Below are 144,179 nucleotides of genomic sequence, written 5' to 3'. Positions count from 1 at the left end.
TTTTCTAAAAGTTCCGTTAAAGTTCTGCCAGAAGCTGCTTAGAATGCTCTTCAATTATGGTACCGGAACTTTCAAGTTCTTATAACGACTTAAAAATGAGGCTGCTTAGAACTCTATAGACCACCTTCAACCAAGCTGCTTAAGCCACAAATAGCCATTAATCAGAATTTTTGGTTACTTGGGTTGTTTTTCGAGCTTTTAGTTTTTCCCCCTTGCCATCGTCGTCACCGTCGCCGGGTTTTAATTGTTACATCAACTCGATCATAAGTGGTGTGATGTGATATTAGGGGCTTGGTGGCCTAAGCGCAACCGTATCTGTTTACTGAGCTCATGAGTTTAATATCAGATTCCTTCACATTCAAGATTCGTTAACCGCTTTTTTTTAAACATCACTTAAATTTAGCGTACCGTTTGCCAAAACAAACCTTGCTGCAAACCTCAACCCATTTATCCAACATCCCAGTGATTACTCGTGAAAGTACAGTGGATTTCTAGGTTTCCAATAAACGAGTATCACGTCACCACATTCAACACAACCCTGGTACTGCCTATTATCAACTTTGAGATCGCCAGTTTTACACTGTTGGGGCCTTTTCCATCCAACCCACAACATCGAAAGGGGAGTAAAAGCCTCTGGCTGACATATGTTGCCCGGTGAAAATGGGGTCCAATATCCAGTCCTTCATGGTGTCTTACGGGAATGTTTCGGCCATCGTTGGTTACAAAAAACACGGGTTTTACATTACACTGACACTTTACAATAAAACTACTTTATATAACGCACAACTTATTTACATTTATAAAAAAAAACCTTTGATATTAGCGCCCAAGTAAGGCCCTTGGATCCGTTTACCATACCATGCAGATTGCAACTATATATCTAATTTTGTAGATGTAGGATCTACCCGATTACCCGTAATCATGAATCCATGACGCCACCGATCTCTCCAAACCGATCGATGATGTGTATCTTCTCTTGGTGTCCGTCGCAGAGAGTAGAGAGTTTGTCTACCCAGGGTTGTATCCTTGGGTGGGTGGTATTCACGCTGCTCCCGAACATACTCACCCACCCTGAAATGTCCTACATTTCTGAACAGTTCCAGTTGATGTTACTGTCAATTCCTTTCAGCAGTGATCCTATTTATCTTAGTGGTGATTTGTTGTTGCTGTTCCTTTTCCCTTTGATCTATTCCGTCATTCCATCGAAGTCTCATCCACGATTGGAAATTCCCTTTATCCTGATCCTTAATGAGAATGGTCTTTATCCTGATCCCTTTCTCCTCCTTTCCTTAAGACCCATCCGCACCCTTTGTTAAAATGTGGTTCCATTCCTCCATGCCCATTGGATTGTAGCTCTATCGGATTTGGCAATAGAGTTCCGATACCGTTCGTCATCCCTTGATGATAACGGGTTCTTGAAAGACGCCGATTACTACTTTGTTCCTCGAGCAACCGTGGGAAACGTCTTCGTCCACCGGACAAACGATGTTCCAATCATTTGTCTCCTTTTAATTGAGCACTACCCCCAGTAGCGCTCGGGTTCGTAATTATAATTCGATGTCCTATTTACAATTGGAAAGTAAATCGAGTTGGGTTCTACGAGCACCTGTTGCTCGCAGTGCGGAGTATGTTGTATTTGCTATTGTTTTCCTTAACAACAGCATCCAAAATCACGTAGTAGATTGGATTTTGCCACGTGATCGCCAAATGACCAGAATAGGAATGGAATCGTAGAATCGTTGCCCTAGCAACAATACAAATACCGATAGGTAGTGGTGGTGGTAGTAAATCAAAATTGGTGGAGATCTGGATTTAATTTTCCATGGTTTGTCTCTTTATGAACTATTCGTCCAACCTTTCCAGTATGCATAAATCCCATCGGTGGGAAATCAAAATCGTACTATCCATATACACCGTGTATCTTTTCATACTTAAAGCATTCGACAGTAGTCCGTAATCCGAAATAGAGTGAGTCCTCATTCAAAATGCATCGAACAGCTGATCCTACAGATGTGTTGAGCCTTCGTCGATCGTCGTCGTATTCAAAACAACCGTTGTCGTGGTGCTGTGATATCGTGATCGCATTGAAGTAGTTGCTCGACGATCTCGTCCGCTGTAGTAAACAGAGAAAATCTGAGAGAGCTGTTGCAGAATACCAATCAAGCGTCCTATTGTCTGAGCCAGGTTGATCAGACATACATTGAGAATTATGATAGGGTGACCAGTTTTGTTTCTCGATAGGTATCCTATTCGAATCTTGCCGTAACCAAACCTTGGTAAGAGTGTTCCTACGTCATCCGATCATTAGTATCCCGTAATTGCGTTTCCAACACAGATACGATTGGTAGGAGAGAAGAGTGTTTCGGTTTAATTCCAGCTTTTATTGTTTCGGCTGAGGATCGTCGAAATCAGTGCTGGGTTCCAATGCCCTACCAGTCAGTATTCGTGATCTTTACTCGGTGGTGGTAACCTCGATGAATAGATCGCGTGGTGATGTTTACATGAAGAGGATAATTTGTATTAACGGGTGTAGTATCCTATGTCCAGGCTTCGGTGGACATATAGCATTAAGTGTACTGACCTGGCAAAATGACTGTTGAAGCTCCCTCTTCGTGTGTGATCCAAACCGATGTTGGTAGTGTAAGATGAGAAGGGATTCATCACGTGTCATGATTGCGATCGTTGTGTTAGTAGTTGGGATGTTTACAAAATCCGTCAGAATTCGTAAACCGAGGTGATTCCAGAAGTCCATAAGTGATTCCCGTTCACAAACTTTAGTTAAAGTGATGACCATTCCAAAACTTGGTGTCCAGTGTTGACAAGCTCCAGTGTAAGTGCATGTGACCAGACGTCAAAAGATGAGTGTTAGAACGAAATATTGATCCGCTTCGGCGGGACACATACATTGCACTTTATTTATTTACCTGTGAAACCAGGAGATTTCACTGGTTCAGTATTCAACGTCCATGCAGCTATCATGTGAAGTGAGGTAGATTTCGTTCATCCAATGATGCCAATGATTTGATGTTCCATAGTTCAATCCAATAATGCAGATGCCAGAATCCATATTCGAATTATTATGAGGTTTCCACATGTTCCTGTGAGTTGCGAAGAGTGCGGTTTGCATAGATTGCACCTTGTTGCGATGGATATTCAGGTAGCTCCAGTCCCGATGTGAAGTTGTGAATGATGGTTTTGTTTAAGCAATTGTTAGGGATCGCGATGGCGCGAAACCTTCATATTTTTCGGTGATATGATGGCGTTTTGGTGCATTATTCCCGAGATGAATAGTGGCCGTTGAGCGCCATTCCAAATCCGATAGCGCTATAGTCAGACCTTTTGACCGTCCTTCCAATGTCCTTCCAGAGGCGATCCGGCTCGAAGGACCATAATGTTGGGGCCTTTTCCATCCAACCCACAACATCGAAAGGGGGGTAAAAGCCTCTGGCTGACATATATTGCCCGGTGAAAATGGGGTCCAATATCCTGTCCTTCATGGTGTCTTTCGGGAATGTTTCGGCCATCGTTGGTTACAAAAAACACGGGTTTTACATTACACTGACACTTTACAATAAAACTACTTTATTTAACGCACAACGTATTTACATTTATAAAAAAAAAAACCTTTGATATTAGCGCCCAAGTAAGGCCCTTGGATCCGTTTACCATACCATGCAGATTGCAACTATATATCTAATTTTGTAGATGTAGGATCTACCCGATTACCCGTAATCATGAATCCATGACGCCACCGATCTATCCAAACCGATCGATGATGTGTATCTTCTCTTGGTGTCCGTCGCAGAGAGTAGAGAGTTTGTCTACCCAGGGTTGTATCCTTGGGTGGGTGGTATTCACGCTGCTCCCGAACATACACATTAGGGATGATAGACGCAAAAAAATCGCTAACATCAAATGTAAGGTTGGATTTATTACATCCTTTGCATATGTTTCATACAACATGGCAGTTCCTGCAATGGACTACAACGTACAAGATTTTCTAGACGCAATGCATAATCATAAAAATTACAAATTTATTTTAAAATCCTTCTGGCGACTACAATCTGTTAATGTCGCGAAACATTGCAAGCTCTGCATAATATTCATGCTAACTTGTAATATAATCTAACATTGTTCGGTTGGGTGTAGCTAGTCTCAAGAACTATCTGTCGGATCGCTGTGCAATTACACAGCGATCTGGCAATAACGGAGCAGTACCGGAGGCGGTCAATCATGCTCATGTTCTTGCTTAGCAAAAAATGATGAACGATTTTTACTGTGACTCGCTGTATACGGTTGATGATATCCGTGAAGCAATGGGTAAAATTTTGTTGTGTCATTCAATCATTCCGATCATGTTGTATCACAGAGAGAATTTGTCACGACTATCGTCGTATGCGACATGGCTTATGTTGCAGCTCACTTTCCGTTTGTTTAGCCCATGAACTGCAGAATTTGTGCGGACATCTGAAGGCGGTTGGACTGGACTGGCATCTATCGAATCCCACATTGCTACAGGAGCTTGTCGACAAGTTGCCAGCGAACGTTAAGTTCAACTGGGCGATGTATCAGCAGCAGTTTCCGATGGTAGACCTCAACATCTTCAGCGAGTACATGGCCCGTGTGACATCTGCAACCAGCAGCGTAACGCTATCTTGTATTCAGCAGAAGCATCCGAAGGATGACCGTACCAGAGCAAAGGAAAAGGCCTACGTGAATGCGCACACCACTACGGAGCGAGATGGATCGACATAGGTGACCAATGGTAATAGGAATGCGGGAAAGGAGCGGTTTTTGAGCGCGAGCGGCAAGAAAACGGAGGAACTCAAGAAATGTCCAGCGTGCAATGCGGGAGATCATCAGGCTGATGAGTGCTCTAAGTTCAAGGGGCTTACTCTCGACAATCGTTGGAGCATTGTGAAGGAGCACAAACTTTGTCGACGATGTTTGAAGCCACATCTTCGTTGGCCGTGTAAAGGGGACGCCTGCGGAGTCAACGGTTGCCAGAAGTTACATCATCGCCTGCTGCACTACGAGCCATCGGCGGATTCAAGGGCAACCGAACAGATGACGAATGCTACGGTAACAATCCACCAGACGTCAGCGCCACTCACACTATTCCGAGTACTTCCTGTCACGCTTTACGGGAAATATGGTGAAGTCAACACCTTCGCCTTTCTTGACGACGGGTCCTCAGTGACTTTGGTGGAACGCACCCTGGCTGATTCTCTAGGTCTGGACGGACCAACGGAGCAGCTTTGCATCCACTGGACTAGCGGCATGAAAAAGAGGATATCGGACGCAAGAGTAGTACAGATGGAGATTTCTGCACAGGGCAGCAACAAGTGTTTCAAACTCGAAGGAGCCTTCACAGTGGATGGTCTAGGACTACCAGAACAATCCCTGAACTTCGACGAGGTGGCAAACCAGTTCAAACACCTCAGGAAATTGCCTGTGCAGAGTTTCAAGTCAGCTGCTCCTGGAATACTGATTGGGCTCAACAATTCGCATCTGCTTGCTACACTGAAGCTGCGAGAAGGTCGTGCATAAGAACCGATAGCATCGAAGACGCGTATTGGCTGGGCTGTATACGGAAGCATACGAGGGGGAGATCAACTGCAACATCGGCAGATGCATATTTGCGCTCATGCTGCCACCGCTGATCTACACGAATGTGTCCGAGAGTTCTTCACGCTGGAAAGCCTCGGGATTGCAGTGGTACCAAACATCTAAGGTGTCGAAGGAGCGAGCACGAAAGATTTTGGACGAGACTACAACGAGGACTGAGAGTGGGAAATTTGAAACGGGGTTGTTGTGGAAACACGACTATATCGAGTTGCCTGACAGTTGGCCCATGGCGGAAAAGCGTTTGAAATGTCTGGAGACCCGGCTGCAAAAGGATCCAGAATTGTACGCAACGGTTCGCAAGCAGATTTCTGAATTTCAGTTCAAGGGATATGTGCATGAAGCGACCACGGAAGATTTGAGGAACTTCGATCTGCGGCGTACATGGTATTTGCCTCTCGGTATTGTGATTAATCCCAACAAACCCGGCAAGGTTCGTGTCATCTGGGATGCGGCGGCAAAGGTCGACGTCATTTCACTGAATGACCAGCTATTGAAAGGCCCTAATCTTCTGACTTCGTTGATGGCTGTTCTGTTTCAGTTCCGCGAGCGCGAAGTAGCAATATCGGCTGATATCATGGAGATGTTCCTCCAGATTCTCATCAGTTCCGCTGACCGCAGTGCTCTGCTGTTCCTGTGGAGAGATTCTCCAAATCTTCCCATCAAGGTTATGGTTACTGACGTGGCCATATTCGGGGCGACTTGCTCACCAGTTCAGTCACAGTTCGTAAAGAATCTCAATGCCACAGAATACGAGGGAATGTATCCGAGAGCGGCGTCGGCGATTAAAAAGAAACATTACGTCGACGACTACCTTGACAGTGTATACACCATCGAGGAAGCGGTTCAACTAGCCACAGAAGTTACGACGGTACATGGGAAAGCTGATTTCTTCATCATAAACTGGACGTCAAACCGAGCGGAAGTTCTCGAGCGAATCGGAGAAGACAATCCAGCTGCAGTTAAGAGATTTGCAGCGGGTAAGGATTGCAAGTTCGAGCGGTTGCTGGGAATGATTTGGTCACCAGAAGATGACGTATTCTGCTTCGATTTGTGCTTACGTGAAGAGCTTCGACAACTAATAGACGGTGAAGTTGTTCCGAGTAAACGTGAGTTGCTGAGTGTGGTGATGAGTCTCTACGATCCCCTTGGATTGGTTGCTGCTTTCGTCATCCATGGGAAAGTGCTTGTTCAAGATACGTGGAGGGAAAACCTTGGCTGAGACGAAAAGATTCCATCGGAGATATTCTGTCGCTGGAATCAATGGTTGAAGGTACTAAGAGAGATGACCAAGGTGAAGATCAGCCGTTGCTCTTTTCCGGGATACGATCCTGCCAGCTACGATTCGCTCCAGCTACACATTTTCGTCGATGCGAGCAAACAGGCCTTCGCTGCGGTCGCATACTTCCGAATCGTCGACAGGGGAGAGGTTCGATGCACCCTTGTCTCATCGAAGACCAAAGTAGCGCCCCTGCAAACACTTTTGATGCCACGACTAGAGCTTATGGCGGCCTTAATAGGAGCTCGTCTGAGGCAAACCATCGTAGATCATCATTCCGTGAAGATAGCACGCACCTTTTTCTGGAGTGATTCTACAACGGTAGTCGCTTGGATTAAGTCGGACTCACGTCGCTACCGCCAATTTGTCGCCTTTAGAGTCAACGAAATCCTGAGTTTGTCTGCGGTGGATGAATGGAACTGGATCGGAACGAAAACCAACGTTGCTGACAAAGCAACAAAGTGAGGCAAAGGGCCATCAACCGAAATCGAAAGCCGCTGGTATCGTTGACCTGCATTCCTGTACGACCGAGACGGTGAATGGTTAGAAGAAAACGTGGAAGATACAAACGAAGAACTTCGACCAGCATTCGTCTGTCCGCATTTCATCGTCAAGCCAACAGTCGAATTTAAACGCTTCTCCAAGTTCGAGCGTTTGAAGCGGAGCGTTGCGTATGTTCATCGATTCATCGACAATCTTCGTCGAGCTTCCAAGGGAACTACTCGAGAAACAGCTGTAGAGCTAAACAGAGATGAGTTACAGAAAGCGGAAATGACTTTGTGGAAGCTGGTACAATCGGATGCATATCCGGATGAAGTGACAACGATGAAGCGTAACATGGATCCGGGAAACGAAGAAAAGCGATTGGAGTGTTCGAGTAAGATTGCAAAGTTGCCGCCGATGATGGATGAGAACGGAGTCCTTCGTGTAGACAGTCGGATCGGTGCGGCGGAGTATTTGTCGCTCAACGCAAGATACCCAATCATACTACCACGAGAACATCGCGTGACGGAGCTCCTGCTGGATTGGTATCACCGAGAATTTCGCCATGCTAATGATGAGACGGTGGTAAACGAAGTTCGCCAAAGGTTCTACGTAGGCAAGTTGAGAACATGCGTACGAATGACGAAGACTCGATGTACGTGGTGTCGAGTGTACAAGTCGGTTCCAGTGACGCCGAAGATGGGACCACTACCAACCGTGAGATTGACGACACATGTCCGCGCTTTCACTTTCGTCGGAGTCCATTATTTCGGGCCGTACTTAGTCAAGGTTGGACGGAGCGTGGCTAAACGTTGGGGAGTGGTATTCACGTGCTTGACAATAAGAGCCATACACATCGAGGTAGCAAGTAGCCTGACAACCGATTCATGCAAAAAGGCATTGCGTAGATTCATCGCTCGACGTGGAGCGCCGCAAGAGATTTACTCCGATAACGGTACAAATTTTGTTGGAGTCAGCCGGGAGTTGGAAAAGGAAACGAAGGAGATCAATGCGGAGTTGAGTAGCACGTTCACGGACACTTATACGCAGTGGAGGTTCAACCCACCCTCAGCGCCACATATGGGAGGTTGCTGGGAACGGATGGTCCGGTCCATTAAATCGGCTCTTGGAGCGATTCCTTCGGAGCGTAAGCTGGATGACGAATCGCTGGCAACACTCTTCGCTGAAGCTGAGAAGATGATAAACTCGCGGCCGTTGACTTTCGTTGCTCTGGAGACTTCAGACCAGGAAGCGATAACTCCAAATCATTTCCTGATATTAAGCTCAACTGGGGTTCAGCAACCGATTAAGGCCCCGGTTAGTGAAGGAGAGTCGCTAAGAAGCAGTTGGAATATGATGCAGTACACGCTGGACAACATCTGGCGAAGGTGGATCACCGAGTACCTGCCGACGATAACCAGGAGGACTAAGTGGTTCCAAAATGTCAGGCCGATTAAAGAGGGTGAGTTGGTAGTCATAGCGGATGAGAAGGTCAGGAATAGGTGGTTGAGAGGTCGGGTGGTGCGTACGTATCCTGGTAAGGATGGGACAGTGCGACAAGCTGAGGTGATGACTTCGGGTGGCATACTACGAAGGCCTGTCGTCAAGCTTGCACTACTGGATGTGGAACCGGGAGATGACGCCTAGCGGAAGCTGAGGCGACATGAGGGGGAGGATGTTGTGTGCAAGCCCCTCGGACAAGTGAGCTAAAAGGATGACCCAACCGGTACAACGAACGAACGTCAGATGTAGGGAGTATACATAGGTCTATTGTCTATTGTCTGATTGAAATTTGTTGATATTGTATGTGAAGTGAAATACTCGAGTGAGGAGAGAAAGAATTACCCTTAGCCGAATTTCGTAAGATTATTTACTAATTTGTTCCTATGAAATACCTTAAAACTATTGAATTTACAGACTAAACCTACAGATTAAAACTAGATCTTAAAGATCCGTATATTGTTCGCACCTAGAATTGTTTGGGCACTAAATTGTAAGTACGAATTTGTTGAACTATTCAAGCTGGTTAATTAATCAATAAAATTTACAGCTTGAGCCTGTCTTGAACCATAAAAGGACTTTGCTTCAAGAATCCCTAACGTTGCGAACAGGTCGAAAGAACAAAAGGCCGAAGGAACAAAAGGTCGAAGGAACAAAAGGTCGAAGGGACAAAAGGTCTAAAGAAAAAGAGGTCTAAGAGTTTTGTCTCTTGTCTCTCATATCAAAGGGAAAAATGGTCGAAGAGACCAAAGGTCAAAAGGAAAAAAGGATTGAAACTCTAAATCATTAAAGGGAAAACTATTTGTGTATCTTTAGCAATCGATCTTAACCGTTAAAATATGTTTCCCTCTCTTGGATTTGACTCCTTCTTTCAAACATGAGCAGCTCTTTGATAGATTAAATCCAATGTTCAATACAACTCATATTGCTCAAAATCCAATGAGCCCTCACGGAGTTGAATCCTAAACATGAGCAGTGCTTGCAGTTGACTCATTCTTTCAAACATGAGCAGTTCATATGAAATATAGATAAAATCAAATGGCTGGCGCCGGTGGTGTAGTAGTACGCGTGACAGCTTTCTCACTTCAATGGGTCTAGGTTCAGTCCAGGCCGAGGTCGGTGGGATTTTTCTGAGGGTTAAAAATTTCTGGTTACGTCTTCCTTCGGCCCATGTTACGTTGACCCCGGCCCATGTGTGTTTGAATGGTGCGAACTCCTACGCAGGTGTGCAAAAGCTGCCTTCCTGCACATACGATTGCCGTTAATGGATGGCAATCGATGTCCGTCGATGATTGGAACTAGCAATGGGTGATCTTGGATCGAAACACAAAAGATCGATTCTTTTGGTTCGATTAATCGATTTCTTGAATCGATCTCAAACACGCTAAAAATCGACTGGATCGATCCTTTAGATTGCAATTTAATATTGACCTGTACCTGGAGTCTTCAGCTCACGGTCGGGCAGTTAAAATTGTGTCTGATTAGATCTATGGTACCGAAAGAGTATACGATGATCGCACACATCTATTCGCTCACCAAAACCAACCGATGGCCTGTGGGATATTCATGGCGAAATGGAAAAGAATGCTATCTAACATGAAGCTTTAGTGTGATAATTTATTAGCTTGAGAATGGTCTTAGAAGAGCGAAGGTAGATAGTCCCGTTAGAGTACGGTAGTATGGAAATTGAATAGAAGTTGAAAATGAGCGAAGGGCTATTAATTTGACAGTACACAGTCAAACGCGGAGATTTGACTGGAAATGATTTCGACAACGTGGGGCTTTAGGTAGTGATGAAACGTCGCTAGAACAATTCCACAGCCGCAGACAGTAATGAGCAAAGGCGGGCCCACATTTTTTGCCTGTAGATTTGAAGGTATACTTCAAATCTCCGAGTACATAGTACGGGTTAGGCAAAAGGTGTGCGTTTGACTTTGTACTTTCGTATTAATGGCCCTTCGCTCATTTTCAACTTCTATTAAATTTTCATACTGCCGTACTCTAACGGAACTATCTACCTACCTTCTTATAAGACCATTCTCTAGCTAATAAATTATCACACTAAAGCTTCATGTTCGATAACATTTCCAACCAACTCTGAAAAATCGCAAACTTCGCGTATGAAGTAACATAAAATCACTTTGAACATTTTTGTGCCATTTTGGAAAATGAATCGATTCAAAAAGATCATTTTAAAAAGATCGATTCCAAATTATTGATTAAATCGGTGAATCGATTATATTCACTAAGATCGATTCTTGCCTCAAGATCGCCCAATGCTAATTGGCTCTAGATTGAGGATCATCAATTTTTTAAACGTTACAATATTTATTTCGATACAAAGATAGACAATATGGAATTAAAACCATGAAAAAGAAATAGAAATACAAAAGAATGCAAAACAATCATAAATTCAGCCAAACTAAGCAGATATGGCAAGAATCATATTCATCTCTAAGCGTCACCAGGAATGTTTTTGCTTCAATTTATAAATTTCTAAATAATTCAGATGAACATATTTTTCCAACAAATAAATAAAAACCTTCATGGGTTGCAAAATTTCGTCCCCGAAAATTTTCTCTCACCATCTTCATTTCCAACTTGAACTGAACCCAACCACCCAAAGGCACCTGGAAAAAAAGTAGTAATCATAATCATAACATATTTCTGTCCGATGAATGAGAATTCATCCCACGGGTATTTGTCCTCCCTACACATTTTGTGTCGTTATCCTCCTCGTGTGATCCGGCAAGAAGTCTCCTCGTTCACCAAATTACGGAAAATAAAGACGGCAGCAGCTAATGATAGCGATATCAATAAAGCTGCCTAGACAGGAAAATATTTATCGAAGTTTGCTCCTTCCTTTTTACGCTTCCTTCCTTCATTCTTGGGTCGGCGTGCGGACGACGGGCGTCCATATCCGGTGTGCCTTCCAGCGATCGATGATTTATGATTTTCGGGACATTTCCAACGTGAGTGGCTGGGGCGAACTAACGGCCTGTGAGAGCGAGACGGAACGAAAATGAAAGAAATTCCTCTCGGTAGAAAACATTGTTATTGTTATAAATGAACTGTACTAAAAAACTACCTCGGACGAAAGGTCGATATTCGAGGGGACATTCTTGAGCATCCATTCGCGCAAGAATTGGACCAAGAATTTATTGCTGCCAATTGAAAGATTATTGTCCTTTTGATAGATTTTTTTGGGTGAAGGTTAGCCCGTGAGGTTATTTATCCCCGGGAGAGCTGATGTTGCGAGTATGTTGCCCAATAAATATGTCACTCGTCGTTGATAGAAATCTGATAAAGTGGGTTGAGCCACGAGCCATGGATAAATTGACGGGAATTTATTTGCCTTTAGCCAAGCAAAAAAAAATACGAAATAGTATGGCGCCCGTCTGCAAGCCAAGCAATTTAGGCTCATCTAAATATGTGCGCTGGCACTATTCAATTAAATTTCCAATGATAAATTCAGCTCACATCTTCTTATTGGCTCGTTTTTCTCATTTCCCTACTCCATTTAATCGAAAAAATTAATTTAAGAGAAAACTACGCTAAGCAGTGCACGATATGAATGGCTTCTCTCGGGCAAACCCCTGCCGTCCGCTCAATGGCAATGTCACCGTCCAAAGGATTCACCAAAAGAAGAAAAACAAACAATGCCAAAATCACCACTGCATAAAAGAAGAAAATCTCGAAAAAATGCTTGACTAAAAATGAAAAACTTATGTTAATTTATGCATACTACATTGTTACAGTAAGTAAACTATGTGTATGGAAAGGGAAAACCGTGTAGTGGGTAGCGCAACCGAAAAATAAAAATGTCCAAGAAAGCAAACCAAACAAAATGAGAATGGAATTTCCTATGCTTTTCTTATTGTTCGGGAGGACCAACCAAAAGCACAGCCACTATTTTCTGCAAATGGGAAATCCGAATCTTAAGCCAAGAGCAAGGGTTTAGAGAGCGATTTGATGATGCTGGAAAGCTGGCTGGGTAGAAAATCAAATCTGGGACAAAATTAGAATGGAGAAATGGACAACGGTTTTTGGTCAAATTTTCGTCCAAATAATAAGCTCCCATTTGCCCGGATAAAATCTCGGTGATTGAGCGATGAAATGACACTGAAGCGTTGGGTGCGATTTGCATGTGAAAGGATAGCCGCCTGAGTGGATGGATTTTTGGGTCGAACAAGATGGGTAGTCCTAGCAGATTACGGAACAGTGTGTGCTGCGGGCAATTTTTAATTGATTGGTCGGTTAAACGGATTTGATGAAATATTTCGAAAGATCTCACACAGTAAAACAACGACCCCTCACTCTTCTTACAATTCGCTTATGCACGGTCGAAGGTTTAGGCCAAAGTACAAATGGTATAGAACACAGACTGGTGAAGATGAAACCAGCAGAGCCAAAAAAACTGTCAATGTGTGGAGCCAAACGAACAAACGATTAATAAGTGGAGAGTATTGTAATCACTTGATGTATACAGATTTTTCATTGATTGATGATGCTGTTTAACTACAGCCTTCGAAAATGCTAAACTAAGAACAGAGTGGAGAACAGGTTTTAGTTGGATTTGTGTTAATAAAACTAATAATTCTACAGAAATATTAGAAAACAAAAAATTAGTAATTCAAGAGTCCTTTTTGAATAGGTCCTATGTACATTATGTGTTGCTTGTATTGAATTGGATGTAAAAATATGGATGTTGCGAACTCTATACAGTCTACTCTATACCGCACTTTCCGTATATCACCGTCAGTACATTATACCCGTTCACATTACAGCGTATATCACGTGATATACGCTTTCTTGCAATGAGCACTCATACATCTAGTTTTCACTGGAAATCCTATGTATGAGTGCTCATTGCAAGACAGCCTTTATTACATGATATAGGCTGTAATGTGAACGGGGTATTAGTCTCTACACACACTAGCAGGCTCAGTGTTGGGACAATATCAAAAAATCAAATCTCACAAACGCCCAAGATCACGCTTGATTTTCGTAGACAAAAATCAACAAGCAAACAACTGCGTTTGATTTTGCAAGCTGTGATATCGCAGCTCAGAATATCAAGCTAACAAAACTCACCAACTTCAAATCTCACCAGACTGTGGGGAGATTGCATTTAATGATGTTTGCTTTACACCCGAATGCAACCGAAACTTCCATAACGGCTAGCAGTAGTCCCTTCGCGTCTGCCATCGGTGAAGATTAAAAAGAGATAGCAAACTATACTTTCTCTTTCTAGAAAACGATGTGTAATGGAATCATTTTTGTGTCGAGTCAGCTCTCAGCTTGATTTTTGCACGTTGTGAATAGTCTCGCAATATCAAAGGAGCTTGTAAAATCAATATCAAGCATGATATTTTGTTCAAATATCACGCGTGATATTGCGAGCGCATGAGAGCGGAAAAATATCAATTGATTTCTGATTTTGCCAACACTGAGCAGGCTTATGATTGACAGATTGACAGCTACCGGAAGAACTGGTGAGTAATGTAATCGACTGTTACAAATTGTTAATATTTTTTAATTCGTGCTTTTATTTTGTGTCACTAGAGTTAAGTGGTGTTGGATTAAAATTAGGGTTAGTAGTAAAGGCTAGTAAATGTTAGTTAAAATGTACATACTGTCAATCAAAAATGTTATTAGGTTAGTAGAAAATTTGAATAATGTACTAAACAAGTGGGATGAATCGTATGCAAGCCAGTGAGTGCAACAATTTAAGGATAACGAACGTAGACCATTAGCAGCGCCGGTGGTGTAGTGGTAAGCGTGATTACCTCTCACCCCAGCAGGCCTGGGTCCAATCCCAGTCGGCGCCGCCGGGATGTTCTGAGGCTGTCTCTGATCACGCCTTCCTTCGGGGAAGTAAAGCCGTAAAGCCGTAAAGCCGTTGGTCCTTGGTTCATGAGTTGATAGGTCGATAGGTAAACACAAATTCATGTAAATTTAGGTGCTCTGAGAGTGATATATACGTGCAACCATTTTGACATAAATTGGAGTCATAGCAGACGCGATACATAGCTAAATCAAATGTACTTTTCGTCGAGCAACGAGCTTTTCAGTCTCGGAGCACTTAATATTACATGACATGTTTGGATGGATTCCGTTACGTGTAAAATTAGTTATTTCTAGGTGTGTAGGGTCAAGGTGTGGTCTATAACTTTGTCCCAGACGCATTTCGATCAGAAGTGATGATTACGTGCTACAATACATTGGAAATTGCCAAAGATGTCATTTTGGAAAAATAAAACATGATCAAAATGGTAGAATTTTAGCCAAAATGTAAATTATTACATATTTTTTAACGATCCTGCGCACCTCCAGGAGTGCAAAGGACCTTTGTGAAAGATTTACATCCTGGGCGATTACTAACTTTGGCCTTGACCTGTGCTCAAGTCAATTTTCGGTCAAAGTTCTTAATTTCACTGTTTAGGCTCCGCCGCCACGAACCTCTGGGTCTGCCTCTGCTGCGATATCCTGCTGGATTCCAGTTCAGTGCTTGCTTGCAGATTTTGTTTTCCGCTTTGTCGTAGTGTGTGGCCGACCCACCTCCACTTCCGTTCACGAATTTCTGTCTCTATCGGCTTCTGATGGCACAAACGATGAAGCTCGGAATTTGAGATCCAATTGTGGGGCCACCAGGCACAAATTATGTACCGCAGGCATCGATTGATAAACACCTGCAGCTTCTGAGTGTTCTCCGCTGATACACACCATGTTTCACTGGCGTATAACAGCACAGACTTCACGTTCGAGTTAAAAATTCTGATTTTGGTGCGTCGACTGATCTGATTCGCTCTCCATACATTTCGCAAACTGGCAAAAGCAGCCCAAGCCTTCTTAATCCGTGCACCTATGTCGCTCTTGGTGCCGCCGTCCGACGCTATCTGGCTGTCAAGATATTGGAAGCTTTCGACCATCTCTACTGCCTGCCCAGCTACCGTGAAATTGGAACAGTTTTCCATGTTGACACCCAACGATTTGGACTTGTTGACGTTGATGGTTATACCTGCTTCAGAGGTGCGTTCCACAAGGTCGTTGAGCTTACTCTGCATGTCAGAGCGCCGTTGTGCTAATAACGCAACATCATCAGCCAAATCGAAGTCGTTGAGATGCTCCATGGTAATAGACTGCCACAGCAACCCACGGTTCGGTACACGGTCAACGGCTCCAACCATGATCTCGTCGATTACGATGACGAACAGTAGCGGTGATAATATACATCCTTGCCTCATACCCGCGATTATCCGAATGGGGTTCGACAAAGCTCCGTTGTGCAACACTTTGCATGAGAAAGCCTCGTACTGCGCTTCGATAAGGTTGACGATCTTATCAGGGACTCCCTTGCGTCTCAGAGCGTCCCACAAGTTTTCGTGGTATAGTCGGTCGAAAGTTTTTTCGTAGTCAATGAATACCAAGTACAGGGACTCTTGGAACCCATTGATCTGCTCCAAGATGATGCGGAGCGTGACAATATGGTCCACACAGGATCTTCCAGCACGGAATCCTGCCTGCTGTCGTCGGAGAGTCGCGTCGATCTTCTCCTGTATCCGATTGAGGATAACTTTACACAGAACTTTGAGAACAATACACAGTAACATGATGCCTCACCAGTTGTCGCACGTGAGAGCTAGATCGCCACACCTTGTATAGACCAGGTTGGATGGGAGTGTGCGGTAGTTGCGATGTGACGGGTGTGAAGAATGTATTTCAACTCTCGGACTCGATCATTGGCATGCGAGATCACATTGCTGCTCAGATGGACATTGCTGAAAATTATGATAGCATCAGATGTCAAAATGTGAACTAAGGGGTAAGAGGTGGGATCATCATCATCATCATCATCATCATCATCATCATCATCATCATCATCACCATCATCATCACCATCTTGGATTTTATAAAATTTGGAACTCAACACTCTGTTTTTAATGATTCGAGATTAAAGCGCTTGCAGAGTAAAATAATGCGTTTGATTTTGAGGTGTAATAGATTCACTTCCTCAACTTTGATGCTAGAAGGCTTACAATGTTTGTCGGTGAAGCAAAGAATTGTACATTAGACTATGGTGTTCATTTTTAAAGTAGTTAACGGTTTGCTGCCTCGATATTTGTATGATCGAATTGAAAGAGGAAGTGACTTTCATAGATATAATACTAGAAACGCGGTTGAAAAAAGAACACCACATTTTTTGACTTGTGCTTCACAAATTCATTATGTTTTGTAACAAACGGCTAGCTAGCACACCTCTTTTCATGCCTCTCATGGTCGAGCACGAAGCTGCTTTGCAATTAGTCACTAGCTCTAACTGTCCTACTAACGTGCGAGTCGAAACTCCTATACTATTAGCACTTTAATACTGCGAGACTATCTCCTTAACGTTTAGCAATACTTTAAAAAAAAATACTTTTACATAAAAATCACCGAACTTTACTTGTTGCTTTCCCAGGAAAAAAGAGGCCGATCCTTTTTTTTACTTTAAATGATCTTTATTTCTTGTATTTGTGTGGTTTACATGTATAACTTATCAAGTGACACAGATGCGTCTTTTCAACTTTAGCTCTTTTGATATTTCAATTATTATTAATTACATTTCCTAGTCCTATCAGGCCTGTTTTAAGAATGACCACCTTGGTGGGATTGGTTTGTTTTAAATTTGAAAAAACGAGACTACTTATAACTACTATTTACAACTACAACTAACCTACAACTATTTTATACACCTAATCTACTATATACAAATTGCTTATCAAAGCATGTTCTGATAAATAACATTTTTGTGCAAATTTAGTTTTAATTTCGTTAATTCTGGAATCTATTTTAGCAATGCCTGCCTCTTCATGTAAATTTGTTATTCTAGTGTCGAAAGGATGATCAAGAACCATCCTCAGCACTCTATTCTGAGCGACCTGAATTTTGTTCCTGTGAGTCTGTGCCGGAGCTGCGTAGAGGATCGCAGGTGCAATGATTTGTTTGTAGACGGCCAGTTTGTTCACCCTTGAGAGGCGGGATCTGCGGCAAATCAGCGGATACAGACACCTAACCAAGGTAGAACACTTGACTACAGTTTTCTCTACATGCGAACGGAAGAGGAGCTTTTCATCGAACAACATCCCGAGATAGGTTACTTCGGCGGACCACTCAACCCTTGTGCCATCCATGATTACAGTACAAGATGGAGCCGGTTTCAGTTTGGGCGAGTGCCGATGGAGGAACATGATCGCTTGAGTTTTGGAGGCATTGATTTTGATTTTCCACGTGGTGGCATAATCAGCAAAGGCGTTAAGGTATCGTTGAAGTTTGTTCGTTATTTCGCGAGGCATCCTTCCTTTGACGGCTATTGCGGTATCATCTGCGAACAGGAAAAACACGCAACCGTCTCCGAGCAGAGGAAGCCGGAAGTGTAAATGCTGTAAAGCAAGGGGCCCAGCAGACTGCCTTCCCGAGCAAAGTCTGAGATCAAATTGAAATCTAAATTTGATGATGTGATTTCGCTGATAATGATTACTCAGGTTGCTGTCGTTTTGGTCGTTTTAACGGTTAAAATATCAGAATTGAGAGCAAACATATCTTCCTGTGACATCACATTGAAAACTATTTCTGCTATCAGTGAGAGCAAACTGAAACCCAAATTTGATATCCATTTTTCCTGTTGATAACATAACAAGTATTCAATTTAAGGTATTGCTAAGGCAATGAAAACAAACCCACAACAACATATTTTTTAAGAGCAAATGTACAGCAAAATAAAAACAAAATTAGGTATCAAATTTGTCAATTGCTTAAACTGAAATCAAATTATGATTTCAGTTTGATGTTGATATCAAAACTTGATTTCAATTTGGTGTCATTTTGATGCTGGACTTTGCTCGGGTTGCGGGACACCTGCTGGGATGGAAAACGTGTCGGAAAGACAACCATTCAACGATACCTTAAACTACCTTTGCTGGAGGTAGTTACGGGTGATTTTAACCAGATGTAAAGGAAAGTTGAAGTTACAAAGCTTGTATACAAGCCCATTGTGCCAGACATTATCAAACGCTTTCTCAACGTCTAACAAGGCCATGGCTGTGGACTTGGATACAGCTTTGTTACTTCGGATGTTATTCATCACCCGCACTAGCTGGTGATTGGTGAAGTGCCCCTTTTTGAACCCAAACTGTTCCGGAAGGAGAATGTTGTTTTCCTCGACAAACTTGAGCAAACGATTGAGAATGAGTTTCTCGAACAATTTGCTCAGCGCTGAAAGGAGGCTGATTGGTCTGTAGCATGAAGGCAATGTTAGATCCTTTCCGGGTTTGCGGATTGGTATGATTTTTGCTACTTTCCAGATGCTTGGAAAATAGTGCAGTTCCCAACATCTGTTGAAGATAGCGGTTTGATGAGAATGCACTTTCATGCTGAGTCTCTTCAAGATCAAGTTGAATATACCGTCAAACCCGGGAGCTTTCATGTTCTTGGTGCACTTCAGCGCTGAGCAAATCTGTTGTACTGTAATCATATCCGCCGGAGGCACGACACAAGGGGAGGCATCTAGGTTTTGAACGCATTGCGCAACCTGATCTTCGAGCGGACTTTGGATAGTCGAGCCAACCAAATCCGATGAAGCGACATGCTTGCCGATCGCATTTGCTTTCGACTCTGAGAGGTGGAACGGGTTTGGGATGAGTTATCAGGACCTTGGCTACCTTCCAGAATGGTCTGGAGCGGTCGTCCAGATTCTGGACAACACGCCCGAAACTTTCATTTCGGAGTGAGTCCATTCTGGAAGCAATCTGCCTGTTCAGATCGGCCATATCACGTTTTTTGCCCAGGTCTCCAGTCCTCTGAATTTGGCGTCTACGCACATTTCTCAATCGAATCAATAATTGGGTGTGGGAATCAATAGCAACAAACTTACTCGTCAGCCTCGGATATGGCCTGTTGGAGTCCTTCCAACGCCCGGTCAATGTCATCTACGGTGTCGAGCAGTAGATTTTCTTCGATGTTGCTGTCCACCATTCGCCTGTACTGCACCCAGTTGACATGGTGGTAGTCTTTACACAGGCAGCCTCTAGCAGGAACCACGTTGACACCGACTTCAGTCACCACCGGTTGGTGGTCGGAGCTAAGATCGTTGTGCGCCTCCGGCTTGGATAGTCCTATGTTTGACAGGAAGAAGTCCAGGGTGGAGGGATTTCCCGTCGGAGAGATGAAAGTTGGTTCGTCCGGAAATTGCACAGTGTACAGTCCATGTTGTGCGTCGTCGAACAATAGACATCCATTCCGGTCCCGCTTGTAGTTCCGCCAAGCTTCATGGCCGGCGCCTTGGGGAAGCTGGGCTTATATAGCTCAGTGGGGGCAGATTCAAAATCGGATGATGATCACCCCATCCATGTATCGTACCTATGATCACGTAATGCACGAATCGCGCTTTCGGGTATTGCGCGCTCTTCGTTATTCGGGCCGTGGGAGAGCCGGGCTTCGTTCGTAGCTATCGATGACCATTCGAGCAGAAGAGTGCCTAGACTACCTATTTTCGAAAATACCCTGTCTATCTCCTACCAGTCTCTGTAGAGTAGCGTATAGTGCCATTTTGACGGCACATCCCTTATTTTTGCCATCATGTTTGTGTTTTTGGAAATTTTTATTTCCAGCACGGGTCACGATGCGCTACTTTACTAGACTAAAATAATATGAAAATGCCATGATAAACTTAGTAATTACTTGAATCGTTTATTTTTTAAATTATATAAACCAAAACATAACTTGCATGTGATTTATATTTACGAACAATTTTGTAATATGGTATATTTGTAAAACTACCATTAAAACATTGAATTTCAGGTTGGAAACTCGGTAGAGGTTATAATTTTAAAGGAATAAATGTTTTCAATTCGATGCCTAGACAAATCAAACGTTCAGCAACACTTACAGAATCTAAAAGACACTGCATTTTACACGTTAAAACTGTCTTTTGAACAGTTATCCAGTGATTTTTTTCTGAATTGACAAATTATGTATATTGACGAAGTTATCTCTAACGGATTATTTTGTATGGATAACTGTCATAACGATTTTTTAATAATTATTGTAGCTCTGCAAAAACTATTTCTGTTCGCCACAATGGTGCTGATGGATTTTTCATATTTGATTTGATATTTGAAAAAAAGTAGTCTACAAAAGTTTGAGCCTCGCGCGCGTATTGCGGATATAGAGGACTGAATTTAACATTTGATAAAAAAATGCAATTTTGAAGCTCATTTGGAAGATACGTTGAGTTAGAAGTAAGTTTTCAGGCAAATGTTGGGGGTTCGTGAGCATTCCTGACATTTCTGAAAATTATGAAAGCATCAGATTGCGGGGTTGCTAGTGTAATAGGATGCTTTGTTGATTGTTCATTAACTCTTGATTGCTTGTAATACTTATGAATATTTTAGGTGGACAAAAAAGCGAGCTAAGAAGTGGACGCCTGAGCTTTTCCACATTTATATCGTTGTGAAGCAACATTGACATAGCAAAAGAGAATGCGTTTTCCAGAGATTTCATAATGAATTTTCATGCCAGGGCTAATAAATAGGTTAATAAGAGTACCCTTATAAGCCTGTACCATACACAAACAATATCATAGATAGTACGACCATACCACATAAAGCACATTGTGAACTAGGCGGCTAGGCAGTTCTCATGGTTATTGTTTATGCGGGTATGTGAAAAAATATATAACATAGGGGAAATGGATGTAATGTCGGCCTAAATGCCTCTAAATTGTGCCCATACATAAATTCAGCAATCGATTATATTTTCAATAGCGACCAAAAATATCCACAGTACTGCCAATGACGCGTTCATCTAGATAAAACTATCAGATTTTTAGCGATAGACCCAATCTTAGATCTATAGGCTAACATTAGAGCAATTTCCCCTATTAATATTTCTAAGATTATTGTGCTACACAATTTCAAGTTCTTCTCATTTTTCGAAAAGAAAATTAGACTTTTTTGCCGTGAATTTCCACTTTCTCTAGTCGTGTCCAACCTTTAAAGGCTGTTCATAAGCTACGTAGACAGTTTTTGAAAGGTTTAACTTTTCGCCCCCCGCATTGATACTCTTTTCCTTTGGTTTGTTTTTTCCGTCGATCTTGTTTTCCGTGCTGAGCACCAATGCTACCTACGTGCCAGGAAGGCAGCTCCCACACCTGGACCCTACCTATCGACCCATCAACTCATGAACCGGGGACCAACGGCTTTACTTCCCATCCGAAGGAAGGCGTGATCAGAGATGTTATGCCTCAGAACATCCCGGCGGCGCCGACTGGGATTGAACCCAGGCCTGCTGGGGTGAGAGGTAATCACGATTACCACTACACCACCGGCGCCGTTATCGCATTGATACTCATCCATACAATTTATTTTGAAAATCGCGATCCCTGCCCCCCTTAAAGTTTCAACGTAACTTATGAACAGCCTGTTGTGGAAATGGTCGATATAAATATGTTCAAGAAAGTGCATCGTGTTGGACTCCAGTGTAAAAATACTTTCCCAGAATTCACCCAATAAAACTTCAAAAATTTTTATTCTGAAAGTAGAGTCATCAGTTCATTTTAAGCAATGATTTCAGTAAATTCATTCATACCTCTCACGCTAAAGTCACGAGTTCAAATCTCACCCCGGACAAGTCACGAATGACCCAAGAGCGTTAAAGTGACTATAATTAAAAAAAAAAAAAAAAAAAAGTAGAAGGGTCTGTGCCTAGGGACATGAAAGGAAGCTTGACGTAGGACCGCTAGTGGACGGAATAAATGTGAAGAGCATTAAGTTCTTTTAATTGATCAAATCAGGCATAACATTTGATAACGGCACAAAAGCATTTGTAAACAAACATTCTAAGGCCCTTTACACGCGAATGATGTTGTTGGTATGCGTGGGCGTACTTTGGTTCGCGTGTAAAGGGCCTTAGAAGGTTTGTTTACAAATGCTTTTGTGCCGTTATCAAATGTTATGCCTGAAATATCTATTATCTCAACTCTTTCCGTTTTTGAATTGTAGGCGATCCAAATTTGTAGTAATCTTTTTCAAAAAGAAAGTTGATTACGAGAATCAATCCAAATCAATTGCACCCCTGCTTCCAAGTTTGTGTGGTCGTTGGGGGCTTGTGGTTCTGAATATGGACAAACAAGCACAGTTAAATTCTATTCCAACCAACAACTTACTGATGTAAGCTTGATGGCCCTGAAAAGGGCCGTTTTATTGAAGAGGACATCCATGGCCACTTACGCTTGGCGTGTTTAGAGTAGGTGACAGCATCACGGACCTCATTTTCCACGAACACCTTCAGAACACCTCGTAGATCAGACCGGAGATACGTCAGACACTGCCACGGCGAGCCAGACGACGGATGGTGGTTATCTCGAAGAATTTGCGATGACGATTGGCACCTCCTTTGCCACGACCTACTGCTGCTATTGCTGACCACGCCGTCCGAAGCGAAAATGAGTTGATACCAGACAGCAGCGTTGCTTTATATTTTTTTAGGTTAAAGCAGAATAATGTGCAACCAAGTGGTATAAAAGCTACAAAGACTCCTCCCATTATGAGTAGTTTGCTATCAAGTAGCGACACTGGCTATTTTCTTTTTGCGTACACGGCGAATGAGAACGACCCAAATTTGAGTTTAGTTCACTCATAATCGCCAAAAGTGTAGGAACTCAGCGATGAGTAAATTTGTCTCATGATTTCGTGTGGAAAACCTAAAAAATCTGCCAGAAAATGAGGAAATTGACGAAAATTTTATTCAGTCTCGGAGTAGTACCAATAGACTGAGTGAATCCAATCTTTACTTTTCTCAAATTCGGGAATTTTTCCCGGGAAACCCTGGAAAAAAAAGGCAAACTTACTCATCGCTGAGTTCCTGCACTTTATTTCTTATATCTGAGATAACTAAACTTCAAATTTGGGTCGTTCTCATTCGCCGTGATAGATATTGGCGTCTGTGGTTAGCGTGATTACCTCTCACCACAGCAGGCCTGGGTCCAATCTCAGTCGGCGCCACCGGCATGTTCTAATGTGGACCGTACACGATTGCTTTTATTGACAATAATCGTATTGTCAATACATTTTATATTGACGTCAATACATCGGTATTGACAATATTTCTGTATTCACATCATCAATATTATTGTCAATACTTGTAAGTATTGACAATATTTCTTACCGTGTGGGGTTCGCTTAAGGCATAACATCTCTGGGAGCTGCCTCCCTGGCGTCGGTAGCATTAGAGCTCAGTACGGAAAACAAATCTCGCGTCACTTTTCGATAGGTCCTATCTACATTGATCGATTCTCTTCATCGACAATCTCTTTCTTAAATATACGGCTTCACAAATGTGGATCAACAATAGAAAAGAGCCCATCAGTATTTGTAAACAAACCGTTCCAAAGCCCTTTACTCACAAAGCGAAGGCCACCCACACAAACCAACACCATCATCGGATAGGGGAAACTTCTACCTACAAGATGTTGGTGTTGGTTTGTGTGAGCGGCCTTCGATTTGTGAGGCTTTGGAACGGTTTGTTTACAAATGCTGATGGGCCCTATTCTATTGTTGATCCAGAAATGTTTCCTGCCGTCTTCGTCGAATTAGATGCTAGATTGTTGCTTCTTCCATCGAAAATATCCGGCCGTGGCGATTCAAAGTTGATCAAGGTTGATCAAAATAATTTGTATCCCTGCTTCCAGTTTGATAACATGAGCATTTTGTGTGGTCGGTGGTTCTGAATATGGACAAACAGGCAGATGAATTCTATTCCTACTCTTTTCTGTAATAAGATTGGTGGCCCTGAAAAGAGCCGTTTTGTTTCCAATGTTGGTGATGATTTACCTCCGAAACCAAACAGAGTGCGTCTCTGTCACTTCAAAAACGTAGATGACATACATGGCCGCTTACGCTTGGCGTGTTTAGTGTAGGTGACAGCATCACGGATTTCATTTTTCAGGAACACCTTCAGCACACCTCGTAAATCAAACCGTAGATACGTCAGACACCGCCACGGCGAGCCAGACGACGGATGGTGGTTATCTCGAAGAATTTGCGTTTGGTTCTGAACATGGCTCCCTATTCGCACGCGCCCGAGGATCGGAGGCGACTGCCACTTCGACTTGTTTCGTCTACTTACTACTCTCTGACGACTGTGCTGGGGAAGCAGCATATGCATGTAGGTAATTGGTGGATTTGTTAGTTAATTAGACGCTTTTGGACAATGCTGAACATTTACCAGTTTTTCAATAGTTTCTTGTTGAAAATCAACATTCGAAAGCATTTTTATCAATGCGTAGTCATATTACTGATCGATTGGTGATAAAGTTATTGAAATTGGACCAGGGGCAGCTGAGTTATTAACGTTCAAAATCTTTCTTAATTTGTTACATGTTCCATTTTCGGTTTTCACAAAGTGTACCCCCATATAGAAATCAAAGACGTAGTCCTACGTCAAAAAAAAAAGAATTCAGTAAATTATGATGCTAAATGCTCAGTATTGCAATTGCCTATATGTTTAAATTTACAGCACACTTCGATTTCAACATTTTCTTTGCTAAATATAAGCAGTTCATTCAATTATTAGTTTGATTAGCTCCTTCAAAGATTGCACACATGAAAAGTTATTGGGAGTGCCAAATCACATGGAATTAAAATGTTGAATAGCAGTATGAGATATAAGAGTTATTCAACACACAGTCAGGATCAGTGTTCACTCGGCTGTCGACAAAAGCAGGCCACTCTCGATGTGTGCCACGCGATCGTCTGTTTTCTCGGCAGCAACCATTGTGTCGTCCTCCTCATTGTTCTTCATCAACAGTTCTTTCGGTCTATGCGTCGTCAACTTTGGAAAGCAACCGTTTAGTGATGAGTGTGTGAGTGCTGGCCACGTTTTGAGTCCATTCCTACAATGGAAGCGCTCTGACCCTCGTTGGCGTAACTACCATAAAATGAGTTTATTGTGTTGTACCTTTTGACTATAGTTTTAAGATGTATAGTATAGTGACCAACAGTGTTGGAAAAATCATTTTCAAAAAAAGTTCTATCACAGCTCATTGCAGAGATAAATCCCAAAGGAACTTCTCACAAAAAGTTCGCGAACGAGAGATGATAAAAAGTTCATGAAAGCGTAGAGCGAGAGAAATTTTCATTTCGTATCGCGAAAGATCTTTCGTCTCTCCATCTCACATCATTTCACATGTACTCGTGATTCGAACCAACCAAATATCCCCTCAGCTTTGTTCTTTTTTTCCAGCGAGTAAAGGTAGGCGATGATCATGCGAGAGTGTCTGTTTGTTTTCTTCTCGTTCTCCGATATTTTTCGCATCCTTCACATTAAATACCATTTCCAGAGAACTTTGAGATTTGGGCGTAATTGCTTTGGTAAACAAACACGTCATTCAGCGATTTCTCACGAATCAAAGCACAATCTAGCGAACTATACTGTACCAAATGAATCATTCCTCTACCTGTCTGTGTTGTTAGTTTTTTAGATTGAACTTTAATTCACGAGAAATCGGCGAATTAAGTGTGTGTTTACAAAAGAAATTACGCCCTAATCTCAAAGTTTTCCGGATTTATTTATAGTTTTAGTTCTCAATGCAACCAGCTAATAGTAGATACTTGTAACTCAGTGCTGTTAATTTTCATATCATTCGATTGAAGATGAACCACTACAACCATTCAATCAATTCTGTGTAAACGAATTCTCACATGACCATAATTTGAAGAGCCCCTTTCTCATTCGAAGCTCATTGTCACTGTCAATTGAGTCACTCAGTATCATTTGATATACGACAGTGGAGTATGGAAGAAATCCAGGAAAATGGTCCCGAACAGACAAGTCGACCCGATGTCGGATCAATGTAAGGCTAATTTAAGGTAGATGTCGACCCAATGTCGTGTTAATGTCGGGTCAATTTTGGGTTTATGTCGGGTCAATGTCGGGTCAACATCGGGTTGGGGTTTGATAGAAGTCAGGTTGGTGTCGGGTTGGCTTAGCTTTTTCGCCGGAATGTCGACCAGAGCTCCGTTTGTGTGTAGGTTACACTCAATCGAATGATATATAGTGTTTCTCAAATGAGAATGATCCATGCCTTCGTCAAATGACTAAGCAACTGATATCACCCATTCGGAGAGGTCTTATCAGTCTTTAGAGATTGTATTGATTTACTTGGGATAGCTTTCTGTCTATAATCTTTCCCTTGTGAAATGTGCAGTGCAATTTTCAAGAACGAATGTGGTGTAAAGAGATAGAGAGAAAAAATGATCTGATATTTTTCGTATCCTCACGTTGGTGATTCGAGTTAAAAAAGTTCGCGATATCTCATTCTCTCATCCCAGAAAGTTCGCTCAGGAAATATTGGAGTGTGAAACTAGTGAGGGAAAGTTCCCAAGAGAAAACGTATCGCAAGCGAAAATGATATTTTGGTGAGAATTCCATCACTGGTGACCAAGAATCCTCGGCTCTGTTAAGTTAATTCATTTGAGCCTTATAAAATAAATTAATAAACAACAATCATCAGAGGATGTTAGTGGAGACCGCATGAACCGAGGATGCGATATACCTAGCTGCGGTCCAATGCAAGAAAATGGAAAAAGAAAAATGTGGAGTGTATTAGTGAGTGAAATGAACCATGTCAAAAAAAAAAAGGTTGCCTCGAACCATGAACGTTGTGATTACCTGTGCTTTCTACACATCTCACTCCAAGAAATTGGAACTCCGTTCATATTAAGTTTGTGACTACTTCTAGGTTTCAAAAAGGAACCTTTGGGTTTATGTTTGAATATTTTAAGTTGAGTTTTGAAAGCGTTAGAAATCTCCCATTTTTGTCAGTAAGAAGAGAAACTATCTAAACGTGTTTGCAGTCTGCTGCAAATAACACGAAGACTGTAATCGGCGAACACGGCGTTGTGGCAACTGTGAGGAAAATCAAGGAGTTCCGAAGTGAAAATGTTATACAATTTGGAGGCGAACCAACCCCTGGATGAAATCCTCCATATTAATGAAAACCTTAACATGTTATAGGCACAAGAATGCTACCCTTAGGAACTCCAGCTCCAACAGGTAGTCAATCAGATTTGGAATTCTCATAATTTACCTGCAAAGTTCTGCCAGTTCAATGGATTATTTTGTCAAGCTTTTGCACTCAGAGGGCAGTGCAGTCATCATAAACACGCCTACAGTAACTGCACCATAATTTAGAAACTTGTATGTTTTGTAAAATATATGACTATGACCAGCTTCTATTTGCTTTTTTTTTGCAGAAAGTAAAAGAGTATCCATCCATCATCACTCCTTGTTGCAAAATTTTGATGACCGAGCTGTTAAAAAAAAGCTTTGGTATACATTTCTGAAAATTTAAATTTGCTACTGTTCGGATACTGCTTTGACGTTTTCATTCATCTTTATGTTTACATTTTTTTTTTGTTTAAAGTTTCTTGTGCTACTGCCCCCGCGAGTGCTCATTTCGAACGAAAATAACATTTTGTGAATGTATTTGTGATTATCAACTAGAATGCCAACTAACTGCTGTGTTTTCGGGTGTCATAATACACATTAAAAAATGCTTATGTTTCATTACACAGTTTACCCAAAGATAAGTATCGACTCCGGAAATGGCTGTTACGCTTAAAGATCGGTGGGAAGTTCAAACGCTCCACGGCACGTGTTTGCTCTGATCATTTTTCGGAAAACCAGTACAGAGGTAAGCTGCATTTGGTTCCTTGTGTAACACTTTTAACATTATATTTGTATTTTCTATCTATTCTATTAAAAGTCGATGACGTTAAAATGCTGCGAGAATGCTGCAACACCGCACGAGATTGAATGTGGAGCGATACAGAGAAGTGCGGAACAGACAAAACTCGGTTTTCCGAAGGAAGAAGCGTTAGCAGGAAGACCGAGATCGCGAGGCGATGGAAAATCTGTACCGCGTAAACGACACACGGAAGTTCTACGAGAAGCTAAATAGTTCGCGCAAAGACTACGTGCCGCAAGCCAATATGTGCAAGGACTTGGACGGTAACCTTCTCACGAACGAGTGTGAGGTCATTGAGAGGTGGAAGCAGTACTATGACGAGCACCTCAACGGTGAAGCAGCAGAAAACGAAGGTGGCACGGCAACAGACCTTGGAGCACGCGCAGAAGACGACAGGCTACCGGCCCCTGATCTTCAAGAAGTTGAGGAATTGGAGGCGAACCAGCCCAAGGCTGAAAGCCTCCCTAATAAAGTTAAATAATAATAAGTTGAGGAGGAGATCGGTCGGCTGAAGAACAACAAAGCAACTGGTGTAGATCAACAACCAAGTGAGCTATTAAAATACGGTGGTGAAGCATTGGTGAGAGCGCTGTACTGGGTAATTGCCAAGATTTGGGAGGAGGAGATATTACCGGAGGAGTGGATGGAAGGTGTCGTTTGCCCAATCTACAAAAAGGGCGACAAGTTGGATTGCTGCAACTACCGCGCAATCACACTGCTGAGAGCCGCCTACAAGGTACTCTCCTAAATTCTATGCCGCCGTCTGTCACCATTTGCAAGAGAGTTCGTGGGGCAATACCAGGCGGAATTCATGGGTGCCCGAGCTACCACGGACCAAATTTTCGCGATTCGGCAGGTTCTGCAGAAATGCCGCGAATACAACGTGCCCACACATCATTTGTTCATCGACTTCAAATCCGCATACGACACAATCGATCGAGATCAGCTATGGCAGATTATGCACGAGTACGGACTTCCGGATAAACTGACGCGATTGGTCAAGGCGACGATCGATCGAGTGATGTGCGTTGTTCGACTATCGGGGACACTCTAGAGTCCCTTTGAATCTCGAAGGGGGTTACGGCAGGGTGATGGACTTTCGTGTCTGCTGTTCAACATCGCGTTAGAAGGTGTGATCAGAAGAGCTGGGATAGACACGAGTGACACGATATTCAGGAAGTCCATCCAGCTCCTTGGTTTCGCCGATGACATTGACATTATGGCACGGAACTTTGAGATGATGGCGGAAACGTACATCAGACTGAAGGCTGAAGCTAGACGGATTGGACTTGCCATCAACGCATCAAAGACAAAATACATGAAAGGAAGAGGTTCTAGGGAAGACAATGTTAGCCTCCCACCCCGAGTTCAGATTGACGGTGACGAAATCGAGGTGGTTGATGAGTTCGTGTATTTGGGCTCACTGGTGACCGCCGAAAATGATACCAGCAGAGAAATTCAAAGACGCATTATGGCAGGGAATCGTGCCTACTTTGGACTCCGGAGGACGCTCCGGTCGAATAAAATTCGCCGCCGCACGAAGTTGACTGTCTACAAGACGCTGATTAGACCGGTGGTCCTTTACGGCCACGAGACCTGGACTATGCTCGTGGAGGACCAACGCGCCCTTGGTGTTTTCGAACGGAAGGTGTTGCGTACCATCTACGGTGGAGTGCAGATGGATGACGGAACGTGGAGGAGGCGAATGAACCACGAATTGCACCAGCTGCTGGGAGAACCATCCATCGTCCACATTGCAAAAATTGGGCGACTACGGTGGGCTGGGCACGTCGTTAGAATGCCGCACGACGACCCAGTGTAAATAGTTCTAGAAAGCGACCCAACTGGAACAAGAAGAAGAGGCGCTCAGCGTGCAAGGTGGATCGACCAAGTAGAAGGTGACCTGCGGACCCTCCGCAGACTACGAGGCTGGCGAACTGTGGCCATGGATCGAGTAGAGTGGAGACGACTTCTTCGGACAGCAGAAGACAACAAGGCTTTAGCCTGATTGGTAAGGTAAGTAAGACGTTAAAATGTAACGCGGTTCCAGATATTAATGTCCCAGGAAGAAAGCCCAAGAAATCGACTGAATCTAATGGAAATTGAGACGACGAAATAATCACTGATGGATTTAATAATTGATAATAACTTACCATTTCAGGCATCCGTTCCTTCAGTCATTTTATCGCATACATTGGACGGCGCTTCTACTGAGGTACACAATCCCCTTGGTGACTCGCATTTAGACGTCATCATAGATGAACCGAATGCCAATAGATTGCAATATATAAGATATTCGAACCAGAAATCCGACAAACATGTATTCGATGATTCGAACGATGCATTAGGGGTGGTGGAAGTTTATACTGATGCCTCGACTGAAGCTTCAAACGAAAAATCAAATACAAATTTCAATACCAAATATGTATTCGATGATTTTACCGTTGCTTCTATTGATGTAGATGGGGAAATGGAAGTTGAGATAGAAGCTCCAGACGAAAAATCTGAGGAGCTTGTCCATTACATATCATTTTAAAGTATGCCTACTTATTCCACTGACATAACTGTGGAAACACCAATCGACAATTATTTACTATCCCAAAAAAGTGCAATTCAATACCCATACACATACGGTGGACTATCATTGGCGCTGAACGGAGAAATTAGTAACGAAGATATAAAATACCTAACGGGCCACACGCAGAAGCAGTTTATTTTCATTTACCAGTTCGTCATCAGTGACCAGTCAGAAGATAGTTGGCCTAATAAAACATTGTCTCTTAAGAACCAACTGCTATTAACTTTGATGACATTCAGGCACAATTTTGATTACACTTTTTAAGCAATTCTTTTTTTAATTCATCATATCACTGTGTCTGCAATATTCCGATATTGGACTGATTTGATGCACGACAAATTCAATCGTGTCAATTTCTGGAAACTGCGAGTAGATGAAGAAGATTTATTCACGGTTATTCTGAATTGCACAAAAATACCAATTCAGAAACCAAAATCCCCAGCAGAGCAACATGCTACATGGTCGCATTATTCGCAAATGTTAGCAATGACTTTTCCGCAAATTTCTCGTTAATTCAAACACTCCATGTACATAAAAAGACTACTCTCCGACGCAATGATTATAACAGGACTTGTAATGAAATCGTACACTTTTTTCGGATGCAGTTGTAGAAGTTTATGCTCACAATTACACATACCTTCTTATTATATCTTTTTTTGTTTCCTTTAGACGATGCCCCAAGCCTAGCAGCTTCTCTTCGCAAATACTGCAGGGTTTTCGACTGCAGATCGTTCATAGGGATTCGTTCCTCTTCGTCTACCGAATCTTGCACTTGCAAATGTAATTAAAAAAATAAATATTGAAAATCCAGGTATACCACGACTTAACGTATACGAAACGTCCACAATTCTCGTCCGTTACCCGCCTACAACAAACCAATGGCACAAATCAATATTATCAATGGATAGGGAAAAGTTTCTCTTGTCTAAATGTATTGTTGGTTTGCATGATTGAATTTAGTTTCTAGTTTTCAAGAAATTGGGGATGAAAAAGTGAAGCGTCGTGTACGTAAAATCGAGGTACATATTTATGTAACTTAAAATACAAAAGTTTTACATAGAGCTTTGCTCAGACAACGGAGTTGTATCATGTTACAAAGCTATCTTGATGACGTTTTTTCTCGTTTCATGTTACAACTCTGTAGTCCTAGCAAGGCATTACGCTTCTATGCAATTATACAGCAAGAGATTGAGCCCTCGAAGGCAAGTTGGAAGGGACTACCGGTTATAACTTTTGATTAAATCGTCTCAAACACGTTGATCGGGTAAGCTAAACCCTTTCACGCCTCTTGATAATGTAGAAAAAATTGCTTCGCTTGCAATCTGTGACGTGTGAATCTGAAACATTCATCCAAGTGAACAGGTTGTCTTTCAGCGATGTGTTGCATGGAGGTCCGGATTTGGTTATCTCAGGATCAACCACTTCAACCGGAAGTGACATTTACGACAGTCGAGATCCAAAGGAAAAATTTCAAAACTGACTTCGGAGATTGCAAACAAAAAGCTGGTTTTTACCTTCGAATGTATCGGTAGAATGTGCAGCGATTTCCAGTAGAAGATGCAACTGGCCAAAGGAAAGACATCACTGACTGCTGTGGATTCTACGAATGTTTTCGTTATCGGACAAAGACGTTTTCAAGCGGTCAACGAAACTATTAAACTGTACACAGAAATCCTGGTCACTTCATCAAAATAAAAGCTTAATCGCACTATTCCACTTTCTGTAAAGAAAAAATCAAAACATTCGACGATAACCTTCGGTTTTAAAATCAAATTTTTTACGCCAACTATTTTGCCGCAATAATGTGGAGCCGACGCCAGGTTCAATCACCTCAAGTCTGGTTAACTATTTGCCAGAGCTTTTTTACAGGACTGGTCATAAAAGTTTAAGTCAATCTGATGCTGTTCCATGTATATCAAGCTGAACATTGCATTAGGTCCTATGTCCTATTCTCTTCGTCGACTTTCTCTTTCACATAACCGTTTCTTGTTGTGTTTGTCGTATTAGATGCTAGATAAAAGCTTCTTTTACTGATCTGTGTGCTGAAAATACATGGGAATGTGTTTACATGGCCATTGGGATTCAAAGAGAAAATCGACGAAGCGAATCTGTCAATGTTACTTAGGATCTAATGCAACGTTCAGCTTGAATACCATAATACACGAGAAATTGACGTACAAGGGAAGATGACAGATTGAGTTCATGTGAGAGAGAGAGAATTTTCTCTCTTCTTGCATTTGAATTTTTCGGCTAGCTGTTGCGTGGTAGTAAAGAAGGGAAGAAATGTATGTGGATAAACTTATATCTCTTAAATTTAGCTTGTTTAGCAATAATTTTTGGAAAAAAAAATTGAACGACGAAGTCAATTAATGCATTCTTTAGGTTGTTGTTCACATTTTGGGAGCTCAATATGTGTACAATCCGTATAATTCAATTTTTTACAAATTTCTATGGGAATTTTAATTACCTCCTACCACTAAGCCAGCGCCATCTGTTAGCAAAACAACCCAGACCTAATGATTAATTAATTGCCAAAACCTTCATGTTGACCATTGTCGAATGCCTTTTCTACGTCTAGAAAAGCAACTCCAGTTGAGCAGCCTTCAGATTTGTTTGTTCGAATTAAATTAGTACTATAACTCCTAAAAGGAACTAACTTAGTTGCGATCTCATAGAGCACTGGTCCTATGAATTTTATATGAGATTTACTATGGGAAAGGGAACTTTTTGTTCATCTCATCCTGAACTTGCACCACAAATATTTGTAGATAATCTATTTGTTCTTATAGGCAATTTTCTTAGCTACAACTTTGCTCAAGACCACTGTTTAATTCAACATCAGGAAAATTAGTTATTGGAAATGTTTGAGTTGCACACTGAGAACCGCATAGTATGGAAATATTTCACGTCTCCTACTTACAATACATACCAGCCTTTGAAACCACCGCAATCGGCAAGTTGAAGTCGATAAACTCACAAACCTCACTTATTTGCCACCTCATCAAGTTTCTATGATTGAGCAACATGCTCCTCGCAGCCGTAGACATACCCTTTTCCGAACAAATTTCCCTGGGGACAATCTGTAGAGCAATGAAATAATTGAACATTTCTGCCTACCTGACCCTGCCCTGTCCTCCCACAACTACGCATCTAGACGTCCTATCTTTAAGATCACCAAAACCAAACCCCCCGGTTTTCCTCTATCGATAAATAAACCAACCCGTCCGACAACGGAGACCCAAAATCCAATGCCATCGATAAATTTTTGTTTTGATTATATTTAACCGGAATTTATCGAAGCTACAAGAGGTGCAGTGTAGAGCGAGGCTGCAGAATCCTTCGACACGTACACCATCCACAATTTGGCAAAACCCATCCTCAGAAAGGAAACCGCAGGGCCGGAGGGAAGAAAATTTCACGCTCATCATTGAGGGCAATTTATTAGCAAAAGTGGTATCGTTTTTTTTTTCTTCACCCAGATCTCTCCCCCACCCGCCTGGGGAACGAAAATCGGTGCAATCCAAAAGCCCCTCTCTAATCCCGGGTTCGATACGTTTTTACTTCGATCTGCTGTTTCTTTTTTTTTCTTTTCCCATTCGCCCCAGGTTGGAATGTGAGTTCAAGTGCAGTTGCTACAAGGGATCATAATCCTTTCCATTAAATATTTAAGTCGATCTGTGCTTTTTTTCTGCTTGAAAATGGTTTGATATCTTGCAGCTATATATAGCAACGTTTTTCTGATCGTCAGATACCATATTTGAGGGTGGTGAGCGAAACTGATGAGAATTTACAGCGCATATGTTCAATTTATCGGAAAAGCGATTTCTCAAAGGGAAAATGATTGGCAAAGAGTATGTGAAAATGTTTGATGCGAAGTTTTAACTTTATTCAGGTTGCACTTGTTTATTATATTACTTGAACGAAATGAAAGTTAAGAGAAAAACCTAGACCAACAAAATATCAGCAACTTTGAGGTTTTGGAACGTGTTTATAAAATAGTGTAAACTTTCATACTTTCTATTCCAAAATATATGCTAGCAAACCTAACCTCAATCAAACGAAGCAAAAAATAAATCAAAGCCAGTTAAAAATCTCATTAAAAAATGTTGTTCACGACATATGTCGATTGCAGATTTATTTTTTTCGGGATGGGATTTTCTACAACCGCACGAAAAAAAAAATGACATGGAAACAGTATTTTTCCGCAAATGTTTTTCATTTTTTTCCATTTCATAGATATCCGGATACGGTCTTCTTCGAGTGAAAGGCCATAAAAAATGACAGGCGGTGAAGGGATAAAAAAAATCTGTTGACGGGGACAATATTTCATGGTCCAGTGGTGATGGTCGCGTGTTCTACTTCGACAGAAAAAAAAAATGATTTCAATACCGTGGTTGTGGTGAAATGATATTGCGTTTCCGCTGACATGCAGTAAAATTTCGACGGCCAATAACTCTCGGAGTGGTGTCAGCGAGGAACCACTTTGGCACGGCCGCAATCTCTGATCGGAATAATTGTAATGAATTTAACCGATTACATTGTTTCACTCCCATATGAGCCTCGGCTGATTCGCAACCAATAGAAGTTCTTGGGTAGGAGAGCAATCTCGAAAGCAGTATTTCGATCCTGATCTGATTAGCTTTATTTATAGCGCCAAGTTGGTCTAACACACTTACGGAAAGTGAACTCCTCGGATCCGTTAGTTTCCCTCGAAGTTCTTTTGAAGAAACGTAGCGGGCGCTTATCTTTCCCCCCGGACGAGTCTCCCTTTCATCTGTTCACCAAATGTTTCAGACTCTTTCCGACTTGCCAAATCAATATATTCACTTGCCCGGTCAGGGGAGAGGGTGTTAAATAGCGAAAGTCTTTCGGAGTAAATGAGATAAAAACTTTGCTTTACTATTGGGAGGTTACAGGTTGCTGTTTCGACTTTGACCTCAGAAGGTTCAGCGAAAGAAAAACGTTGTTGTTTCTGTTGGGGGGAAAAGATGCTTTCTTTTATTGATACATCAAACATTCTATTATTTTATTGGATTAGGTCCAGTGAGTACATGCCAATCTACTTATCGCTTTTATCTCATGGGCATTTTCTTTTCTTTTCTTCTTGACCGGTGACGACTGTCCTCTGAAAGGTGATAAATACGAATGATGACCGCACAAGACTAATCGCCTTAAGGTGATTGTTGGAATTGGTTGGATCACTATATGAGTTGCAATATTTACAGAGCATGTGAAATTTATCCTCATAGCTTTCATTTGACATTACTGATTTCAGGACTTCTGTTAATGGAATCCATCCTATCAATGAGATGTTTAAAAACTAAATTTTAACGAATCCCTTACTCCAGTTGAACATTAGCATATGATCTAGTGAAAGCATGCTCAAACTCGACAAACTTCTTTTTTGACGTAGGACTACGTCTTTGATTTCTATATGGGGGTACACTTTGTGAAAACCGAAAATGGAACATGTAACAAATTAAGAAAGATTTTGAACGTTAATATCTCAGCTGCCTCTGGTCCAATTTCAATAATTTTATCACCAATCGATCAGAAATATGGCTACGCATCGATAACAATGCTTCCGAGTGTTGATTTTTAACAAGAAACTATTGATAAACTGGTAAATGTCCAGCACTGTCCAAAAGCGTCGAATTAACTAACAAATCCACCAATTACCTACATGCATATGCTGCAGAGAGTAGTAAGTAGACGAAACAAGTCGAAGTGGCATTCACCTCCGATCCTCGGACGCGTGCGAATAGGGAGGATGGAATTGCGTAATTTGTTGCACACTCATCGCCATACTCAGAACCACACGCTCCCAACGACCACACCACTGTGTGGTGGTGTTCGGTCGTCGAAATTAGTAGCAGCAGTTGCAGTGCTTTCGGCGTGTGGCATTAAAAATTGTTCTCCAGTAACAACGAAAGGCTGCCTGCAAGCAGCGAGCTGCAGAGCCCACATAAGCAACCATCAAAGGAGGAAGAAGCTGCACCGCTATACTATGGATCGGAATCAGTAGCTCTTCTTAAGTCGCTGCGGGTCGGTCATCTATGCCAAGTGTGTCACCCTCGCTCCAAAAGACATACAGCTCGACAGCCTCATCCGTGTTGAACACCCAGCTCAGAATTACTCAACCATCACTACAAAACGGCCCTTTTCAAGGCCACCAAAAATTTGTTAAAGAGTATTATTTGAACATTGGTCAAGGTCATTAGTTCCCGCAAGCAGCTAGCTATCAAGGCGCAACCTGTCTACAAAAGGTGTGGAATTGTAGGCCTGAATATATTGGTGCAAGTAGTTTTTCCTCGGCTTTCATTCCGCACGATTCGTTTCTTTCGTTTAATCAATCACCCTTGTAGTGACGTTGAAAAGATTGTTTCAATCGGCGCTTACATATGAAATTTAATGTGGATTATAGAATTTTTTGTATGTTACCAAAACGTATGAATGGTTTGCCTCTAAATGTTGAGATAATTTATTGATTATTGAATTATCACACTGTATATACCATGATAAACCAGCCTGTTTGTGAGTTTTTGCCTGTTTTTAAGTAAGGAGATATAATAAAAAAACAAATCACCAGCTGGTATTTCCCGGCAACTTTACAAATAAATAAAATCAAACAAAATCATCATGTAGAACTAGCTGGGATTTGTTTTACTTCATATTTCACAAAATTGCTTTCGAGTGTTAAGACATCGTCTCCCGCAAAGTTTACATTTTTCCCTCAACTAACACATACATCAGGGCTAGATAGATCTCCACAGAATCTATAGAATCAACGCAATTTCAAAAAACCAAAATGCACAGCATTACGAAAAGAGGTCAGGTTTCGACCATAAATTTGTTAAGAGTATTATTTGGACATTTGTCAAGGTCATCAGTTCCCGCAAGCTGCTAGCTATCAAGGCTCAACCTGGTATCTATAGATGGTGTGGAATTGTAGGCCCAAATCTATTGGTGAGATTAATCATCGTCCGACCATTTTCCAGAACACGCTGGTAGCAAGTGTTAAAAATCCTATAGAATTTAAGGGAAGTGGGAATAATTCGCTTTGGGTGTATATTCAGTCCCCAGAAAGTCAATAAAATCAAATTTGTGAAAAAATTAGCTCTCACGAGTTCAATCTCTCGAAGTCCCTCCTTTTTTACATATTCTGCACAAACGATACTTTCCACCCCGCCCCATTCATATAATTCGGAAGGAAATACTGTGAGGGGTGAATTGAATACACTTTAATACCAAAATGCACATAACTTAAAAATTAATAAATAACAAAACAATTCAAAATACACCTTTTAAAGTCGGGTAGATGAATCGAAAATACTCAAGTTGACAGTCCCTTCGATTCTCTTCATCAACTTTCTCTTTGAAATAAATACTACAAATTTGATACGCTTACAAATAAAAAACGGAGAGAGTTAAGGTAATTGATGATTGATAAATTAAAAGAACTAAATGTTCACATTTGTTCCGTCCACTAGCGGTCCTACGAAAAGCTTCCGTTTGTGCCCCTAGGCACAGACCCTTCTACTTTTTTTAGTTTTAGTTTAGTTTAAATGAACTTTATTTCAGTTTAACTTGGACGATTACCATATACATTTTACTAAGTGATTTAATTGCTTTCTTCATCTTTAGGTATGGGCAAAATTCCAAATTTGTTTTACAGAATTAGTCCTAGACTTAGTACACGGTCGACCACCTTGGTGGGATTGGTTTGTTTTGTTTTTTAGAATTTGAAGAGAAACTACTTAATACTACTATTTACAACTACAACTGACCTACAACTACTATATACACCTAATCTACTACATGCAAATTGCTTATCAAAGCATGTTCTGATAAATTACATTTTTGTGTAAATTTAGTCTTAATTTCGTTAATTTTGGAATTTATTTTGGCAATGCTAGCCTCTTCATGTAAATTTGTTATTCTAGTGTCGAAAGGACGATGAAGTACCATCCTCAGCGCTCTATTCTGAGCGACCTGAATTTTGTTCCTGTGAGTTTGTGCACATGATTCCCACACCGGAGCTGCGTAGAGGATCGCAGGTGCTATGATTTGTTTGTAGACAGCCAGTTTGTTTTGCCTAGAGAGGCGAGATCTGCGGCAAATTAGCGGATACAAACACCTAACCAAGGCCGAGCACTTAACTAGGGTTTTCTCTATGTGCGAGCGGAACAGGAGCTTCTCATCGAACAACATCCCGAGATAAGTAACATCAGTGGACCACTCGACCCTTGTACCATTCATTATTACGGTACAGGAGGGATACGGTTTAAGTTTTGGCGATTGTCTGTGAAGGAACATGATCGCTTGGGTTTTCGAGGCGTTGATTTTGATTTTCCACGTGGTGGCATAATCAGTAAAGGTGTCAAGGCATCGTTGGAGCTTGTTCGTAATTTCACGAGGCATCCTACCCTTGACAGCTATCGCGGTGTCATCTGCGAACAGGAAGAACACACAACCGTCTCCTAGAGGAGGGATGTCCGACGTGTAGATGCTGTAAAGCAGTGGTCCCAGCAGACTCCCTTGCGGAACACCTGCTGGGGTCGGAAATTGTCCCGAAAGACAACCATTCAACGACACCCTGAACGACCTTTGCTGGAGATAGTTACGGGTGATTTTCACAAGGTATGGTGTAAAGTTGGAGTTACAAAGCTTGCATATAAGTCCGACGTGCCAGACATTGTCAAACGCCTTTTCGACGTCTAACGAGGCCATGGCTGTGGACTTGGATACAGCTTTGTTACTTCGGATGTTATTCATCACCCGCACTAGCTGATGATTGGTGGAATGCCCCTTACGGAACCCGAACTGTTCCGGAAGAAGAATGTCATGTTCCTCCTCAAACTTGTTCAGTCGGCTCAGGATCAATTTTTCGAACAGCTTGCTCAGCGCTGAGAGCAGGCTAATCGGTCTGTAGCTTGACGGTAGTGAAGGGTCTTTCCCAGGTTTGCGGAGCGGGATGATTTTTGCCACCTTGCAGATGCTTGGAAAATAGTGCAGCTCCAAGCATCTGTTGAGGATGGCAGCCAGCAGCGAGTGGACCCTCGGGCTGAGATTTTTCAACGCTAGGTTGAATATTCCGTGAAACCCGGGAGCCTTCATGTTTTTACTATTTTTCAGCGCTGAGCAAATTTGTTTCTCTGTAATCCGTTCTTCTGGAGGGACGGCACAAGGGGAGGTATGTAACGTCTGGACGCACTGCGCAACCTGGTTCTCGAGTGGACTTGGGATTGTAGAGCCAAGCAAATACGACTGGGCAATGTGGTCCCCAATCGCATTGGCCTTCTCTTCGTTGGTGATAAGCCGTTCGTCATTGACTCTAAGTGGTGGAATGGGCTTGGGGTGAGACTTCAGCACCTTGGCAACCTTCCAGAATGGTCTGGAACGGTCGTCCAGGTTCTGAACGAGCCGCCCGAAACTCTCGTTCTGGATTGAGACCATTCTGGAAGCGATCTGCCGATTCAGATCAACCATTTCGTATTTACGCTGCAGATCCGCAGTCCGCTGAAACTGGCGTCTACGAACATTTCTGAGCCGAATCAAGAGTTTGGTGTGGGAATCGATTGCTTGAAACTTACCCCTCACAGGAACTCGTCGAACGCACTCTTCGTCAGCCACGGCTATGGCTTGATGGAGACCCTCCAGGGCCCGGTCGATGTCCTCCACTGTGTCGAGCGGTGGGTTGTCGTCGATGTGCCTAGTTGACTCGATGGTAGTCCTTCCGCTGGCACGGTGCAGGGGCCACGTTGCAGCCCAGCTCGGTCAGCACCGGTTGGTGGTCCGAACTCAGGTCGTTGACGGCAACCGGCTTGGCTAAACCGGTGTTTGCCAAGAACAGGTCCAGCGTCGATGGGTTGCCCGTCGGTGATGTGAAGGTTGGTTCGTCCGGAAACCAGATGAAATAGAGACCATGCTGGGCATGGTCGAATAGCAGACGGCCGTTCTGGTTCTGCTGGTAGTTCCGCCAGGCCTCGTGCCGGGCGTTCAGGTCCCCTCCGATTACGAAGCGGGCATTGGTGCGGGTTATGATGGAAAGGTCGTTCTTGAACTGCTGTGCTGTACCATTGCTAACGGTACATTGCCGGAGGCAGTAGGCGGCGATGAACCGGACGTTTCCGGTCGATGTTTCCACCTCAACGCCGACGGCCTCGATGATGGAATTGCGGTAGTGGGGTAGGGTGCAGTACTTGATGCCTTTCTTAATGATGACCGCGACACCGCCCCCCTTGAACTGGTGCGATCAAGCCGGACAATGCTGTGGTCGGGCAGCCAGAAGCTGTCACCGGTCTTGAGGTGGGTCTCGGTGAGAAGGCCCACGTCGATGTCGTGCTTGCGGAGGAAGTCTGCAAGCTCAATGTTTTTCGCCCCTACGGAGCGAGCGTTCCAGTTGGCGATCTTTATGGCTTCACGGTCCATAATTAGCGACGAAGGAGATGATAGCTTGGAGCTGTTGTGTTCTTGTTGCGCAGGTGCGCTTGATGATGATGGCCTGGGCCAACAGTGTGACGATCTCATCCGTTGACAGCGGAGAATCGTCTGTAGCTTCGCCGGTTGTACCGGCCAATTCCGGAGCAGGGGGATCCGTTGATGGCCCGGAGGCTTGACCGGGTACTGCAGCGGCAGCCGACTGGGCAGCAGCCAACTGTTGGTTGAGCGGGAGTGGTGGCAACACTGGAATTGGCCGTGATTGGACCGGTGATAACGGAGGAAAGTTCTGCGCGTTGTTTTCTGGAACCTTCTTGCGACCGGGCTGACTGTTGGACGAGGCCTTCTTCCGGATCTCGGCGTATTCGGCCGCCTTCGGACAGGCCTTACTCATGGCCTTGTGGGCGGCACCGCAGTTGGCGCATGTGGGAACGGCTTCCTCGATGCTGTCGCAGTTGTCGATCTTGTGGTTTTTGCCGCATTTGATGCAGCGGCTGGCCATGCGGCAGTTCCTGGTGCCGTGCCCGAACAATAGGCAGTTCGAGCACTGAGTGACGCCACGGTGGGTCGGCTTATACCGCTCCCACTTCACTACGATGTGGAACAGTGTGCGTGTCGTCTGGAGATCCTTCACGGTTGTGGAGTTCTTCTCCAGATGGACCAGGTAGAGCTGGTCACGATACTTGATGGCCTTGCTGCGGGTCATCTTGTGGACTTCGACCGGCTTGAGGCCGTTCGCCTTAATCTCGTCCATTAAGGTGGTGGTGTCCATGTCGTGGAGCCCGCGCAGCACCACTTTCTGTGGCTTGGTGGCCTCGATGTCGTGGGAGAAGTACTCCAGCTTCATCCTGTCCAAGAGGGCCTGGACTGTGTTGAAGTGTTTTTCGGCCGGGAACATCAGTTTGTAGCCTTCCGTGCACCGTTGAATGGTGCAGCGAAGGCCCTGCTTAATGTAGAAATCCAGCTGCTCCCATAGCCCGGGAGGGAAGCCCTTCACATAGAAGGGTGGCAACTTAACTTTTTTCGGCACCGTCTCAGGGTCCGACTGCGGCTGCGCTCCGTTCTGCAGGGCGGAGAACGGATTGTTGCTCAGCAGCTTTTTTGCTGCTGATACGGTGGCGCTGCTGTCTTCAGGTCTGGGTCGTTTAGTTCCGGGAGGCCCCGGCTGCGGGTCCGCAACGCCTGTCGGGATGGGCAATGGGGTTTTCTTCTGCTTCTTCTGGGCTGGCTCGGTGGTCGCGCCGTCTCCTGGGAGAGTCTGTTTTCCCGGTAAACTGGCACTCGCGTTACCGCGCGATTTCTTACCCATGACTGGGTCAGCGAGAGCGTCACTACACAACGCGGAGCTAATTCGACTTGCGAACGAACGAACGAAACTAGAGAGAATTCAAATCGACTGAACTGCTCAAAAGTCTGGCAGCGAATGATCGACAAACTTCTTTCTTTCAATGTCTATATATACAGTTGTGTTCGATAAAATAGCAGCGCATGCCGATTTTCATACAAAATGGTCAACTTTGAAACTATGTTACTTTGTTAACTTATGATCAATTGAGCTGAAACGTTCATTAAAGAACTATAAATTCGATTGAAAAATATTACATTTTTGGAAGCACCTGCCGAAAAGTGAGACACCTGGTAAAATTGTTCAAAAGTTAAAAAATTCGCCAAATGGTTCAGAGCTTAAGTTATTCTTTTATATAATCAATTCCTTCAGTTTCCTCGTCAGTCCACAGGTTATGGGCCCAGTTACACGGCGCGAGTTTTAGAAAGAGGTTTGATCGCGAATCGAATAGAATCGAATCGAAAAGTGTAGTAGATTTTATTTTGTCATCCGTCCGGAGTCCATTGTGTGTTGGTGAACAAAATGGCGGAAGCGAAAATCCTAATGGAGTGGTTGAATAACTTCAACTGGAGCAGATGGAAGTTCTGGATGGAGCTACCACCAACAAACCGACATGAACGACCATAGCAAAAATAATAAAATTTCTGACCAAAGCAAACTACTGACATCTGGCTCCGTATTCGCGGGAAATATTGAGCTAAGCCAAGAACTTGCATGCAAAAGTTATGAATTGGTTCGTGTCTGATCTATTCTGGACAAATTATTTTTATCTAGAACAAAACATCCTTTGGTTTTGACAGTTAGGGTCACTGCACATTTAAATCGGCCGTTTACGATTTTCGGGCATAAGTCAGAATAAAGTGTCATGTCGGTTTGTCGGTGGAGCTACTGTTGTTGATGGGGTGTTTACACTTATGCTAATGAGCTAGCTGCTAGCAAAAACAGCTCACTAGCATAATGTAAACAGGGCATCAGCGTCTACCAGCATGAAATTTCAGGAGCAACAGAAATTCGTGCTAGTTGGCGAGTACACTAGCGCGAGTAAATCCGCACAGATGTAAACACCCCATGAAGGAGAAACTCCTTGAAGTGGTATCGTCGGCAAAGCCGGATGCGCCTACAGCGGACTGGACTACAAAGGATGGTAAGGCTAGGGCCACAATTGGTTTGGCTCTTGATAAAAACCAGTTATGTCACGTCATGGGAGCCACAATTGCAATCGAAATGTGGCTAGCGTTGAAAAATTAGCACGAGCGGGGATCCCTATGTAACAAGATTCACGTTCTTCGGCGATTGTGTTCCTTGCACTTGACAGAGGGAGGTAAAATGTCGGAGCATCTCATGGAAGCGACCGAACTCGTACATTGTTTAACTGGTATGGGTGAGAAACTGGAGAATCATTGGAATATCGCCATCATTCTGTCGAGTCTTCAGGAGAACTACAACGCGCTGATTACGGCACTGGAAAGCCGTCCCGCCGAAGAGCTCAAGCTGTAAAGAGCAAGCTGCTTGACAAGTGGAAGCGGAGGTACAAAAATAATACGTTGGACAAGGTGTTGAAAGTGTCGACCCGCAGTGACGATAAGATGAAGAATGAAGTGTGACATTATTGCAAGCAAGAGGGGCATTTAAAAAAAGATTGTCCCAAAGCGAACGAGGAGCCGCAAGAAAAGCAGAAGTACTCCCACGAGAAGTCGCAGAAGGCGAAAGAGTCAGTGACGAAAAAGGAAGAAGACGACAAAAAAACTGTTACAGTGCTAATGCAGAATGTCTCGAAGCGTTAAGAGCGGATTTCCTGAGTGCGTTGGTAGATTCTAGCGAAAGCGTCTGTCTGGCGGATGGAAACTAAATTTCAGCTAAAAGTATGGACTATGATGGCAGAAAACGATGAATCGAAAACCATATGCATTAAAAATGTTCTGTTTGTTCCTGGCTTGGCTGGAAACCTCTTATCCTTGAGTCGGATCGTCGACGAAGGTTTTCTGGTGAGCTTTAACTCCGGCAGATGCCATATCAAAGGATGATAAGGTGGTAATCACTGGTGAACGAAAAGGCGGTTTGTACTGTATCAAGCAGGTGGTTCAGCAGTCGGTTTTGTCAGCGGTGGGACATTCAGATTTGTGCCAGCATCTTTGGCATCGGCGTCTAGGTCACCGGCACCCGAATTTTGAGCGAAAGAATGGGAACGGACTTGAAGGTAACCGACTGGGGCATACGATCGGTGTGCGGTGTGTGTTGTGAGGGGGCCATTTCCAAAATCGCAATCAATGTCACAAGAAATACTTGATGTGGTGCACTCCGACCTTTGTGGTGTTTTGGAGGTCGCTACTCCGAGTGGTAACGTCTACGTCATGACGATGATAGATGACTGCAGTAAGTACACTGTCGTCTATCTGCTGAAGTCAACTGGTGTCGAATTATGTCCACTTGGTGCAGAACCTGTTCGGCAGAAAGCCGAAAGTTTTGCGAACGGATGATGGAGTCGAATATTCGAGCACGAGACTTCAAATGTTCCTACTGGAGAATGGAATCACAGCCTGAATTCAACCATTTTGGTTCAACTGCTTGGGTGCATGTTCCGGATCAAAAGAGAAAGAAACTGGATAAAAAGGCGACCATGCTGACGTTCGTAGACTACGCGGAGGACAGGAAGGCGTATATTACGGGTGTCACTACACGGTGATAAGGAAGTGATATTCAAAGTAAGAGCCGTGATTGCCATACAAATCAAATGGTAATCACTTTGACGACAAGTGACAAGTTTTCACCGTGAAGTAACATCCGTAATAAGCCCCGCGTGTAATTTTTTTTTTTTTTTTTTCCTTTTGGTTTGTTTTTTCCGTCGATCTTGTTTTCCGTGCTGAGCACCAATGCTACCGACGTGCCAGGAAGGCAGCTCCCACACCTGAACCCTACATATCGACCCATCAACTCATGAACCGGGGACCAACGGCTGTACTTCCCATCCGAAGGAAGGCGTGATCAGAGATGTTATGCCTCAGAACATCCCGGCGGCGCCGACTGGGATTGAACCCAGGCCTTCTGGGGTGAGAGGCAATCACGCTTACCACTACACCACCGGCGCCGTTTTCCCCGGGTGTAATGATGATATATACATTAATTGAAACCTTTTGAATATATTGTATTAGTGGTCCTCCGGAAGATCTAGAATAGCTAAGATCATGTGGTCAATTCATGTAATTCTAAAGCTCAATGACTCAATTTGAAACTAGGACAGGAATATGGATCATCACTACAAGTGACTTTAAGCAATCACAAAAATCTAGGATCAGTTTCATGATTTGACGAATTTCACGAAATTACAATTTAAATGAATGTTTCAAATCTTCCGGAAAACCATCCATGGCTTAGTGTCCACACTCCGACCGCAGATTTGAATTCATTTATGTTATCGTATGCTTAATGAAATCACGAAGTTTTAGAATCAGATTCAGTAATTGAACACTCTTACGAATGTTCCGCTTCATCCGGGTGACTTTTTTTTGTGACCGAGAATGGATAGATCAGTTCCAAATCAAAATTCATTCAAATATAATCTTTTCAATAAATTTCAAAATAAATCGCGAAATCTAAGATCAGTTTGACGGAATTTCCACTAATACGTATGTCCTGGATCTTCCGCGGAATCGTCCTGTGACCACCAGAGTTCACATTCCGGCTCAGATCCAAATCTATTCCCATGTCATCATTACAAGTGATTTCAAAAGAAATCGTGTAGTTTTTACAACTTTTTCAAGAATTGACCACTTTTACGGATATTCCGGATCCAAGGTGCAAAAGCCCACATTGCGAGCCCAGATTCACATTTGTTCATGTTGTATTGTTGATTTTCAGGCTACCGGCTTGGACAAGCCGGTATTTGTCAGGAACAGGTCTAGTGTCGATAGAGTGCATCCGCTGAGAACAGATCGGGGTAGTTGTTTTGCGCTGTTTGTTGTCTCCAGAATCCAGGGGGGGGGGGGGGGGGGGCGATGGAGATCTTTGTCCAGCAGAATCACCGGAAGCTTCTTGAGGGGGGGGGGATTGCACCCACGAATTGCATGCCTTTTCTGAGGAGCACGGTGCTGGATTGGTTGCCGCCGGCTTTCGGATTGATTTTAGTAATGCATTTGAGTTTATATACCATTGTTGCTTCTTAAAATATCCAAGAATCCTGGGTTACTGAAATGGATCGAGTCATACTTGACAAGAAAAACGCAAAGAGTAAGATTTGAAGGAAATTAGTCTACAATCGTTAATGTCACATCTAGTGTGCCACAAGGTTCACATCTTGATTCATTACTGTTGATTTTATTTGTCAACGATATAAAACACATTTTGAAAGTTTTTTTTTTTATGTTTTAGCATATGCTGACGACACGAAAACTTTAAATTCAAGAAACAATTACTCTAGAAAACGGTTGAAAGATGCTATCAAGTTAAAGATTTAGGTGTTATACTCGACTCTAAGTTTTCCTGTGTTGATCACTATAATAACATCATCTGTGAAGCGAGCACATGTTTGGGTTTATCAAACGATTTAGTATGCAATTCAATGATCCTTACACAGTCAAAATACACAGCATATGTGAAGCCTCATCTTGAATACTGTAGCATAGTTTGAGCTCCTTATCAAAACACACATGTGAATCGTATTGAATCAGTTCAAAAACAGTTTTTGATGTTTGCTCCGCGAAGGGTTGGGTGGGACGTGTTTACCGCTAACATCTTATGACTCGCGACGTAAGTTGATTAATTTAGATTGACTCAAAAAGCGAAGAGTGATCGCAATGATAATTTTCTTCACTCCAAGTAATCAAAATGAAAATGAAATCCCGTCCTGGCGATTCGCGCAACGGGATTTCTAATGATTTTTATTTAGTTCACTTCAAGTCTAGTGAACTAAACAACCTTAAGGCCTTAGAAAAAGCTAGCCTTATGCTCCATGTCCGAGTGAAGTGGGAACACTTCAGGAAGACTGGAGGAAATTTCCAAAACCTCACTCAGTGCCGTAAGTGCCAGGGATGGGGTCACGGAACTAAAAATTGCTACATGCCAGCTAAATGCATGAACTGTGGTGATTCCTCTCACGCAAAGGACGACTGTCCTGTGAAGGAAGATCCTAAGAAATTTAAATGTTCAAATTGTGGTGAAAACCACAAATCCAATTTTTGGGAATGTAAGACTCGCAAAGCGATCCTACAATCTCGTTCTAACCGTCAGGTAGGAAACGCTCCACGTTTCCGACCAGGTACAAATTCCTCTGCTGTTAACAACGGTCAGCGAGGAACAAATTCTACATTCGTACCCGTAGGTACAAATATCTCCCCTGCTTCAAATGTTTCATCTGTACCTACTCCCCTCGCTGCTAACAATGTTCAGCGAGTTAATGGAGCTACCTATGCTGCTATTGCAGCGGGTAGAAATCAAAATACTAACCAACGTTCTAACGGAAATTTGGACAATTTTGACTTAGGAAGCATTACTGCTCCTAAAATGGAATTTTTACAGAATTCATTAATTGACATGATTTCTGATATGCTTAAATCTAACTCCATGTTTGATGCTATTCAAACTGGAGTAAAATTTGCTAATAATATTGTCATGACTTTAAAATTCAGTAATGGATTTTAAAGCATTAAACATTTTAAATTGGAATGCTCGATCTCTTAAAGATAATGAAGACGAGCTATTTAATTTTTTGAGAGTTCATAACGTGCATATTGCCGTTATAACTGAAACGTTCCTTAAACCTGGCCATAAGGTTAAGAAGGACTCACATTACTTAATTTATCGAAATGATCGTCTTGATGAACCCTGTGGTGGCGTTGCCATCATTATTCATAGACGAATCAAACACAAAATACTTTCTTCATTTGAAACCAAAGTTTTTGAAACTTTGGGAGTTTCTGTTGAAACAAAATTTGGACAACTTACGTTTATAGCTGCCTATTTGCCATTCCAATGCGTAGGCCAGCAAAAGAATTTTCTCAAGGGTGACCTTCAGAAACTTACCCGTCATAGGTCTAAATTCTTCATTATTGGTGATTTTAATGCAAAACACCGCTCATGGAATAATGCTCAAAGCAATTCCAATGGTAATATTCTGTTTGATGATTGTTCTGCAGGTTATTACACTATTCAATATCCAAACAGCCCAACATGCTTTTCTTCTGCAAGAAATCCCTCACCTATTGATTTGGTCTTAACTGATTCATGTCATCTTTGTAGCCAATTGGTTACCCATGCTGACTTCGGTTCTGATCACCTTCCAGTAACTTTTGAAATATCCCAAGAAATAATTTCTAATCCCAACAGCTTTACTTTCAATTACCATAGGGCTGATTGGGAGCAATATCGAACATTTATGGAATATAACTTCGATCCAAACATTCCTTTGCAAACCAAAGATGAAATTAATTATGCTCTTGAATCTCTGACTACTTCAGCAAGAGCTGCCTCAGTACCAAAATGCGAGGTTAAATTCGATTCAATTATAATAGACGATGATCTTCAGCTTTTGATCCGTCTTAAAAATGTCCGTAGGAGACAATTTCAAAGAACACGCGATCCTGTCATGAAAGTTATCTGGCGGGATTTGCAAAAACAAATTAAAAAGCGACTCTCTGCCCTGAGGAACAAAACTTTTGAAAATAATGTTTCTAAATTAGACCCGAGTTCCAAACCCTTTTGGAAACTCACAAAAATTTTGAAAAAACCTCAAAAGCCAATTCCAGCGCTTAAAGAAGGTGGTAAAATTTTGATCACAAATTTGGAAAAAGCTCAGAAACTTGCTAAGCAATTCGAGAGTTCCCATAATTTCAGTTTGGGTCTTACTAGTCCTATTGAGAATCAGGTTGCTCGGGATTTTCGGAATATTTTCTCTCGGGAAAATATTTTTGATGATTCCTGGGGGACTGATTTGGACGAAGTAAGGTCTATAACTAAAAAATTTCAAAATATGAAAGCTCCAGGTGATGATGGAATTTTCTATATCCTCATCAAAAAACTCCCAGAGAGTACCTTGTCTTTCCTGGTAAAATTATTTAACAGATGTTTCCATTTGGCATACTTTCCTGATAAATGGAAAAATGCAAAAGTTGTTCCAATTTTGAAGCCGGATAAAAATCCAGCTGAAGCTTCTAGCTACCGTCCAATAAGTTTGCTTTCTTCAATAAGTAAACTTTTTGAAAAGATAATTTTGAATAGAATGATGCTTCACATCAATACGAACTCAATTTTTGCAGATGAGCAGTTTGGATTTCGCCATGGGCATTCAACTACTCATCAACTCTTAAGAGTTACCAATTTAATTCGTTCAAACAAATCGGAAGGCCACTCAACTGGAGTTGCTCTTCTAGACATAGAAAAAGCATTCGACAGTGTTTGGCATGAAGGTTTGATTGCTAAATTGAAAAAGTTTAATTTTCCACTTTACATTATGAAATTAGTTCAAAATTATTTAACTGACAGAACTCTGCAGGTAAATTATCAAAATTCCAAATCTAATCGACTACCTGTTAGAGCAGGAGTTCCTCAGGGTAGCATTCTTGGGCCTATATTGTATAACATTTTCACTTCGGACCTCCCTGATTTGCCTCAGGGTTGCCACAAATCTTTGTTCGCTGATGACACAGGCATTTCCGCTAAAGGAAGAAGTCTTCGTGTCATTTGCAGCAGACTGCAGAAAAGTTTATATATTTTCTCTTCTTATTTACAAAAATGGAAGATTTCTCCCAACGCTTCCAAAACTCAACTTATAATATTTCCACATAAGCCTAGAGCTTCGTTTTTGAAACCTAGTAGTAGTCACATAGTCACTATGAACGGAGTTCCAATTTCCTGGTCAAACCAAGTGAAATATCTTGGATTAATACTTGACCATAAATTAACTTTTAAAGATCACATTGAGGGCATTCAAGCCAAATGTAACAAATATATAAAATGTTTGTATCCTCTTATAAACAGGAAATCCAAACTTTGCCTGACGAATAAACTTCTAATATTTAAACAAGTTTTTAGACCGGCCATGCTTTACGCTGTGCCAATATGGTCTTGTTGTTGCATTACCAGGAAAAAAGCACTTCAAAAGATTCAGAACAAAATTCTGAAGATGATTTTGAAGTTGCCTCCCTGGTACAGTACAACCGAAGTACATAGAATTTCTAATTGAGACTTTAGCACAAATGTCCAACAAAATAATTAATAATTTCCGGCAAAAATCGTTACAATCCTCAATTGCAACGATTAATTCCCTTTATACTTAGTTAAGATTTAGTTTTAGTTATTTAGTTTTAAGCTATCAATTGTTATACTGACATGCAGGTTTAAAAAACCTGTTTAAAATACTGGATTGCCAAGACAGGAACAATGTAAAAACACTTAGATATATATCATAACAATTAAGGCTGGTAAGTTACTGTAATAACTGGAGCACCTAGGTTAAAAATGAAATGTAATTTATTTTGAATTTGAAACAAATAAAGAGTTAAAAAAAAAAAAAAAAAAAAAAAATGATAATTTATCTTAAACGTAATCAATAAACACTCCGGAGATTTTGGAAAATATATAATTACTAGTTGGTTCGTGGACGCCGTGGCGCCCGTTGCAGCTTGTTTTGTTAGCATTTGTTGATGGCATTTGAGATTTTTTTTTTAAATTTTCGACAGATTATATCTTGCAAATATTCCTCTATGGAAACACAATCTGCGTAACACTAAGATTTTTTGTCCTACCTATTTTTTTATGAGGTAAAATAGCGTAGCAATGGGCAAGCACATTTGTTAAGCTTCCTTAAGATGATACTGTTAAAAGCTTATTTGAGAAGCTTCTAAAAAACACTCATCTAACAGGACTTGGAATCTCTGAAACTGATCGTTGTTGGAGTTTTTCATGTATAGAGCATTTTATCGTTTTTAATGCTACAAACACATTTTCTTCAGAATTATTGCATTGCCTGTTCAGGGAAAAGTAAGTAAGACAACGGATATTGATTTTTTTTAGTAGACTTTATTCATTTAATTTTGTACATTCTTATCGTATTTAGTACATTTTACATCTGGAGTATTTCTTTGTAAAGTACAGTGCGCGTAAACTGACATCCGTCGTTCAACAGATCCCCTTGATTTAAGTTGGGTTCAATGTGAACTTTCACCTGATTAGGATTTCGGCACCGAGATAAAGCAACGTAGAGTTGTCCATGCAAAAAACGGTTGTTTGTATATCAATGCCCACGTGATCAAATGTTTGTCCTTGCGATTTGTTGATCGTGATAGCATATGTTATAAACTACGTTGCCTTCAGTGATGATCAAACCAATAGAATTTTATTTTGAAAGCTTTTGTTAGGAGTATCTAGAGAAAGCTTGCATGGGCAGGACAATAAATCTGAGGGCTACGCGGTAATTGAGCTTTTCTTATTTATGAAGCAATTATTCGCTTTAAACGCTGCAAAAACCTTTTTCCAAAGGCATTGCATCGATGTTTAGGGAAATATAATTAATTAAAGATGAAAAAAAAACTCCTACTGAACCGTCAAACGTCAAACTTGCAATCATTACTTAACCATTTGGTGAGATATGTCAAATGCTTTGAAAAGTTATAACTTGTACTTTTCATCAGCACCAGAGCTTTTTAAATTCGTCAATAAATATATGTGTTATGAGTTTTCTTAAGTACAGCGTCTTTTCACAAAACCTGCTCATCTTTACATTTTTCATCCACGAAGCATTTTTTTTTTCTGTCACGCAACATTTTCAGTCCTAAAATTCTAAGGCCAGAAATCACGATTTAAAGATTTTAATTTAAAAAAAACCGAAAGACACGAAAAAAAAAAGCGTTTCTATGGCCAAATTTTAGACTTCTAATACAAAATTTGTACCGAGGGGGGGGGAGGATAAAAAATAACCAATTTAAGCGTTACGTAGTTTGCGAATGAAACCTATGGTACTTCGCATCAAAAACAAAAAACATTCCTACGGCCAGGAAAAGGAATTTTTAAGATTTTTACTCCAAAGTAGGCTTTAAACATTCCTGCACTGATTTGATCTGTCGCATGATGGGTTTTAATTCAATTCATATTCTGACCACTTCCCCGTCGAACTCGGATCATTTTCGGGTATAGCCAATGTGATCCTGGACATTTAATAGGGCTACCATTGAGCTACGGCCAGAAAAAAACGTCTTAAATATTTTGACTTGCTTAAAATTTTCCTAAAAAAAATAAAAAATAAATAAATTTTAAATGAAAAAAAAAAACCAACAAATGTTAAAAATAAAAAAATATTACAAGTAAAAAAAAAATGAAAAATTAAAAAAAAATTAAGAAATAAAAAATAAATTAGAAATAGGGGAAATGTCTCTACTGTTGGCCTATGAATCTAAGATTGGGCCCATCGCATAAAATCGGCTATTTATCAATTTTATCTAGATGAATGCGTTATTGGGACGTTACTAATGGATATTTTTGGTTGCTATTGAAAATTTAGTCGATTGCTGAATTTATGTATGGGCCCAAATAAGGGACACTTAGGCCGACATTACCTGCATTTCCCCTATGAAAATATTATAATAAAAAAATATTAAAATAAAAAAAAAAACATTTCAAAAATAAAAACTATTTTCTGGTCTGTTATATGTGATCTTTGGTCTAACTTCTGCGTCTGTTTCAATTGTCTAGGTGCATTACGGAGGGACGCTGGGCTTTTATATTATTATTATTATTATTATTATTATTATTATTATTATTATTATTATTATTATTATTATTATTATTATTACTATTATTCATCGGACACACGACGGTCTACATGAATTAACTAACACTAGGCACCCTTAACGCTATAGCATTGATCAAAGTCGTTGAATGAAAACATTAATACTAACATTGAAATCAAATAGAGCATTTCTAGCTCAAATCGTTAAAAAAAATGTCAATTTTGTCTCGACCCCTTCTGATTTGAATGAAACATTGCTCACGTGTTCACTGCTACTAATGGTTGCATTTTTCATTTAAATATGATTTTTTCCTCCAGAGTAACTTTTGAAAAGGGCGTATAAAAAAAATGGATTATTTTTTTTCAAAAAATCATAACTTGAAAATTATTGATCTGATCAAAATGGCATATGAGAAAAAGTTTTAGGTAGTTAAATTATCTTTGCGGAAAAAAATACACTGAAAGAAACACTTAGTAAATTAGTATTTAAAAAACGTAAAACGATGATTATCTCAAAACACCCCCCCCTTCGATCTTCATAATTTTTTTTTTCAAGAAAATTGATGGAATACCCTTGAATTTCGTGAAAAGTGTATGCTGGTAACTTCCTTAAAAAGAAATCTATAATTTTTTAAATTTTTGTTGATTTTTACAAGTTGATGAAAATGCATATTTTTTTGAAAAATAATAATTTATTTGGATTTTACGCATAATTTTCGATAACTTTGCATATAAAAACTTTTTTCCTAAGTCCAGCCGTTCTCAAGTTAATGCGAATTAAAAAATATAATTAAAACAATTTTCAACATTTTAGGCCATTTTCAAATGTTCGTCGAGATGTCTAGCAACGAGATTTTATTTCATGATTGTATATTAAAAAACAAACAATTCATTCTCAGATATGGTAGCTGTCAGACTTACCCGTTTCTATCTAGAGGCAGCGGAAGAGAAGCACGTTGATGTGGTCAAATGAAAGATTTGTTGAGATAAAAAACAGTAGGGGAAACGCTCCAAAGTTGCGGTACGTTAGAAGCGTTAGGTTCCTATAGTTGTGTATGAAGTCTCCATACACAACTATAGGAACCTAACGCTTCTAACGTACCGCAACTATAGGAGCGTTTACCCTATATATTTATTATTTTATTTTACAACTCATATTATTTGAATACATTGAATAATTTGGGTGTATCGTTTGAATTAGAGAATATTTTAACTTCAATTTGGTTGTTTGAAACTGGAATATAGTAATGATATTTTCGAGTTCCAGGAATTGGTTTCACTTTCTTAAAAATTTAATCAAATTCCGTGTCAGCCTTTTTGTATTCTTCCGTAGAAACATAACAAAATGACATTTTTGTTTGAAGATCTTCTTTACGACTATTTTCCCAGTCGTACAGTTGTTTAGGGTTCGTTATAGGGTGCTCGTGTTGCTTAGCTAAACTTGCTCTGGTTGCCATTCTCTTAAGGGTACCGCCAATCGCATCACAAGGACCTTTGCCGTGTGAAGTTGCAAAAAAATGCCATTCAATTTCTACATCTACATCTACATCTGACATAAAAATACACTTTTGGACTGTTATTTGCAACTTTAAAAATTCTAATAATTTTGAGATAAACAACTGAACTACTACTGTGTCATGCTTTGAAATTGATTTAGGTAGAGGTTTACAACACTTGAAATTGTTATCCATCGTAAAAAACTACTTGCTTTTTAACTTGAAACGCTAAGAGAGATGAACTGAATGGAACAGGTGAAGATCGTCCCAATATATATATATATATATGTAGCAGAATAATTACAATGTTGACATTATACCTATCTTCATTAGGTACAATTGATTATAGCAAACTTTTTTAGGTGTGAGTGTAAGAAGCCTCCACGGGGTGCTTTTTTATGTAGTTGTGATATCGCGGGATGAGCTCTTAAGGCACAATATGGTATACGTCAGAGAAGTACCTAGATAATTTACCTCAATTACAGGTTTAATAACATATTTGTTTACCTGTTTATGTTTTGAGCCTCTGTTATGACATACACAATTATATCCAGGTAAACAAATAATAGAGGACAGAAAAAAGGCACATGAGTGGGTTTGTTGATTATTTGGGTATATTTGAGAGTATTTACTTATAAACTTGTTTCTTTTCCGCTGCGTCTAAATAGAAACGGGTAAGTCTGACAGCTACCATATTTGAGAATGAATTGTCTGTTTTTTAATATATCTTCATGGAAAAACATCTCGTTGCTGGACATCACGACTAACATTTGAAAATGGCCCAAAATGTAGAAAATTATCATAATTATTTTTTTTAAATTGCATAAACTTGAGAACGGCTGGACTTAGGAAAAAAGTTTCTCTATACAAAGTTTTTGAATATTATGCGTAGAATTCAAATAAATTACTATTTTACTAAAAAATATGCAATTTCACCAACTTGTAAGAACCAACAAAAATTTCAAAAATTATAAAAATTTTTTTAAGGAAGTTACCAGCATACACTTTTTACCAAATATTAGGGCATTTTTTCAGTTTTCTTGAAAAAAAAAAACTATGAAGATCGAAGGGGGGGTGTTTTTAGATAATCATCGTTTTACGTTTTTTTAAATTTTAATTTACTAAGTTTTTCTTTCAGTGTATTTTTTTCCGCAAAGATAATTTAACTACCTAAAACTTTTTCTCATATGCCATTTTGATCAGATCAATAATTTTCAAGTTATGATTTTTTGAAAAAAAAAATAATCCATTTTTTTATACGCCCTTTCCAAAAGTTACTCTGGAGAAAAAAATCTTATTTAAATGAAAAATGCAACCATTAGTAGCAGCGAACACGTGAGAAATGTTTCATTCAAATCGGAAACACTCATGACCAACCGGTTTGCGTTTTGGGCTGGAAATGCTCAATAGATAAAAAACTTGGTTGAATTCAACACACATTGCCCTAATAGGTTCATTCTGAGCATAATCGGTCCTCTGAAAGTTAAGCCTCAAGATCTGCCGTTGACGGAGTTGTCTGGGTGTAATACCAAGGTTTATTCGAGAGAGTATGTAGGGAGCGTCAATTTCTCCTAACAGCAGCTTCGCAACAAATACTGCTTTCTGTTGGCTTCGCCTGCTTTCCAGAGTTGTCATTCCTAGCAGGCGACAGCGACTCTCGTACGGTGGTAAATCGTTTGGGTTATTCCAAGGCAGGAACCGGAGCGCGTATCTTACGAATCGTGATTGAACTGCTTCTATCCTTTTTATCCAGACCTCGTGGTGAGGACTCCACACGACATAAGCAGATTCTAGCCCGGAACGTACAAGGGAGTAGTACAGTGATCGTAAGCAGTACGGGTCGCAAAACTCTTTCGAAATGCGGAAGATCAATCCCAGATTTCTGTTAGCCCTAGCGATGATGTTGGAGCAATGATCCCGAAACGTCATTTTGCAATCAAGCTCCACTCCAAGATCCCTGATGCTTGTGACTCTTTCCAATGCTTCTCCACGAATCGTGTATGGCCAGCAGATTGGAGATTTCTTGCGGGTGAAAGATATCACGGCACATTTTTTCACACTTATAACGAGATGATTCCTATCGCACCAGCCTTCGAAGAGATCAATATACTGTTGAAGCTTCTGGCAGTCTTCTATAGATCGTATTATCAAGTACAATTTTAGATCATCTGCATACAAGATTTTACACCCGTCTGGTAGGAGAGAGCAGACATCGTTGAAAAACAGGGAAAATAACAGTGGTCACTTGTGGAGCTCCTGAGCTGTTGCTGAAAGTGTACGACTCAAAAGTGCCAAGTTTCACGCAAAGACGACGGTTCACAAAGTAAGATTCCATCCATTTGACAAACCGAGTTTCAACTCCTAAGCATTCGAGTTTTGCGAGCAGGATTCGGTGATTGACACGATCGAATGCGGCTTTTAAGTCCGTATAAATGGAATCCGTTTGATGACCATCGTGCATACTGAGAAGGCAGCTAGATGTGAACTGAATCAAGTTAGTGGCAGTGGATCTCCCTGGAAAAAAAAAACCATGTTGATCCGGGGATATATACATCTTAGCAGCACGAATTAGCATGTTGTACACCAGTATCTCCAACAGCTTCGACCCAGCACACAATGATGTTACTCCACGGTAATTTGCGATATCTCTTTTGTCTCCTTTTTTGAACGTCGGGAACATTATCGAATCTTTCCATTTATCGGGAAATACAGAGTCTGAAAGTGATTTATTGCAGATAAATCTCAAGGGCCCACAGACATTCTCAGCACATTTTTTCAGAACGGTAGCAGGAATTCCATCTGGGCCAGCTGACACCGAAGGCTTCATTTTCCTCAGAGCTGTGAGCACATCCGTTTCTGTGATGTCACCTACGCGGAAGTTGAGAGCATTCGCTGGAACATCCGAAAGAGCAATTCTTATTTGATCTTCGTCCACCATAAGTTCGTCAAATACGCTTGCAAAGTTTTCAGCGAACAGGTTACATATACCATCAATAGAGTCAGAGGATTCGTCTCCCAGGAACATGTTCGTTGGAAGGCCATTTTCCTTTCTTTTGTTGTTAACAAACGTCCAGAATCTTTTCGGGTTTTCTTTGAGATCTGATTGAAGCCGACGAACATGTCTAGCATACAAAAAGCGATTATACTTTTTGTATCTGTTACTAGCAACACAGAAATTTCTCTTGGAGAAGGGGTTCTTGTCCCTCGAGTATTTCCTCAGTGCTGCTGCTCTCTCACGTTTGAGTTGTCGGAGATGGCTATTTGACCATAGCGGTGATGGGCGAGAACGTGGTGGAGGGACATGTTCACGGAACAACTGGTGCAAGGTGCTGGTGAACACATCAACTGCTTCATTAACGTCAACAGACTCATACAGTCGGGACCAGTCGATGGAAGAGAGAGTCAGATTCAGAGCGGCAAAGTCAGTTTTACTGAAGCTGAACTCTCTGTCGTCGTTTAGTTCTTCAAACCTGGTGGGCGGAGAAGACTGCAGTAGAACTTGGAATGGCGGATGTAATTGATCCACGCTTGTTAGTGGTTCAGGGGGCTCAGAGACGTCACATAATGGTCTGGTGTCTGCGTTAACGAACAAAAGGTCTAAGGTTTTGTTTCCTACATTTTTGATCGAAATCAACTGCTCTAAACAAAGTACTGTCATTCCGTCAAGTAGAGCAATACTTGATTGTGGAAACGAAGATTCGTGGGGATCCGTAAGGGCAAATCTATCCGGAGTTGGGTACCATACAAGTGAAGGTTGATTAAAATCTCCAAATACCATTTGCAAATCCAGCTCTTGAGCCGAGTTTAGAACTCTATCAGCTGATTCAACGAACTTACTAATAATGATCACGTTGCCTGCCAGATCAGGAGGAATGTAAGCGGACCCTACTAGCTCCTGCATCTATAACGACCCAAATCTGTTCTATATCTGCATCCACTGCGACAGAACAAATGCTGGAGCTCAATCGAGTATGCACAGGTACTAGTACCCCACCACCTCTTGTCTTACCAGATCGTATGGGATCGCGATCCTTACGGTACACTTGATACTGTGGCCCAAAGATTTGAGGCGATGAGATCTCGTTGTTTAACCAGGTTTCTGTGAGAACAACGATGTCGTACTCCATCTCCAAGACAGCGAGAAAGAAGTCTTCTATTTTGGCTCTGAGGCCCCTAACGTTCTGGTAGTAGAAGCTTACGATGTTGTCGGTACGAATAACACAGCGTGGGCGACCAGTTTCGTGGGTTTCGACGTCGCAGGTGGTAGTAGTAGGCTGAAGCAAAGAGATGGTGGACTCTTCTCGGACAGGCTGAAATAGGTGGTTACTATTCAGAGATTGTGCAGTATCCTTTCCGGCTTCGGCGGGACATATACCACTGTTTAGCTTACTTGGTGAAACAGGAAGTGCAACCGAGTGATATGCACAAAAATCCCCAGTGCCGAAAGGCGCGGTGTTTACAGTGATGTTGATATCTTCAATGTCATCAGAGGACGTTGTGTTAGCAGAGGTTTGTACTGAGTCGACAGCGGGCTGGAACGTGGGAACAATATTCAATTTCGTGATAGCATCTTGCCCGGCTTCGGCGAGACATATACCACTGTTTGCCTTACCTGGGAGAACAGGGAAGGCCGCTCCTGAGTGGTTGACGTCATCGGTCGAGGTGATGATTGCGTTGTCGTTAAGAGATGTGCGGCAAAGGTTGATATCTTCATTGCACTGTAACCAAGAAGGCTTATTCAAATTGGGTGCAGTATCCTTCCGGACTTCGGCGGGACATATACCATTCGTAAGCTCACCTGGAGAAACAGGAAGCCCAGGTGGGGTAATGTATGCACCATTCGCTGATGATTGCTAGCTGGAGTAATCAATTCGCTGCTTCGCATTCTTCAACCTTTTCTGGTAGATGGGGCAGTCTGAACTCCAAGACGCGTGAGAGATTTCCAACGCATCATCAGCTGGCAGTCGTTGACGCTTATTAAGTTTATCGCAGTTAACACATTTTTCGTAATCCGAGATGCATTCATTGGCTTGGTGACATTCCGCACATCTTGGGCAGCAGGACGGATTTGGACATGAAGAAGCTTTGTGTCCGTATTCGGAGCACTTGAAACACCGGAGAACATCAACTGCCTCCACAACCTTACAGCGATCCCATCCAACGTTAACTGTCTGCCATTTCATCAGAGTGTCAAACATCCCAGAATCAGTTTCGATCAGCGCACTCATTGGATTTGATGGTCTATTCACATTTTTCATCAGTCGAATGACCTCGAGCGAAACCGTATCTGCGAGATCATTCTGCTTTCTGAGCTTGTCGATTAGTTGCTGCTCGTCAATCGTATCCGAAAAGCCAATGATTTTCATCCTAGGTCTGAGAGGCTGGAGAACTTCAATCGAGTACCTGTCCGACAATGACTGATTTGCAGAGGATAATAGCTGTGCTGCTTTTTCGTGTGTTTCACATCTCACCGTAACTTCCCTGTTTGCTTTCTTGTGCACTTCTTTCGCGGAGAATGTGACGGGATCCAAGTTACTGCGAATGTCAGCTTGGGTGATATCAGCTGTTTGGCTTCGTTTTGGTTGAAATACAACTGTTTTCTCAATTTTCAATATTTTTGCAGGCTTCTTTCCCGGCACGTCAGGACGGGTCGGTTCCGTTTTTTTTCTTGATTCTACGTTTACCGGATCTCAATAGACCACCATCTTCATCGTCGCTATCTTTATTGTTGTCTTTCTGTTTGGGTCTGTTATTACCTGACTCACTCTCTATTCGCTTCTTTTTACCTCTAACTACATCAGCATAGGTGTCCTTTGCCTTTGTATCACTCGAGACATGAATTTCAGTTTCGCGGATCACATTAACAATTTCCTTTTTGAAATCAGAGAGTAGCGACGGTAGAAGCTCATTCGTCAGTACATTCAATTTAGCCTCAACCACAGCAGAAACATTTGATTCTAGATTTACCAGGAGCTGGTGCATCGCATCAAATCTTTGGGTTTGCTCTGTGCATTTCTTGTTGACATCGTTCAACGAGATTTGTTTTTTTTTCTGCATTCAAAACAGAAATACTTCACAGCCACATTCTCCTTTATTGCGGTAGCTCCAGCTGTAGAGATATCAGAGCAGCGCGTATGGAGTATTTGTTCGCAGCCACCAAAGCAATAAATTCGATCAGTTTCAGCTGTGATTTTGTGAGAGCACACACTGCAAACAACCGACGTCATGATAGTATACGCTCTCTTCCCCTTTAGCCCTGGGACGGGCGTGAAGATGTGGTAGGTTGACTATACGATCGCTTTTGTTTTGTTTCACTGTTAGAAAATACCTGGAAACTAGTTTTTACGATATAGCACTATAGAAACTGAAGCAGTCCATGAATCTTCACAATGTCCGTATTTTACAGAGCCAGAGCTTCCAATTACACAAAAAACATAGATTAAAAACGTACGAATTACGAGGAAACCACGAAAAAAAAACGAGCTTTTTTAACGTATGAACTTACAAAGGTCTTCACTCTACGGCGGATTATCGTCTTTATATATTTAGATATATATATATATATATTATATTATATATATTATATATATATTATATATATATATTATATATATTAATAAATTTATAAATTGAAACATAACATTTGTAAAAAGTTTCGCTTTAAAACTTTATTTTTGAGGTTAACCAGGCAATAATAAGTGTAATATAGATGTTAAGCTGATTTTTTACAGAAATGGTACCGTAAAACGGGGTAACATTGATAGTTTTTTAAAGTATATTCTAAATATTTTTTACAACAATGACTGTTTTTCAAATTTTATATTTTTAAATTAAGTACTGAGGATCCAAGAGTTAATTCGTTACTAATATGTTGAACGAAAATTAAAGCCTTTGCACTATTTTTTTTAGTTTTGCGACCTAGCTTCAGTATTTTGATTTGGGGTTTCTTGATAATGCTCGATGAATGTAGAAAAAATGAGTGAAACTCAAACAATTTAGTTCTTAAATATGTAACTTTGAATGAGTATATAATCAGGAAACTTCATAAGCAATAAGAATACAACATTGAATTTGTGATGGCTGTATCGAAAATTCATTTCTTAAGTTATGGTTTGAGTGCTTTTTCAAAAAGGCGAAAAACACGAAAATGGTTTATTAATATTTTTGTAAAATATGTAACACATACTATTTAAAAACTATATACCATATCAACGGAAATACCCTAAGCTACAATATGGAACCAATGTTTCTTATTTGGAAAAAGCACAACGAGTAAATTTATTCTTTATATTATACTATCCAAGCTACCCGCATTATCAAAGATACCCCGTTTTACGGTATACGATTGATTGACGACCAATAAATTATTATTTTAACAATAGCAACTTACAATCGAATTCTGAATTCTAAGTGTCCACCGAAAAGCCATCCAGAGACTCGACACATTCGCAAACTTTCATATTTTTGATTTTAGATCAAAAATTGCCTTAATTTTTATCTACGACAATATGGAATATAGGGTAGAGAACTAATTCATTCTAAGCGCCCATTTCAAGCAGGAAACATCAAAATAAATCCATGATTTTGGCGTTAACATGTAAATTATGCTTTTAGTACGATTTTTTTTCTCTGTTCGGGACATAACACCACTTCGACCAGTAATTTGATCTATCCCGTGTCCTTAGTTTAGTGCATGTTGTAGTACTCCATCACTATTGAGAAATGTCAACGAAGTCAATAAGAACGCATGATACGAATGTTTGCACCCAATCAATGTTCTCAAAAGCAAATGGAGCGCTCCGTCCGAATCAATCTTTATCTTCATCCCATAAGCCGAAGTGAATTCATTTGCGTTTCAATGGCAATTCAATGGTGTTTCAATGCGTTACACAGCAAAAAAATAATTTTGATATCACGTAAAAGTGGATGCACTACAATCATGTCGAAAATATGGTGTAATATTACTTGCTAAAAAGGACAAAATTATCATTAATACAATGCATGAACTGACATTACGCTGCTTTTACTGCATTTGTTTATTTATGTGGTCATAAAAATTACATGAAATTTTCGACATGATTGTAGTGCATCCACTTTGATGTGATATCAAAATTATTTTTTTGCTGTGTAGGCCAAGTTTGGTGTCAAGAAGCAGTGTTAGACTTTTAACAATATCTCAACAATTTGTTTCTCTTTATCAAATCTTACGGTATGTACGGGAAGGTCAATAAATTTAGAAGCCATCGGTATTAATAACATTCCGTTTGGTGTTAAAATATACTAGATTAAAAAAATACTAAGTGCGGGTTGTGCTTAATAGGCCAGAAATGGGATAGTTAACCCTATTATAATCTTCTTCTTCTTCCTTCACGATTTGTCTCATAAAAACTACAAACCCTTTGAGGAACACCTCCTGCCAACCAAATGGCTCGAAATTTTGGGCGACATTTTCTGACCCTCCAAACAACCATTCGAACCATCTGCGTTTAAAACTCCAGGATTGACCTGATTTGGACAACTCTATCGCCTTATACTACGGGTACCTATAAAGGACGCGATGTATTTCTCTAATAACATGTAGACCATATCTAATTCAACAGTGATTTCCACTATCTAATTCCACCGGGACCAGAACTACAATAGAACTATAAAGAAATGTTTTATTACTCAGAAGTCATGTAACTATAGAGCATAGCTGTAAGGTTAAAAAAAATCAAACCTTGGATCTGCACACCATTATGATCCAGAAATCGTAGTCCATCGATAAAATCACGGCCACAATCGCATCGCTTCGGTGTTGGATATTTTTCAATGCATATTGGAAAATGTCCTGTACAGTTATGTCTCCTATCATCGTGCTCCCCGTAATAAACAACAAAGAACGAAAACATGAAACAGGAATCTCGATTGCTCAGCAGCACGCGCTCAAGTGGGTCCTCACTTGTTCTCGCCTTCGGGCTGTTGGAGGCCACATCCAGCAAATGGTAGGAGGATGAGGCACATCTGTAGACCTCTGCTCTCAAGAGGTTCATTCCATTGTTCTCCGACGCGATTGATAAGAGTTCCAAAGGGGGTAAGGATAAATAAGAGCAAATATGAGAGAAAAAAAAAGTCAAGGAGCTACCCAACAACCTTCGACAGATGAAGGTGTAGAGTGATGGTGGAGCAACGAAGTGGAGTGGGGTCGGGTGGCGAAAGTGGCTGTTGTAAAGTTTCAAGATGCACAACAAAACGAAAGAGAAAAATATGAACACAGCAAGAAGGAAAGAGCAGGAGAGAAAACAAGGACAGATACAGATAGTCGAGCGAAGATCTATAGAGTCAAGACAAGATGAATTTGCATATTTTTAATGATCGTCATCACATGCAGAGATGACGTTTCTCCGTTGCTGTTGCTGCTGCTGCGGTGGTGGGTTGTGACAAGGCGAGATGGATGTAAGTGACGGCTTGGGAGAGGCTTGCAAAAAAAAATCATTGCAACTATCTTGATTTCTTTTAAATAATTTTCAAATGTAGGTAAATAAAATTTAACTAAAATCCAACAATGTATCCACTTAAAGGTGCTTCCCTCAAAGCTCCCAGCGTCCTTGTTGGATATAAAACCTAGTATACTAGCGATAGCAGCAATTCTGCATAAATATTCAAAACCGACTAGAGAAACATCAGCGTTTGCAAATCCACTCATGGTGCCATTTTTTCTACTTCTTAGATTCCGTTGTTGGACTCCTAGGCATTAAGGCTGAATCCGAGCGAAAGCATAAAGAACATTCGAAAGGGATTTGCTTCCTCCGGTCGGTTCGTTGGGGGCCAAGATTTTCCTGCGGCTAGCAGCCAGCAGTCGAAGCCAATACTGTCGGTAAATTTCCTAACATTCTCTCCAAGGGCTTTAGGGATTCTGTGAATATTGAAAAGGATTTCGCGCGTTTTTCTCCTCAATACGGTTGGGTTAAATTATTGATGTAGCGCGTAGTGACGACAACGGAAAGCTTTGGCACTCTTTTGGTCCGTTCTTCCGTCAAAAGCAACAGCACCCCCAACGGTGGAGTTTCTTTTAGTTTTTAAGAATGTTTGTATGCAAATCGCTTAGAGCTGCTGTACTCCCTAACAGGTGTTGATATTTTTCCATGGTAGGGAAGAATATGGGAAGAAATCTGGTGGAAAATCTTTCGACTGTTCGAGAGGATTGAGGTAAAAACTGTTCATCACTATCAATCTTGAAGAAACTGATGGAGATTTAAACTTGTTTTAGTCATATAGGGTAAATGACGGCTTTGGCACCCACTGAATGTTTTGGGCACCCAAAGTTCAAACATTAATTTCACTGTATTTTTTCACAAAGCACATCGATGCTTGCCCAACTTTTTCAAATAGCTGTATCATGTTCAATGCACGTGTTTCTAGTTGCATTTTGTTTATTTCTCATTCATTCTGGGCTGAAATTCATAATTATGAAAAAAATTGGGCCAGAATGATATCATTGCTGAGATCCAGAGACCACGTCCGGCCAGCGAGCAGCGCTGATTTAAACGATTCCTTAGTCCATCAGCATCAATCTGGTTTAAATTTTACGACTAAGCAAACCTTTAAATTAAATATACGCATTTCTAAAAGCGGCTGATTTCGAGTTGCTGGTTAACACGCAGTTGAATTAATCATATTGTATCGCAGTTTTGGGACGACCTTCTACCAATGGTTTTATGAAAATTTAACAAATTGTAGATTTCTTAAGCTTAGCATAAATAAGCCTTATTTCTTGAGGTTCTAGAGACAAAATGGTCAAAATATTGTTCCACGACAAAGTTCGAGCGGTAAAAAACGTCATTCTAAACTGCTCGAATGATATAATTCATTGGATAGGTTGCCGACCGTAGTCACACTTACCTGAGAAGTTTGAAGCGTCGAAAAAACATTTTCAAAACCGTTTTGGACAATTCTGTCGATAGAAGTGGATAGAGCAGCAACCAGCAAATAAATGTAAACACACGCGTTAAAAGTTTGCGTGACACTGTGAAAATGCTAAAAGAAGCGCGGACGCTGCTTAGATTGACGATAATACGTAAATTCCCCTACATATGTATCAACCAACAATTAATAAGGTATGAAGAACATTTATCAGCGTGTTGCCTTAGGCATTCTTTTATCCTTTTTTTGTGGAACAAAAGCGGGATAATCCATGCAATTCATTTAAATGCACGTATGTTTGTGTTTGGCGTTAATTATAGATAATGGATCTGCGATGATTCGAACCGTACAACCGATGTTTTCAATGAAGTGAAAAGCATATCAATGCTTGAAGCGAGATATTTTATATCATCATTGTGTAGCTGCAGCCTTCCGAGTGTTGGAAGTCGGCCGGTGTGATTTAAGCAAATAAGTTCACATTTATGGAACAATTTCACTGCTATATGGATATTAGAGTGGGTCAGGTTTGTATGATGGATCAAAACCCCCTGCTGCCCTGAGGTACCCAATAACTATGCCTACTTTGAACGAAGTTGTTTGCGCTCTGGATTTGCGGGAGAACTTTAAAGTTTGTATGGGAAATTGTATGGGAAACAGAACAAAACTATTATATTGCTAACTGTTGCTTGAGCATGAGCATTGAGCTTTGACGAACATACATTTCAGTAGTTGCTACTCTGTGATTCACCAGATTTAGCGAAATTTGAGCAAAGTACCATATTAATTGGGATTGGGATTAGCAATCTCTTCTCAGTGTGTAAAATCCGGTGAATCCTTATTTTTGAGGTCAATATCGGCACCGGATTGTTGTTTCGACAACCGTTGTTACTAAAGACCGAGTATAGCTCTGCTTCTTCTTCTTTGCGTTTTATGCTTATTGTTTATCGCATATTAGTTTATTGAGTACTCTCAACTTAGTGTTCTAGATGCACTTCCACAGTTATTAATTGAGAGATTTCGATGCCTGTACAATTTTTCATTTTTGCATTAGTATATGTATATCTAGCGCATCGTTTGCCCACCGTCATCAAATTCCACGAAAGCAAGTAACCGCCGACCTAAGACTCACCGCATCAGCAGCCAGCCACCGGACGACACGATCCTGTTTCAAAGTGTCATCACTTTAGCTAGGGACCGTTTACAAAGTTAGGTCTCTGTACGTAAAAAGTATTTGGAATAAAGTCAGTCTTAGTTAGACGTTTAACGTGAAGAGTACTAGTTAGTTTTTTTTTTAAAAAAAAAAGCAATCCTGAAGCTCCCCAACGTAATTGGCGCAGTCGGTAGGATGTGCTAAGTGTTGTTAGATTCACGAGTGAAGTGCAGTTTAAACCCTAAGGGAAAACCAACCGACGCGGGAAACGATCGACGTTCAACCGCAGAAGAAAGTCATCCTATTTAGTGAAGTGAGAACAGCACCCAACTTGTGAGCTTCCAGACCATTGGCAGGGAAAAGAATCCGACGTGGGAAACTTTACAGTTTATTCACACGGACCTCATCCTAGTGATCAATCGAAGGAGGAACAACCGCAGCACGTCCCGAACGGAGATTCATCCGAGCAATCCTCCCTTGCGGATAACAAGAGGAGTAGTGGTGTAGCTCCAAAACTGACGTTAGAACAGAAGAAGACCAAAACCTGGTAATCGAAGAAACTCACGAGAGAGCACACCGAGGAGCAATTGAAAACTATGAGGAGATCACCCGGCAATACTACTTCCCTCAAATGCAGGAGAACTCTATGGTACATCATAACGCTTACTACAGTTATCACCGCACAACATCTTGTTATTGAAAACCTTAAAGAAAACCCACTAGTACTGATCAATGAAAAGTCATGCAAAATTCAAGTAGGAAGGTCAAAATTATACACCCCATTAATTTGACACTGATCGAAAACGCCATAGAAAGCTTAGCCAGTCCATCAAAAAATTGTAACTACTAATCCACTAACACACATAGTGAAAACTAAAATACAACAGCTGTACACCATTTTCTACGGGCTAAAACCAAGGCGACACCGAAGCAGAAGATGGGACATCATAGGCACAGGTCTCAAATTCATTGCTGGTACCCCGGACGCGCAGGACTTAAAGCTGATCAACCTCACCATGAACGAGCTGATTGACCAAAATAATGAACAACTCAAAACCAACATGCAACTAAACGAGAGGATAACATACCTGACCAATACCATCAACAAAATCATCGAAAACTCCTACGTAAATAAACTAATTCTGGACGAAATCGAGACGATAACAGCAATACTCAACATCGATAGCATCAATCATCTCCTGGAGAACATCCAAGACGCAATCACCCTCACGAAGAATTCACTAGTCAGCAACAAAATTCTATCCTTACGGACGGGAATTGAACTCTATAAAAACTCTTATGCAAGACCAGGGAGTAGAGGTAAATTTCCCGGATGAAGCACTCCAGTTCATCATCTCGAAATTAGCAATGAAAGAAGACATCTTGCTATACCTTCTCAACGTTCCTCAATTGGAGAACACGACATCCAGTATCATAAGAATCTACTATCAAAGTTAGGCCTCTGTACGTAAAAAGTATTTGGAATAAAGTCAGTCTTAGTTAGACGTTTAACGTGAAGAGTACTAGTTAGTTTTTTTTTTTTAAGAAATCCTGAAGCTCCCCAACGTAATTTATATATATATATATATATATATATATATATATATATATATATATATATATATATATAGGCCACCGTTACGGTCAAGAAGCTATTAAAATGCAATGACATCTCTAAACATATGTACATGCACTGCAAAAAAAACTCGATCGTACCTCTATGTTTGCTAAGAGAATTGCGTTGCAAGTCCCTCCTACTTCGAGAATTATGCAATCGAACGGCCCATCAGCAAAAAATCCGGGATTTTATAAACCGTTCTATATGATTCTTTGCTTGCTGGTGAGCTGTTCAGTCCGTATTTTCGCTCGAGTTCTCGATTCGATTTTGTTTCGTTTTGTGCTGTCGCGTTGCGCCGTGGAAGTGTCGCCACCTTTTCGCGTTCTGGCAAGTTTACTTGAACATGCAAACACGAAACAAATGGTGCGTAAACGTGCCAATGAGACAGCAGCGGGCCCTTCAAAAAAGGTGCTGCCCTTCAAAAAAGGTGCTGCCCTTCAAAAAAGGTGCACAAACGTCGAGTTTGTTGACTTTCTCAACGAACGGCACATCGACATAGCCGTCATCACCGAGACTCACTTGAAGCCCGAGCTGAACGTCTTCCTTCCTGACTATCGGCTCGTAAGGCTTGACCACACCAGCTCCGGGGGAGAGGGAGTGGCCATCGCTGCGAGACGGAACATCAGCTGCTGGCTACTACCAAGCTTCCAGCTGAAAACTATCGAAGCCATCGGAGTTGAGGTGAGTACATCGCTTGGTCCAATCATCATCATCGCGGTCTAGTGCCCCAAGCAAACGAACATTAAGGACGGCTCGGCCGCAGACCTCCGAAGAGACATCATTAAGCTAACACGACGGCGGCAAAATTTCGTCATCGCTGGCGACTTGAACGCCAAGCATCAAGCCTGGGGCAATAGTCGGCGAAACCAGAACGGCACAATCTTATACAACGATCTGCAGGAAACCCACTACAATATCCTGTGTCCGGACACTCCCACCCGGTTGAGTCGATCCGGAGCTCATGCCACCATCGACATCTTCCTCAGCAACATTGACGATAACCAGTGATGCAAAATATCATGACACTCACGTGACACTCGTCTTCGTACCAACCGACTATCGCTGACAGATCGTTTTGTCACGCAATGAGAGTTAGAGCCATGGCAAACAACAATCACCAGTAATTGTCGCTGCTCACAAGCAAAACGCTACACTCGCTGCTGATGATGAAAAGCACAACGAAAACAGTGAAGACTTCTGCAGTACGATCATGAGAAAAAGCGAAACGACAGAAGAAAATGAAAATAATACCTACGCATTCCAAGTTCGTCTCGGCACGCGCGACTGTGTGAGTTACAAACAAAGCAGGCAACATGAAACGGAAGCTGTTGGGCTCACTCACCAACACCAGATCGGTGATGGATCACAACAGAAGACGACATTCACCAGTTGCTTTTTACTTCTTTCGTCAACTTGTCATGGAGAGAGCTTCGACGAGCACATTGATAGGAATGTGCAAAGCGTTACTACCATCAGCTGTTTGGCGATCGTGATTGTGATAGGTCGCAACTCTGGCGATAACATCTCTCAACCTATCGCCTATCAGGAACTGAGCTCGGACCACTATCCGGTGGTGGCCGAAGTAGGTTCCTCGGCCAATAGGTTTCAAGTTTCCCGGTGATATTACCATTGTGTCAACTGGCAGCAGTACCAGCGCTGTGTGGACACAGCAATCGACTACGACGTCCTACCGGAGTCGTTCGAAGAAGTCGATCGGTGTCTGCAAACCATCGAAGAAGCGATATCCCGTGCCAAAAAGCAACACGTACCAGCATCCAGACAGGTGAGTCATACTCTGAACCTTGACAGCCCAACCAAAAATCTTATCAGGCTCCGTTATACCATTCGTTGGCAGTTCCAGCGTTCTGGGTTGCCCCATTTGAAGACCAATGTCAATAGGCTAACACAAATTATACAGGATAGGATGGTGGAACTCAGAAATAACGATTTTGCCAACAAGATTCACTCTCTCCCAGATTGTGCAAAACCGTTTTGGAAGATGACCAAAATTTTGAAAAATAAGTTGAGACCGATCCCTCCACTTTCCTCTGTTGACCAGAACTCGGACCCATCCCTATTTATAACCCCAGAAAAGGCCAATGCTCTTGGCCAACATTTTGTAATTTCACATAATCTTGGCCAAACCACTGGAGGCAATGTCTAGAGTCGTTGACACCCCCGTAGTAGTGCATGATGATAGTAGAATATCGGCTGATGAGGTGATAGCATCTGTTAGAAGCACTAAAAACATGAAGGCCGCAGGTATGGATGGTGTAGTCAACCTCGAGTTGAAAAACATGAGTATTGACTTCTTCAACCATCTTACCGTTATCTTCAACAAATGTTTGGAGCTTGGCTACTTCCCTGCATGCTGGAAGTTAGCCAAAGTGATTCCAATACCCAAGCCTGGCAAAGATCCTACCAGTGCCAAAGCTATCGCCCCATCAGCCTCTTGTCCTCCAACTCGAAGCTATTCGGAAAGTTGATACTCAGCCGTCTGCTGGTAAAATGACAATAACATCTTTCTCGATGTTAGCCCGGGTTACTAAAATCATCAAGTGGAATAAGTCAAGAAATACATCTGCCATGGCATTGTTGGACGTCGAGAAGGCGTTCGAAAATGTCTGGCATGATGGTCTAGTGTACAAGCTGCATCGATACAACTTTCCGATCTACCTCGTGAAGATCATCAAAAACTACTTGTCGGGCAGATCATTCCAGGTCTACTTGAACAATGTCCCCTCTGATACGTTCAACGTTGATTCAGGGGTCCCTCAGGGTAGCCTTCCCGAGTAGGAACGAATACCTCGATACCTTAAATTGATATGGATGAGCCTGACATAAGAGGTAAAATACCAAAAAATAATATCAAAAAAATGTTCCCAAAATACCATTTCAATACCAAATTATGATAATGCAATATTGCATTATCATAATTTGGTATTGAAATGGTATTTACCAAAAAAATACCACACAGGTATTCTTTTGGTATCCAAATATCAATTTTTGTTATTTTTAAAGTATTTTGCATGTTAGTTTTTGGTATTATTTTTTGGTATTTTACCTTTATGTCATGCTGGTCAATACCAAATTTAGGTATCTGATCAGAATTAGGTATTCATTAGTTATTTTCTCCTGCTCGGGTTCTTGGGCCTATCCTAATCAACATTTTCACGTCAGACGTTCCTCCCCTGCCGTGTGGTGGTATCCTGTCAATGTTCGCAGATGACACCTCCATCATCTATAAGGGTCGAGTGATCCTAGCTCTGGCGAGTAAAATACAATCAGGCCTGGATGTTCTGTCCGACTATTTCAAGAGCTGGAAGATTTGTATCAATACAGCTAAAACACAAACCATTCTGTTTCCACACTCAAATTCACCTCAGCTGCTAACGTCAAAATCCATCGTGATAGCACTCCCATTGAATGGTCGAGTGAAGTAGTCTACCTTGGTCTCACCCTCGATAGCAAATTGCTATTCCGATCCCATGTGGACAAGACATCCACCAAGTGTAACATCTTGATCAGGTCGCTCTACCCTCTGATAAACAGGAAGTCCACCCTGTCCCTCAAAAACAAGCTTTCTGTCCACAAGCAGATCCTTCTGCCGGCTATTGAGTATGGTATGTCAATCTGGGTGAGTTGTGCTAAGTGCCACCACCTAAAGCTTCAGAAGATCCAAAACAAGATCCTCAGAATGATCCTTAACAGTCCACCGCAAACTCTTAATTCTGAGATTCACCACCTGGCCGGTCTTCAAACACTCGAGGAGCGAAAGACTTCCACGCTGGAAAGGTTCAGAGTTGCCTGCCTGGAATCAAACCACCAGATCATTCGTGATTTGGCAACCTAGTTTAAGTAGTTAGGTAGGTTCATGTACTCAAGTAGGTAGGTTATCAAATGACTAAATTCAAACGAAAACAAGCCCTTATAAGGGTATCCTGTAAATTAGCGCTAAACGCAATCATCACATTAGAATAATTAATTAACTAGAACAAAGATGAAGAGCCAAAGGCTAACCAATTTAAATGTAAAACCAAATGTTGAAACTTAAAAAAACAGCAAATAAACGTTAATTTTATTACTACTAAACCATTCTATAGCATAATTTTTCAAGTAAGATGGACTTACATACCTTATCTTAAAGCATAATTTGATATTTTCAGTGCTTGGTACAGAAATATGTAATCTGTGTAGGGTAATCTTTTTTTTCAACACAGAAACACCCCGTTTTTTATGCAAAACAATGGATGTGCGTTCACAAAACGCACGAAATCTTATGAAAACCAATATTTAGTAGATTAAAACGAGTTAAATTTAGCTCGTTGTTAAAAATGACAGATGAGTTATTGAATAACCCTGCTATCCGAGCGTGGTTATTTTTGACCGACTAGACTGTTTGAAAACCGATAAATTTTCGGGATTTTCGAACATTGAAAATAGCTTACGACATGTCATGCGTTGTTTAAAAGCTGATATTTATGTCCTTTCGAAAAAGTAATCGAGATTTGTAGCACGCGGGATCGTTATCACTCAGTCAAGGAGGTTGATTCCTTTCGGAGTGCTTGCGCCATCATGGCAACGGCGCTGCCAGCAGCCAGTGATCTCGCCGGGAACGACGCGTAAGGTTCGCTGCCTTCCTACTGCTGCTGCTGCTGCTACCTGCATGGATATAAATCCCCTTATACCTTTTGGTCAATTTCATTTGCTGATTATTCATAAAAAGTATAAGTCAGACGCCTTGCAAAAAGTTAATGAAGATCATGTGTCAAATAAATTATATAAATCTCGATGAAAATTTCAAATAATCGTATCTGCTTTGATCGATTCTCTTCATCGACTTTCTCTTTTGATAACCATGCCTACGTAAATGCATTTGGTGCTATTTTTGCCACACAGTTTGATAGCAGAAGTTCCTATCTTGTGCTTAGAACGTTGAACACAGCAGGGAATGCTTTTGAAAGCCGATGAAGAGAATCGTTCAATGCAGATAGGACCTTTTGAAATGTTTATCTAAAAATGGTCACACATACCGTTTATGCATTCTTATAGTACCTATGTGGTTTGTCTTATGGAATGTATAATGCTGATGTTTTGGCAAAAATGTATGAGTGAAACACATGAATAATATAATTAATTTTCGATTCGTGTGCTCACCCACCGCCGAAGCGAAAATGAGTTGAGGCACAAAAGCAGCGCTGTTTTATAACTTTTCAGATTCAACCAGCACGACGTGCAACCAAATGGAACTCGATTATGACGACTGGGTTTGGGGAGAACGTTTATTTCATGAAAATGGTGATACAATTATCACTTTTTATTTGTACATTTTTCAACAGCTTTGTTATGAAAAATTGAAAAACGCTAATGAGAGTGATTTCCTATCGATTTGTGTATTTGGATTTTAATTTCATCTATAAATGACAAAGATATAAGCGTTCCAAACCTTACACCTTTTCGTGACGGTTGCAATTTTAGATTTTTGATATACCCCCAGTACCTTCCCGTAAGACGTAGTCTACGTCAAAAAAAAAAATCACTCTTGGAATTTCGGATAAGATTGATTCAACTTCGGACGAAAGTTGATGTCTAAATCCCATAGCATTGTAGGTACACGCCAAAGCTTTAAAATTACACATAGGGTAGAGACCTACACAGCAAAAAATCAATTTTAATAGTGGAAATGCAGGTAATGTCGGCTTAAGTGTCCCTAATTTGGGCCCATACATAAATTCAGCAATCGACTAAATTTTCAATAGCAACCATAAATATCCATTAGTATCGTCCCACTAACGCGTTCATCTAGATAAAATTGATCAATAGCAGATTTTTAGCGATTGGCCCAATCTTAGATCCATAGGCCAACATTAGAGGCATTTCCCCTATCACATCAAAGTGGATGCACTTCAATCGTTTTAAAAATATGGACATTATTCCATTACATTTGCCAAAAAGGACTAAATTATAATTAATACAGTGCATGAACTAGCATTACGCTGCTGCAAATGCATTAATTTGTTTATTTTTGTGGCCATTAAAATCACAAGAAATTTTCGACATGATTGAAGTGCATCTTCTTGGATGTAATATTAATATTTATTTTTTGCTGTGTACTTCGTCGTAATCGCCCATTTTCGTTCTATGGATCAGAAAACATCAGTATTATAAATGATTTCACCTTTCAAAAGCTACGACAAGAAGACTGTTAGAGCGAATAGTATGAATATTTACACCCATTGTTCTCAAAGACAAAAGAAGCACTCGTAGCGAATCCATTTTTTTTCTGCCTTCATCCGTAGGACGAAGAAAATCCAATAGCGTTTCAATACGTTTGGATGGAATTGAAACTCGTAGGACGAATTTGGAATCAAGAACGGTGTTTGATTTTTGACAATATCTCATCAATGTATGACTCTTTATCAAATCCAACAGTACGTATGGAAAGGTATATCAGTTTAAACGTTGTATATAGGAGAATCATTACATTTTTCGTTCATGTAGTAAGAGGAAAATTTCGATCGAAACCCCTATTATTGGTATCCTTAAAACCCACCCGAAAAATTCTTGAGTAAATTAACAGCACAAAAGGAAATTCCTGAAAGATGCACATCACTTAAGATGAATGAATACCCTTTTCCCAGTAACATCCATATTATTAAATTCCGGTAGCCGACTGCCGTTTTGTGTACACTGCCTCATTTTCATACCTTGATTAAAAATGCAGCGCTAAAGAGGCAAAAGAGTGCATTGCTTGTCGCGGTCTTGTCTCGTCCACCGGCGACCAGCCACTATCCAAGGGAGGACGATGGCGGCACTCGCTTTCGTGTAGTTTTCGGTTAGATTGGAATGAACGACAGCGTCTGGACAAATGCGTTTCGAGAGGTGCTTTGCTTATCAACTCCAGACTGAGCTGCGAAAAAAGTATGCAATTAACATTTTTTCCATCACCCGTACTGGGTGATTCCTTTTATTTGAATCAATGAAAGATTTCTGCTCTCGGATGAATGGAGTGGGCCTATTTCAAGAAGATGTCCTCATTTAGCGCTTATCGTCGAGCCATCTCTGCTACCAAAGGAATTAAGATACACCATACCTTTGGCGCAGTTTCTTTTTCCTTGGAACTTTTTCACAGTTGAAAATATTCTCCGGAGGAATGGATTCTACCTGCACTTTATCAACCGTGTCCCACCGGAACCGACTTAAGCGGTTTTAGTTAAAAACCTAACCACGACCATTTTGACCAATGGCTTCAATTAAGCGATGATCTGTCTTACCGTACATCTTCTGCGGCAGAGCGTTGTGTTTCCTAAATTTATTTCGATCTCATTCTGCTGTCATTCAGGAATTATCACACCCACCTTTGTCACGGTTGCCGGTTCTCACTTCATCATCATTATGCTGCTTTCCCCTTCGTCTTCGAGCATGGCTCGTTCTTCATTTCCCAAGAACCCAAACGAGACTCGATTTCCCCCAGAACGGCAGCATCCACGCGCGATTCGCTAAAGATGATGACGAATTAGTATTTTCAGCATAATAAGAGTTTGATTAATGGTGGTCTAGAGGGTGTAGTTAACTTTAACGTTTTTATTGTCTGCGAGTAAATATCGCTTCCTGAGTGCTGTTCCTTCCCTCGCGTGTTTGTTCTAGTTGCTCGAGGAGGGTACTTCTCCATAGATCCCGCAGTTTGGCTGCACAAGGTTCGGCGAAAGGGGTTTAGCCCTTTATCATCTGGCCCAATTGTAACGCAATGAAGAATGGTTTCCTCGGTCGATGAGCTTGTTCACGCTTCTGCTGTCGGTGGTAGCACGGGGGAACCCTTTTATTCCGGTCCAGGTTGCATTGTTTTTTTTATTGACTTTGACTGTCATTTTACGAACAACTGTCTATGCAATTCGTATAAGGCATTTATGCGTTAAATGGTATTAAGTTTATTTGAAGTTTCAAATACTATCTTTAAATTTTTGTTTTTGGATTTGAATAGCCACTTTTCTCGTAAAGTGAAAATAAAATCATACTGTTTTAACATTTAAATCAATTTCAGTTAATTTTAAACAGAATAAAAGCATTATGTTTTGGCAGCATCGCATCGCATCGCATTGAATCAAGTCTTAGACCATTGTGTGAGAGTAGTATTCCTTCCGTCCATTACTGCATGGACCAAGGTTTGGGATTTTACCACCTCCAATAATCGAGAGCTGTCCTGGCCACGTCCTTGCAAGAGCTGGGATGGGAAGGATTTTTAGTTGATCACTTTCTTAAGAAAGATGCAGACATCTCAACGACCTCTGTTCAGCAATTTGTTTAGCTGGAACTTGATTTCAAAATTGAGTGTGCAATGAAATATTCTTAGGTTTTCTTGCAAGTAATCCCAGGTATTCCGTGAATTTGATAATGACACCACTGATCATACTAGTTTTCTCTGACACCGAGTGGGAGTGGTTCAGCCTGTAAGTATGCGTTCCATTTAGTTAACTATTGCTTAAATGTGAAAAATATATATTTTTCAAATAATTCTTCAATCCTACACACTTTTTAGACATAGTTTGTACACAGTGTACAAAAAAGTTGTGTAATTTTCTGTTACTATGATGCACATAAATGAAACGTCATATATCATACAAGTTAACATCTTTAATCGTGTAAAGTTATGAGAAATTTAATGAAATATTCCAAATATTTACAAGGAATGGAAGTTTACATGAATGAATCTTTTCTGCGTATGGGAATCCGAAAATTATTGGGGAGCAAAAGTGCATCGAACGCCCTCCCATGAATGGGAGTCAATTTGTTCGTAAAAGCTGTATACTTCGTTACAATATTACATAACCGATGGAATGTCTTATGCAGTGATTCATGATTTTGACGTAAGACTACGTCTGTGGTTTCTATATGGGGGTACACTTTGTGAAAACCGAAAATGAAAAATGTAACAAAATTATGAAAGATTTTGAGCATTAATTGCGGCCCCTGAACCAATTTCAATAATTTTATTATCAATCGATCAGGAATATTTCTACGCATCAATAACAGTGCTTTCAAATGAAGGTTTTCATTAAGAAACTATTGAAAAAGTGGTAATGTCAAGCATTGTCCAATTTACAAATAAAAAGTGATGATTTTATTTTTGTTTTTCATGCAATAAACGTTCTTCCCAAACCCAGTCGTCATATTCGAGTACCACTTGGTTGCACATCATTCTGCTTTAACCTGAAAAGATATAACAGAGCGCTGTTGCCTATCATTATCTTATTTTCGCTTCGGATGGCGTGGTGACCAGGCAGTAGAAACATCAATAGCAGCAGTAGGATGGTGGTGGCAGGTTAGGTAGTCCACTTTTCTACCAAACAAGCAACAATGACTGGTCGTGGCAAAGGAGGAAAAGGTCTTGGTAAAGGAGGCGCCAAGCATCATCGCAAGGTTCTTCGTGATAACCGCCATCGGTCGTCTGGCTCACCATGGCCGTGTCAAACGTATCTCCGGTCTGATCTACGAGAAAACACGAGCTGTGCTGAAGGTGTTCCTGGAAAATCTGATCCGTGATGCTGTCCACCAATTCAAAACGGATAGAGTTAAGATAATAGACCAACGATCAATTAAAAGTACTAAATGCTCTTCACATTTGTTCCGTCCACTGGCGGTCCTACGTCAAGCTGCACCTAGGCAATGAACCTTCTACTTCTACATTCTTATTTCTGGCAGAAAAGGAATAAATTTTGACAAAGACCAACTCGAAAATCAGTCAATCAATTACAGAGGAAATTTTCAAACTATTTTCGAAGAAACAACCTGCTACACCCGGTAAAGGCGTTCTGACTAACCAGGATCTTATGTATCTTATATGAAATTGATTTACTGTTTTATGTTTCGTTCGAATTGTCAACCTGGAAGGAGCTGAATACCTAGCCCTGGTCCTCACAAGTTCCTACTCCACGCCTCTTCGAGTCATATGATAACAAAAGACTACCAGCTGAAACATGGACACAGCTGGGTGGCGTAGCCTGGGCAATGTTGCCAGTCCGGCAATAGCAAAGTGAAGAGGTGCGACGCGAACACTGGCGCGGTAACCATAGTACGGTGATAGAGGAAATGCTTCACCAAACCTGAGCGTCTGTTCATCATGGAGGTGCGGCTCATAACGGCGTCTGTTCTCCATGTTAGGAGCGGCTGATCACCGTCCTAGTGCCAGCGTGGGACTCTAAACAGAGCTGTGCACGATGGTCCCCCGGCGAGACAGGGGGCTGGGGCAGGCTCAACAAGCCGCCCTGAAAAAAAACAAAATTGCAAATACTGAAGAAAGCAATACGGATCGGAACAATCGGCTCAGACCTACTCGACGAAATAAGGACTGCAATTGGAAACTCGGAACATGGAACTGCAAATCGCTCAGCTTCTCGAGTTGCGATAGGTTAATCTATGACGAACTTCAACCACGCAACTTCGAAGTCGTAGCACTGCAGGAACTTTGCTGGACGTTACAAAAGGTATGGGAAAGCGGGCATCAAGCGGCTACTTTCTTCCAGAGCTGTGGCACCACCAACGAGCTGGGAACCGGCTTTGAAGTGCTGGGTAAGATGCGCCAATGCGTGATTGGTTGGCAGCCGATCAACGCGAGGATGTGCAAGCTGAGGATTAAGGGCCGTTTCTTCAACTACAGTATCATCAACGTGCACTGCCCACACGAAGGGAGACCCGACAACGAGAAAGAAGCGATCTATGCGCAGCTGCAGCTGGTGTACGACGGCTGTTCGCAACGGGACGTCAAAATCGTCATCGGCAACATGAACGCTCAGGTAGGACGGGAGACAATGTATAGACCGGCAATCGAGCCAAACAGCCTGCATGCCGTATCGAACGACAACGGCCAACGATGCGTGAACTTTGCAGCCTCTCGGGGTATGGTAGTTCGAAGTACCTTTTTCCCCCGCAAGGATATCCATAAAGCCACCTGTAGATCACCTGACCAACACACAGAAAACCAAATCGATCACGTTCTAATCGACGGGAAATTCTTCTCCGACATTATAAACGTCCGAACGTACCGCAGTGCGAACATAGATTTGGACCACTACCTAGTTGCAGTATGCATGCGCTCAAAACTCTCGACGGTGCATAACACACGTCGAAGTCGAACGCCGCGACCCAACATTGAGCAACTACGGGACGCCGGAATTGCTCAGGACTACGCGCAGCAGCTGGAAGTTGCACTAACCACGGAAAAGAAGCTTGGCGTAGCTTCTCTTGAAGATGGCTGGAGGGACATCCGTTCAGCCATAGGCAGTACTGCTGCAGCGGCACTAGGTACTGCAATCCCGGACCGAAGAAATGACTGGTTTGACGGCGAATGTAAACTGTTAGTAGAGGCGAAGAATGCAGCACGGGCGAGAATGCTGCAACACCGCACGAGATTGAATGTGGAGTGATACAGACAAGCGCGGAACAGACAAAACTCGGTTTTCCGAACGAAGAAGCGTTAGCAGGAAGACCGAGATTGCGAGACGATGGAAAATCTGTATCTGTTCGCGCAAAGGCTACGTGCCGCAAGCCGATATGTGCAAGGACTTGGACGGTAACCTTCTCACGAACGAGTGTGAGGTGATTGAGAGGTGGAAGCAGTACTATGACGAGCACCTCAACGGTGAAGCAGCAGAAAACGAAGCTGGCACGGCAACAGACCTTGGAGCACGCACAGAAGACGACAGCCAACGGCCCCTGATCTTCAAGAAGTTGAGGAGGAGATCGGTCGGCTGAAGAACAACAAAGCAACTGGTGTAGATCAACTATGCTATTAAAATACGGTGGTAAAGCACTGGCTAAAGCGCTGAACTGGGTAATTGCCAAGATTTGAGAGGAGGAGATATTATCGGAGGAGTGGATGGAAGGTGTCGTATTCCCAATCAACAAAAAGGGCGACAAGTTGGATTGCTGCAACTATCGCGCGATCACACTGCTGAGCGCCGCCTACAAGGTACTCTCCCAAATTCTATGCAGCCGCCTGTCACCATTTGCAAGAGAGTTCGTGGGGCAATACCAGGCGTGATTCATGATTGCCCGCGCTACCACGGACCAAATTTTCGCGATTCGGCAGGTTCTGCAGAAATGCCGCGAATACAAGCCCACACATCATTTGTTCATCGATTTCAAATCCGCATACGACACAATCGATCGAGATCAGCTATGGCAGATTATGCACGAGTACGGGTTTCCGGACAAACTGACGTGATTGGTCAAGGTGACGATGGATCGAGTGATGTGCGTTGTTCGAGTATCAGTGACACTCTCGAGTACCTTTGCATCTCGAAGGGGGTTACGTCAAGAGGATGGACTTTCGTGTCTGCTGTTCAACATCGCGGTAGAAGGTGTGATCAGAAGAGATGGAATAGACACGAGTGGCACGATAATCAGGAAGTCCATCCAGCTCCTTGGCTTCGCCGATGACATTGACATTATGGCACGGAACTTTGAGATGATGGCGGAACCGTAGATCAGACTGAAGGCTGAAGCTAGACGGATTGGACTTGCCATCAACGCATCAAAGACAAAATACATGACAGAAAGAGGTTCTAGGGACGACAATGTTAGCCTCCCACCCCGAGTTCAGATTGACGGTGACGAAATCGAGGTGGTTGATGAGTTCGTGTATTTGGGCTCACTGGTGACCGCCGAAAATGATACCAGCAGAGAAATGCAAAGACGCATTATGGCAGGGAATCGTGCCTACTTTGGACTCCGGAGGACGCTCCGGTGGAATAAAATCCGACGCCGCACGAAGTTGACTCTCTACAAGACGCTGATTAGACCGGTGGTCCTCTACGGCCACGAGACCTGGACTATGCTCGTGGAGGACCAACGCGCCCTTGGTGTTTTCGAACGGAAGGTGTTGCGTACCATCTACGGTGGAGTGTAGAAGGATGACGCAACGTGGAGGAGGTGAATGAACCACGAATTGCACCAGCTGCTGGGAGAACCATCCATCGTCCACATTGCAAAAATTGGGCGACTACGGTGGGCTGGGCACGTCGTAAGAATGCCGCACGACGACCCAGTGAAAATGGTTCTAGAAAGCGACCCAACAGGAACAAGAAGAAGAGGCGCGCAGTGGGCAAGGTGGATCGACCAAGTAGAAGGTGACCTGCGGACCCTTCGCACACTACGAGGCTGGCGAACTGTGGCCATGGATCAAGTAGAGTGGAGACGACTTCTTCGGACAGCAGAGGACAACAAGGGCTTAGCCTGATTGGTAAGGTAAGTATCGAATTGTCCCGTCAATCACCCGTTCACTCTTCAAATTCCAGAGCACTTGCCCGCACCGATACAATGGCGACTGAGATTGAAACGACCTTGGATCTTGGACCTTGCTCTTAGTCCAAGTCAAACGTATTTAAAACAATGCAGTCCTTAACCTCGAGTAAGCCACGAGTATTCGGCCCGTTCTACGAACCTGAGTCATTGAATTACGGCTCCGAAATGCAAATGTAATTGAGCAATGGAAAATAAATTTATTTAAAAAAGGTCCTTGAAGTAAATTTTCACTTCAAACAACTGACACATGAAAAATTTTCAAAAACCCTGCTATTCTTAAGTTCTTATTTCTGACAGACAAAGAATTGGTTTTAAGAAACGCCTAGGAGAGCATGCATTAAGTACGTCACGCGAAATTTAGATCAAATCAACCCTCCTTCTTCCTTTCGTATAGTTTTTCCTATACCTAATGCATTGGTGGTCACTAACTCGTAAACCCCCCGTAAACTGCCCGTAACGTGGGTAGCTCACCTTTTCGTGGTACGATAAGGGATGTGAGATCTACCACCGATTCCTAGTTCTCACTACTTCCAACTAAGGGAACATGATTTTTCAGTAATCAAAGGAACACATCTTAGTCCTGTTAGTTTTTACGCCTTGTTTATAGTGATAAAACTCGGCTTTGTTCACCGAGGATGATCTTGAAACAAGGAAAAAATGAGTTGGTTAGTCTTCATCTATGTGATTCCCAATCTTCTATTCGTTTTTCCATAGATTGAAGTGGATAAGACTAGGGTTCTGATGCATGGTCATTATCGGTGTCATTCCTTAATTTTGTTGCTGTGGAATCCAATATTGACTGACAAAGGGGTGCGCCTTTGGAGGGTGTTCCAACACTCCAAAGGGTATTAATAGCGGGACCTCTCAATTAGCGTCGGATCCTTGCGATAAATGCAAGAATTACAACTGTAAAAAAAAATCCAATGCTTCATCATTTCTCAATAGTGATGGAGTAGTACGACATGCACTAAACTAAGGACACGGGATATACTACAATAGATCAAATTACGCAGTGGTGTTAGGTCCCGAACAGAGGGGAAAAAAACCTCAATGGATGCTTCTTAAACTGTGTTTCATTTGGTGAATTTTCACACAAATTTGAAAGATTAACAATTTTCAAATAACCCTGTTATTCTAGTGTACCTATTCATTACAGACAAGGTATCAATTTAGGCAACAGAGGGATTTTTGAACATTTAAATTTATTTTTAAGGTGTCACTTTTAAGTGAAGATTCACCAATAGTCTAAAAATGGTCGATAAACAGATAGAAGACCAACAGAAGGATTTTTGGTCATTATTGTTTATTTTCAAAACGTAAATTTTAACCTAGATTTTAAGAAAAATGTCGCCAAATGGAACACAGCCTAGAGACCCGATCGCAGTTACAGCGGAAGTTATTTGGCAGTGGACAATCCCGATCTAAGTAAGCCTACTTGTTGAATTGAAAACTTGTTAAATAAAACTAAATCGATTTTGGTTAGACCCTTTGATGTAATTGGTGAAAACTATCAAACATGACATTTACGACCTGCTACTGCCCACGGTTGAGTCTTAAGTGACAGTTCGAAAATAAAATTTTAAATTTATCGATCAATAATTTTTGAACATAGATGTCAGAATTTATTTTCGATCTCGCCGTTAGGTAAAACAAATTTATCTTACACAGCCAATGTAAGGTTGAATTTATTATAACCTCAGCATATGTTTCATGCATAAAATGTTATGGCAGTTCCAGCAATGGACTGCAGCGTGCATGCTAGTTTCACGAGATGATTTTCTAGATGCAATGCATTTGGCGAAAACCTTGAGCTAACATAAAAACCACATACCACATACATGTCGCAAAGCATTACAAATTCTGCATACTTTACATGCAAATATGTAATCGAATCTTACATTTTCCTATTGGGTGTAGTTTTGTTAATTGCATGTAATTTTTTCGCCCCTCAGGAATCTTTTGGTTGTAAATGCCTCCTTCGTCACCCTCTGAGTACGTTGCTGCTAAGGCAAATGGTAAGTCACAAATCAGGAAACATCAGACAAACTTATCATGGCTACGACACTGCTACAAAATAGTGTTTTTTTTTTATTGATTGTAGAGTTGTTTTTACAAACTTTCCTCATTAAGCTTTATTAAGACAGTTGAGCCTTACCAAATAATCGAAATAAAAAAAGGTGAAACAAGTTTTTTTTTTGCGCAGATCCAATCAACGACGAGACATAATTAAACTGCACCCCAACCTTCTAGTCAAGAACAGTGCCGAGCAATGAGTAACACCGGGAGCCATGTACCGATTAATATACAATGACCGCATGAGCCCCTACACGGACAACATCGGGGAAACCATTCAGCCCAATCACGTCACACCGGTAGGCACTCGGTAGGCAGCGTTGAAGCGAAAAGAATGGCTCAACAGCATCTTTCTTTCAACGAACACTGCACGAGAGATAGCTGTGATCATCTTCTCCTCCGGTTTAAATCATGGTTTCAATCAAAGCACGGCATGAAATAAAATAAAAATAAATTTATAATAATAATTGAAAATAGCTTCTGTATTTCAGATAATTTATAACGCGACGGTAAACATTATTACTCACTTGTTCGCCACAGCTGAAGAATCAATTTACCTCCCGGTTCCCCTTCCGACTTGGTTCTCCGTTGGCGTACGAACTGCGGCGGAAAGAAGAGCCCAGGAAAGGCTTTTACTTTTCTTTTCGATCGAAAACCTGTGGAACATGAAGCTCCAGTTGAAACGACATAACAACACCGATGCAAAAATCATGACGACGACGACGACGACGACGACGACGACGACGACGACGGTGAGGATGATGATGATGATGCTGGTATTACTAAACATCGTGGAAGTAGGATCGTCTGGCTGCAGGAGAAAAAAGTGTGTGTACCTGAACATGTTTTGATGTCTACGGTCATAAACAGTGTCTGAGCCGGGCTCGAGAAGACATTGCAATCAAGGTGCGATTACGGTCTGGAGTTCTCCGATGTTTGGAGCCGATGCATCGATGATGGTGGAGACACAAACGGTGCCCATTGACTCGGAATGGAATGATGTGCCTGTGTCTGACTGCGGTGCGTGACGAGGGGAAAAGAGAAAAAAAAACAGCGATGAATTAGTTATCAATCGAGAAAAGGCAGACGCAGCTGTAGCGATATTCTTCTTATTCTTAACACAAAAAATGTGAGTTTCCTGCATCAGTGTTGGCAGGAAACCTTTTGAATGTTCAATGTTAAATTAAGCTTTCAATCTTCGATCTAGGCAACACTGACAGTCTGAATCTAGGTGAAACTCAACGGGCTCCTCATCGCTGCAGCACACACACTCACACTTAGGACCATCGGAGGAACATTGCACTGCACTTTAGTGACGCCAAGTCGCATATAAGTCGGATGATGTGCAACCTTCTCGCGGATGTAAATCAGGGGGCGCCACATTCCAAGTTTAGTCAGTGAGAGCCACGGCAAGTTTGTATGTGATATGATTTACGATTTGTTAAATAATTGCCCGAGTGAAAGAAAATTAATTCATGTTATGCCATTTTCAGAGAGGTGCCGGCGACAACAGCAGCACTGAGCGCTGATTGCTACAAATGAAGTTCCGAGCAGAGGCAGAAAGGCAGAAACGAACGATTACCTACCGTTCGATCTTGAAGTGGCAATTTTACCCGGGGGCGCATTGCATGTCATCTGCGTATAAATTCACATGTATGGATTGAACGACAAGAGTGTGAAATAATAAGCATTCATAACCAGATCGAAAAGTTTTCGACGTGAAGTGAAAATATTTGTATAGGACGTGTGTTGGAAGGTTGACAAGTAGGACACAGGCGCTCTATGGATTTCATATTCCACAGTCATAGAGTTAAGATCTAATTTCCGTCACAGCCTGCACTATATCTTTCCGAACAGGTTTGAACCAAAAATAGAATGTTTCTATCAAAGATGACTTCTAAATTTAGTCACCATTATAAATACTTGGGTGGTTCAAAATATCGATTTTGCGTTGCGTTGCATTGCGTTTGTATCGGAGTAATTCGTAGGTTGCATACTGACAACTGTCATGTATCTACTTTAACTTTCTTATTCTAATTGCTTTTTTTCCCTCTGTTCGGGACCTAACACTACTGTGACCAGTAATTTGATCTATTGGAGTATATCCCGTGTCCTTAGTTTAGAGCATGTCGTATTACTCCATCACTATTGAGAAATGATGAAGTATTGGATTTTTTACACTTGTAATTCTTGCATTTATTTATCCGACTCTAATTGAAAGGTCCCGCTCTTTATACCCTTCAAAGTGTTGAAACACCCTCCAAAGGCGGGCCCTTTGTCAGTCAAAATTGGAACCCTAGTCTTAACCACTTCAAACTAGGGAACAACGAATATAAGATTAGGAATCACAGATGAAGACTAAAATTAGTCTTCATCTATGTGATTCCTAATCTTGTATTCGTTGTTCCCTAGTTTGAAGTGGTTAAGACTCATTTTTTCCTTTAGCTCTCCAATCTGAATTCAGAATAGGAAAATCGGCCACGCCCATCTCCTCCGTTACGGGGAAAGGAAGGATATTGTTGATGGAACATCTACTTAACGGAAGGCCAGCGATTCATCGACGCCCCCATAGATGCTACGGAGTTGGATAGTTGGGTAGGAGATGGGTCAGGATTCGCTTAGGCAGGCGATGCGACCATAAACCCACGATCTTCTACTTAGTAAGCAAAAGCGGTAGCGGTCAAGCTAGCCGAGCTCCTCAATTTTTTTTCCAATCCTGTTTAAAATAAAATGTAAACAAACAAAAAGGAAGGGTCTCACCCAAGTGACCAAATTTAGTCCTTTATATGGCTGAATTATCAATTATTGAATAACTAGTATTTTCGATAATTACAGGAAAAATATAGATTTTGATTCAAACAGCTCAATTTGTTCTAAATCAGGTCCTGACCAATATTTCAAATTTGAGATTATTTGGATGCGAACTTGTAACAAGTACGCTTTTCCATTCATTTATATTTTTGCACAGAATTCCTAATCATACAATTTTTCACATTTAAGTATACATTGCATGAACCTTCGTTTTTTTACAATTAAATTCATAAATGTATTCACCACCAAGGAACGTACGTCCACTTATATATAGTTACACTTGTCATACAAAAACTAACGAGTTCCCAATATGTTCAGCTAATTCATTCCATTTGACCCGAATACGTTAAGGTCCGGGGTTCGAATCTGAACTGTTCTCTCGTATAAAAGAGTAACCGAAAGTAGATTTTTTTTTAATAATTCGTTTATTTTTCCAGGCTCATTTGCTGTAGCTTTGCGGAGCCGATATTCATTGTTTAGATAACAAAATTACTTAAAACTAACGTTAGTAAAGTGGGGGCCGATTACTATCTCGAGGTTAGGAGTAACAAATTGTAACAAATGGACGGCAGGGTAGGGATTGTGAACACAAGGTTTGAAGAGCAATGTGCTCTTGATCTCGAACTAGGCGACACTCTGATGAAAAAGACAAACATGGGGGTACACCGATGGGCAGCTAACAACTTGGGAGAACACAAGATGACACTAACTACTAAATCCTCAGATCCATCCGTTTTAAAAACACGTAAATTAAATTCAAATAGTCGAGGTCTCGGCTCACCAAGACATCTCTAACGGGTATCGCGGGTTGTTTTCTTCGGGCCCTGAGGGATATGGATAACTCAGATTTGGCAACACGGTGTAAGGTACATGACCAAACAACATGCTCGATATCGTGATAACCACTTCCACACGCACATAAATTGCTGCCTGAGAGCAATTCGATAGAAGTGCGAGTCTAACGAGCAGTGATTGGGCATAAGCCTTGATATAACGCGTATAAAGTCGCGGCTCATGTCCAACCCTTTCAACCATGGTTTGTTCGACACCTGTGGGAGAATAGAATGTAACCATCTTCCCAAATCACCATCATTCCATTGTTGTTGCCATCAGATGAGGACTTGCTGACGAGCAATAGAGAAAAATTCGTTGAAGGCAATTTGTCGCTCAAAAATATCGCCTTCCATAGTGCCCAACGCTTAGCCAACGAGTCCGATTTCTCATTACCCGGAATTGAGCAATGAGATGGGACCCAAGCTAAGGTGATAGTATAGGAGAAACTAGATAAAGCACTCAGTTTAGATCGTATTTCAGGCAGGAAATACGAGGAGTGCTTCATCGGCCTCATTGAACGAATAGCCTCCAATGAGCTAAAACTATCCGTAAAAATGAAACAATTGGCAGAAGGTAGTGAAGCAACTCGCTGTACTGCGTAAAATATAGCTGCGAGTTCCGCAACGTATACGGAACATGGTTTCTGCAGTTTATAGGAGGCGCTATGAAATTGATTAAATACACCAAATCCAGTGGAAGCATTTATGGTTGACCCATCTGTGAAAAAAAAAATTATCGTTACTTACATGGTGGTACTTGATTGCAAAAATTGAGGGAACAACCATCGACCGATGGTGATCTGGTATTCCATGGATTTCTAGCATCACGGTCAGATCAAAATTTACAGAGGAACTAGGAAGGCTTTAAAGCTATCACGATTTGAGATTGATGAAGAAGAACCAACCTCCAGCGTCATTAACACATAGTACATTCAAAGTGTTTTTTATGTTACTTCATACGCGAAGTTAACGATTTTCAGAGTTGGTTGGAAATGCTAACATGAAGCTTTAGTGTGATGATTTATTAGCTAGAGAATGATCTTTAGAAGAGGGTAGGTGGATAGTTCCGTTAGAGTACGGCAGTATGAAAATTGAATAGAAGTTGAAAATGAGCGAAGGGCCATTAAAGCGACAGTTTTCAAGATAGACGCACATTTTTGCCTAGCCCGTACGATGTACGCGGGGACTTGAAGTATGTCTCCAAGTCCACAGGCAAAAATGTGCGTCCCTCTTGTTGCTCATAAACTGACTGCGGCTGTGGAATAGTTCTATCGACGTACAAACGTACATAGTACAAACTCATGAATCTTGTTTGAGGATTTCGGTCGAGCAGCTTCTCAAAGTGTTCTATTACCAAAGGATTCAATACTTCACAACGGATGAGAAACCGGAAAGACAGCTCAGCGAAACGATCTGTCAGTGGGAGAACACCCGCGAGTAATTCGAGGCTCATCGTATGCGTCGAGTGCATACAGCCTAGCGCAATACGAAGGCAACGGTATTGAATTCGTTGCAGCTTCAGGATGTGTGTTTTTGCTGCGGATTGGAAGCAAAAGCTGCCGTACTCTAAAACCGAAAGGATGGTTGTTCGGTACAACCTGATCAAATCTTCCGGGTGTGCTCCCCACCAAGTTCCGGTAATTGTACGAAGAAAATTGATTCTTTGTTGGCATTTTTGTTTCAGATACGCAATATGTTTTTCCCATGTGCATTTGTAATCGAACCAGACACCTAAATACTTGAAAGATATACTTTGAGTGATTGTTCTACCCTTTAGTTGAAGCTGTAACTGTGCAGGATGATGCTTCCTAGAAAAAACAACCAACTCAGTTTTCTCCGGAGAGAATTCGATACCCAGCTTCATAGCCCAAGTAGACAAATTGTCTAAGATATCTTGCAATGGTCCTTGCAGGTCCGGTGCACTTGGCCCTATAACGGACACAACGCCGTCATCCGCATGCTGGCTTAGCGAGCAATTTTCATCAAGATAACCATCAATGTCTTTTACATAAAAATCATAACCTTAGTTACAATTATAAACATGAGCCCTGGGGGAGACCCATGTAACTAATTCGTGAAGTTGTCGAGTTTCCATGAGAAAAGCTCATATATTTCTCAAACAACAAGTTGCTCAAATAGTTGTTCATAATTGGTGAAAGCCCACTATCGTGGAGTTTATCCGAAAGGACGTCAATACAAACAGAATCAAAAGCCCCCTTAATGTCCAAGAAAACTGAACCCTTTTGCTGTTTTTGCGCATAGGCCAGTTGAATTTCAGTTGAAAGCAACGCAAGACAGTCGCTCGTTCCTTTGCCTCTCCGAAATCCAAATTGCGTATCTGAAAGTAAACCATTCGACTCAACCCATTTGTCTAGACGAAAAAGAATCATTTTATCCAACAATTTCCGTATACAGGACAGCACCGCGATGGGACGGTACGAGTTATAATCAGACGCGGGTTTACCGGGTTTTCGAATGGCGATAAATCTTACCTGCCTCCAGTCATCCGGAACAATGTTGTGCTCCAGAAATTGATTGAATAAGTTCAACAAGCGTCTCTTCGCGACGTCTGGGAGATTTTTAAGCAAGTTGAACTTGATTCTATCCATTCCTGGAGCTGAATTGTTACATGAGAGGAGAGCAAGTGAGAATTCCACCATCGAAAACGGGGAATCTATTTCGGTACTACCCGACGGACGATCACGAACGTTGGTTTGAACCGACACCGAATCCGGGCAAACTTTTCGCGCGAAGCTGAATATCCCACTGTATGAGTACTCCTTGCCTTCGTTGACCGGTGATGACGTGTTTTGCATTCTCCTGCCGACATTCCAGAGTATTCTCATGGAAGTCTCTAGCGACAAATCATCGACGAACCAACGCCAGTAACCGCGTTTTTTGGCTTTAATCAAGCCCTTAAAAGTTTTCTCGAGGTCGGTGTACCGCTCGAAATCCCCGACCTTACCGTAATTGCGGAAGCGTTTAAACGCGGTGGATTTCTCGCTGTTTGCGTCGGTGCAATCCTTATCCCACCACGGAGTGAGAGGTCGTTTGCGAACGGAAACACCCGGAACGCGTTTCGTCTGTGCTTGAAGAGCGCAGTCAACGATAAGTCGCGATAAAAAGAGTACTCATCCAGTGGAGGGAGTATCTCAACCGAATCAGTACCACCGAGAACCGCGGCCGCAGATTGTTGCCAGTCGATGTTTTTCGTGAGGTCGTACGCGATGTCAACCGAGCGAGTGGAAGATGAACCATGGTAATAGAAATTTTGATTGGCAAATGGTCACTACCGTAGGGATCTTGAATTACTTTCCACGAGCAATCCAACTATAGTGAACTCAGAACTGTGGGAGGTCTTATATACTTTCACTTGCTGGAGGTTTGGCCACTCGTGTTACTTCCCCAGTGTTTAGAATTGTCATATTGAAGTTATCGCAAAGGTCGTTGAGCAGTTGTCATTGTACAGTTCCCCCAGCCTGTACCGTGGGAGTTAAAATCTCCTAAGATCAACCGAGGCTCAGATAAAGCTGAGCAGATATCTGAGAGACCTTGGCGAGAAATCGCAGTTCTTGGAGGAAGATATACTGAGGCAATACTGAGGCTTTTACCTCAAATATTTACCTGACATGCGACAACTTCAATGCCTGTCACGGAAGGCAGATCGATTCTATAAAAGGAATGGAGTTTATTAATCCCGAGAAGCACCCCTCCATACGAATCTGCTCGATCTAGGCGAATAATGTTAAAATCGTGAAAAGTGATATCGGTGTCTGAAGAAAGCCTTGTTTCACAAAGAGCAAATGCATCACAAAGTGAGTTGTGAACTAAAAATTTGAATGTGTCAAGTTTCAGTATAAGATTTCTACAGTTCCACTGAAGAACAGAGATCATATCCCCGACCTCATTCGGAAAATTATTCATCAAAGGATATGATCGATGCAAAGAAGGACCACCTAGAAGCTAGTTGCTTCAAAAGAGTTTTCACAAATGGAAGCACTAAATTAATAATGTTCCTAGTTGAGTCAGAGACGTTGAATATATTGAAGATGCTCTCCACAATTCCAGAAAACGTGAACATGTCATCATGTTATTGCTGATTATTCGGCTGTTTTTCTGGCTGAAAAACTGGGATATCTGAGGTTTTAGATGATACCGGAAATGGCGAAAAGTCCTTGTTAAAAACGCAAGATTTAAATCCCGGTGGTGGGGGTTTCGTTACATTTTTTTTGCATTTTGAGCAGTTCATTACCCGAGGTACAAACAAGCGTACAGGCAGTCGAATCTTCCCAAATACGACGTAGTCAGGTAGCACCGATCCTGAAAAGGTCACACGGGACGAGTCTGACAGAGAATACGATTTTTTTTCGTGCCACACTGGGGACAAAATCGAAACAATGTGTTAAAATTCAATTACTTCGGTGCTCGCTGGAACAAGAGACTAAAAAATAGTCATTCTTATAGAAAAAAGTCTCAGGAATCGATTGGAGTAGGTTTCATCTTGGGCACGATAGGGTAAGTTGGGGTTTTTTTACAGTTTTGCCCTAAAATCTCCTATTTTGCATGATTTGAATGCTGTATCTCAAGATACCGATGATATAGACGGATGATTTCTTCGGCAAAGTTGATCAGAAGGTCAAGGACTGGTGGATGATGGACAGAACAATTCAGAATTCCTCCACTAGGTGGCGCTAGTGAGCATTTGAAGTGTATATGTTTGTACTGCTGTATCTCAAGATCCTGACTATTTAGACGGATGATTTCTTGGGCAAAGTTGATTAGAAGGTCAAGGACTGTTGGATGATGGACAGAAACATTCGAAATTCCTCCACTAGGTGGCGCTAGTGAGCATTCGAAGTGAATATGTTTGCGCTGCTGTATCTCAAGATCCTGACTATTTAGACGGATGATTTCTTCGGCAAAGTTGATCAGGAGGTCAAGGATTGTTGGATGATGGACAGAAACATTCGAAATTCCTCCACTAGGTGGCGCTAGTGAGCATTCGAAGTGAATATGTTTGCGCTGCTGTATCTCAAGATCCTGACTATTTAGACGGATGATTTCTTCGGCAAAGTTGATCAGGAGGTCAAGGACTGGTGGATGATGGACAGAACAATTCAGAATTCCTCCACTAGGTGGCGCTAGTGAGCATTTGAAGTGTATATGTTTGTACTGCTGTATCTCAAGATCCTGACTATTTAGACGGATGATTTCTTCGGCAAAGTTGATCAGGAGGTCAAGGATTGTTGGATGATGGACAGAACAATTCGGAATTCCTCCACTAGGTGGCACTAGTGATTATTGAAAGTGAATATATTTGTGCTGCTGTATCTCAAGATCCTGACTATTTAGACGGATGATTTCTTCAGTTATGGTTGATCATGTGCCACATCAAACGACGTGAGAATTTTTAAATAAGATCATTGGTAGTCATATTGAGTGTAAATAGGGTCAGACCATAGGTGAATAAATTGGGATTTTTCCTATACATATAAGCAAGTTTGGTCTCTTAATAGCCATTAAAATATAAACTACAGTAATGACCTGTTCAGTAATTTCCTATATCCATAATTCGAAATCTTTTCCATTAATCTTCTTGATCGATGTTTAGGATAAACTTTGATGCAATAAAACCATTGAAATAGCGCATGGGTTTCGTAGAATATTGGAAAATATTTTTAAAAAGGGGGCTGATAAAATCGGGTCATTATTGTATATATTATATTTTTACAAAAAAATCCACCGGCTGGAGCGGGAATCGAACCCTCACTCCATGGCACACGCAAAATAGCTGTTAGACGGGTGACGCCGCTATACCACTTTGACCCGAAAATGTGAAATGTCGTCATGGAAACCCAATCGAAAAGAATTATTTGTTGACTCTTGTTTCTTGCGTGACAGTAGCTCAGTGTAGTGCAGTTTTTACGTGGTGTTAAGTGTGTTCTACTGAATTTCATTAAGCAAAATGCTGTCAAATAAAAATATCGTTGAGGAATATTTTGCTTCTGGTCGAGATAAAAACCGTTTACTTGACTTTGTGTCTAGGGCACTGTCGAAAGCACCTGCGGATGTTGCGCAAGGTGTTAAAAACTGGATTGGTCAATTTAATCGGCGATGGTCAAAAACCCACAGTAAGGATCGGTTCTTTAAGAAGAATGCATAATGACTTGAAAGCATATTCGAGGTAAGAATCCCTGGGCGTGCTTAATTTTAGAAAGCAGCATAAATTAACGAAGAAACGTTTTTAATACGATACCGTCGAACATTAAAAAAATTAACAGTTCGGAAAAATTGTACCTGTTGAGCGAAGTGCTAAATTTTCAAAAAACAACGGATTCCAAACCAATTTAAATTGAACTTGAATGAAAATTAGTAAAAGCGTGGAAATGCGTTAATGTAAAGCAAGACATACTATTGATGAAATCTGTTTTTGTTCATGTAACTAAATAATCAATAGCATCAACCGCGATAAGAAGAAGATTTGTCTTTGATATTTGTATGAATATTTTAGAAAAATCCTAAACTACAGACTCTAAATTTTACGAAAAAATGCTTGAATATAATTCATCATCAATTATTTTATCAGGTCGAAGACCAACCCTCAGGATCCAGGCCTTCGAAAAAAAAGCGGGTCCATTCAAGGAAACCCAAAGATCCCTCGTCACAATCATCTTCTATTTCACCTCCTTTTGCCACTCCGAATTTGGATACCAGTTCCAACAGTCAGGGAACACCGTCAACCCTAAAGCCTCGAGGTCGAAAGCGCAAGGAATTTAGCCAGTTGACAAGATTTTCGAAATACAGACGCAGTATCGGACTTTTCAAAGAACAAGGTCTTGATAACTTGCTGTATTCAGCCAAAATTGCTGCCATAAAGGCTGCTAATCCAGCAACTGCTCAAATCTTACAGCACTTGTTGAGCGGCGGTGAGGTTTGGGCAAAAGAGACCATCGAATCCGTTGACTCTGTTCGTGGAACATCTCTGTGTTCGGAGGAGTCATCTTTGGCGATAAAATCAAAACTTGGGTTAAGTAAAACCAAATATGGAGAGCTGGCTCGATTCACTAAGAAGCATCTAGGTATGACAGTTCAATTAACGTATATAAAAAAGAAATACTTAGTAGAACATTTTTTTGTTTAAAATAGGTCAAGTTTCTGAATCTTTGATCAATTTTAGAGATGTGCATTGTTATAAGTCCCTTCATATTGTCCTATTTAAGTATTGCAATTTTGCAGCCCTGGAAAAAAGTAGCTGAATTTAGAAACACCATAATTCCACCGTTCTCAACTCCAAACCGAGAAAAAGGATACTTATCATCAAGCGTTTCAATCCGTGATATGGTTATATGCGATTTGACACGGATTCTACAACTGGATGATGTAGCAGATAGGATTTCAAAGTTAAATCAGAAAGTGTTGATTTGATAATTGCAGAATCATCAGTTTCGGAAGGGCACGGTTTTTAAAAATATCGAAGGATTCAGCATGAAGGAAATCTTCGCAAGTTAGACACGCTTCGGTGAGTACTCCTTCGATTTCTACGTCGCAACTGGGGATGTAGACTCGATATTCCATCGCAAAAAGCTCATAGGCAACAATCTGGTTTGCCTGCTTCGGGTCATCAACGGTAACGCGAAGTTTGTTTGGCGTCTCCTTAAAGATATCGGTTACGGCCGAAACATGTTTTGTCAGATCCTTCGAAATCCGAGAAATATTCAAAGGTGTTTGTTTGGGCCGGAAAAAAAACCCACGGGCCTTTTGAGCCGCTTGGGTAAGCTTTATGGCGGGGGCCATTATAAAAATTGAGAGACTTACACTTCTAGGAGGACAATTGTGCACAGCACTGTTTACAGTCCCACGCTGGTAGGAGGATGATGATCAACCGCCCCTAACATGGAGAACAGACTTCGCTTTGAGCCGCCCCTAACCTGGCTATCAGAAGCTCGGTTAGGCTGTACCCTCTGAAGAGAGGAGTCCCTCTTCCCTTTCAACATGCAACCATGGTCCCACCGGGGTTGGTTACCGGATCTTTCCTATGGTTGCTCGTACCCCAGCTGGCATCGCGGGTGATCGGTTTAGGAGCTACTGGATAAGAATCTAAGGACCAATAGTAAAATTATTGTATTATAAAATTATTCTACAATTATTCCTAACTATAAAGAGAGAGAGAGAGAGAGAGAGAGATTAGTAATTTCCATTTAATTCCACTACGTTATTTGCTTATCCTTGACAGATACGCGTATTTCGTCTACAATGTGCAGACTTCTTCAGTGTCTTGTACTAATACGCGACTGAAGAAAAAACATCGCATTTTACCGAATATATATTAACACATTTTCACTTAAAATCTAGGTAAATTTAAATTTGATTTCCTGTAGGAACAGGTACTCCGCTGCTTACTCGTTGATGTGTTCTAGTTAGTAACTTAAAAAGCCATGTGTGTCCATTTCCTTGATCCCTGTTGAGTAAAGTTGAATTATGTTGTTTATTGATCTCGAGGCTTTCTGCAACATCCAATTTCCATGGTGTAGATACGGTTCGTAAAATCATGATGTCCTCCGTCGATAGTTGGTGGTCCTATGTGAAGATGTGTTCTGCAACCTTTGATTTGAAACCGTATGTTAGGCCTTTTTCCTCTTGCTTTTTGGCCTTATTAACCTCCGCTATATGCTTTTTAAATCTAGTTGCTAAAGTTCTCTTGGTTTGTCCTACGTATACTTTGTTACAATGATTACAGCTTATTTTATATTCACCTGCTTTACCTAAAACATTAACAGGGTCTTTAGTAGATCCTAACAATGATTTTAACTGGTTCTGTCTACATTTGAAAACTAAATCTAATCCAAATTGTTTTAACTCTGGTCTTAGTTTACAAGTAATATCTTGATCAAATGGAACGGACACTCGTTTCAAGGGTTCAGGTGCTGCGGTGAGGGTTGTAAATAATCTCCTTTGTAGAATTCGGGTTTTTTAATTAATGATTGCCTGGATTGTGGTCTCCTTGTATCCGTTGAGTCTCGCTGTTTCGAAGATGTACTGTAATTCCTTAACCTTTCCTGAATCGATGAGGGGAAGAGTCTGCATCCGATGAATCATGTGGTAGAAGGCGGCCATTTTCTGCTGGAACGATTGGTTGGAAGTATAGGGGATAACTCTTTTAGTGCTTGTTGGTTTCCTGTAAATTTCGTATTCAAGCAATGATGATGATGACGATTCCCTGATGACTAGAATATCGAGAAATGCGAGTTTCATGTCTTTTTCTACCTCGTGAGTGAATTCGATATCCTTGTGAATTCTGTTGATCTCATCTAAAATTTGTGGAAGGGCTTCTCTTCTAACTACGCTGAAGATATCGTCAACAAACCTCCATCAACGGTTTGGTAATAGTCCTTTCTCCTTAAGAATTGTCTCCAAGTTGGCCATGAAAAGTTCACACAGGAGGGGGATAGGGGGTTTCGCATTGGGGCTCCTTTCGTCTGCTTGTAGAAGTTACCTCGGAAAGAGAAGTAGTTCTCTTCCATACAAAGGTGGGTCAGCTTAAGGTACGTCCGAACCTTGTTTCTCCATGCTGCATCCTCTCGTTGTATTAATAGCCAGTCCTCCATATGGTTGATCGCTAGGAAAAAGAGCTGTGACGTCGAAAGATACCATAATCTCGTCCTCGTTGATGTCTCCTGAAGATTGTAGTTACTGGGCGAACTCCTGGGTGTTACTAACTGCTTTACTCTGAAACTTATTCGGCATACTCTGGAACTCTGCGACTAGCCACTTCACTAGTTTGTGGGTGGGGAACCAACTGCAGACACGATCTCTCGCATTTCATTTCCCGGTTTGTGGACTTTGGGGAGACCTTTGATCCTGTGTAGAATGGAGTTGGATTTCCGTAAACGGCCTGCTCCATCTCTCCTAATATTGATTTGCACTCCTTCAGTGCTTTCTCCACGCGTTTCACTATGTTCTGTAAGGGGTCTACTCGAAGCTGTCTACACGGTCCGTTGTGAATCTTCGTTGTCAGTTGATTGTCGTAATCGTCTTTGTCAATTATAACGACCACGTTGCCATTGTCTGCTTTAACGTAGTATACTGCTTTACTTCTCAGATCCTTTACAATCCGAATTTCCTTCTCGTTGGCGCGACTTTGTTCTTGTCCGTCCTTGATTATGTTCGATGTGATAGTCCTGACCGTATTCTGTGATGATGTTGGAAGTGTCTTGGTAATCGCTGTCTCTACGTCAATGATGATCTGATCCACGTCCGACTTGGTTGTAACCGCGTATCCTAGCCCCTTGTTGAGGTGTGTCAATTGTTCTTCCGTGAATGCGGTCGTCGATCGGTTTACAACTAACCCATCAATGGAGTGAACCCTCGGCGTTGTGGTGATGGTGGATGGGATCTACTCACCCGTTCGATGTGTCGTCCGTCTCTGTTGGGACTCGTGTCGTAGTCTGTTTAGCTTCCTATCGTGCAGTTTTCGTTTCCTATCCGATTCGCACTCCTCTGCTACTTTGGCCCTAGACAGAAACTCCTGGAATTTAATTGGATACTTTTTGGCCAATTTGAGGTGTAGAGAATAACATTCCAAAATCTTCATGTCCAGTTTGCTATATAGCCGTCTGATGCTATCCTTGATGAACTCTGCTTCCATCCTCTTTACTACGCTGGGTGGGATGGGTGTCCGTACCTTAATCCTATGGCTTATACGTATATCCTTATATTTTTGGCTTTTCTTCAGAAATGCTACGTCCTTACGAAGCGATGCGATGGTTTTCTTCAATCCGATGAATTTATTTGGCTCCGACGGCTTGGTTGCCATGATGAATCCTGATGACTGTGGGCGTCTTAGTGGAATACCTATATAAAGAGAGAGAGAGAAAGATTAGTAATTTCCATTTAATTCCACTACCTTATTTGTTTATCCAGATACCGTCTACGATTTATTCCTAACTAATTTTTGCCAGCATAAGCTGGTCTGTACACTAAATCATGAAACGTTAAAAACATGGCATGTAAAATTAAGTGTCCTGAAACTGAAACATATTCAACTCGACGAAATGTGGGAATTTTCCCGTCCTTTTCAACTGATTATGTCAAAAGGGCCGCTTGCATGTGTCCGTCTCAGGGCACTGAAATATACATGTCTTTTTCGTAGTGTGCAGCTAAAATTGTTTGTTGGGTTGTTACATTTAAATTAGCCTGATGATCTCTTGATATTTGAATTTCAATAGGATTTAAATAATATTATATGACTTTTTTCGTTTGACATCTACACACTCAAAAATTAAAATTTTCACACGAGACGTAGTTCATATTTGACGTAAATCATGGGACGTAAACAAACTTTTCATGTAAAATTACCACATCCTTCCTGATGAATGTGGGCGTCTTAGTGGAATACCACATCCTTCGAGTTAGTGACCTTCAGTTGAAGTTTAGTACCAGTTAATAATACATTTTATCACACACTGCATGGTAATTGTTTATTGTCGTGAAACCGCATTACACCAGGTTTGAATTGTCCTGGGAGTTTCAATTTCACTCCTGCATATATCTGGCCTTTCGCAACGAAAATTGACGGTTTGTCAACGGCCGCGTCGGGTTCTCTCCAAGATCAGCAGAAACTAATTATATGGTCGCTACCGCTCTGTATTAATGTTATTAAAGTATTAAAAACATTACAGGCAATTTGTTATGATTTCGTAGCGAGGTTTTATTTTGTTTAGGTTCTTAAACGCTGCCTTTATTGACAATTATTGTTATATATCGATACTATCCGAGTGCGAGCTTTATATGGGCAAGTTTAATGTACTGCTGTTGCTGCTGATGTCTTACGCCACGAGAAGCAGGACCACAGGACGAGATGGGAGCAGAGACTGCAAACTGACCAACCATCAGATGCCGAAGATGATGGAGAAACGGTGAAGAGTTTATTAAAATTGATTATAATGTTCGATAGACATGGTTCAGCGCGAACAGCGAGCGTCGCAGGACGGTGGATGAACAACTTTCAAAGGAAGCGATACTTTGTTTCGCCAGCAGATTGCCTCGAGCAGTACCGGATTCGGCGGCCAGGACAGCAGGATGGGATTGACATTTTATAATGTGTTTGTGGCGTAATTTGATAAATTGCTGCGATCGCGTTCGTTGGCGGAATATATCATTTGGCAAGTGTGCTCTGGAAGCTGATGGTTTCAACAAGCTGCGATGCAGAGGCTTTTATTTATGATACATAATCGAGCATATCCTTTCAGTAATTACGGAGAACCAGTGGCTTTGAAACGAATTTAACGGAACAAAGAAAGCCAAAATTCGGCGATGAATTAGATTTGTTCAACATTGGAATCACTTTCGCATATCACACCTAACGTGGAGATACCTTCCCAATTTTTCAACATGCACACACCTTCTGACAGCGCAAATTCTTTGCATCGCCCACCCTGAGCATGCAGAGCTGCAAAATAATAAAATTATATTGTTAATTTTATTACAAACTTGAATATGATTTCCGAGAGCACTCACGTGTGTTTTACTGCGGCCAGGCGGCAGAGGCAGAGCAGAGACCATGGCGGCGGCGGTGGCTGACTTGTGCAATGCGCCTTCAACAGTTTTATTCTCAGGTGGGTGGGCGCGCGCACACTTCACATGTTGTTCATTTTTACCTGTGTATAATTTTGTATTGCCATACACCATCAGGAACCGATCCGAGGTAAGGATGCGATGCAAGTCGGACGTGAGGGAGAAAATAAACACTCTTTTAAATCAAAATATTGATGATGTTGAAGGTTTTTCAATTGAATACCAGCTCTGATGAACCCACGCACCACATCGGCCGGAGTATAGGTAGGTAGGTAGGTACAGAACCATTCCTCAACGGCTGACTGGGGTGGTAGCGAACGGTGCGGGTCGAACAATAAAATTAATCATATTTTATTTTGCCTTTTGCAGTTGGAGACTTTTGAGTACGTTTGTACGAGCAAACAACGAAAAGACTGCGATTGATGATGATTTTTGGCGTTCACAGTTGAATCACATCTTTTTCTATGGACATTTTTTTGTAAACTACAAGTAAATTATTATTGTCGAACGGGGACAAGTTTGTTAACAGGGTGAAATTGAGCATATTAATACTGAATAGTACTTTAACCTAGACCTGTGCGCCGATCAAAATATTTTCGGCGGTGACATCTGCCAGAGGCAGTTTGGAAGCGTTGGGCTGCGTGAGCTTATTTTTAATGATTTAGAAAAATACTTTCCAAACCAATCGCACATGGACAAAAAATGCTACTCACATTTATGTTCAAATTACTCAAAATCGTTAAAATGTAGGTCACTTATAGTATCAGTAAATTCTCGAATATGAAGAAAATTTAAGAAAATTGTACACAGGTTAGTAGTGTGCTAGTTGACATACTAAAACCACAATAAGTTTTCCTCATATTCGAGAAGTTTTCGGAAAATTTACTCATTCTACGAGTGACCTACGTTTTCGTGAATTTGAGTAACCTGAACTCAAATATGAGTAACTCGTACTCAATTATGAGTCATTCTCATTGGCCGTGCATGCGGATTTTGTTTAGAAAAGTATGTCAAGTGCTTGTTTAAATGGCAGGGGGTGGAGTAGTATGACAAAGTGTTACAACCCTTTTATTAATTATACGAAGAGTACGTTATGTAGGAGTGGATAGTAAGCAGTCTGTTGTATTACGTAACATTTTAATGGGCCCTAGAAATTCTTTGATTTATTGAACATTACACGTTATTGATATGTTGATAGCGATATATTATATGCTATTATTACTCTGATATATATTTGAATCTACACGCATTTTAGTCATATAACATTTTGTTTATGTATTTGAAGATGATGTCTTTCGGATATACGTAGAATCCCGCACAACTTGTAACGGTTTATAAAAAGATTATTTGATCAACGTGTTATTAATAATAGCCACTTATTCACCTTTATGTAAATCCGATCCCCGTCAGTAAGCCACTGCTTACTGCAAAACTCTATTTTTGCAAATGCTATAATTGTCATGAATGAAGATTGTTTTATCCACATTGTTAGGGTGGATGCCTGACCGACGTGCAGATACGGTCAGCCCAGCTATGTTAAAAACCTTGCGAAACAAGACTGCCAACCAGGGATACTGCATCTCTAATTTTCCAAAAGCATAGAATATCTCCATCCACAACGTTGTTCGGGTATGACGTAATGCGCAAGATCTATAGGTGAGGCAGAAGGAAACTCTAGTCCACTGTTTCATTCATCCGGTGTTTTCATCGCATCGAGAGAAAGAAAGAGTCAGCTATTTTCCTTCTGCCTATAGACTTCGTTAATCAAGACGAAACCACTAAACTGAGATTTTCGACGTTTGATCTGCGCACCAAAACACTATTTCGAACAAGTGCGAGCAAGAGGAAAAATGATGAATTATCCACGGGACTGGCATCAAATGTTTCCACTATGGAATTTCACAAATTTGACAGTTCCCTCTTAACATAACAGAAAAACGCTGGCTTAGCAGCCGCTTGGATTCATCCCTGTGTGCGCGGGACACGGGAACCGAATAATACCCAATAATGACTACAAAGTAAGCATTTTCGAGGGAGACTGTGACTACCCATTAAATGAGTAAAAAGATTACCCATTTATGAGTATTTATTACTCGCAAATGAATACTTACTACTTATTTTTGTAGCTGTAATCACTCATAAATGGGTAAAATTTTACTCATTTAATGGGTAGTCCCAGTTGTCCTCGAAAATGCTTACTTTGTAGTCATTATTGGGTATTTTGCGGTTACCGTGTAGAGAAAGTGCGAACAAACATCAAAAAACTAAACGACAATCGCTGCCTCATACACTTCTTCTTCTTCTTCTTCTTCTTCTTCTTCTTCTTCTTCTTCTTCTTCTTCTTCGCAATTCACGCTTATTGCTTATGGCATATTAGCTTATTGCGTGCTCTCAACTTAGTGTTCTAGATGCACTTCCACAGTTATTAATTAAGAGCTTTCGATACCTGCTACCATTTTTGCATTAGTATAATTGTGTGGCAAGTACAATCATACTCTATTGCCCAGGGAGTCGAGAAATTTTCCAACCCGAAAAATTCCTAGACCGGACCGGGAATCGAACCCAGTCACCTCCAGCATGGTCTTGCTTTGTAGCTGCGCCTTTACCGACTGAGCTAAGGGAGGGCCTCATACACACTCCTTTGAAATGAGTCAGACGTACTCATTATCATCACTACTTTTGAAACGTCAAGTCATGAGTAGTTGTGATTTGTGAATTTGAGTAACGTTGACTCAGCAATAAAAAAATAAAGGTGGATCTCAATTTTGAGTTTTCAGCACATTTGCTCACTCAAAAAAAATGGCGAAGTTTGCATTTCCGTCGTAGAAGAAAATTTGAAAATTTCCAAAGAAATCATTCGAAAATGGATGTTGAAACGTATCTCAAATTTAGAGGTATTTTTTGTATTCTGTTTTCTATACAATAAAAAGCTTGGCAAAAGCATGAGGCCGTTATCTGGAAGATGTGGAACATCCTAAAAAATGGTAAATCCATTAAACTGATCCTAGACCTCCGCAGTTTATTTCAAAAATATTAGGAACTGTGAATGATTTGAGTTTGTGTGTGATATAAACATTTTAGACAGAATTCATGTGAATTTTGGGTCGTGATATAAACATGAACCTGGATGGCCAATGGACCATCCCTTCGGAAGATCCAGAACATCCGTAAAAGTGTTTCATACATGAAACTGTAAAAAAAAACGTGATTTTTTAAAAACTTCACAGTTTGAAGCGTTTTTGAGAAAACCGTGAAGTTCTAGAATCAGTATCATCGATGCACCGCTTTTACGGATCTTCCGGAAGACGGTTTCATGGTCATTCGGGTTCATGTTTATGTTACGACCCAAATTATTTCTTATACACTGGAACCTCCATTTAAGAACCAAAACGGGGGTCCGTAGATCGAATTAGGTCGTAAAAAAAACCTCGTTATTTGGGATTTACTTCGAACAAGAGGTTTTTGACAATATTGTCAAATACCCCACAATATGGGTATTTTTGGAATCGGAGTGTCGTGTAGGGACTGGAAATCGATGTGTGACGCCATTTCGAAATCCAAGATGGCGGCTTCCGGTTACAGAAAAACATAAAAATAATGCTAAATAACCCACAATATGGGTATCTTAAGAATCGGTGTGACGTGTAGGGATCGGAAATCGATGTCTGACGCCATTTTGAAATCCAAGATGGCGGCTTCCGGTTACAGGAAAACAGAAAAATACCGTTAAATACACAACAATATGAATATTTTTGGAATCAGGGTGACCTGTGAGAACCGGGAATCCATGTCTGACGCCATTTCGAATCCAAGATGGTGACATCCGGTTAAAGAAACACTGGAAAATACTGTCAAATACTCCACAATATGGGTTTTTTTTAATCGGGGTGACTTATTAGGACTGAAAACCCATGTCTGACGCCATTTTGAAATTCAATATGGCGACTTCCGGTTACATAAAAACATAAAAATAATGTTATATAACCAACAATATGGGTATCTTAAGAATCGGAGTGATGTGGTGGTATTTGCTAATTTTTCTGTAACCGGAAGCCACCATCTTGGATTTCAAAATGGCGTCAGACATCGATTTCCGGTCCCTAAACGTCACTCCGATTCCAAAAATACCCGTATTGTGGGGTATTTGGCAGAATTTCCAAGTTTTTAGGCTACCGGAAGTTGCCATCTTGGATTAAAAAATGGCGTCAGACACCGATTTCCAGTCTCTACACGTCACTCCGATTCTAAAAATACCCATATTGTGGGGTATTTGGCAGAATATCCATGTTTCCCAAAATCACAAAAAAAAACTCGTTATTTGGAATTTACTTCGTAAAAAGAAAACTCGTTATTTGGGATTTACTTCGTCAAAAAAACCTCGTTATTTGGGATTTACTTCGTAAAAAGAGGGACGTAAATTGAATACTGCGTAAAAATGACTTCGTAAACGGAGGTTTCAGTATATCACAGTTCCACGTGCTTTCGAAAAAAAAAATATGGATCAGTTTTATGGATTGAACATTTAACGGATTTTCCATATCTTCCAGAGGCTGATCCCATGGCCACGTTGGTACATGTTTATGTCATGACCTCAAATCCTTATATCACAGTTCCTAATGTTTTTGAAAAAAAACTGCAGAGCTCTAGGATCAGTTTCAATTGTTGACCTCTTTTCCGGATGTTCCAAACCTACCAGAGGACGGCCCCATGGCCATCCGGGTCCATGTTTATGACATGACCCCGAATTCTTTATTATATCACAGTTTCAAATGCATTCGAAAAAACCGTAGAACTCTAGGATCAGTTTCGTGGATTGACCACTTTTGCGGATGCTCCGGATCTTTCGGAGGACAGTCTCATGGCTATCAGGGTTCATGTTTGTCCCGACCCCAAATTCATTCTATCATCTACAGCTCTTAGTGTTTCTTTTTCTTCTAAAACTGCGGAGCTCTAGGATCAGTTTCATGAATTGACCACTTTTAAGGATGTTCCAGATCTTCCTGAGGACGGTCCAATGGCCTTCTAGGTACATGTTTGTATCATGATCCCTAATTAATTTATATATGACAGTTCCAGGTGCTTTCGAAAAAAAAACCGTGGAGTTCTAGGATCAGTTTCATAGATTGCACACTTTTACGGATGTTCTGGATATTCCGGAGAACGTTTCGATGGTCATCCGGGTCAATGTTTATGTCATGAACCCAAATTCTTTCTTATATCACAGTTCCTAATGTTTTCGAAAAAACCACGGAGTTCTAGGCTCAGGGGTTTATGGATAGACCGCTTTTACAGATGTTCCGGGTTTTTCGAGGACCGTTCCGTTATCTCCAGGTTGCATATATAGGAACCATGACTGTATTCTGGCTAATTATGAACATTTGTGTCCATTAATCAATGTTATGGTATGCCACTTGCAAAACCCATAAATACTCCTGAACTCTACTCCAAACTATACAGCAAAAAATAAATTTAATATTACATCCAAGAGGGTGCACTTCAATCATGTTGAAAATCTCATGTAATTTTTATGGCCACAACAATAAACAAATGCAGTAAAAGCAGCGTAATGTCAGTTCATGCACTGTATTAATGATAATTTTGTCCTTTTTGGCAAGTAATATTACTCCATATTTTCGGCACGATTGAAGTGCATCCACTTTGATGTGATATTAAAATTAATGTTTTGCTGTGTAGATACTATAGCTTTCATAGCTAAAAGTAAGCGAAGTAGAATGTAGCCAAATGAACTGTCAGTTAGTGTAGCCAAACGAGCATGACGACATCATGGCGTTTTTTTCGGGGAAGTATTGTAATATTTGAGCAAAGTTAGGAACCAAACAAAACTGCACAACGAATAGCTCTTGGATGGCATAAACATTTTTCACGGATGCCAGTAAGAGCAATCATTTGTCATGGTTGTCAAAGCAACTTTTTGTTCTTCCGCTTATCTATGGAATCTGTAGTATGTATACTCCAAACGTGTAAGGACTCTTTTCGCTTGTGAATAAAGTAAACGACCCTGTTTTTAATCTTTTTAGAATCAACATAATCTACAGACCCTAGGAATTCTAGAAGTATCACAATTTTTAAAATTCATCAATAAATGGCTAAATTATGCTATTGCAAACTTGCCGTAACACGTTTTTCGGAGGCATCGTTTCGGAGCAGGGCGTCACAATATCAGCTTCAATCGACCAAATCGATGCGACGAAGAGACTGCTGGCTTTCTTTTTCTGTTAAAGTCGAACAGCTTCGCAGCATTCTAGAACCTCAGTCGGCGTGCACAAACAAATGTTCAATCGCTTGTCTCTCTTTCTCCCGTCGCTCCATTGGTCTTCCTTTCAAGCTTCGGTGAAATGGATGAGCGAAATAGCGCTCGACATTGATGGTTTTCTCTTTCATGAAACACATCAACAGAGGTTTCATGACGTATATGACGGAAAATGAAATAACAGATTTAAAGCATTTCTCACGTGAAAACACGTGAAGATTACACGTAATATTTTTAATTTATCTTCCATCCATATATTTATCTAAAAAAAATGATCAAAAACGTAACATAACGCATTTTAAACAAATTGAAAGATCGGTGATAGAGTGTTCGTGAAAGGGGATTGAAAGCCATAATGAGGTTCGTTTAACTAGAAAATCGACATTAGTTACATTGAAAGCGATGAGCAAAGCAACGACGAGAAGTTCCACAGCCAGCGTTTCCTTCTAAGCGTGCTTCTTTTTCACTATCATTTCTTGCTGATAGTCTAGCTAGGCGTTATAGAAATGAAGCGTCGAACACGTATGAGAGAAAAAAAACACGAGTTCATTTTAGAGCTTCGAAAATGTAGAGCCCTGATTCGGAGTGTTAAAACTCATTCTAACAATTTCTGAGATATTTTATTCGGGTATTAAGTGTAATCAAGCCGAACTTATTTGAAAAGAAAAAAGATTAAGGCAAGTTATTTTTATAGTTATTGGAATGTAAGATGGGGGATGTTCGAGTGTATATGGTTTTTTGCATCTATAAACAAATTTCAAGGTAGTTGATGAACACTCCCTAATCTAAAAGATCAGGATTGTTTAGTCTATAGCAGAGGTGGCCAAAGTGCGGCCCGCGAACCGCACATGGTGCTTGAATCTCTATGATGCAACAACCTCAGCATGAATTGGGCATAATGCAGTACCCAAGTAACAAATTTAGAGCTGCTTGGCTATATTCAAAATTTATAAAGGTTTTATTGTAGCTACAACCATTACCTACAGTTTTATGACGGTCATATACAATGCAAGTCATGAAACATTTAATAGCTATCTACAAAACCCCTATAAAGCTTATAAAGAAACCAACGGATGCTTATGCTATTTTCACTTATTAAAGGTTTTATAAATGCATTGAAGTATAAAAAAAGCAATATGAATTTCCCTTATAAAACCCAAAAATAAATCCTTTTATTGCTATATAAGTAAGCGCAATAAAGCTAGTTGGCCATGAAACAGTTATTTTAAAACAATTATAAGCATTCAGTTGCAACTTGTCAGAAGTGTAAATGTGCGTGTGTAATTATTGAAAAAAAAAACATGTTCCACTAAAATGAAGAAATCTTAAAAACATCAGAATAAACCTCTCTCAAATTTTGATATTTTGTTTATCGAGTAAAACTTAATTTTTACTGAAAATGTCAGGCTGCGATTTTTTGTGCTTTGGGAGATATTAAAGTTCAAAAATTGTTTTTTTTTTCGTTTCTTCAACAATATCTTTGAAATTTGAAGCTTAATCCAGTGTATTTCTTGACAAAAGTTATATATTTAATGCATTTGCATAAGAGGAAAATACAACATTATATGGTTGTAAGCAAAAAACCGAAACAGAAAGAAAAAACCATATTTTCGACATTTTTTTTTTAACTCCATATAACTTGGAACCAGTAGGCTGTGGAAATTTTACGTCTTTGAAAGAGCTGTTTATTTTGCCAAGATAAACAACTTTGCCGAAGACATCAAGTCTCCAAAACGTCAGAGAAAGAAGTTAGATTGTGGCGCCATCTTTGCGGAAGAGTTTTGAACTATTTGTTTATGTCAATAGATGGTCCTTATTATAATAAGAAACTTTGTCGAAGGCACCAAGTCGCGAAAATGCTTCGTTTCGGAGTTATTAATTCTGCTCCACTAGGTTGCATTAGACATTTTAAGAAATTGCGCTTGGTGTTTTTCTTGCCTGCGGTCCTCTGTCGCCAAATTGTCATTATGCAAATTCCATTAGCCTTGGAATAAAATCCAAGAAATTTCAATAAAATAATGGCTAAATTAGATATCTGAAATGATTTCTAGTGTGCATTGGTATGAATTAATTTATTGAGATCTATTTACTGTAAAATTAAGATGATTCCATCAAATTAATTTGATTTCTGAAACAATATTTTTTGTTAACTTGAATTATTTTGGAGGCGTATTTATTTAACGCTCATATTTTCCCAATATACACGATAAAATTTCAAGCGCATATGTTTTGCAACTTCTAAAAAGTCATATATTTCCTTTAAGATTTTCACTAATGTCGCCATAAAACAAAATTGATTACATGGTGATCTTGACACCAACATTCAAACCTACTTTTACCGCTAAAGATTTCCACATGGAAAAAAAAAGTATCAGCAGAACAGAACAACAACAAGCTAATTTATGGCGGTTGCTTTGAAGCAAATATAAATTAAATTGGATTTATAACTGATTTTCACAAAAGCGTAATAAGACTGCTTGAATACAATATTACTCTTAAAGAGGCTATGAGAACCTTTTGTAGAGTAATATTGTTTGGTTTATTGTGATTCTCAAACGTGCTTTATAAACCTTATCAAGAGTGGTCCACTAAGCTGTAAGACGAGCTTATAGCGGTTATCAAAAGGTTGTGCTGGAGCTATTCATTTTATTGATGGTTTTATAGAATTGATCTAAAAAACCACTAATAGAGTGCAATAAAACAAGAAATGCTACTTTGGTATGTTGTGCAGTATGAATTTACAAAAAAGAGTGTTTTTTGTCATACTACTAAATATACATCATGGACATTTTTTCATAGTTAAGAGAAACCTAGACAATAAACTTTTACAATATTTGCTTACTCTCCTTCAAAATGAAACTAGTTGTGATCAAATTGAGTTAAAACTAAATGTGTGCACTTTTTGCGATTTATGAGTTAACTGAACTCAAATTTGGATTGAACTCATTGGCCTGTATGCACAATTAAGATTGAATGCGTTAAGTTAATCCCAAAATGTGTCACTCACGAAATAGCAGTTGCCTGATTGTTTACAATCGTGATCGTACGTATCCAATAACCAGCAGCAGTCGGCTAAATGCGCTTAGCTGCTCTGAAACCCCTGAGGCGATTTGCTTTCAATTGATGACTAATGATAGTTGTAGGCAAAAAGGGACAAATTGAAATTTTTTAGCAAAAATAATTCGGTAAAACGAGCAATTGAATTGTCTGCTGTACTTTTGTCCTCGAGTTGTACCATAAATGAATCGCTGCTGACTCAATGGCATTGAGGGTGACAGCATAAAAAAGCGTAATAAAAAGTGAATTTCAACCCGAATGACATGGAGGTAGGTATGTCCTGTTCGATCCTCCTCTCAATTGTAGTTACCAGGATGGCTTGCAGTTTTTTCTTCTTTGTTTCTTGCACTGCTGCAGCATGGCTGGGTATGTCATTTGTTATATAGCAATTCCCTCTCGTTTAAATCTCCTTTTCTTTCTCTCACTCTCGGGCACTGTGAAAGTGTTCAATCGATTTTCAACGCTCTTCCGTGAAGCAGAGTCGGTACTCAAACCTTGCCGCTCGGGGCCAAATAACTCAAGGATTGCAGTGTCAAAAAGGGTTACCCGGTTTCGAGAAGCGGCTGCCACGGGGCCACCCTATGAGAGCCAAAGAGTTTCATCCACCGACCGACTGAGAAGGTAAAACCCATTGAAATAATTTGTTCATTTGGTCTTCTCGAAAGACCCCGCGGGGCAACCGGAGCGAACCGAACGGGAAGATTATTTATGTAATTGTACGGAGTCCGTTCTGGTGCAATTTCTTTCGAAAACGAAAACCCACTTGGTTCTTGGGGTTGGTCCAGATGTCGAAAAGATTTCCTTCCTTCTTGTGATGGGACCAAATGGCCCTCCTCCGAGGTTCGTGTTTATTTTGGCGTGTGCTTTAGCAATTATTCTGTCTTATTTTCTTTTCGTGGCGCTGGCTGGATGCGGAAAAAAAGGGATATACGGAGCATTTCGGGAAGGCAATGAATGAAAACAAACATTTAAGCGCACGGTTGAATGAGAAGGAGCTAAGCGATTCATAATGTCCTGATGTGCTCGAGCATACATTTCTCTTCGTGACACTAAATACTTTAATGTTAATTGTTCGTCTGGACACGTGACACAAGGTTGATGGGTTCGATGGTTTACAATTATGTGGTGACATCGGTAATTACTAATTGCGTGGAATTGTCGGAAAGGTGAACCGAATGCATTCAGGTGGTGATTAAGCTTAACACTTAGAAATTACTAGTTTTATACGTGACGTAATTCAGCTTTCACTTAAATAATGGAACGTAAACAAATATGTCATTTAAAATTAGGTGTTGCGAAACGGAAACATACGCAACTCTATGAAAAGTGCGATTAATTGAATGAAATTTCTTTCACCTGATTCTTGTGTCATACGAGTCGCTCAGGGCACTGAAGTTTACATGACTTTTTCTTAGTGTGTTTCATATGATGGAAGAGGAAATGATGTCCAACCTAATTTACGAAGTGCATATAATAGAAATTGCTTTTGTACTGATTCTACTCTTTTTTCGAGCGTGATTGAAAATGAAGACCATACAATGCTGCATTATTCCAGTATTGACCTCACATAGACAATGTATAGTGTTTTAATTGTGTATGGGTCCTGAAAGTTATAGCAAAAGCGCTTGATAAAGCTTAGCATGTTATTTTCCCTGTGAATTATTGTAATGTAATGGTCTATGAAGGTTAGTTTGGAGTTTAAGATAATCCCTAAATCTCTAACTCCTTCACATTTTGCTACATTCTGATTTCCTAATGCAATTGAAATGTTTGATGGTGTTCTTTTTCTGCTCAATGATATTAAATTGCATTTTTTTTTACATTCAGTTCTAGTAGGCTTTTTTTAAACCATATGTAGAATATGTTTATTCCGCTCTGGAATATATTGATGTCTTCATTATTTCTTATTTCAAAAAGAGCTTCATGTCATCGGCATAGATAAGCAATTGCAGTTTTTTGAGAATTATGGAAATGGCATTAACATACAGAATAAAAAGAAGAGGTCCCAAATGAGAGCCTTGGAAACTCCTGAGGTGCCTTGAATTGGGGTCGATTTACAGAGGCTTGTAATTCCATGAATCATTCCATTATACATATCCTAAGATAGAAACGATTTTTTAAATATGTGATCAAATCCTTACCAAAGCTTGATTTATAGAAAACAAAAATTACCTACCAATAAATTATAAAAATTGCATGCGATGCAAACTGGTTGAATTTGACACAAACGTGAAACATTTTATATTTTAAATCATGCACATGAACAGATCATTGATAACATTTTTAAAATACTTGCATTTTCGTTGAAATATGCGTTGCCATGTATGTTTATAAAGTGCTGTAAAAATAAATCAAAGTGCACTCCATTTTCAATACATTACAATGTGAGTTTTCATGAACGTCTAAATTTATATTGCCGTTCATTGAAATCAGGAAATTATGGTGCCGATGACTATCTTGCTGCTTCGCTCATTTGTTACCCAACACAAAACGATTTGAACCAAAATTCGAGTCACAAACAGCATTAAAAGCTCTAGCGGGTTATTAAACCCATAAGTAGTCCTGTGCAGAGTTGCAACCTATCACAATCACGATAATCAAACAGCTGATGGTAGTAACGATTTGTACATTCCTATCAATGTGCTTGTCAAAGCTCTCTCCATGACTCTCCATCAAGTTGAAGAAAGAAGTAAAAAGCAACTGGTGAATGTCGTCTTCGGTTGTGATCCATCACAGATCTCGTCATTCCCGACAATCACGACACTCATCTGTGCTCTTTTTGAAGCAGTTGCTGCTTTGCTTGCTTATGTGAGTGTGTTGGTGAGTGAGTCTAACAGCTTCCGTTTAATGTTGCCTGATTTGTTTGTAACTCACACAGTCACGCCTGCCGAGACGGACTTAGAATGCGGAGGCATTGTTTTCATTTTCTTCTGTCGTTTCGCTTTTTCTCATCATCGTACTGCAGAAGTCTTCACTGTTGTGCGTTTCATCATCAGCAGCGAGTGTAACATTTTGCTTGTGAGCAGCGACCATTAGTGGTGATTGTTGTTTGCCATGGCTCTACCTCTCACTGCGTGAAAAAAATTTCTGTCAGCAATAGTCGGTTGATGCGAAGACGAGTGTCACGTGAGTGTCATGATATTTTGCATCACTGGTCGTGTAACTGGGAATGACGATAAGGACAGAGTATCGTAATAAGCGATGAGGTTCGTTTAACAAAACTTCCAATAGAAGCTCTGGCCAGTCGGTGTTGTTTATCAGGATTGTTGCAATCTCAGCCGTCTCACCGATAGTAACCCTAGTTTGATCAATCGGTCCCGTTCTTGGTAATCAGGAAGATTAACGAGATCATTCCACGGTACGTTCCAAAGTGCAAAGTGTATGAACAGTTTTTGAATACGTTCAATTCGGATTACCTACACACTTAGAAATACCTACCTGAATTTCACGTTTATTATGACTCAATTTTATGTCAAAGTTGACGCTCGTATATGTCCGTCTCAGAGCACCTAAATTTACATCAATTTTTCTAAGTGTGTAAGATGTGTGATATGGTGCCCAAACCAGACCAGCGTATTCTAGAATGCTGCGCACTAAAGCGACTTTGATACGTACACATCGGTTAGTTGAAAAGCATTACGACGGATGAAATCGACTACGGAAAATGCTTTGGCTTTGGAAATATGATCGTTAAAGCGAAGTTTACACTACATTATAACTCCCAAATTGCGAATATACTGCACACGTTCCAGTGAAGTACTGTCGATTCGATATTGGTGAATGAGTGTTGACGAACTGCTGCGAAATGTGATCGTTTTGCATTTATTGATGTTCATGCTCATACCATTCCATTTTTTACCGCCAGTCCAAATAGGGGCAATGGATGTAATGTCGGCCTAAATGCCTGGCCATTATTAGATGGATGCTTTGTCAAGTACACATTTTTGTACTCATCGGCCACGTCCTTCACCGCCAGGGGACACCGACATAAGTTATTAAAAATAAGAAAAGTTTAGAGATAAAGGAGAGTAGGCTGCGCGTGTGTTCGAACCTGACGTTTGTTTTTTTTTTCGTGAAGTTTTTTTTAAATCTATAATCGGTTGCTGATCTGGCCATAACCAGGCCCAGGCGTCAATTTCTAGTTCCTCATTCGAGCCCACTATTATTTGCCGCTGAGAAGCTGTTCCGAAGCCAAGTAGAACCTCCACGAGGCGTCTCATCATTCGTCCCATCATTAGTTCCATCATTCGTTGAGTCGCAGTGTTGAACCTGACTATTGGCCACGAAAAGGATTGCCAATGCACATAAAAAATCGACTACATATGTACATCCGAACATTTATTTATCTCAAATCGAAGGAAGACATTCCGTGCAGCTACCATAAACCGGACTAGTTCATGTTGATCTTCGTCAAGCTTCGTCTACAATTTGGACTTCTACATCAACAAATGTCAGGCAGCCTTCAGGTTCAATTGGCTAAACTTGGTGAGTTCGTTCCATTTTGTAAATTTTTATCTTTTCAAACCAGTAACGTTGGGAGATCACCTTTTTGTGGTGCGTTACTGGTATAAGATCTATCACCAAACCTTAGTCGTGACAACTTCAAACTAGGGAATCAGGATTTTCCAGTAATCAAAGGATCACATTTTAGTCCTTGTTACTTTTTATGACTTGATAATAGTGACAAGACTCGGGTAGTGACCACCGCGCCGTTATGCATTTCTATATTGTATATTTCAATTCAAAAATATTGTTTATGTTCATAGATTTCACATAATCATTTTCCCTTTGTCTTTCTCCTTTTCCTTTCCCTCTTCTCTTTTCAGAAAGTGAGTAATGGCGCTATAGCCATAAGTCATAAAAGGCTAGGACAAGAGTTAGTGCTCATGCCCCAACCGTCAGAAGAAAATGGAGCTTCACTTTACCTCTCTAGCTTCCAACGACCAACCAATCATATTATTACCAAAATCGGAACATTCGGTACGAGATGTCCACGTTTCATCCATTTATTGGATTCTGAAGCATCGTGTTTAAATCTTCGGCCCGGTGTTTTCTGAATCATCTTGCCCCTTAAATGCTGCACAGTAGGCCTGACCGCTTTGATATGTGTGACGCATCTTCGATGTGAAACATATATCAAATAGACAAGAAAAATGATGTAGGTATATTTACCATTTTCCAGGATGCTTTCAAGAACTGGGTGTGTTGGTGTTAAATTAGATTAGGTAAGAAAAATTTATAGAAAAATTCGGGAAATTTCGTTGGCCATCAAAGTAAGCAGCCATTTCCAAGGTTCTGGAAGACCGTCGTTAGGTGAAATTATAAATTTCGCTCAGGCGCTGGACGTGGATTCTGTCCAGATAAACGCTATATACAGAATAGTTGAGGAGAAATCCCTGTTCATCAAATACAAGTCTGAAGATTAGATGCTCCATACATTTCAGCATAGCCCTGAGCAATTAATTTTCCATTATGATGATAATCAAGGTACGCATGTCGAATGCGGAGGAATTTGTTGGTGTTGGTGCAGGGGAAACACGAAACAGTTAAAAGTGCTGAGATTCGATGGATACACTGGAGTTACCTTACCTTACGAATCAGGCTAAGGCCTTGTTGTCCTCTGCTGTCCGAAGAAGTCGTCTCCACTCTACTCGATCCATGGCCACAGTACGCCAGCATCGTAGTCAGCGAAGAGTCCGCAGGTCACCTTCTACTAGGTCGATCCACCTTGCCCGCTGCGCGCCTCTTCTTCTTGTTCTTGTTGGGTCGCTTTCTAGAACTATTTTCACTGGGTCATCGTGCGACATTCTTACGACGTGCCCAGCCCACCGTAGTCGCCCAATTTTTGAAATGTGGACGATGGATGGTTCTCCCAGCAGCTGGTGCAATTCGTGGTTACTTCCCCTCCTCCACGTTCCGTTATCCTTCTGCACTCCACCTTAGATGGTACACAACACCTTCCGTTCGAAAACACCAAGGGCGCGTTGGTCCTCCACGAGCATAGTTCAGGTCTCGTGGCCGTAGAGGACCACCGGTCTAATCAGCGTCTTGTAGACAGTCAACTTCATGCGGCGGCGAATTTTATTCGACTGGTATCATTTTCGGCGGTCACCAGTGAGCCCAAATACACGAACTCATCGACCACCTCGATTTCGTCACCGTCAATCTGAACTTGGGGTGGGAGGCTAACATTGTCGTCCCTAGAACCTCTTCCTTTCATGTATTTTGTCTTTGATGCGTTGATGGCAAGTCCAATCCGCCTAGCTTCAGCCTTCAGTCTGATGTACGTTTCCGCCATCGTCTCAAAGTTCCATTCCATTGGACTTCCTGAAGATCGTGCCACTCGTGTCTATCCCAGCTCTTCTGAGCACACCTTCTAACGTGATGTTGAGTAGCAGAAATACACTGGAGTACGTGGAGCATATATGGATGTGAAAAAGGAAATTCCAGTGATGCATTTCCTCAATCGAAAGGGGAATGTATTCCATGAAGGGAACAAGAACGTGTGTTTTGTTTGCAAGATGGAGGGGTACCGGATGAATTCCTGCCTCAACCGGAAGTCCCGGAAGCAGCCCGTGAAGCAACAACTGGACGAAAAACGGAAGCAGGATGAAGAAAAGCGCAAGTGATAGCAGTTTGGAAACTAGTTCGTACGCAGGAGTGGTAGTCGGAGGTGCCACAGCAAATGCGATTGAAGTGCTCAATGAAAAAGGGATGGCAATCGATGCGACGACTCCGGATGGGTACAAAAATGTATTAATCGGTTCCGTAAAGCCAACGCGATTCAGCCTTCCAAATAAATGAATGAGATTTTTGAAATTTCAAGAACTATGAAGAACTGGAAACCTTATACAAGTTTGGGAAACTTCTGTGAAGTTATGGAAACATTAGTTTATTTTACGAAACTTTTTAAAAGTTTTTCTCTTAGCATCAGGGATTTTCTTAAAACATAACATAAATTTTAAAGGCATCTTAACTTCTTAAAGCTGAATAGAGATCAGGAAATTCCATAGAAATTAAGTAAACCATGTTTAACTTCCGGGAAATTTGCAGAAAATCAACGAAATTCTAAGAAGGTCAAGGAACTTTGTACGAGTGCTGCAAACTACATAACAAAATCTGACAACTTTGCAGAAGTCAAGCGAACTACCTAACAATTCGAGGAACTTCGTAAAATTCCATAGAAGTTCGACCAAAATTGTAAAAGCTCAAAGAAATTCGTAGATGTTATGGAAATTTCGCAGAACCTTAGGGAGTATTTTAGAAATTCAGCACTTCTTAGAAATTCAGGCATTGATTTGGAAATTTTGCGAATTTTGTTCCACTTAGACGTTTAGTAAAATTCGTAAAAAGGGTTCAAGGTCTTTCCTGATGTTTGGAGAAGGTCATTTTATCTTGGTTGAATTGAAATTTAACACAAATTAAAAACATTATGGAAACTCTAAGAAGCTGAGAAAATTTTCATGAAGTAAAGATTAGGGAACTTTGTAGATGTTCAAGGAACATTAGAGCAGCTTTATCGCCCCCCAGGGATGTTTACGGTGGCAAGCCTGCTGAGACCGGTGCTGCATGTTTGTTTACGTTCCATAATTTATGAATTACATCTCGTATAAGAATATATATGTCAAGGGGTAATCAACTCTGCACACCGTGCCGAAATGCATGGCACACTGTTCGGCACGTTAGGACATACGTTGACAAGTAGAATAAAAAAAAAATATAAAATGTCATCTCTGTCAAGCGTTGACGTTTTGGTAATCGTTGCTAAGAATGAATCCTTTGTTTACTCCAATCGGTAAGTCTTTTCTGCATCATGAATCCAATCAAACTAACAATAATCAGTCCATCTAATTTAATTCGTCGTGAAAACCCCTCCGGCTTGTGGTTTTGTCAAGACGGCCGTAGCGGGTTACCTCCAACGAGGGTTGGTCATATGCCTAGAAGATCTGGTTCGGAATGCGATCGGCGAAATATTTGAGCTTGCCGTTGGTGTAAACATGTTGGTAAGTACATGGAGTTCAAAAACAAACCGTCACTTTATGCAAGTTTGCAGTACGTATCTCTGTAGGGACGAATCTCTTCTGACCGGTGACTAAATTGGCCGGCTGTAGAAGAAATGTTGACGAAGTCTGTTTTCAACGGTAGTCGAGCAGACTTCCGGAAAGAGTTACGATCCTTCCTTCCAAACAGCCTTTGAAAATAATGTTTTTCATTGCAGTTAATTTTATACAAGTGGATATGTTTCTAATACAGGTGTGCAAAACGTACAACAAAGCCATCACCGAAATGAGAACGGTCGGAAATATATCCTGCATCAAGCGATGGTCAAATTTACATTTGGAAAGAAGGATGGGTATGATAATCCAGCTACATTTACAAGTTTATTATGTATAATAACTGATAAATGAACATCAGCCCTACGTGCTCCAGCCTAACGTACTTCGGCTTAATGACCCAACACCGGATATTCAATAAAGACGAAAGTTCGAATATCAGTTTTGCCGAGGATCTTCCGGTTTGGAATTTTTCTCGTTTTCCCCTGAGTGTTTCCTCAGATATTATTATTTGTCATCAGGCCTATTCTGTGAATCGTGTGACTCTATTACTTGATGACAAAAGTCACGCCATGTGACGTGACTCTCCCAAGCCTATTCTGCGAGTCGTGTGAGTCTCTGTTACTAATGAGGTGACACTCTATTTGATTTTCACGGAGATTCACTTAACTAGTTCAACTTGTTCATCGCAAGAGGCCCCGGTGCGATGGGTGACCTTCCGATCGGTCAACCTTGCTGCGCTCAGCGGTTCCCGCTTGACGACCCTAAGCAATTTGCTGTTTAGCAAAAGCCTCGCAAGATCCTATGGACGTGAAGATGCGCCGACTAGACTGTGCAACACAAATTCCAATACGGCTCATCCAGAGATTACGAGTTATCTTCTTGCACGGATGGCTCTGATTTCGCACTAGGAACTCGACGCGTCGACTACATGACCGTCGTTAATCTTTCCGTCCGTTCGAGTTCGTTGTTTGCATTAGTTGTAGAGGATTTCAAAGAATGACCATGGTATTTTTTCCTCCATCGATCCGGTTACGACTTCGTTTCTGCACACCTGAAAGGAATCAATAATTCAAATCGAATCAAAATCTTGTGGATCGGTCGAATTTGCTTGAACACTGTATGGGTTTGATAACTTCCGGTTTCTCTTTCACCTCCCGGTCCGAAAATGAAAAGCTAAGCACAATCACAAATGTCATTCTAGCTTCAGGGTTGCCAAACTCGTGGGATATTGACAACATTCCAGCTTGCTTGTCTAGGCAAGTATCAAGATAATTTTCATAATTTCCTGCCTGATGATGATTCCCTCCTCAGATCACCAACTTGTTCTGCCGGGAGTACCTCCAGCCAACATGGACAACGCCTTGAACGTCCCCTACCTATGTCGGGACGCACCGAAAATTCCTACACGCCGGCATCTCGTGACAACAGTTGTGGAATTGCTGGTGACAACGATGTTTGGCTTTACTTCCAAAACGTACGTGGTCTAAGAACCAAAATTGACGACCTGGTTGTAGCGGTATGTGATTGCAATTACGATGTCATCATATTGATAGAAACGGGCCTTGACGACAGCATCAACTCACTGCAACTTTTTGGTACTGACTTTAATGTATTTCGCTGCGATCGCAGTGCTCGTAATAGCCAGAAAGCGAAGTTTGGAGGAGTGCTTATTGCCGTGGCCAGCGTTTACAAGTCTGTTGAGATAAAGACTATTAATGGTAGTAACCTGGAACAAGTAAGTGTGTCTGCCTGTATTCGCGGAAAGCGGTTCGTGCTGTGCGCTGTATATATTCCTCCAGATCGTAGTCGGGACGTAGGTGTTATCGATGCCCATTTAGCTACTCTTCGTGAATTACGTGATGCAACTCCAGATGGTGACCTTTTGCTTGCTTGTGGTGACTACAATCAACCACACATAGCATGGGATTGTCTTGATGATGGAATCTTAAACCTTGATCCTTCCACGACGTCTGCTGCCAGTGCTGCTCTGATGGATGGAACGAGCTTCCTGAATATCCGGCAATACAACTCTATTCGCAATCACCTGGGGCGCATCCTAGATTTGGTTTTCTGTGATTCCGATTGCAACATTGTAGTTAACGAAGCGGTGTCCCCATTGCTGGCTATTGATTTGCATCATCCACCGATTTTATTCTCCTTACCAACTCAATCCGATTGTGTTGACCGTGTGGAATCCCTTGATGCTGGTGAACATACGCTCGACTACTCAAAAATCGACTTCGTCATGCTCAACGAGTTCCTGATGAGCTGTGATTGGAGCAGTATTCTGGCAACAAATGACGTCAACGATATGGCAGCACAATTTTGCAACACAATTTGCAATTGGCTCACCGATAACACTCCAAGACGAAAACCTCCTATATCTCCTGCTTGGAGATCTCCTCTCCTGCGGCTTTTGAAACGCGATAAAAATTCCTGGCAGCGTAAACTTCGCCGACATCGAACTTCTGAAACGAAACGCAACTTTCATCGCGCTTGCAACGCCTATCGTAAGCTTAATTCAACCCTATACAAGTCATATGTCTTGCGTGTCCAGACCAATTTACGTAGAAATCCCAAGAGCTTCTGGAAGTTTGTGAACTCCAAGCGAAAATCGTCGAATATTCCTTCATCCGTATTTTTTGGCGATTTGGAGTCTACTTCTATGCTCGAATCGTGTGATCTATTTTCCCGCCACTTCAGTTCTGTTTTTTCGGATTCAGCCGCCAACGCAGATGAAGTAGAAAGAGCGGCTTGCAATGTTCCTGAGGGTCTCATCGATTTGCGTACATTTGTGGTTAGCAATATGTATGTCGTTAAAGCTGTTAGGAAGTTGAAGAAATCTGTTTCACCGGGTCCTGATGGTGTACCTGCAATCATTTTTTGCCGCTGTGTTGCTGTTTTAGCTGATCCCCTAGCTCGCATCTTTACCGCTTCGTTGCACCAAGGAGTTTTCCCCGAAATATGGAGACATTCCTTTATGTTCCCTGTCCATAAGAAGGGCGACAAACGTGACGTGACAAATTATCGTGGCATAACAAGTCTATCTGCAGCTTCAAAATTATTCGAGATCATTGTGAACGATGCTATCTTCTTTCATGTCAAGAGCTACATTTCAGCAACGCAACACGGATTTATGCCAGGACGCTCAGTTACATCAAATTTGCTGGAGTTCACCTCAACATGTATAAATCACTTGGAAAATAGGGCTCAAGTAGATACCGTTTATACCGATCTGAAAGCGGCATTCGATTGCATCGATCATGGTATTCTTCATCGGAAAAAGTCTCGCCGGGGAATTTCGGATGGTTTGGTTGATTGGCTGAAATCATATCTTTCCAACAGAACACTTCGTGTCAAGCTGGGTTCGTGCACTTCATCACCGTTTGCTGCAACCTTCGGTGTTCCCCAGGGCAGCAATTTAGGACCATTGCTGTTCACAATCTTCTTCAACGATGTGACGCTCCTCTTGCCGAGTGGTTGTGTGCTCATATACGTCGATGATCTCAAACTATACATTGTTGTCAAGAACGTCGAAGATTGCCGTCAGCTCCAAGCAATGTTAGACCAATTTGTTGATTGGTGCCGGTTAAACAAGCTTTCCGTCAGTATATCAAAATGTGTGGTCATGACATTTAATCGCACAAGAACGCCAATCGTATTCGATTACTCAATTGATGGATTTGTACTAGAAAGAGTAGAACAAGTAAGCGACCTAGGTGTAATGCTGGACCCTAAACTTACGTTTGACTTACACCGTTCAATGGTAATCACTAAGGCTAATCGTCAGCTTGGTTTTATATCAAGAACCTCAAGAGATTTTTCGGATCCGTACTGTTTAAAAGCACTGTACTGTTCACTCGTTCGTCCGATTATCAAGACTGCATCTGTTGAGCATTAAGACAACTTCCTTGGAGAGATCCACTAAACTTACCTCCGTATGCTGAGAGATGTCGCTTGCTAAGCATGGACACGTTACAACGACGGCGACAAATTCAACAGGCAACATTCGTCGCGAAGTTATTAAGTGGTGAAATTGACTCTACCCACTTACTCTCTTGCTTGAACTTTCGTGCGCCAAGCAGATTTCTACGCTCAACGTTCCTATTGCGTCAAGACTCACACCGCTCTTCTTTTGGACAACATGAACCTGTTACGAGTATGATTTGCACGTTTTCTACAGTTGAAGAGTTGTTCGAGTTTAGGGAACCTGCTGCTCAATTCCAGAGACGTATTATTAACTCCAGATACATTTAGTATTTGTTATGGCTTCTGGTTCATTAAGACTTATTGTCAGATGGATGTATTAAATAAAAATAAAAAAAAATAAATAAAAAAAACATGAGTGGCAAACTTCGGCCTACTTCGGCACGTTCGGCATAGCGCACGGGACAGCTAAAACGCTCGGCACAGATTAAGGTGTGCAGAGTTGAATACCCTTTAATAGGGTAGAGCGCTACTTCGTCGTAATCGCCCATTTCCGTTCTATCGATCAGAAAAGATCAATAATATCAATGATGTCACCGTGTACAAATCAATAATAGGTTTTTTTTTCGATGCGTTAGTTCATTAGCTACAACTACAACATAAATCCTATTAGAGCGCATTGTATGAATATTTACGCTCATTGTTCTCAAAACAAAAGAAGCGCTCCTAGCGAATCCCCTTTTTCTACGTTTATCCGTAAGACGAAGAAAATCTAATGGCGTTTCAATGCGTAAGGACGGAATTGAAACTCGTAGAACGAATTTAGGATCAAGAAGCAGTATTAGATTTTGAACAATATCTCAACAATTTGTGACTCTTTATCAAATCCAACGGTGCACATGGAAAGGTAAATAAAAAAAATCTTTGACAGAAATATTCCATTTTTTGTTTAAACTCGTTCAGAAAAGAAAGGTTAAGCGTGGGATGTGCTTAGTAGGACGGAAATTAGATCAAAAACCCTATTTCTAAGAAACCTTATTTCTAAGTGAAACACACAATCCGGTAGACAAAGCTAGTTGTGTGGGGATAATTAAGTAATCATAGTGTGAAAGTATTTTTTTATCTAGTTCGTTTGTTTGTAAGGCTCAATCACGTTTGCTTAACGGAGCCGTTGTTCCATTGTTCATTGTTTGTAACAAAATTCACATAATTTTACGTCTAGTAGTAGTTGAGCCGTATATTCGTGGCTTACCCGACGTTAGAGCGGTACATTTTCGAAGGATAGGACAAGGAGAGGAGCTTGGGGCTAGAGTTTCGTTGACTCATCAGAGCGATGTCGCCAGTATGAACGGTAGTGCGGTTCTAGATTCGTCTGGAGTTCGACCGGCTATGGTGACCTCGCCCACTGGTCAAACAAAAAGAAAAACTAATTAAGAGAGACAAAAGACAAACGAATTAAATTCTTATACTAGAAATTTGCAGAAACACATAAATTGACTGCATATAACAGAGATCGCGGCTTGCCAGCACGGCTCTGATAGGAACATAGGGTTGTCTTCATTGGGCCTCGAGGGTATTCAAAGGTCGCTCTCTGGCGGCGTCATTATCCGTACATTGCCAAACTGCGTGATCGATGTCATCGTAACCGTTTCCACACCGACAGATGTTGCTGTCCACGAGGTTTATTCGATGGAGATGCGCATCTAGCGGGTAGTGGTTGAACATAAGTGTCCAGTATCCCAATCGGTTTGCCAACTCGAAAGGGTACTCTGATGCACTAAATGGTAAAATTCATCGTTTGAAATTTGCCTGGCATAAAATTCGCCTTCCTGTGCACCAAGCTTTGCGAGAGAGTCCGCCTTCTCATTGCCTGGGATGGTATATGATCTTTCGATCAGCACACTCATCTGCTCCCTTACCTTTGAAAGGAAATAAGATGAGTATTTACGTGGTTCCATCGACCAAATAGCCTCAATCGAACTGAGATTATCCGAGAAGATGAAGTAATGGTCTACGAGCATGTTGGAAACTATCCCCAATGCGAAGTTGATTGCTGCCTGCTCATTAACGGAACAATGTTCTTGAAGTTTATGGAAGGCGCTAGAGTTTTCATTGAAGACACCGAAGCCGCTGGATCCATTGAGACGTGACCTGTCTGTAGAATATCTTTTCACGCAATTGACGTGTTGGTACTTTCCAGTAAAAATACGTGGGATAATAGTAATAGATAATAGTTTGAAGTTGATCTGGCATCCCATGAATCACTTGTTTCGTGGACAGATCATAGTCAATTGAGAAACTGCGATTGGTGAAGTGAGCACGGTCTGGAGTATAACAAGGAAGACACATATCCGAAGATATGTAGTGAAGTTAGATTCTCATAAAATTTGCAATTATAAGTGTGTTCGTCACTCCGCATTTGATTAGTATCCTAATTAAGAGAGAGTGCTCCCAGAAACGGTTCTGGAGAGGTGTTACTCCTGCCAGAACCTCAAAACTCATATTATGCGGTGCATGTAGCCAAGAGCCATACGCAGACAACGATATTGAATTTGTTCCAATTTTATTAGACGGCATTTTCTTGTCGAGAGAAATCAGAAAGAGCCGTAGTCTAGAACAGAGATAATTATTGTTTTTAAAAGCATTATGAGGTCTCCCGGATGAGCACCCCACCATGTGCCGCAAATTGAACGAAGAAAGTTGATCCTCTGCTGACATTTTTGCTTCAAATACGTAATATTGGTATACCAAGACCCCAAGGTACTTGAAAGACAATGATTGAGTAATGTTTCTGCCCAAAAGATTAAGCTGCATTTGGGCTGGGTACCGTTTTCGAGTAAACACTACCAGTTCGGTTTGCTGCGGCGAGAGTTCGATCCCTAGATTCCTAGCCCAAGAAGACAAGTTATCTAAGGAACTTTGCAATGACCCTTGCTAGTTCACGGCATGTGGACCTCTTACGGAAACCACACCGTCATCTGCAAGTTGTCTTAGCGTGCATTGTTCTGCCAAACAGTTGTCGATATCTTTGACATAAAAGTTACAAAAAAGAGGGCTGATACATGAGCCTTGATGGAAGTTGCCAATTGTCCAAGAGTAAAGGTCATTTGCTTTTCTGACAACAAATTGTAGAAATAGTGTGAAAGTTTTAGTTATCTATGATTACAATTTTTATTGATTATATGATCCAAAAACCGGTAACTGAGCGACCATAAGTTGAAGTCCCAAGGAAAATGGAGCCGCCGAAACCAAATGTATTTCTTGACAAACTGGATGCTTCGATAAAACTTTTGTGCCGAAATGCTTGCTTGCATTGAAATGAATGTATAATTACAAACAAATATGATCTGTGTTCGGTATTATTTTCGAGGTTAAGTTCACACCTGCTTGATTTCCCTTTGATTTGTTTTCCGTCGATCTTGTTTTCCGTGCTGTGCACCAATGCTACCGACGCCAAGGAGGCAGCTCCCACACCTGAACCCTACCTATCGACCCATCAACTCATGAACCGGAGACCAACAGCTTTACTTCCCTTCCGAAGGAAGGCGTGATCAGAGATGTTATGCCTCAGAACATCCTGGCGGCACCGACTGGGATTGAACCCAGGCCTGCTGGGTTGAGAGGTAATCACGCTTACCACTACACCACCGGCGCCGCTACACACCTGCTTGATGTTTAGTAAGCGTTTGCAGATTTGCTAATTTCGAGTTTTCTAATGAGGTTTTCGTTTTAAAGCTGGCACTACACCAAAATATACGCACCAAAAAGTGCTAATTTCCATCGTTTGTATGCCATAAATCGGTCATCCGATGCCAGCAATGTAAAACTTATCTTTGCGGGTTTCAACTAAGGCCAGAAAATACATGGAAGAACCAAACGAATTTTTTTCAAATGTTTTGCTGTGTGCCAACAAATTTTATTTTGATTCGAACTCTAATGCAAACAAGTAAACGATGCAACCAAAATTTACTGCACAAATCGTGAGATAATAAAGCATGAGCAAATAGAGATAGGCCATTCAAAGTGAAAAGAAAACTGGGCGTGAAATCAAACAACCACGGTCCATGTGGCACAATGCAAGCCGAAGCCGTCCAATTGCTTCGTCGTCGTACAACCCTTTTAATAATTTATATTATATTAAAAGTTTTCTGGTATTAAAATCAACACCATCGTCTTCCCCCGTCACGGTGGACGACGGTGCTTTTGGGATTGTTTGGTCCATTCGTTAAACCCAGTCCGTGAGCTGATACCGTCCGTCACCCTACTTTGGGTGATGCTGCTCCGAGATGGGGTGCCGAATTTGAATGAAAACAAGAGGGTTTAGCATTTGAAGGGTGAAATCAGGGACAAGGTTTGGTGAGTGTTGGTACTGAAATCCTTTCGTGACATTGTTTGATTAAAATCAAGAGTTGTTCCGATTGTCAATGAAAGCACTACAATTTACAAGGGTTCTCCGATTGAGCGTCAAAATGAAGAAGAGATGAATGACTTCAATGAGAATGATTATTTTGATAAATGAATCTTCATGATGCAGGCGTTATAGAAGGACTAATGGTCTCATTTTACTACAATTATCGGTTCTAATTGATTGTCAAGCTAGTTTACTTCCGTTTCAATGATTTTTAACTCACAATTCTAGAAGACTTCATTCACACAATAAACATCAAACCCAATTCCGCGAGATGAACTACTGATCGGTATCTTCCCACAAGGGTGCATGTAGGTAATTCTGGTAGCACACCTCGGCGCATGTTCAGTGTCAGATCACAGCCTCCGATATTGCGCAACCAAGAGTATCGAGTAGACAGAAGATTGCACACACCCAGTAAGCCCGGGCACCACTCAGCAATCAGCGATCGGTTCAAATTACTTCGCATGACTGAACCAAAGTCACCTGAGTCATCCAGTACCGACTGTGGATGGATGGTTGGAACAATCTGTTGATGGCAGCAAAAAGTGTTCATGTTAAATAAATGTTCCTTCCTCATGACTGGTACGCACATTAATACAGCGAGGAAGACTACCCATATTATATATCAGGCTGCAGACGCCTAAAGCCTAGAATTCGCATCGGCCAAACCTCAAATGTGGTTCAGTCTCCTCGTGACGATGGTGTTTCCGATATCTGACGTAAGCGTTTTCCCGCCCCTTGGCCGTGGTGGTCATTCATAAAGTTGCCGGCTGCGTGCGATATACCTGCTTACTTACGAGGAAGATCCTGTTTCAGGTTGCGATTGATGGGTCGCTTTTAGCACTGCTTTTACTTCGCAGTCGCAGTGTTGCACGATGTTCGGAGGGGTAATAATAATATAATTAGTAATAATAATGAACCATGAAAACTTTGTGCGGCTGGCGGTTGCGCGCTGTGGCCTCCGGCAACAAATCCCCAAATTTCGTTGATTTTAAAATGATTTAATTTTTGCAAAAAATTATCCAGAACATGCCAAGGATGATGAAAATCATATCGAAAATGCTTTTAAGATTGTCTTATACTGAAAAGTATACGTCAACGATAAATAAGAATAATCATTAAGCACTTTAAACAGGATGAAACACATTCCAGAAAATAATGCGAGTAAATATTTAATACATAATCCTTCACACCTGTTAACACCTGGGAAGAATTAAATCTGACAGCATTGTACGTTATACTGATGATTCCCCGCTTCAAGGTAGACCAGGTGCTGGTGTTTATTCTCATGAGCTGAGGCTGCAGCAGCTTTACTCACTTGGTTAATACTGCTCTGTAATTTGCCCCCATTACATATGGGATGCCACTATCAACACACTTCCTTCAGAACACGAACTTGGATAGGCAGTAGAATTGAACTGATACGAGTTAGAAATTTCCTTCCGAAAAGTTGGGAGGGATTAAATTTTAGGAACAATATATATTCCTCTTCTATTCGTAGTTCACTAAAGACCAATTACATTTTGGTTCTTAAAGTAAAAAAACAGCTTCGATCGCGGAAAAATTGTGACCGTGAGATAAACCTTTCTCACGGTCACGATTTTTCCACGATCGCTTATTTCGTGAACCTTTTAAAATGGCCAAAAACTACCAACATTTAAAAAATATATACTTTCAAACCGCGACATCTCGAAAACGGTTCGACTTAGCAAAATTTTACTTAAGTGCTTTTTTATTGTAAATGTAGTTTATTTTCATTACGGTAATTGGACCAAATTTTGGATATTTTTCCAAAAATTGAGTTTTTAACAAATCAAAACCTTTTTGTCCATCATTTCTGCATCTTGACCTAAAGTGCAATGCATGGCATTTTTTTTTCTTCTAAAAATATCAAAAATTAAAGGTATAGAAAAAAATCCATTTTTAGAACATTGTTTTTAAGATTTTATTTGAAATAAAAAAAAAGTTGGGTGATTTTTTTAGACTGCATATTTTTTTCAAACAGTCTTATCTATTATCTGCAATAGACACCAAACCGATTGGGCATACAGTTTTCGGGTAAAATTTTTCTGAAGATAAGCTTTATATTTTTCTATAGCCCTCTTCAAAAATAAGGCTGAATTCAAATTGGCGATGTGAAACATTTCGTTTTCGAGTTATTTTTTTATTTATTCAAAGGGGGGATGTTTCTCAGAGTCTTAAACTATGTTAATCATCGATCGAGTTTCCACTTGCTGCAATTACGGCCTCCACACGCTTTCGGAATGCACGGCAGGCTCTAATAATGTAGTCTGGATCCATTTCTCTCCAGGTACGGGTCAATGTTTGTCTGAGGCTTGCTTCATGACGCGCCATATTGAGTAATCCAGTGGATTAAGATCGGGCTGGATGGCGGCCACATATCCTTCGCCCAGAACGGAAGATGTTTCTGCAACCACTTCTGAGTGCGGTTCAAGGTGTGGCACGGAGCCCCATCTTGTTGATATACAACATTTGGCTTCGGACCGTACTATTCTTTGATCCACGGAAGAACATACTTACTTAAAATCCCGATGTAGACCTCCGTGTTGACCTTGTCGCCTTCTGGAATGAACACCGGGTCCATTTTTTTGCCATCGGAAGCCAACAATCCAAAGACCATAACGCTAGCATGATGCTTGGTCAGATACACGTTTTTGTGCTCGTCGGCCACGTCTTTTACCGGAAGAAAACTAATATACCGGTCGGATCTGGAATTTGATACGGGATCGACGGTAAACATGCTCTCGTCGGTGAACAGGATTACCGGATTGTTTCGCTTAAGGAAGTTCAAGATTTTCTTGCATCGTTCGACTCGTAGGTTCCGGATGCGCTTGGTAATCATGTGAGTTTTTTTTTCCGTGCCCTCGACTTCGCCCCGCAATCTTCCTTTACGATCTTCCATGCCGTAAAGTCACTGATCCCGTGTTCCTTTGCCATTTTCCTTATTGAACGCATTGGATTCACCCGAATCTTCCTTTTGATAGCAGCGATAACCCTCGGAACCCGAGCTGACCTCGGACGACCTGTGGCCACCTTCGCAGATAGTTGTCCTTTCTTTTCTCGGTCTAAAACCCCTTTGACGGTCCACCGGGACACTCCCACAGCGATTGAAATGTCTTTTTGCGACATTTACGCGTGGGACAAATCACGAATACGCTGCCACTTCGTCATGGTGCAACTGTCAAACTAAGTAAATCATTTTCTTTTATACACAGCCTACTACGGTATGAGCAATAGGTTACGTGCATGCAAAGAAAACCAAGGCGTTGTATGCACTGGTGAAACGGGAACCTTATTTGTACGATGGTGCAAACATTATCACGTATACGGTAATTGGTCATAAGGAACGTTTCTGCAAATTTTCAACCAAATCAAAAAACACAAAAATAATCCGATTTGCGAATTTGTATGGATTTCCTCACTACTCTATCGTTTGTGTCCTTCAAAGTTGTTTTTGGTCCATCGTTGAAATCTAAGGCTTTGGGCCCAGAAACATTGCCGCAGGGCGTGTTATTCCGGGCGTTCCTTTGAATTACCCGAAATCAATAACACCGTTGCTGTCAGCTCAAACTTCTTCTCCGACCACTCCTGTAATGGAATTGAATTAATCTGCTTCGTCCCGGGACGCACCAGCTTGAGCATTTCGAAAGCCACTGCTCCCTCCATCACAGTCGAATCACTCCTGCCAGCGTTCAGCAGTCATCCCGCTTGTGTATGAGAATGGAAAAAGGGCCTTTCAAAACAGTTTTTTTTTTTTAAATTAAATAATCTATATTTCTTGAATTTGTGTGGTTTACATGTATGTATAACTTATCAAGTGACACAGATGCGTCTTTTCAACTTTAGTTCTTTTGAATATCAATTATTATTAATTACAGTTTCTAGTCCTATCAGTTCTGTTTAGAGAATGACCACCTTGCTGAGATTGGTTGGTTTTAAATTTAAATTTAAAATTAAAGAAAACTTCCGAAAATGTCTACTTTTGTCTACGGGGGGAGGTGTGAAGGTCTTGTCTACGTGGTTTTATTAGAATAATTTTTTTTATGTATTTAGCCGTTTACTATTGTGATGCTTCCATCTACAAGGAAATTTGTTCCGAATCGAACTTTTTAATTGAGGGATCAAGAACAAAATCAGAAAATATCCCAATCATTGAAAATTATGAGGAAACATAACCTACAGGAATAAACAGTTGAATTGCATAAAATTGGGTATGCCTCAATTCAGTTTTAGATAAATCAGGATGCGATGCTGACCGAATTATTGAGCTTTTTGTGATTATTGATTAGTTGTTAAGTCTATGAAATTCAAATGACCATTATCTGGCGTATTATCACCGACGAACCGACGTGACAGTTCATACAAGCAACATTCAAATTCTTGTCAAAGACGCCATATTTAAAATACGTTAAACACTACCGCCATCTACTCATCCTATCGCGTCATATCATGAGCAAGGACACGAATCCACGTAGAATTTATATGGCCATGGTTTGCGTCTCACCTCGTTTGACAGATCTGATCGCCCGTTTGAAAGTTCGAATCGCTCTTTGACAAATCGAATTGTGGACAAACGAAATGCTCCTGTGGCATGCCGGTTCGTCGGTGGTATTATCATAGAGGTTACTCTTAGACTAGAAGGTCCCGAAATAACTTGCTCAACTTTTTTGGCTCAGCTCTGGTACTCTCTTCGGTCCCAAGCTAATCGATTCACCTCTCGAAACATAGGAAAATCCACTAACCCCTCATTTTATCTGTCAAACTTTCATAGCGAATCAAAACAAACATTGCGTAGTACTAGAATTTCAACTAGAATGGGGTACGTTAATCGTTTGTTTGGGACCAATAGACTAGTCAAGTAGTGAACCAATTCAAAATCGTTAGTTTTGTATTGATTGTTGGTATTATGTAGTTAGAATAAAATATAAGGTCAGCAGCGAAATGCTGTTCCAATTCATCAATGCATAAAGTGTCACGCACATTTGATCCGGTTGTAATACGTTCCTGCAAAATAAAAGCTAAATCTATTCTCTAACTATCAAATTTGCGTCAACGTTTCGCACACGGGTCAAATGTGCGTGAGCCCTAAGTAAGATTTGACAAATTAGCTGGATATTCAAATTATTTGGCAGGTTCATTTAAGGAGAGACCCAGGAAGAGTTGGAGATAAGTGGAAATAGGTTGTGGATACCTATATTTCCGCTATTCGCATAACAGTCCCATGTAAATAAGAAATCCACAGGACATAGGACTGTTATACGAATAGCGGCAGTATACCCATTCCATTGCAAAACGATATAGTGGTTCTCAGAATTTCGGAAATTGGTAGTTGCTTGTATCTCAAATTATTACTCCTATATTTTTTTTTATTTTTTTATTAGGGTGACCATTTCCATGTTCGGGTGTGTTTCCGATCACTCGTTTTATGTGGACTACCAGAATGTCAGGAGCTTCCGCACACAAATTGTTCTGCTGCGTTTGCTATTATCCTGCTGTGACTATGACGTACTTGTCTTTACGTCATGGCTCCGTGCAAATATTGATAGCAGTAAAATCTCGCCTGATTACGTTTTCTTCCGTTCTGATCGCAATAAATTGACCAATTGCCATTTGCTGGAGTACTGATTGCGGTTAAGAACACACTGAAGTGTGAATCTGTTTCGATGGCTAACAGTCATTAACTAGAAAAAATCGCAGTTTGCATAAAGTCGCAACTTCGTTCGCTTTAGGTGGTTGCTATCTATCTCCCCCCTAATTCGAGTACCGAGTTATATACTGCTAATGCAGGTTGCAGTACTACTGGTTGCAGATCGTCTGTCGGAGTCTGACATAAAATTGTCGGTTGGCAATTTCAATCTTCCTAATTTGCGATCGCATCTTGACGAGGACATAAATGGATTAATTCCTTCGAATGTCTCTACTGATACTGAGCTGAACTTTACAAAAGCAATGTTTGCCAACGGATTGAGGCAGATTAATAGTTTCGTCAACACAAATGGCAGACTTCTGGACCTTGTATTCACCAATCTAGCGAAATATCTTGACCAGATTACACCATCTTCTCTACTAATGCCTGTTTATAACAATCACACACCAGCCATTTTACTAATTGACGAGAGTGACGGACCAACACTACTTGACGATTATGATCAATGTTTCAAATTTGACTATTTGGCATGCGAATTTGACTTCTTAAACTTTATTGTCGTGGATATTGATTAGGAACGATTATCAAAAAATGGTTTGGTAGATCAAATGCTATCAGCTTTTTACGAATCTCTCTCGGAAGTTATCAACCATCAAGTACCTCGAAAAAGACAAAAATCGATATCAGTTGTCAACGTGGTGGACTCCTGAGCTACGTAACCTTCGTAACAATCTACGTAAGATGTGCAACCGATATTTCCATACAAAAATTGAATCCGACGAAACTAGACTCCGTGAGCTTGCGTTGGAGTATAAAGTCAATCTTTCTGCAACACATGAAAACTGAGCAAATGTATTCAGTCAACCGTCAAGCAAAACCCTTCGCGCTTCTAGGACGTCATAAAGAAACGAAAAGCTGGTAACGGCATAGCTTGCTCGGTAAACTCCGATGGAACAACTTCTGACTCAAGCTCAGAAGCAGCCAATCTCTTTGCTAGTTTCTTCGACAGCGTGTTTAGTAAAGCATCGCCCGTAAAACGCCAAAACTGTTTGAGCAGATACCGTCCCATAACATTAATTTACCATGTATACAGTTTTCTCCAGAGAAAGTTCAGAAAGCCCTTGAAGATCTTGATTCAACGAAAGGACCCGGAACAGACAGCTTGCTTCCTGTGTTTTTGAAGAATTGCGCAGCTACGCTTGCGACGCCAATCGCTGCTGTTGACAAAACGTTCCCAAATGCATGGAAAACGGCGTCCATAGTACTGATCCATAAGTCCGGAAGCTACAAGTGTATCTCCAATTATCGAAGTGCATCCATACTTTTTAGTATCAGTAAGGTATTTGAGAAACTGATCCACACATTTTAGAAGAAAGCTGCTGCACAGATCATCTCCAACAGCCAGCACGGCTTTAGCATCATTCAACAACATCGAACATAATGTGTTACGTATCAGCGATATCACGTGACTTAGAAACGAAGCAACAAGTGGATTCGATATTAATGGACAGTGGGACAGCCACACTGACAAGAACCATCCATAACCGACCCACTGCATCGAACCAGGACCAACCTCTAAAACGAGCTCTGAATACACTACCACCTATAAACACTTGAAAACACCAAATGTATATACAGAGTAGAAAGCGAACAAGGACAACTTTTTTAGGAAGGTACAAATCGGTTTGATAATCTCTCTTTACCAAACTCCCTGTTGGAGAGGGATGGTGAGGGGTATTCCCACCCGCCACCACTGGCAAACAGAGATGATCACCGACTTGCTCATGTACCGACGATGTGTTTGAAACAGTTCTATCGATTTTTACCGCACTCAAGTTGTTATCTGAAGGAAGGCATCCAATCGTAGGTTTGGAAATTGCAGCTACCACGAGATGTGCTCCTGTCATCGTTTACTTGACGATCTCGCGTAGGGTAGGTGCTGCTACTGTACCTTTCGACCAGGCTTGCAATTGATCATTACATCTAAAATGCTATTTTTCGTAATTATGAAACAATGAGATACTATAATGATAATTTTTATTTGTAAGATGCAAGAAGAGGTGGTAAAGTTTGTGTATGACATATACAATTTGTCAATTTTGCTTTCAGAAGGTCACAACTAGCGATTAGCTGTAACGATGAGCAACGAGAAGAGCGAGCAATCAGCGATCATAACCGGATGAAAATAAAACGCCTAAAATCAAAATTGAGGATCAAATGAAGTTTATTAATACAAAAAAGGCAGACAAGAAAATGGTGCTTACACTTTGTCAAAACCTCAATGTTTTTTTTTTGTTTTGAAGTCGTATTTCAATACGACTTCAAACACAAAAAATATTGAGGTGTTTGTCGGAAAGGCTCGATCGGTTTTTGCTGCAAATACTTGCAAAAATGCACACTTTCACTCTCCGTTGAAGTCGGCTTGATTGTCTTGATGTCATCAAACAGTCGCTTGAAATTCTGCGACAGTTGCCCGTACAGTTCAAACAAAATTAGTTCTTTATCCATTATTTTATTCATGCCCACAAACTCAGTTGCTGGAGTGTTGGCGGTGAATTATTGAATAGCCGATTCGAGTTCGTGTTCAAGAGTAAGTTCCAGTGGTTCCTGATGAAAACAATTGTTTTCACTGGTTGATTCCTCTGGAACTGGGACTGTCTTGACTAGGTTGCTGGCTTCTTCCTTTATGAATTTGAAATGTTGTGTCCTGGTCAAAACTGGTAACTCTGTACTGGGTGCCAGATTGTTATTATTCAGGAACTTCATAACGGACACAAGCTCTTTGTTCCGTCTCTCTCCAATTATTTTGAGGAGCGTTACATTTCCTTGGAAATTGTAGTGTCCAACTTTTTCACTTTATTGAAAAGAAAGCTCAGGCTTCCGTCATCAGTCAGAAGATTTGCATCACGGCAACCAAGAGCCTCCGATGCCAGTCTTATGGGCTACAAGGTGTTAAGCATATTGCGCATAATTTCAACGTCATTGTTTGTCAAAAATGGTCTTGGCCAAGCACTAAAAGCGCTTCTTTGATACATTCCCATTCCTTAGTAAAGAGATCGATCCTGACTTCTGTATTATTCCAGCGTGTTTTGACGTCCAGCAAAAGGTTCAAGGGTTTTTGGAAGGATTTGGTTATTTTTTATTGCTGCAGAGCATTCTTAATCGAAGATTTACGGAACATTTACACGACTTTTCAGACCTGCTTCAAAGTAACGCCAAAATTTCTGCTGTACAACCCCAAAATGCATTAAAAAAATAGTACCTGAATACCACACCCTAAATTCATATGTTACCTGTGTCCCCATACCATCTTCGTACTCAAAATCCTCCTCAACATCTGATTCATCCAAAAATTCTGGATCTTCTGAAAATTTCTTATACAAAACATCACACACTGCCAAATGGAGACCGTGATTGTAAAACAATGGATACCAATATCCGGACATCCTTCCAAACTTGACCATGACCACGGCAGCATCAGTTGTAGCCCCAAACATATCGTTCGGTTTGAATCCAAGATCCACCAGAATCTTTTTGGCGATTTCCACAATTTTGTCGGCAGGAAGCAATCCAGCGACCAAAACCAAACAACTTATTGCTTATGCTGATCAATTCGTCTAGAGTAAGACTAACAGATTGTCCTTCAGCAACTCGTTTTTTAATTTCCTGCATGGTTTTTGTCTTAGCTTCACAATAGAAATCACGAACCAGCTTCAATAACCGATGTGTTTGCTTGTTGGCAATTTCATTCCTCGGGCAGTAATCGATTGGCGTATGAATTCACTGTTGGTTATACCATTCACAGAGAATCCGTAGATTCACAAAATTCATCATCGATGGAATTGCGGAAGCTTTCGAAGAAGACAGTTCAGGTTGCTGGTAGACCTGTGCGCCGCCGCGCCACGCCGCCGCCGCCGACGATTTTCGTACGCCGCCGCCGCCGATGAAATTTAGCCGGCGCGCCGCCGAAGTAAAATCTTCCACGCTGCCGAATAAATTTATGTCACGCCGATGACAAATCCGTAGCACCCTTTAGGTTAAATTTATCTTGAACGCGTTGAAATTAGCGTGTGGTGCAGCGATTGTCATTTGCAGAACAACATGTGAAAAGGGCATACAAGCTTTTTGTAAACAAACCTTTGTAGGCCTTTTTCTTACCAACCGAGGGTCGCCCACGCAAACCAGCAATATCATCGGGAAGGGGAAAGTGTCCCCTACCCGGTGATGTTAAAGGTTTGCGTTGGTGTCATATGGGTGGCGAGAAAAGGGCATAAGAAGGTTTGTTTACAAAAAGCTTGTATGCCCTTTTCACATGTTGTTCTGGATTTAGTCTTTTGACGTTTGTTCGCACTTTCTCGATCTAGCACACAGGAATGAATAATTCAAGTCGGATTTACATAAAGGAGAATAAGTGAATATAGGGTATCCCAAAATGTCTAAGCACGACTTTCGAACACCCCTGCTTGTTTCAGATGCCGTTTAAACAGCTGATTATTACGCTGAATTATTGTTTACATTTCGACCAACAGTTTCGTGTATCGCAAGTTGCGGTTCTTTACATTTCCGTGACAATGCGACGCATTTCTCCGGAAAAGCGCAAACAGATCGTGCACAAATGATGTACTATACCCATTTTCTTTTAAATATCATTATTAAGGAAACTTTCAGTCCAATTCCCAACATTTCTCTGAGTAAATTAGCGAAATTGGAAGGTGTAAGCATCAGAGCCGTTCGAAACGCGATTCAGAAGTATGGTGATGAAGCAACTTTCCAGGACAAGCAAAAATCTGGAGGTAAACCGAACCGTTTTGACCAAAATCTGAACCGGAAAATCGTGCAAGCTTTCACTCGCAAGAAAATGCAGGGCTGGTAGCAGGTCACTTTTTAGTGACTTGGTCACTATTTTGAAGCCAGTCACTAAAAAGTCACTTTTTACACCAAAAAGTCACAAAAGTCACTATTTCCCTAAAAATAGCCACTAAAGTCACTTTTTCACTACTAAAATAGAGTGAAATTTAAAATATCAACAATATGTTTAAATTGAGTACTTAGCACTAAAGTCTAAAGTAGTTTTGACAAAATATACATATCTGCTAAAAAAAATTAAAATTTTAAACAGGGTGATCAGTGAACCGCAAAACTTTTGAACACCAGGAAAACTATTGGGAAATGCCTTCAAATTCGATTAAAAATCGGGGAAAATATACCTCCATTCCCAGAAAATACATTGTAAACCTTGGAAATTTGCCAAATGTATTTGTCTGTGATAGATTTTCAAATGTCTTTCAAGGATGATTAATAACTTTAAAAAAATCCAAAGTATATTTTAATAGAATTTTGAAGGATATCAGAGAAGAATACCAAAGTACAGACTACGAAAGTCTCTTGTGAAATTAAGTGCTCTGAGGACCGATTTCTTCATCTCCGCTTAAATCTTAAGCCAGGTTGCACCTATATAGTTAAACTTGGCTTAACACATACAAGCGTCGCTTTTGATTATTGTTTAAATTATTAGAGACGCAAAATTTAGCTCCGACACAATTTTGGAAATAATTCCAATATAATTGAGGGTGCATTTAACGAGAGTTCTGAGAAAAATTCTATGATGATTAGTTGAGGATTCTAGGTCCAATTCTAATAAGAATTGAGGGGGTTAGAAAAGGGGTGTAAGTGTGTAAGTGACTTTGATCGATTCTCTTCACCGACTTTTCTTTTGACAGTCACAGCTTTACAAACAGATTTTGCGCTATTTCTCCCACATAGTTTGATAAAGGAGGTTCTCATCTTGCATCCAGAATGGCACACAAATCAAGGAATTATTATCGAAAGAGAAAGTCGACGAAGAGAAGCGATCAAAGTCACTTACACCCTTTTCCTTCTAACCACTTCAATTCAAAATTAGTTCAGAAATTCTAAAGAGTTCGAAATAAATTCCGAGAATTCCAATGGAATCGAATTTTGAAGGTTCAATCTCGAAGGAATTCTGAGAATAGTTTCAATGTTATTCTGTGATGGATTTTAATTTTAAGAATTCTGAGAAAAAACTATGGGAATTCTATGGAGAATATGAATTAAATTTCCAATTGAATGCAGGGGAGAAGTCCATGATTATTCTAAGCTGAAATTTATTAAATGTCTCGAAATTCTAAGGAGAATTTAAATAAATTTAAAATGGATTTATGGAATGGGCCTTCAGGGAGTTCCTAGAAGAATCAATATCAAATCGAAAATGATCTACTTTAACTGTTCATGTGTTATTACTTCATGCGTAAATTTAACGATTTACTTAGTAGGAGATGCTTAACGTCAAATATCAGACTTGAAGTTGAGATTTTATACCATAGATGAGGAGATTAAATTATAGAGTGGATAGTTCCGTTATAATAAGGCAGAGTAAAAATTGTATATACAAAGTAGAAAACGAGCAAAGGAAAATTTTGAGGAAGATACAAATCGGGTAGTTGTTTACGTCAGATGGCGACTTGAGTGTGAAACAATCGATAGAACTGTTTCCGCACATCGGAGGTACATGAACAAATCGGCGATCATCCCTTTTGCCAGTGATGGCACACCCCTCAGCATCCCTCATTAACGGATGAGCTTGGTAAAAGAGATGCTCTACTCGATTCGTACCTTCCTCAAAATTGTCGTTTGTTCGCTTTCTACTTTCTGTATACAAATTTCACACTGCCGTACTATAACGGAACTATCAACTCTTTACTTTCATCTCCTCATCTATTTTTCACTTTAATTCTGATATTTGATGTTAAGCATTTCCAACTACGAAAATAATCTATTTCAAAGAATCTTGTTGATTGTTCTGCAAAGAATTTAAAAAATGCAGTATCATTTTTGTTAAAGCTTATATGCCTCTATGTTTAAGAGAAGGGGAATTATTCTAAAATTCTTGAGATCATTCTGATGAAATTAGCGAATTATCAAAGTTATCTACCTAGATATATCAAAATTTTAAATATTTCGAACGCAGAATCAAATACAAAATCATAAAAAAATGAGAATTACTATTTGCTAGTCATCATGTATAACGCTAGCAAAAGTAAATTATTTAAATCATTTCAAATGCTCTTCACAGGAGATTCCGTTGTGAAATTCGATTAAATTAGAGGAATTTATGAAATTTGATTTTAAGTTCCATGACATAAAAAGTTTATTTCAATATCAAACTGTATTTGAATTTCTAAGTTACCATATAAATGGTTACTTATTTCGTATTTACAAGTCACTATTTGGTCACTATTTCCGTAATTTTAGTCACTAAAGTCACTACTATTATATCGTATCAGCTCTACCAGCCCTGAAAAGGGCTTCGGTTCAAGACGTGGCTAGAAAAGTGGGATCCTCGAAAAGTAACGTCCAGCGGGCCAAGGCAAGAATGGGTCTACAGACGTTTATGAAGCAGAAGAACCCAAAGCGAAGTGAAAAATAAGCCACATCCTTCAAAGCGAGGGCTCGGAAGTTATAGAGAGTTTTGACGTTTAATCGGCGCACACTACTACACCATTTAAATCGAACGAGTACGAGCAAGAGGGAAACAGATTAGTGGGAAAACAAACCGTTAATTCATCTATGTATGCTAGATAGAAAAAGACTATTAAACGTCAAAAAGGTTTATACGACCAGTTGCTGTGCGGAAAATCGGTGTTTGAGATTATGGAAGTTGAATCATACGTTAAATTTGATTACAAAACTCTTCGTAGTGATCAGTACTACACCGTTAGTGATAGCCGAAGTGTTTGACGACGCGGATAAGTTGGTTTTTTTTTCAAAAAAAATCGGTAAAAATGCTATGGGCAAGCCATTTGTGAGTGTGGTATGCTTTCCGAACCGTTTGTGACAACGGAGATAATGACAGCCGATGTTTACGTGCGTGAGTGTTTAAACAAGCGTCTGTTACCCATGATCCGCAAACACTGTTTTGGCCGGATTTGGCGTCGGTTAATTACTCCAAGGACACGATAGCCTGGTATAAAGCCAACAAGGTCCAATTCGTACCCAAGGAGATGAATCCGTTAAGCTGTCCCCAGGCCAGGCCAATCGAAACTTTTTGGGCCCTGACCAAAGCATACTTGCGGACACATGTAAAGGCAGCGGATTCTGTTACAAAGTTTGTGAAAGACTGGGAAAAAGTATCCAACCGACCACTATTTAACGAGTAGACAGCTAATTGCCTGGACACATCTTTTCCCAGTCCGGTATAATATGGTTTATAAAACCATTTTTGCAGACTAAATATCACTAGGTTGTAAGCTAATACTTCCAAGAAATTTGGATCTACGCTTGTGTAATGCACCATAATTGCAGAACAGATGCTCCGAGGTTTCACGTTCCAAATTACAGACACGACAGATATTACTCTGAATAATTTTTTGGTGTATGTTATATTAGGAGTTATAAATCTTTTCGGCTGGTTGCAGTTTGTGACAGTCATCTAATTGACCATCATCCTTTGCTCTTCCCAGCATTTGAGTTCCATTTTTACCGTACAGTATGATATTCCACAGTATGGCTCACTTTTGGAAAATGTCCCATCGCAACTGAAATATTTGTCCCGGGGCCAAAGATTCCTGCATCTGTTCGTATTCCAATTTTTGAGCCATCTGTTAAAAATATGATTGAGCCTTGACGAATGTTAGGACCACCAGTTTCCCAATCCGAACGTGCCGTTTCACAAACGTTGAAGGGAATTTCATAGTTGTCCTCTGGTTTCATCCAGTCTCCATTCATACTCATCACTGGTCCTCTTTGTAACCCTAGTAGTGTTACAATTCAATTGTAGAAACTTATATACGACTTATTACAGTCATAAACAAGTTGCTGTAACTTATTGTGATGAAAGTGTGCTACTCGGGAAGATGCTTAGATGACCAATAAGATCACCTGGCACATGTTCATGAAAGGGCAGCAGATTGAGGATTGCTTCTAATGCTTTTTATGGGGTGCTACGCACCGCACCCGTTATTGCAATGCATGCTAGACGTTGAAGTTTTGCTAGTTTCCTCTGTGCAGTAGCCTCTTTTGATTCTGACCACCACACTAACGCAGCATGAGAGTTCAGATTACTCAAATTCGCGAAATCGTAGGTCACTCATAGATTGAATAAATTTTCCGACGCTTTTCTGAGGAAAACTTCTCGAATATGAGAAAAACTGATTGAGGTTTTAATCAGTCTTCTAGTACACTTCTAACCTGTGTACAATTTTCTTAATTTTTCCCTGTATTCGAGAAGTTTTCCCCGGGAAAGTGTCGGAAAATTGACTCAAACTCTGAGTGACCTACGTTTTAGCGATTTCCAGTAATCTGAAATCAAATATGGGTAGCATTTTTTGTCAATGTGCGATTGGTTTGGAAAGATTTTTTTTTCTAAATCAGGTGAAATAAACTCACGCCGACCCACGCCGCCGCCGCCGAAATCAAACGGCGTGACGCCGCCACGCCGCCGCCGCCGGCAGAAAATAACATATCACGCCGCCGCCGAAAATATTTTGATCGGCGCACAGGTCTAGTTGCTGGTCGGCTGATGCTTGAACCTGACGCTTGCAAGATATGTTATGCATTGTGGTTCTGCTGCAAATGACGCAGCAGTCCGCTCGTTGAAAATCCCTTGCACTTAAGAATTTGCAAACACCCAAGGCATTGTTCTTTTCCCGCGTCAGAAGGATTTTTTTTGATATATCGCCAAATATCCGCCCTATCTGTAGCTGCTTTGTGAAAATTTAAATCAATAGCAAGAAATGTATTGATTCCTATTTCGCTTACCACTTTTGTGTCTCAGCTGCAGCAAAACACAAAAAAAAAACTGTATTGAATCCACTAAGATAGGTATATTCTTTAATTTCACTTACTTAATTAATGGAAACAGACTTATGAATTGAGTCGTTTTCCTCATCTAATGAATGATGGAATCATTTGACAGATAGGAATGAACATTATCGTGTCATGACGGTGGAATGGTCAAGTTTGGATGCAATCATACTGTTTGATGACGTCTGCAAATAAATGTTTCGAAGATCTCTGCTGAAGATTAAAACAACAATTTGTAAAAATTATGAATGACAAAAGAGAACGTAAACTGCTGCCAAATTGAAAGCAATTATATAATTAATATAAATTTCCTTGTAAATTTGGGAATCAAAACTCATATTGGCGAGTTTCGGGAAATATTATTTCCCGGACTATCGTCCCCGGTGATGCAAACACTAGTTCAAACATAATTAATCCCCACCTTTCAACGGAATGCTATCTTTCACACTTCATAAAGAAAAGCTCATTTCCAGAATTGTCCACCATTAAACAGGACCGAAATCATATACTTTGAGGGCATGATCCAGGCGTGAGAATTGCGTTCGTGGCACACGATAGCCATTTAAATAAATGACCTGACGAAACCTTCCAGCGACTACTTACATTGATGGTTTGCTGTTTCTGCTGCTGCTGGTGGTGATATGAACATTTTTTTTTTTTTTTTCAGTTCCCTTTTCGATGGGTGTCAACACGTTTCGTCTGATTTTTATTTATGGAACACACGCATCCAAAAACTATAGGATAATTATGGGAGAGGAGAAACAATGCATCATTCCACCAACGACTACAGGGTGGCAAGCATTCATTGTCATCGTTCGTGGCGCTCTGGAGGACAACGAATGGGCTCCGCCCGCTACGCACATTCCCGGCAGAGTTGCCAAATTAGATTAAAATTGGACAAATGATGGTATTGTTGTCAATTGTACAGAATTGGCCTCACTGACCGGCAATCGTTAGAATTAGCTATTACAGGCATTCCCAACTTCCTCCCTCCCACAGTGAACCGCTTGGACTTGGACAGAAAAAAAAACGATCGCATTGGCTGTGGAAAAAGAGAAGGAAACATTCTGCGTCGTCGGGTCTAGCGCGAAAATATATGATTTAGGTAGGCGTTGACATTTAATTTGCTATCATTATCGTTATTTATCGCGTTATTGTTGAGTTGCATGCATTCTTTCGAGCGACCGGCCGACCTGCTGCCATGCACGGATCGTTGGATTCACTTTCGGTGCATCGCTCTACCATTCTTCCTCGTTCCGGGAGAGGGGCGCGATCCCAACCTTTTGTCATTTGTTATGGCGGCCCTAGAGAATGATGAAGACGATTTGCCCGAAAAAAAAATAACACCAACTATTATTTAATGAGAACGCACAACAAATGAGAAGTGATACATTTTCGTCTGGTTGGTTGCAAGTCCACAGTCGGTCGCCAAAGTATCACTTAGGCGTACTTTGAAGGAAGAATAGCATTTTTATGACAGTTGGCATTGCGTGCGCGTTAATTATGAATTAATGGGTCGAAATTTATAGCCTCATAGACGCAGTGCTTTTTCACCCTTCGAGTGAATATATATTTCAACGGAAGGATGCTATGAGCGCGGGATGAACAATAGCGACACTGATTTATCGTGCCCAGATTGATATTTTGTGCTGGTTTTGCAAAAAATTCTACCGGCAAACTTGCACAGTGCGTATTTAGATCGTGGGAGACTAATCGTCGCTTGTATGCAAATTGGTATGTGTTTGCTACAATACAGTGAAGATCTGTGACTTGTTGCACTAAATCTCCTCGAGGTGGAGAGTTTCAAATGATGATCTTAAGTTAAGTTAAGTATTCTTTATTAGGGAAGCTTTTAGTCTGAGGCTGGTTCGCCTCCGAAAATGATGATCTTCGTGAACGCGTAATCAACAACAAAAAAATCAATTTCTGATATTAAACTAGTTGAAAATGACATATATATATATACACCCGAGCAGGAGAAAATAGCTGATGAATACCTAATGTTGATTCTGATACCAAAATGAGGTGTGAATTAGCCCGAAATAAAAGGGTAACATACTAAAAATATTGCCGAAAAATTGCATGCAAAATACTGTTATACAATATAAAACGCTGAGACAGAATCTATTTTTATATTCCATTTTTATCTTAATTCGTAGGCCAAAGTGATTGCAATGGTGTTTCAATGTGTTCGTACGAAATTACAATACGAAGGGATAACTACCCCATTTCCGGCCTATTAAGAACAACCCGCACTTAGTCTTTCTTAATCTAGCGCAGTTTAACACCAAACGGAATGTTATTATTACTTATGGCTTTCAAATTTATTAAACCTTCCGTACCAATCGTTGAGATATTGTCAGAAGTCTAACACTGCTTCTTGACGCCAAACTCGGCCTACGGATTCTAAACTCAGCCTAACGCATTGAAATGCCATTGAAAAAAAAAAAAAAAATGAGGG

The 144,179-nt window shown here is 40.9% G+C and overlaps 1 protein-coding gene across 1 annotated transcript; it reads left to right on the top strand.

Moving 5' to 3' along the window:
* The first annotated feature begins 7,675 nt into the window (after positions 1-7,675).
* Positions 7,676-9,034, top strand: LOC135714281 (uncharacterized). The gene has a single exon (XM_065237616.1). The coding sequence runs from the start codon at positions 7,676-7,678 to the stop codon at positions 9,032-9,034; it is 1,359 nt and encodes a 452-aa protein (XP_065093688.1).
* The last annotated feature ends 135,145 nt before the right edge of the window (positions 9,035-144,179 follow it).

Source organism: Ochlerotatus camptorhynchus, unplaced genomic scaffold (genome assembly GCF_037179485.1).
Source record: "Ochlerotatus camptorhynchus isolate MF236.1 unplaced genomic scaffold, CSIRO-AGI_Acam_v1.1 ptg000635l, whole genome shotgun sequence".
NCBI lineage: Eukaryota > Metazoa > Arthropoda > Insecta > Diptera > Culicidae > Ochlerotatus > Ochlerotatus camptorhynchus.
This window is presented reverse-complemented; position numbering and strand designations above follow the sequence as displayed.

What these genes read in the sequence shown, in the direction of transcription:
- LOC135714281 (XM_065237616.1), top strand. Translation starts at nt 7,676, where the DNA reads ATGACTTTGTGGAAGCTGGTACAATCGGATGCATATCCGGATGAAGTG.